Source organism: Cornus florida, unplaced genomic scaffold (assembly GCF_030987335.1).
Source record: "Cornus florida cultivar Cherokee Brave unplaced genomic scaffold, ASM3098733v1 CherokeeBrave_3.0.0_Hap2_Chr02, whole genome shotgun sequence".
Lineage (NCBI taxonomy): Eukaryota > Viridiplantae > Streptophyta > Magnoliopsida > Cornales > Cornaceae > Cornus > Cornus florida.
In genome coordinates, this window is record NW_026775572.1 from 2,707,997 (window position 1) to 2,814,781 (window position 106,785).

The window sequence follows — 106,785 nt, forward strand, 5'->3', positions numbered from 1 at the left end:
ATGTTAGGGTCATTTACTTAATAAATTTGATCTGTGCACACTCAGGAATATAGTTGCTGAATTAATAAACCCTATTCTGTAATTACATAGATTAAGGATAGGAAATTACTTACTTGTTCTAATACGACAATTTAATTAATTATAACATGTTTCTAATTCTTGTTTTAGATGCACAGTAGAGTCCTTTATTTAACGGATTGGACCTGTGCATGCTCTGGATTTTTATATTACTGAAACATTAATTTTTCCTACAATTACATGAGTAAAAGATTTGCTTTAAATTGCTGAATTATTAGATACACTATTCTGCAATCAACTGAATGATGGTTTTGGACTTAAATTGCTGAACTAAAACATAGGTTTTGTAATTTACATGGGAGTTAACCTAGACTTAATTGAAGAATTAATTGCATATTTTCTGTCAATTATATGAATGGATTCTGGATTTTAAGTTGACGAACGATTAAGTTTTGGTCTCGTCAATTTCATAGATATTGTTATGGATATTTAGTTGATGAACTGTTCCAATTTTGTTTTATCAGCTACATGGATTTATGTGGATTGTATTTGGTGTACTGATTGAGTTAATGCATCATTTACGGATCATATGCATGGTATGTACCGATATGGGACGGTGACATATGGAAGGACGGATTAGATCAAAACGTTAATTCCAACCTATTCATACATACGGAATGGATTAATTAACACAGTTAAATCCTACATGGTTCATGTCCTGTCAACTAAAATAGTTAAACGACATATTAGATGGTTGTTTATATTTTCTGTTAATAGAAAGGATGGGGATTTAATTAAAACATTTAAATCCTAATTTTATGTCGTGTCATGGCAACGAACAGTTGAGCAGTACTACATTGGTTTGGATGGGAATTTATATATATAAATTATGGTACCGCGATCTGAGCTTGAGTCTCATAGTTGACGGTTAGGGAGCGTATATGCAGTAGGATGCGTAGCTAGCTATGTTGGTTGAGGTATACCCTGTTAGGCTTAGGTAGTCATGCCCACTTAGGTGCGTTTTGCATGTTGCCTTCTATTCAGGTTGAAACACTCAGCATAGTCTAGTGAGAGTCATGTAGTGTGGATATATATTTATCTATTACGGACTATATAGATATGGTTGAGACATCTAGGATGTATCTGCGTATCGGGTCTCTGTTTAGATTGTAATTAGGATAGAACTTGTTCGTGGGCCTGACCCACTATTATTTTTCAGGTAACGGACGGTTCCAGGTCTTAGAGCTTGTTCTTGCTGAGCAGAGACGGCTTCTCATCCTTTCGACGACGTAGGAGTTTCTTCGGTATTTAGCATTGGAGTTCTTCAGTTGTTGATTTTAGTGTTGGAGTTTATTAGGGGTCCATCAGATGGATTCCCGAGTTGTATTAGAAATTAAAATTTTGGATGTATCAGAATAATTTTTTATTAATTAACTTTTATTCTGAGGTTTCGGTATTTGGATTATCATTCTAGTTTCTTTTCAGCAATTTATTTAAACCTGTTTTCTTAATTGTATTATGTATTCGTTTTGCTAATTGGTTTGATATCCTCTAGTAATTAGGCGTGGGCCTGGCCAACCCGCTTTTGAAAATCGAGGGTATAACACTTACTATTGCGGTTCTGCTGGAGAAGGAATATGGGTCTGTTTGCCGGAGAACGAAATCTCAAACAAGCCTCGACCAATCCCAGAGCTACAGTCCACCTTCCATGGCCGTTTCGACATACTCACTCTCTTTCTGCGATGGTACTCCCCAATACGCGAATCTTCAATCTACGGCGAAGATGGGTTGTCTCACCCACGACTGCGAAACTAACGAATAGGGTTTCGAGGCAAGGAACACCGTCGGTATTGATGAATTACTCTTAGGGTTTGATTGGAACCAATACGCGACGTTGATCTGCGGCGATGGTGGGTGATAATGGTAGTGGTGGCGATGAGATGACGGGTTCTGTTCGTTGATCCATCGGACACAGCTTCACCGGTGTCGAAATCTCTCGCCGCCATTGAAATCACCAGTCCCTCCCGATGATCTCTCCCGTTACAGTAGGGATTCACAGAGGCCGAGTTCTCCCGAACCGAGGCCGAGCTCCGGCGAGGTCGAAGAGGTGGCGGTGGCAGAGCTCCTCTTCGTTGACTCTGGTTGTTTATATATATATATATATAGAGAGAGAGAGATGAAAAGGGTAAGTTGGTCATTTAAGTATTTTTATATTTTATAATTAAAATTAATAAAATAGTGAAGGGTAAAATGGACTTTTCACATGTTTTAAGGCTCTGTTTGGATGATAAATTTCATAAGGGGGTGTCTTTATCCCAAAATAGGGTAAATTGCATCTGTGTGTCCTTTTGCCAAACCTCAGGGGATGTTAATGTACTTTACCCTAAATATTATTTGGCTAGAAGTATTCTGAATAGTAAATATTTTATTTTTTGATCGCATATGGCTAGAAATATTCTAAATAGTAAATATTTTATTTTCTAGTATGATACGACTGAGACACCACATAGATACGTTTTGGATACTTTCAGGATACGACGAACTAATTTTGTAATTATTTAAAAAAAAAAAAAATTCAATGCAATTTAAAATATATTATGGGTTAATTTAAAAATAATATTAAATTTTAGAAAAAAAAAATAAAAACTTCTACCTCTAAACTCTAAATAATTGATTTATTTATGATTATAGGAATAAAATATATTATTTATATCCCGCATCAGTATCTGTGCTTCCTAGGGTTGGAGGCCTCTTTGTTTATTTATCAACATAATTGTTAGGGGTACACAAAATTTCGGTCACATATTAGCAATTTTGAATGTATTAAATGAATGTATTAACCGTTCTAAATGTGTTGGTTAATTTCGTTTATTGTTGTGTATTTGGATTTTGAAATATGAATATTTCTATAATAGGAATAATAATAAAAAAAGATTAATTGTGGAGCCAAACCGAACTGAACCAATATTTCACGGATTGGTTTGGTTCGGTTCCTTTGGTAAAATAGTTTGATTTGGTTCTAGATTTTTTAAAACTGTTAAGAATAATTTAGTTCTAAAAATTTCTCAAATAGGTCCAAACCGAACTGCATACACCTCTAAGAATTCTTATACTTACCTAACAATTTATTTTGATTAACAAATTTATATTCAATAATATGGATAATATATTGAGGATTGACGTATCTCGGCCATTCCAATGGAGTTACGTTGGGGGAGAGAGAGAGAGAATTTTTTGTATTTCTATACATACAACATATTTTATAAAAAAAATTACAAAGAGTGCACAAGTAAGGTAGTAAGTGAATGCATTTTTTTGTTGGTATTTTTGTTTTATCAGGTATTGTAGTAGTGATCAGGGAAATTTTGATTTTTAGTGACCAAAAGTCGAAACACCAATTTGATGGTTTTACATATTTTCACACTGTAGCAACTGGTATTGTAACTATGAATAATACCCATTTTTTTAAAAAAATAAACTTTTAAAACTAGTAAATTTTTTTTAAAAAAAAAAAAAATTACAATATTTTTTTACTAAACATGTTTTTATATTTTTACATTTAAAATTTTTAAATGACATTACAAAATATGCTTCTAGTTACTGTTCAAAACACCATACAATAAAATAATTGTTTAATTTTGAATTAAAAATATAGAAAGCTGACGTTGGCGCCCCACCAATATACCCTACATTACACATTAATTGATTCTTATATTTTTTATATCATAATTACCATTAATATTTGATAAAGATAGGACTCTGTAGAATTCACCCATTATTCTCTCTAACTCACACGTCCTTGTTTTTTTTATTTTCTTTGGACTTCCGTTAAATTTATGAATTATTTTCTCCAAAAATATTTTCTCCAAAAATGCATCTCTCTATTTGATCGTACTTTGGATTTATGCATATTTCATGATTTAGAACACCCTTATCATCTTATGGCATAGTACGGACTACATATGAATTTAATCAAACCCACTTCAATTCCAACCAAAAAACAAATTAGCAAAAATGTAACAGAAAGTGATTTAACTCAAAACAACTACAAAAGCAATCGAAGACAAACTCAAACTTTGCAACTGCATTGGAAACTTTTGTTGCTAATCTCTTCACAAGATTTCGTTTATGTATACCATCATATTGAAAGATTCTTGTCATGACTCTCTGCCACATGATTAGATTTATAGTGCAATTGAACCTCAAATAAATTTTTCCAAAATAAACATATAGATGTTTTGCGTTTGAATAATTCATGCACAAAAACTATCATTCTCGTGTTTTTTCTCTAGAGCCATGTTCACTTCAATTTCACTTTAAAGATGTGTGATCAAATTTCAATTAAACAATGTGAAAAAATTAAGAAATTCGATTCAAATGTTGAGTAGTAACCTTAATAAAGAAAGACGATTGTGGTATTGAAAAGGTAAGAATCAATTATCTTTTGGCATGAATTTTGTTAGCACAATAAATGATTGCAAATATTAAATATGTTAGTTAAGTCATATACAAGTGACCAAAGGGACATAAAAGAAAACTTGAAAGCGCAGCTCCCGAGTCTTAGTTGTTTAGTGCTACAAATCTAACAAATTGAAATTGTCTTTTTCCTTGTTTTCATCTTCAAATATACGCACCCCCTATTAAGTTCACTGTTCATGTCGCTTGTCAACCGCTTGATCATTTGGTTAAAAATCAATCAACAGTTGTTGTGGTTGTGATTGGGTAAAAATCAATTACTAATTATTATTATTTTTTAAAATTATTTTACAGTTTGTTGTGATTCATTGAGAGGGATTGTTTTAAGATCAATTAGTTCCGTGAAGTTAGAAGCTTGTTTAGCTTTGGACAAGTAAAGAATGTGAGAGGCAAGTTATATGATCCTTTACGCATTTTCAATGACGATCTCAAATAACTGTTATGTGCCTCTCAACGTGACCCCAAAGCCTGCAAAAATCAACCTTAACTTGCATTTCACGTGCCCCTCCTCTACAATGTGTTCATCTACTATCATTGCTGCTTATATAATTAAAAATGCTACAAACACAACCAACACAATTCTCTTCAATTACTAACAAAATTTCTTCAATGGCTTCCATTCAAATTCAAGAATCACAACCTCCCACCACTACTTCAATATTGATAGAAAACATTGAAGTTTCAATACAAAATCTCATCAAAAGCTGGAAGAGAAGGCAGAAATTGCAGCTCTTCTTTAATTCCACTGAAGAACAAGAAAGAGCACCATGGAGAAACCACTTGACCAGCTTCCTAGAATCAGCCCCGGTTCGTGTGGTCGCTATCTTGCTGCTTCTCATTGATCTACTTCTCACTGTCCTTGAACTTTCTTCCTCTCTACTTTCGTGTACGCCCACGAAGCACGATATAGAAGAAGTTTGGTACCATTGGATTGGGATTGCAATCTTGAGCCTGCTATGTGTGAAGACATTGGCTCTGGCATTGGGGCTGGGCAGCTCATTTTTCAGGCGGCCGGGTTATGTCATCGATGGTGTGGTGTTGACGGTGGCGCTGCTTTTGGAATCCTTTTTGCAGAAGAAGGGAGGAGGGTTGCTTGTAGTGGTGAGCTTGTGGCGTGTGGTTAGGGTTGTGGAGACCGCGTTCGAGTTAAGTGATGAGGCCATTGAAGCACAGATTGAAGGGATTGTATGCCAGTTAGATGCACTCAAAGAGGAAAACAGAAGGCTGTTGCTGACTATAGATGAGAAAGACGACATAATACAGAGGCTACAAGAAGAGTTGGATCAATTTAGACATGCTTAATGTTAAAACGAATTTTAAGAATATGTGTGCCCATTAAGCCTATTATTTCTGTCTCAGGCATTTAACTTTGTTACCAATAATTATAGCCCAACAAATTCCATTAATTTTAGGTAACCATAAGTGATGTTATTTTGATGTCAAGAATATTAATTTGTCCAATAGTGAGGCCAATCCAACTATTTTTATCCGAGTAATTTGTCATCTTTAAATAATGCTTTTAAGATAATGCTTTTAAGAGGTCTTTCTCATTAATTATTAAATTAAAAAATCTTTTGAGATGCGTAAAAAGTAAAATATGTAAAAAAATCATATCAATTATTTGATGCATTTAAATTAAAAAATAAGAGAGTTGACTCTTCTTATGAGAGAATAAGCATTATTCTTTATGAATAAGCTCTACTATCAGGATAGTTTATACGTCATTACGAAGTCAATGAAATTAGGATGGTACTAACTAGGAGTGACAAAATAGGTCAGAAACCATTAATTCGTTCATACCCGTCCACTTTTTAATGATTATGAGTGAATTATATTTAATTTGAGAGTTAAGATGGGTTGAATATGATTAACTCATATTTCACCCATCACATAGTAAACACACAACACATATCCATTCTATATTGCACTCAACTCATTTATCTATTTAAAATTCTCTTTCACAATCCTCTCTCTAAATTTGTTTCTCATCAATCCCCCTCTCTCTAGAAATTTCTTTTAAAAAAAATAAATAACTAAAAAATAATAATTAAAAAATAAAAAATTTTAAAACCTTACAAAAAATAAAAAAATTATAAAATAAAAAAAATTATAAAAAAATTAAATAATAAAAAAATTAAAAAAAATTAAAAATAAATAAATAAATTGTAAAAATAATTAAAAAAATTTAAAAATTAAAAAAAAAATAAATAATAATTGAAAATAATAATTATTTTTATTGTATATAATATTAGACAACTAATTATTTTGCAAATGAATAGTAATTTTAGGAAATATTATTTTAATGTAATTTAGAAAACTACCAAAAAAAAAAATGGGCAAAAGTGCAAAAAACTCCCCTGAGCTATTACAAATCGGCATTTTACCCCCCTAGACTATAAAAATGAACAAGTTAGTAACACAACTATCAAAAATCGTGCAAATTAACCCCTGACACTCAATTCTGGCCACTTTCCGGCCCATAAGGTCAGCACGTGACTGTCCTTTTCTTTTAATTCTGAAATTACCCTTGAATATTACGGTTGTAGCCCTCTGATGATAAATGACACTCAATTATTTGTTTTTAAGGCAAGATATGCATATATAAGTATATATGTAAATATATATGTGTGTGTGTGTGTTTTTTCTGTATTATATATATATATATATATATATATATATACGTGTGTGTGTTTTTTTTTCTGTATTATATATATATTATCAAATATAATGTAGTACATTTTAGTGGACAATACACATCTCTATATATATGTTTACTATTAATTTTATTTTTTTAAATTATCAAATTTAATGTTATATTTACTGGAACATATATATATGTGTGTGTGTGTGTTTATTTACTCTTTTTAATTTATTATTTTGGTTGTTGTCGAGATATAAATCTACTAATTCAGATAGCTTGCCAATGGTGTTTGGTTATTTGGAGTAGGGGACAAGGTTTTCCTATTGTTGTTTCTTCCATTACAAAGGACACTGCAGCTTTATATTCTTTGCGTAACCCAGACGAGGTGAATAAATTCTTATTAAACCTAGTGAGGTGGAGCAAAAATTATTGTTTCGGCAATTAAATTGCCTAGATTTCGAGATAGACTAATAAAGAAAATGGTGCATCAGTCCACCAGCCCTTGGTGATCCTGTGCCCATCATAATTGCTATGTATACTTAAGTTGCCTCCATATTTGGATTCAACTTTCGTAACACAGAGCATGATATGAAATAGAGGAGTGCTAACTGGATGGAAGTTGATTACTCATGCACAATCTAGTATATAGAATCAAGACAGTATAGAGGTAGACCACTTTTCAGAGGCTGAGCATTTTTGAGCCGAAAAAGTAGACTTTCTTTCTCTTTTTTTTGGAAAGAAAAAACCCCCCGGCTTGAATTTTTCTCTCATTTAGTATGATTTGTGCTTCATTAAATAAAAGAAAATCCTGTTGGTATATTTATCTGTGTGTGTGTGTGTTATGTATATGTCATTTTCTGATAGATATCTGGTGCAAGGGTAACATGTTTGTTGTTCCAATGGCAATGTTTCAGTTGTATGGAGGTGTCGATGGGGTAGTCGTCGCCGGCCATGAGGTCGGGAAGAGAGATGTTGATGACCCTGCCAGAGGTGTCACAGGCAATGCCTTCTTAGGCTGTGCAGCAATCAGAAGAAGGTGTCCATGAATTAAGCATTCTAAAAGAGTCGTTGATGATTTAGTGTTTGAATTGGAGTAATGCTTCTTGGTCTACTGTATGGCATGCTTGGGATGGAAATGGTGAAAAGAAAGGTGAGAAGAAGAGGAGGAATATGAGTGAGAAAGCATGTTTGTGATTGAAAACCTCTATTGAAGCTTGGAGTTTGGACGTGAGAGTTAAAACAGAGGTCTTGACTATTTAAAGGTATAAATCAACCAGATATTTAGGAATTATTATTTTTTCCTAATGTGTTGCTGATGGTGGGGGTGGCGGTCGTGTACGTATATAGAGAGAGAAAGTGGGTGGAGAGAGAGAGAGGGTGAGGTGGATGGAGAGAGGGTGAGATGCATTTGGGTTCTCTTTCTCCAAGCATTATAGAGATAGGCTCATGAGATGCAGGGTCTCTAATGGTGGGTAGTGGGTGGCAGTGATGGTGGTGGGTGGTTGGAGTGGCAGAGTTGTGAACAAGAGGTGGTGGTGATATAGAGAAAGAAAAAGTGGGAATGGAGGCATGACGATGATGATGATGATGATGATACTGATGTGTATATATACATGTATATATATATATACATGCGGCCGGAGAAGATGAGTTGCAGGTGGAGGTCGACGACGGTAGTTTCAAATCGGCATTTTAGAGAGAGAAGATGAGTTGCTGATGGTGGTGGTGGCGGTCGTGTATGCATATAGAGAGAGAAAGTGAGTGGAGAGAGAGAGGGGGTGAGGTGGATGGAGAGATGATGAGATGCATGTTGGTAAAATAATAAAAAATTGTTGAGGGGCGTTAAGGGTATTTCACGCTGATTATTTATTTTGGTATTTTTTTTTTCTTAATTACAATGGGTAATTTTGTAAATTTACAATGAAGTCGGCTGGAAAGTTGTCGGAATCGACTTTTAGAGGTTAATTTGAACGATTTGGATAATTGTTGTACTGACTTGTTCATTTTTGTAGTTTAAGGGAGTAAAATGCCGATTCCTGATAGTTCAGGTGGGTTTTTTGCATTTTTACCAAAAAAATGAGTAAACTTAGGTGATATGAATACAAAACATAGATTTATTGATATATTAGCCAAAAAAAAAAAGCAAAGAAAACAAAGATTAATTTTTATTAAAGGTAATTGATACTAGATCTAATCAAAATCAATGTGGGATGAAGTAAATATATTTGTTAAAATTAAAGATAAAGGGAGACCTGTCATGTTATAAAATAGAATGAAAAAAAAAAAAATTCAAGATAAAAATAATAAATATATAAAAACTTAAGTGGCCGGTCCAAAAACTAAACTAAAAAAAGGTCACATCACATGAGCTGATTTTGCTGTTTAGGTGATGAGTTAACTTTTTCAGTTTTATTATTAAAAGCAAGAACTTAAAAAGCTTTACATCTAATTTACAGTTAAGCTAAAAATTAAAAAAGAGAATAGTATTGCTATTTCGTACGGACAATGAGAAGGAAGGTGCTTTACTTCGACCATGTGTTTTTCCTTCTACCAGTGATGCACCTACCAAAAATAAATTTTTATTATTTTTCTGAAAGTATAAAAAAAATTTAAAAATAATAATGAATGAGTCAACGGGTCGTAACGAGTTTGACCTTGCTCATTTTCAATTCGTCCTAAACGAATTGAATGTGAATATTAAATTATGTTGACCCATCCATTTTCAATATAACTCACCCGTTTACCACACTTCGTACCAACTTTCATAGCCGGATTTCTCCCACTTTTGCATTCCGAAACATTATCAATGTCCAAATCATTATGTAATTACATCAATTCTTAATTGTGTACGTCAGTCAAAATTGTTTAACTTTTCCACTTCAAATTATTATTATTTATTATTATTTTTTTAGCCCCACCAAAACCCCTACTTGTGTTGGCGATTCTAGCTATTCCCTCTATTTCAATAACTTGTTTGCTTCAACAACTGTAACTCACTAGAGTTGTTCGTTTTGAAAAATGTGACTCACAATTTCCAAATTGGGAGAAGAGGAGTAGTACTTGTGTTTCAACGTACTACAATCCAGTTACCTGGTCTTGCAAACTCTCCGTTTAATTTGTTGAGCAACGAAATGAAGAGGACTCAGCGATTCAAACGAGTCACAAATCCCAAGAAGACGATCCAAACTACCGATTCCAGTTCCATGATCATATCGACCATACCCAAATCCAAACCTAAATCTAAAGTCATATCCCAATTTAATCCAGTCTCAGTACCGCAATTCTCCATCAAGAATTCAAAGATCTTGCCTCCTGATTTCTACCAAATCGACGCCCTCGATCTGGCTCCTCGTCTACTCGGCAAGTACCTTAGGAGAGATGATGTTGTTCTTCAGATTACGGAGGTAACAAACGATGTTCGACGAAATTCCCCAATGAAAAAGTATCTAATTTATCAGAAACACAATATGTATGTGTGTGTGTGTATTTATAAATGTGTATATTTTGAATGTGTATTTTTTCTGAATAAGCAGGTGGAAGCTTATAGGCCAAACGACTCAGCTTGTCACGGTCGATTCGGTATAACCGCTAGAACAGCTCCAGTTGTAAGATGGTTTACATTCTTAGATTATATGTTTGTGATTTGGAAATGTGAACAAAGTTTTGGGTATTTGCAGTGATTTGATGTTTGCATATAATTTGTGAACTGAATGGTGATTGTGGAAACAGTTTGGACCTGGAGGACATTCATATGTTTATCTTTGTTATGGTCTCCATACAATGCTGAATGTTGTGGCAGACAAAGAAGGTGTTGGAGCGGCCGTGTTAATTCGTTCTTGTGCTCCTGTCAGTGGTAATATGTTGAAATTTAAACTTAAATTTTAATTTTTGAAACCTTTAGTGTATTCAACTACATGGCATATGAATGGTTCGTGAATGCATTTACTTAGAAATTCATCGTGTTGGTAAAGGCCATGTGCATGAGGCTCTCGTCATTCCGGTCTGGGGAGGGTTAGATGTATGTGGAGAGATTGTTTCCATGATTTGAACCCATGACCTCTAGGTGACAATGGAGCAACCTTACTCTTGCGTCAAAGCCCACCCTCAAATTCATGTGGTTGTTGGAAGGAAAAAATATTTTCAAATGAAAAACTTAACCGACTAATAAAAGCGAACTGAAGGGAACCAATAGGCACTGAAGTGATGGACTCCACATGTAGATACATGTTAATCTACTAATGGCATTGTTTAGTCAGTTTAAAGTTTCAACTTATATAGTATTGCTTTAGTGGAAGTTTGTTGATGTCCAACCATCACCTTAGTTGGAGTAGAGGTATTAAATGTTTAACTATATGATTTGGTTAGATAGATAATTGCTTTTTGAAGTCTTCATAAACTTGTGTACTATAAGCCATTTTTCTATAGTGGCACATAAGTTTCTTTTTTAAGTGTTTCTCCCTCTCAGCTTCTCTTCTAATATCAATTTGTTATTTTGGCTCTCTTATTTCCAACTCAATATTCCATAATTATTCTTGAAATTAGTGTTGTATCCTCGGTTGCATTTTACCTTATGTTTTAGCAGCTAGCTACCCTCTTGTGGATTGTTAATGAACATAGGCCCTTCCCAAAACAGTAAACATACCACTAAATACTTTGACATGGCAAGTTGCTTGAGACTTTGTTGTAGCACTCGTGTGATGACTATTAGATTTAGTACTCATGAGGATGCTATTAGCTACAAGTTGGAGCCCAGGAACCTTTCCCCTGGAAACAAAGAAAATTTGAAGAAACGGAAAGAATGGGACAAATAAAAGGAATGTTATGGATACCCCCAACTCATTATCAGAAAAAAATTAAATAAATAAAACTTGTACAAAGATAAATATTTTGAATTTTATACAATCTCTTTTGAAGCATACCCGCTAAATTTGAATGCTTGTTCTGAATTACTATGAACAAAATTACAGGGCTAGATACCATTCAGCAGCGCAGGGGTCTGAAAACCGAGAAGCCTGTTCTTCTTACTGGACCTGGGAAGGTTAGTTTCTATCTTCTTTCACTTTTTTGGTTAAATTAGTTTTTTTGTGCTGATGTGTTTATCAAGTATGTCAAATTGTCAATAATGCTAGCCCAGATTTTATTATTTGGAGAGATGAGTGAAATACTGTTAATTTTATGGATTTATCTAATTTTTGTAAAGAATGCTGCTGAATTCTTAGTTCTGCATGGATTTGTTTTCATTTGTGGGGTTGGGGCTCACAACTTTCTCTCTTGGCAGAATATTTTAGAACAGCAATAAATGAAATACCTCATTAACTAGAGAATATCAGATCAGTTTGATAATCACACTACCTTATTTCTTGTCTATTTGTATATTTTCTTAAGATGTATTTACTTGTTTTCGGTACTTACTGATGAACCAGCTTACATCATATTGTAATTAACTTCTTTCACAACCTTTTTGGGTGCAGAAATACTATCAATGTATTGTGAAATGATTATGTATAATTTAACAGTCTTGAGTTATTTTTTATGGACGAAATGAATTTATATACATAATAATTAACTCTTAGCAAACTAAATTTTTTCTTATATCTAACAATGAAGGATTTGAGAAGAAAATTGCAAGGAAACAATGGTGGTTAGGGCTGTAAATAAGGCATGCTGAGTTGAGTTTTAGGTTGCTTGAGCTTGGCCTGACTGAATTCCCTCTGCCAATTTGGTTCTCCATCATCCAAGGTTGGATAACATTAGTTCAAGCTCCGCTAGCCACCTACTCGGCTTACTCATGAGCTTAGCTCAGCTTGGTTCAAATGGCTTGATTTGAGTTTCTGTTAGGACACTTGTTATGTCTTCATGGGTTAACCCATATTAATCCGTCCTAAACGAGTTGAATACGAATATTAACCCATATTAATCCGTCCATTTTCAAAATAACTCGCCCATTCACCACACTTCGTACCAACTTTCATAGTCGGATTTCTCCCACTTCTGCATTCCAAAACATTATCAATGTCCAAATCATTATGTAATTACATCAATTCTTAATTGTGTTCATCAGTCAAAATTGTTTAACTTTTCCACTTCAAATTATTATTATTTATTATTATTTGTTTAGCCCCACCAAACCCCTAATTGTGTTGGCGATTCTAGCTATTCCCTCTATTTCAGTAAGTTATTTGCTTTAACAACTGTAACTCACTAGAGTTGTTCGTTTTGAAAAATGTGACTCATAAATTTTGTGAGTCACAATTTTCAAATTGGGAGAAGAGGAGTAGTACTCGTCTTTCAACGTACTACTATCCAGTTACCTGGTCTTGCAAACTCTCCATTTAATTTGTTGAGCAACGAAATGAAGAGGACTCAGCGATTCAAACGAGTCACAAATCCCAAGAAGACGATCCAAACTACCGATTCCAGTTCCATGATCAAATCGACCATACCCAAATCCAAACCTAACTCTAAAGTCATATCCCAATTTAATCCAGTCTCAGTACCGCAATTCTCCATCAAGAATTCAAAGATCTTGCCTCCTGATTTCTACCAAATCGACGCCCTCGATCTGGCTCCTCGTCTGCTCGGCAAGTACCTTAGGAGAGATGATGTTGTTCTTCAGATTACGGAGGTAACAAACGATGTTCGACGAAATTCCCCAATGAAAAAGTATCTAATTTATCAGAAACACAATATGTATGTGTGTGTGTGCGTGTGTATATATGTATTTATAAATGTGTATATTTTGAATGTTTTATTTTTTCTGAATAAGCAGGTGGAAGCTTATAGGCCAAACGACTCAGCTTGTCACGGTCGATTCGGTATAACCGCTAGAACAGCTCCAGTTGTAAGATGGTTTACATTCTTAGATTATATGTTTGTGATTTGGAAATGTGAACAAAGTTTTGGGTATTTGCAGTGATTTGATGTTTGCATATAATTTGTGAACTGAATGGTGATTGTGGAAACAGTTTGGACCTGGGGGACATTCATATGTTTATCTTTGTTATGGTCTCCATACAATGCTGAATGTTGTGGCAGACAAAGAAGGTGTTGGAGCGGCCGTGTTAATTCGTTCTTGTGCTCCTGTCAGTGGTAATATGTTGAAATTTGAACTTAAATTTTAATTTTTGAAACCTTTAGTGTATTCAACTACATGGCATATGAATGGTTCGTGAATGCATTTAGTTAGAAATTCATCGTGTTGGTAAAGGCCATGTGCACGAGGCTCTCGTCATTCCGGTCTAGGGAGGGTTAGATCTATGTGGAGAGATTGTTTCCATGATTCGAACCCATGACCTCCAGGTGACAATGGAGCAACCTTACTCTTGCGTCAAAGCCCACCCTCCAATTCATGTGGTTGTTGGAAGGAAAAACTATTTTCAAATGAAAAACTTAACCGACTAATAAAAGCGAACCGAAGGGAACCAATAGGCACTGAAGTGATGGACTCCACATGAAGATACATGTTAATCTACTAATGGCATTGTTTAGTCAGTTTAAAGTTTCAACTTATATAGTATTGCTTTAGTGGAAGTTTGTTGATGTCCAACCATCACCTTAGTGGGAGTAGAGGTATTAAATGTTTAACTATATGATTTGGTTAGATAGATAATTGCTTTTTGAAGTCTTCATGAACTTGTGTACCATAAGCCATTTTTCTATAGTGGCACATAAGTTTCTTTTTAAAGTGTTTCTCCCTCTCAGCTTCTCTTCCAATATCAATTTGTTATTTTGGCTCTCTTATTTCCAACTCAATATTCCATAATTATTCTTGAAATTAGTGTTGTATCCTCGGTTGCATTTTACCTTATGTTTTAGCAGCTAGCTACCCTCTTGTGGATTGTCAATGAACATAGGCCCTTCCCAAAACAGTAAACATACCACTAAATACTTTGACATGGCAAGTTGCTTGAGATTTTGTTGTAGCACTCGTGTTATGACTATTAGATTTAGTACTCATGAGGATGCTATTAGCTACAAGTTGGAGCCCAGGAACCTTTCCCCTGGAAACAAAGAAAATTTGAAGAAACTGAAAGAATGAGACGAATAAAAGGAATGTTATGGATACCCCCAACTCATTATCAGGAAAAATTAAATAAATAAAACTTGTACAAAGATAAATATTTTGAATTTTATACAATCTCTTTTGAAGCATACCCACTAAATTTGAATGTTTGTTCTGAATTACTATGAACAAAATTACAGGGCTAGATACCATTCAGCAGCGCAGGGGTCTGAAAACCGAGAAGCCTGTTCTTCTTACTGGACCTGGGAAGGTTAGTTTGTATCTTCTTTCACTTTTTTGGTTAAATTAGTTTTTTTGTGCTGATGTGTTTATCAAGTATGTCAAATTGTCAATAAGCTAGCCCAGATTTTATTATTTGGAGAGATGAGTGAAATACTGTTAATTTTATGGATTTATCTAATTTTTGTAAAGGAATGTTGCTGAATTCTTATGTTCTGCATGGATTTGTTTTCATTTGTGGGGTTGGGGCTCACAACTTTCTCTCTGGGCAGAATATTTTAGAACAGCAATAAATGAAATACCTCATTAACTAGAGAATATCAGATCAGTTTGATAATCACACTACCTTATTTCTTGTCTATTTGTATATTTTCTTAAGATGTATTTGCTTGTTTTTGGTACTTACTGATGAACCATCTTACATCATATTGTAATTAACTTCTTTCACAACCTTTTGGGTGCAGAAATACTATCAATGTATTGTGAAATGATTATGTATAATTTAACAGTCTTGAGTTATTTTTTATGGACGAAATGAATTTATATACATAATAATTAACTCTTAGCAAACTAAATTTTTTCTTATATCTAACAATGAAGGATTTGAGAAGAAAATTGCAAGGAAACAATGGTGGTTAGGGCTGTAAATAAGGCGTGCTGAGTTGAGTTTTAGGTTGCTTGAGCTTGGCCTGACTGAATTCCCTCTGCCAATTTGGTTCTCCATCATCCAAGGTTGGATAACATTAGTTCAAGCTCCGCTAGCCACCTACTCGGCTTACTCATGAGCTTAGCTCAGCTTGGTTCAAATGGCTTGATTTGAGTTTCTGTTAGGACACTTGTTATGTCTTCATGGGTTAGTGAAAAGTAGAAATGAAAAAATAAAGCCTGACATGATCACCATGAAAGGTTGTGTGAATTATATAATAAGCACAGTGTACTTGATATTCACAAGCCCATCTTGGGCCTATTCAACTTCCACTTGTAAACTACTGAACATGCACGTTATTACTAACTGAGAAGTATGCAAAATTTAAGTGCTAAAATGGATCTTATCCATGGTGATATTAGCTATAAATGCACGAGCCCTAAAAAAACTGCTTGTCAGAAGAAAGCATGGCCTTGACCTAAAAATAGCAAAACCACATTCGTTTCTTTGGCTTTCTTTTTTTTCCCTGATAAGAAATATTATAGCAATCTTACTACTCCGTAAAACAGTTGAGAAAATATGACAAAAGTAGTCCCAAACTCTAGAATCTCTCATGTGAAAGTTTATAAGTAACAGATTATGATTCTTTCTTGGACAACAAAAGTAGTCCCAAACTCTACAATCAAAATCCTCGCTCGTACACTTTTTTTTGTTGTATCCTACGGTGCAACTTCACGGAATTTATTTTTAAATTTTCAATACAAAATGACATCTGCAGGATTTAAGTCACAAACTGTAAATCATACTTTGTTTAACTAGTAATGACATCCCAAAGGAGAAAGCGAAGAATATTTATTTATTTATGTATGTGCTGGTTTCTTGGATTATGTTGGGTTAGTTTAACTTAATATCTCCTTTTCTAGGTTGGTCAAGCACTTGGAATTTCAACAGAATGGTCTAACCATCCGCTTTTCTCTCCTGGTAAAGCTTTCTGCCATGTTCTATCTAAAATTAAATGAACTTGATGTAATTCTGATGCAACTGTGTGGCACAGGTGGTTTAGAACTCTTAGATGGTCCAGAACCAGAAAAAATGCTAATTGGTCCACGGGTTGGTATTGAATACGCTTCACCTGAGCATGTCGGTGCATTGTGGAGATTTGCAGTTGCTGATACCCCATGGATAAGTGCACCTAAAAATACTCTGAGTCCACCCTAACCCTCGTCTTCAATTTTATGCAACAACGAACTCCTTATGGAATGAATATAGGTTGAGGAAGGAATGAAGAATGAATGAAGAAGACAACCAAAATGTGACAGTTTAGATAAAAGAATGATGCACTTTTAGGGGAAATAGAATTTGTAGTTTCTCTCCACTTACATTCTCAGTTTGTTTAATTTTTGGAATGTAGGATAAGTTCATATGCAAGAATAACTATATCATCGGAGTCAGTTGCAAAACAATAGGGTCATGTTCTTGAGAGTTGTTAGCCTTTCGTGCGTGATAAAATGTTGGCCCTATCAACGGGCTAGTGGCTCAGCGATATCAAGTTCTTAATTTTTAAAAGAAGTTTAGGGGTTCAAGCCTCAGAGAGGCATATATAGGTCTATGAGTACCAACTAAGAAAATAAATAAATAAATAAATAAAATAAAATGTTGGTCCTATCATACTGACTTGTTTGGGTGAAATATGATTTACCAGAAACACTCATTAAATTGTTGATGGATGGTATAAAGAACTTCATATATGCGGACACTTCTAAATTGCAGATCTAAATAAACAAATGCGGCGTGTTAGGTTCATCATTGTAGACCAGGTAAACATTTGTAGAATTTGGATCAGAAAATAATTTTACGTTTAATAATTTTGAAGCAATTAATTGGAGAATTCATTCAGTAAGTGATAAGACAGTATTAAGTAGCCAAGAGCTCCCCATGCTATTATTTACTCAAAATTAGCTAACCAAAAGCTGTTTAGTAATAAATCTTTCTGCGATTTTACTGCTAATATGGTGAAACAACATCGATGAATAGGGCAGAAAGCAAGGCCAGCGATTTCAAGCAAAGCATGTTATTATTTAATCTTAGCTTCACCAAATTAAACATGTTTTAAAGCTTGGCTTAAACTTTTCAGTCACGTCACGCCTATGATTAAGTGATTGAGCCAAGCTCGATTTTTCCTTAACAAGTTTTGAGTTTTATTTACCCAGAGTAAAGCTTGAATTGAGTTCTACAAACACACTTACTTTGGGTCTTTGATCATGTTAATTTACAAAAAGATCAAAAAGAAAGCTTAGTGGAAAGATATTAAGGGTTCGTAGTTTTCTCCTTAAATTAGTGAGAGATTAACTTCTTGTGATGACACGTTACAAAATTTGAAATTATTTCTGAATTTGAGTACTTATGTTATGTTTAATGGGTGATTTGAATTAAAGATTAGAGAAAATTTAGTTTAAGAAATTCATTAATCATTGCACAAAATAGAAGTATAATAGACAAATCATATAAAGAAGGCCATAATAGAAATATGATGTAATGCCCTTTTTCGCCGAGTATAGGAGCTAATAACCTAATTAAAACAAAATAAAAGAAATGATATGCATTCCGAAACTTTTAATTCGAATGGAAATGGAGGAGACGAAGGTGCTCATCCATTGGATGGATGCATTGTGGGGAACTTTTGGAATTAAAATAATATTCCTTGGAATTAAAATAATATTCCTACAAAAAAAATAAAAATAAAAATAAAAATAAAAAAAGGCTTTAGGCTGCAAAGTGAACATGATTTTTTAGTGTCCCTTTGATGTTGAAACACTTCAAATATACCAGTATTTTTTTACTTGCTTAAAATATTGATTTATTATGATTATTATTTATTTGTCAATAAAGAACAAGTTTGGTTGTTCCCAAAGTTCTAAATCTAAATTGAGTCATGCAGTAATAATAATAGTAAATAATAATATTTACTAATTTACTATTTGCTACAGTATTATTATTATTATTATTATTTATTATCCAATTATCCAACTTTTTTCCCAATGATCAAAATCCCATTCGTCTAACCATGTATACTTAAAACAGATATATAGGATTCCCTCCTAAGGTTAACTAAAATCCCTCATGAACTAGGATGTAAAGTCATAAAGTTAACCAAAACCCACAAGGACTAGGAATCTAGGATGTAAATAAATATACGACTATAATATATGTACCTATATAATAGGGTACCGGCATAAGGTTATAACCAAAAAAACAAAACCCGACTATCAATTTACAGCTTATCTCTACAGCATTAGAAGCCGTCTAGTGAGATCGATCATCATCTTTCTTCATCTCCATGGAGCAAACCAATGAATCCTCCTTTAAACAAGCTTATCGCTGCTTTCCGCTCTCTGATATCAATAAGTCCCATCTCGAAGCCGGAAATAGAATCATAATGCCTCCTTCCGCTCTTGACCGTCTGGCGTTCATGGAAGTCGAGTACCCTTTGCTTTTTGAAATCGAAAACCCTGCTTCTGGACAAGTTTCGCATTGTGGGGTTCTAGAGTTCAGCGCTGATGAAGGTTTCGTCTTCTTGCCCAACTGGATGATGAAGACCATTAAACTCATAGAGGGTGAGTTGGTGATTGTAAAGAAAACCAGCCTCCCCAAAGGTACCTACATGAAGATACAACCACATACCATGAAATTCACAAGTCTAACAAACCCTAAAGCTGTCCTTGAAAAAGCTTTTAAGCACTTTGCTTGTTTGACCATTGGAGATACAATCCTGATCACTCATAACCACGAGGACCATTACCTTGATATAGTGGAAACCAAGCCATCCAATGCAATATCTGTAGTTGAGACAGATTGCGAAGTGGAATTTGCACAACCTTTGGACTACAAGGAACCTGAAAAGAAACCAAAAACAGTGATTACTTGGAAGAATGACCCTGATTGTAAAGCTCAAGAAGAGCCAGCAAAGTTCACACCATTCACCGGTGCCGCTAGACGTTTGGATGGGAAAACACCACCTGCTGAACCAATTTCAACTTCAGATAATGGATCTGATGCTGCTGCTGAGAGAATGAGAATGACTACTGACTTGATAGTTAAGTCTCACAAGAGGCAAGGAAAGCTTGTGTTCGGTTCAGATGATACAATCCAGCCTGCAAAAATATCAAAGTCTGTCTCAAAACAGGATGTCAAGGAGGGAAGTTTAAAGATTGAAGAACAAAAGTTTCAACCATTCACAGGGAAGAAGTATATATTAGCAGGCTGATCACAATGTTTTTCTTCTCTTGAACTTCATATGTATATTCAATGCCCTGTAAACCAGTAAACTAGAGAGATAAATATGGTAAATTTGTATCTTACTTTACTGAAGAATTTTATTTCCATCTCCAACTTTTTATCTTGTCAAGATTATACCTTTCCCAATTTTATCATGTATGCACACACGTTCAAACAAATCTATAATATTATATAGTAGTATCAGATTGTCCTTGCTCATCTCATCTTTGGTAATTCAAATAAAAATTTATATAACCATGAAAAACCATCAATGATTTGACTACTAGTAATATGAACTTTCGATTTAAATATATTATATGAAAGTACATGAAAAAAGAATGAATTGAGAGAATTCAATGCGATGTAAAGTTAAATATTGGTCTTCTCGTAACAATCTCTCAATGCATAAAAATCAGCATTTCTAGAATGCATATATAATCTATTTGCCAAAGACACCGGACACAGGACAAGTAAAATAGCTTAAGAACATCCTATCTATTCTCAGGAAAGTTCCACAATTACGGGATGTAGGATCTATTTTCTTTTCTTTTTTAATCCAAAAGGAGCTCAGAACCCAAAGGGATTCCTAGGTACTAATGTAAATTTTCTTTAATGCTGTTGAATAAAAATCCTACTTAAGAAGCTAAGAAGGGAGGGGGATCACACCTCAGAAGCACTTCGTCCGTCTTCGCACCGAGTTACACTCGAAGATGAAAACCGTAGATGCTCCCTCCCTTCTCAAAAAGATCCATGCAATGCATAAGAAAGTACTGTATTCATGGAGCCAATAATTTATGGTTAAAGATAAAACCATAAGTTCACATAGAAGAAAAGGAAAGAACATAACACAAATTAGTTTTTTCAATGCCTAACATACGCAAACTGAATAAGCAAATTTCATTTAATGACAATGAAATGGGAAAGAAAATACCGATTGGCTCCTGCAGTCCACGTGCTTCAAGGGATAATGCCCGCCATTAAAGAGGAAAGGCAAATATTCAGTCTTGTTAATGAACTTGAACCTCCTTTCAAGAGAGCGAACCGATAAGAGTATATAACTAAAAAGCTGCAACAAATGAGAAACATACAACAGGATCATCTGGCACGCACTGATTCTCCAATACCTCAAATCCAGTCTAAAGAATGCAATAACAATTTTAAAAGATAAAAATAAACAAATATAAAATGGTTATAAGATAATGAAAAAAGCAGTTATAGGCTTATAGCAGTGATACAAAAAATATTTATATATAAAATCCTCAACTTTTTAGCTCAGTTGGAATTATAATAAATAACCATGTACCTAACTCAAGTGATATCTCTTCATCCTCTCACATGAGAGCTTGAGGGTTCAAGACATGAGTTGGTGTACGTGATGCAACTAACCCCCAACTATCTAAAAGTTGCAACTTACCTCCAACCTTTCAAACTAACATTAAATGCATCTAACTTTAAAATATTTTCCTATATTCCTCTTAATATTACTCAAAAAATAGTACTTCATTTGTCCCCAAAAAAATGTCCATCTTTCCTCTTTGGGCTGTCCCAAAATAAATGTCCACTTTCCCTTTTCAAACAATATATTTTACAACTTTTCATATATGTTCTTGAAGTTTAAAATTTCAAACTTAAATATTCAAAACTTAAAGGGCAAGTTAGTAACGTTTTTAAGGGGCAATACATGGCCCACATGTTCCCTTAAAAATTTCTACTCTCCAAAACGGACATATTTTTTTAGACAGAGGGAGTAATAATAATAATAATGGGAATATTTATACATATTTATATTACTTATCAACTATATGCAGAGGTATAAGGGGGAAAGAAAAAACGTATGAATAAGACATACATTAACATGGGTCAGAGGTAGTACAAGAGTAGAAGCACAATAACGAAAAACATATTTGGTGATTTAGGAGCTGAGAGCCAACATATAGGTCCGATAACTCGCAACCACTCTTAAACATAGTTAGATAAGATTTGCCACTCATAAGACGCAAAAAAACCACGTAGCAGACAATCCCAAGCCAATACTATAGGATGTGAAGGCCATGCCCCAATATAACAATTTGAACTCTTTAAAAGGACTAAAACACCAAGGAAGCATATTTCACAACCAACAAAAGCAGTGCAACGTTTCTTAAAAACCACCCTAATTTTCACCCGATTGTTTATACAGAGGCCAAGAAAAGCATTTTTGAGTTACCTACAAATATGGCATTGCAAAGCAAGCGCATTGCTTTATAATTTCAATAAATTTTTTTTGTTTTTTTGATAAGTAAAATTTATTAAAAACGCTCAAAAAAAGGGGAGCGGAACCCATGATAACAAAAAGGCCACAAAACGCCTTAAATCTTCAATGAGGCCAAAAATACAATAATCTCCTCAATGAATTTATAATCTCTCCCTAACACCCAACAAAAAAGAGTGAAAATAATAGATAACTTAAGGTAAAAATAGATTTCTTCTTTCCATCAAAATATCTCCTATTTCGCTCGAGCCAAATGCACCACCAAATACAAAGAGGCATAGCCCTCCAAGCCTCCCGAATAAGAGCCCCAACAGAGACACCTCTCCAAGCCTCAATCAGCCCTCTAGAAGACCTAGACATAACCCAATGGATTCCAAATAATCCAAGCATCAAATCCCAACAATCTCTGGCCATACTGCAATGCAGAAGAAGGTGGTCAACTATCTCCTCATCACACAAGTACATATAACAATGATTGACCACCACCTGATTCCTCCTCCTCAAATTATCCTGGGTTAAAATCTTACCTAAGACGGAAGTCCATGCAAAAAAGGTAACCTTAAGGGGGGCTTTAAACCGCCAAATAGACTTCCAAGGGAAAGAGCCTCCATAATCAACCGAAAGGCACTTAAAGAATGACCTAACCTCGAACCAACCGTGAGAGTTAGGAACCCAAAACCAGCAATCCGAATTCCCAACAATGATCACCTGACGGTACAAAACTTCCAAAAGACGAGTAACATCTTCAATCTCCCAGTCCTGAAAGTGCCTATTAAACTGAACATTCCAAGTCAGTCTCCCGTTTTCAAGGTGATAACAGTTAACCACCATGGTCTATCTATGAGAAGCAATCCTATAGAGCCGTGGAAAAGCGAGAGCAAGAGGAAGTTCCCCACACCAAAGATCCTCCCAAAATCTGATCCTTCTGCCTTCTTTGATCCGAAAGCGAACATGCTTGCAAAAATCATCCCACCCTTTCCGAATAATAGTCCAAACCCCCACCCCTCTAGTACCGCTAATCTCAGCAGAACACCACCCACCACTAATCTCCCCAAACTTGCTTGCGATAACTCTCCTCCAAAGCCAATGCCTCTCAATCCCAAACCTCCATAACCATTTCCCAAGAAGAGCCTTATTGAAAGGCACCAATCTCCTTAATCCTAAACCTCCACATCGAATCGGACGGCACACCTGCTCCCATCGAACCAAATGAAATTTGAACTCCCCCCCCCCCCCCCCCAAAAGAAAGTTGCCCTGCAATCTCTCTATTCTCTCAGCTACAGAAGATAGGATCTGAAAGAGTGAGAAGAAATAAGTAGGGAGGCTAGAAAGGGTGCTCTTCATCAGAGTAACCCGACCCCCCTTTGAGAGATACTGCTTTTTCCAACCCACCAGCCTCCTCTCAAATCTATCTACAACTGGATCCCAACTCCCTACGCATCTCGAAGGAGTTCCCAAAGGCAACCCTAAATAAGAAATGGGAAAGGATGCAGTGCAACATCCAAGAATCTGAGCAAACCTCTCGATCTCAGGGACATCCCCAACAGGTACTAGGATGCTCTTACCAACATTCACCTTAAAGCCAGAGACAACTTAGAACCAAATCAAAACGCATTTCAAATATCTCAATTGAGACTTATCAGCATCACAAAGTATTAAAGTATCATCCGCGAACATCAAGTGAGAGATCTCTAGTTGGTTAGAAACATCCCTGCCCACCCGAAAGCCTCTCAAAAAATCTAACTCCACTGTCTTCTTTAGTAATCTGCTAAGAGCTTCCATCACAAAAAGGAACAGGAATGAAGAAAGCGGATCCCCTTGTCTCAACCCTTTCGAAGAAGAGAAAAAACCCGTCGGAGCTCCATTCACAATGACAGAGAATTGAACACTGGAACAGAAAATAATCCATCTCCTCCAACGCTCACAAAAGCCCATTCTCTCCAATAAGTAGAGAAGGAAACTCCAACTAACATGATCATATGCCTTCTCAATATCCAGTTTACATAAAACACTCAGAATCCCACTACTCAATCGGGAATCCACACATTCACTGGCAATAAGAACTGAATCCAGAATCTGACGACCTCCCACAAAAGCATTCTGAGAATCAGAAATGACGCCATCTATAACTTTCCTCAACCTGGAAGCCAAAACTTTCGCAATCAATTTGTAAAAACATCCTATTAAACTGATAGGACGAAAATCCTTAACATCCATCGCTTCTCCCTTCTTCGGAATAAGAGCAAGAAAGGTGGCATTCAAACTCTTTTCAAAACCAAAACATCACGGAACCATCAAATACAATTCGTGTACATATATGTCATTTTCTGATAGATATCTAGTGCAAGGGTAACATGTTTGTTGTTCCAATGGCAATGTTTCAGTTGTATGGAGGTGTCGATGGGGTAGTCGTCGCCGGCCACGAGGCCGGGAAGAGAGATGTTGATAACCCTGCTGGAGGTGTCACAGGCAATGCCTTCCCAGGCTGTGCAGCAATCAGAAGAAGGTGTCCATGAATTAAGCATTCTAAAAGAGTCGTCGGTGATTTAGTGTTTGAATTGGGGTAATACTTCTTGGTCTACTGTATGGCATGCTTAGGATGGAAATGGTGAAAGGAAAGGTGAGAAGAAGAGGAGGAATATGAGTGAGAAAGCATGTTTGTGATTGAAAACCTCCATTGAAGCTTGGAGTTTGGACGTGAGAGTTAAAACAGAGGTCTTGACTATTTAAAGGTATAAATCAACCAGATATTTAGGAATTATTATTCTTTCCTAATGTGTTGCTGATGGTGGTGGTGGCGGTCGTGTACGTATATAGAGAGAGAAAGTGAGTGGAGAGAGAGAGGGGGTGAGGTGGATGGAGAGAGGATGAGATGCTTTTGGGTTCTCTTTCTACAAGCATTATAGAGATAAGCTCATGAGATGCAGGGTTTCTAATGGTGGGTAGTGGGTGGCAGTGATGGTGGTGGGTGGTTGGAGTGGCAGAGTTGTGAAAAAGAGGTGGTGGTGATTTAGAGAGAGAAAAAGTGGGAATGGAGGCATGATGATGATGATGATGATACTGATGTGTATATATACATGTATATATATATACATGCGGTCGGAGAAGATGAGTTGCAGGTGGAGGTCGACGACGGTAGTTACAAATCGGCATTTTAGAGAGAGAAGATGAGTTGTTGATGCTGGTGGTGGCGGTCGTGTATGCATACAGAGAGAGAAAGTGAGTGGAGAGAGAGAGGGGATGAGGTGGATGGAGAGAGGATGAGATGCATTTTGGTAAAATAATAAAAAATTGTTGAGGGACATTAAGGGTATTTCACGCTGATTATTTATTTTGGTATTTTTTTTTTCTTAATTATAATGGGTAGTTTTGTAAATCTACAATGAAGTCGGCTGGAAAGTTGCCGGAATCGACTTTTAGGGGTTAATTTAAACGATTTGGATAGTTGTTGTACTGACTTGTTCATTTTTGTAGTTTAAGAGAGTAAAATGCCGATTCCTGATAGTTCAGGGGTTTTTTTTTGCATTTTTGCCAAAAAAATGAGTAAACTTAGGTGCTATGAATACAAAACGTAGATTTATTGATATATTAGCCAAAAAAAGCAAAGAAAACAAGATTAATTTTTCTTAAAGGTAATTGATACTAAATCTAATCAAAATCAATGTGGGATGAAGTAAATATAGTTGTTAAAATTAAAGATAAAGGGAGACATGTCATGTTATAAAATAGAATGAAAAAAAAAAAAAAAAATTCAAGATAAAAATAATAAATATATAAAAACTTAAGTGGCCGGTCCAAAAACAAAACTAAAAAAAGGTCACATCACCCAATTTATAAAACTATTGGAATGCTTATTAATTGCCATTTTGGTGTACCCACAAATGAGCTGATTTTGCTGTTTAGGTGATGAGTTAACTTTTCCAGTTTTATTATTAAAAGCAAGAACTTAAAAAGCTTTACATCTAATTTACAGTTAAGCTAAAAATTTAAAAAGAAAATAGTATTGCTATTTCGTACGGACAATAAGAAGGAAGGTGCTTTACTTGGACCATGTGTTTTTCCTTCTACCAGTGATGCACCTACCAAAAATAAATTTTCATTATTTTTCTGAAAGTATAAAAAAAATTTTAAAATTTTAAAAAAATTTAAAAATAAAAAATAATAATAAATGGGTCAACGGGTCATAACGAGTTTGACCCTGCCCATTTTCAATCCGTCCTAAACGAGTTGAATACGAATATTAACCCATATTAATCCGTCCATTTTCAAAATAACTCGCCCATTTACCACACTTCGTACCAACTTTCATAGTCGGATTTCTCCCACTTCTGCATTCCAAAACATTATCAATGTCCAAATCATTATGTAATTACATCAATTCTTAATTGTGTTCATCAGTCAAAATTGTTTAACTTTTCCACTTCAAATTATTATTATTTATTATTATTTGTTTAGCCCCACCAAACCCCTAATTGTGTTGGCGATTCTAGCTATTCCCTCTATTTCAGTAAGTTATTTGCTTTAACAACTGTAACTCACTAGAGTTGTTCGTTTTGAAAAATGTGACTCATAAATTTTGTGAGTCACAATTTTCAAATTGGGAGAAGAGGAGTAGTACTCGTCTTTCAACGTACTACTATCCAGTTACCTGGTCTTGCAAACTCTCCATTTAATTTGTTGAGCAACGAAATGAAGAGGACTCAGCGATTCAAACGAGTCACAAATCCCAAGAAGACGATCCAAACTACCGATTCCAGTTCCATGATCAAATCGACCATACCCAAATCCAAACCTAACTCTAAAGTCATATCCCAATTTAATCCAGTCTCAGTACCGCAATTCTCCATCAAGAATTCAAAGATCTTGCCTCCTGATTTCTACCAAATCGACGCCCTCGATCTGGCTCCTCGTCTGCTCGGCAAGTACCTTAGGAGAGATGATGTTGTTCTTCAGATTACGGAGGTAACAAACGATGTTCGACGAAATTCCCCAATGAAAAAGTATCTAATTTATCAGAAACACAATATGTATGTGTGTGTGTGCGTGTGTATATATGTATTTATAAATGTGTATATTTTGAATGTTTTATTTTTTCTGAATAAGCAGGTGGAAGCTTATAGGCCAAACGACTCAGCTTGTCACGGTCGATTCGGTATAACCGCTAGAACAGCTCCAGTTGTAAGATGGTTTACATTCTTAGATTATATGTTTGTGATTTGGAAATGTGAACAAAGTTTTGGGTATTTGCAGTGATTTGATGTTTGCATATAATTTGTGAACTGAATGGTGATTGTGGAAACAGTTTGGACCTGGGGGACATTCATATGTTTATCTTTGTTATGGTCTCCATACAATGCTGAATGTTGTGGCAGACAAAGAAGGTGTTGGAGCGGCCGTGTTAATTCGTTCTTGTGCTCCTGTCAGTGGTAATATGTTGAAATTTGAACTTAAATTTTAATTTTTGAAACCTTTAGTGTATTCAACTACATGGCATATGAATGGTTCGTGAATGCATTTAGTTAGAAATTCATCGTGTTGGTAAAGGCCATGTGCACGAGGCTCTCGTCATTCCGGTCTAGGGAGGGTTAGATCTATGTGGAGAGATTGTTTCCATGATTCGAACCCATGACCTCCAGGTGACAATGGAGCAACCTTACTCTTGCGTCAAAGCCCACCCTCCAATTCATGTGGTTGTTGGAAGGAAAAACTATTTTCAAATGAAAAACTTAACCGACTAATAAAAGCGAACCGAAGGGAACCAATAGGCACTGAAGTGATGGACTCCACATGAAGATACATGTTAATCTACTAATGGCATTGTTTAGTCAGTTTAAAGTTTCAACTTATATAGTATTGCTTTAGTGGAAGTTTGTTGATGTCCAACCATCACCTTAGTGGGAGTAGAGGTATTAAATGTTTAACTATATGATTTGGTTAGATAGATAATTGCTTTTTGAAGTCTTCATGAACTTGTGTACCATAAGCCATTTTTCTATAGTGGCACATAAGTTTCTTTTTAAAGTGTTTCTCCCTCTCAGCTTCTCTTCCAATATCAATTTGTTATTTTGGCTCTCTTATTTCCAACTCAATATTCCATAATTATTCTTGAAATTAGTGTTGTATCCTCGGTTGCATTTTACCTTATGTTTTAGCAGCTAGCTACCCTCTTGTGGATTGTCAATGAACATAGGCCCTTCCCAAAACAGTAAACATACCACTAAATACTTTGACATGGCAAGTTGCTTGAGATTTTGTTGTAGCACTCGTGTTATGACTATTAGATTTAGTACTCATGAGGATGCTATTAGCTACAAGTTGGAGCCCAGGAACCTTTCCCCTGGAAACAAAGAAAATTTGAAGAAACTGAAAGAATGAGACGAATAAAAGGAATGTTATGGATACCCCCAACTCATTATCAGGAAAAATTAAATAAATAAAACTTGTACAAAGATAAATATTTTGAATTTTATACAATCTCTTTTGAAGCATACCCACTAAATTTGAATGTTTGTTCTGAATTACTATGAACAAAATTACAGGGCTAGATACCATTCAGCAGCGCAGGGGTCTGAAAACCGAGAAGCCTGTTCTTCTTACTGGACCTGGGAAGGTTAGTTTGTATCTTCTTTCACTTTTTTGGTTAAATTAGTTTTTTTGTGCTGATGTGTTTATCAAGTATGTCAAATTGTCAATAAGCTAGCCCAGATTTTATTATTTGGAGAGATGAGTGAAATACTGTTAATTTTATGGATTTATCTAATTTTTGTAAAGGAATGTTGCTGAATTCTTATGTTCTGCATGGATTTGTTTTCATTTGTGGGGTTGGGGCTCACAACTTTCTCTCTGGGCAGAATATTTTAGAACAGCAATAAATGAAATACCTCATTAACTAGAGAATATCAGATCAGTTTGATAATCACACTACCTTATTTCTTGTCTATTTGTATATTTTCTTAAGATGTATTTGCTTGTTTTTGGTACTTACTGATGAACCATCTTACATCATATTGTAATTAACTTCTTTCACAACCTTTTGGGTGCAGAAATACTATCAATGTATTGTGAAATGATTATGTATAATTTAACAGTCTTGAGTTATTTTTTATGGACGAAATGAATTTATATACATAATAATTAACTCTTAGCAAACTAAATTTTTTCTTATATCTAACAATGAAGGATTTGAGAAGAAAATTGCAAGGAAACAATGGTGGTTAGGGCTGTAAATAAGGCGTGCTGAGTTGAGTTTTAGGTTGCTTGAGCTTGGCCTGACTGAATTCCCTCTGCCAATTTGGTTCTCCATCATCCAAGGTTGGATAACATTAGTTCAAGCTCCGCTAGCCACCTACTCGGCTTACTCATGAGCTTAGCTCAGCTTGGTTCAAATGGCTTGATTTGAGTTTCTGTTAGGACACTTGTTATGTCTTCATGGGTTAGTGAAAAGTAGAAATGAAAAAATAAAGCCTGACATGATCACCATGAAAGGTTGTGTGAATTATATAATAAGCACAGTGTACTTGATATTCACAAGCCCATCTTGGGCCTATTCAACTTCCACTTGTAAACTACTGAACATGCACGTTATTACTAACTGAGAAGTATGCAAAATTTAAGTGCTAAAATGGATCTTATCCATGGTGATATTAGCTATAAATGCACGAGCCCTAAAAAAACTGCTTGTCAGAAGAAAGCATGGCCTTGACCTAAAAATAGCAAAACCACATTCGTTTCTTTGGCTTTCTTTTTTTTCCCTGATAAGAAATATTATAGCAATCTTACTACTCCGTAAAACAGTTGAGAAAATATGACAAAAGTAGTCCCAAACTCTAGAATCTCTCATGTGAAAGTTTATAAGTAACAGATTATGATTCTTTCTTGGACAACAAAAGTAGTCCCAAACTCTACAATCAAAATCCTCGCTCGTACACTTTTTTTTGTTGTATCCTACGGTGCAACTTCACGGAATTTATTTTTAAATTTTCAATACAAAATGACATCTGCAGGATTTAAGTCACAAACTGTAAATCATACTTTGTTTAACTAGTAATGACATCCCAAAGGAGAATGCGAAGAATATTTATTTATTTATGTATGTGCTGGTTTCTTGGATTATGTTGGGTTAGTTTAACTTAATATCTCCTTTTCTAGGTTGGTCAAGCACTTGGAATTTCAACAGAATGGTCTAACCATCCGCTTTTCTCTCCTGGTAAAGCTTTCTGCCATGTTCTATCTAAAATTAAATGAACTTGATGTAATTCTGATGCAACTGTGTGGCACAGGTGGTTTAGAACTCTTAGATGGTCCAGAACCAGAAAAAATGCTAATTGGTCCACGGGTTGGTATTGAATACGCTTCACCTGAGCATGTCGGTGCATTGTGGAGATTTGCAGTTGCTGATACCCCATGGATAAGTGCACCTAAAAATACTCTGAGTCCACCCTAACCCTCGTCTTCAATTTTATGCAACAACGAACTCCTTATGGAATGAATATAGGTTGAGGAAGGAATGAAGAATGAATGAAGAAGACAACCAAAATGTGACAGTTTAGATAAAAGAATGATGCACTTTTAGGGGAAATAGAATTTGTAGTTTCTCTCCACTTACATTCTCAGTTTGTTTAATTTTTGGAATGTAGGATAAGTTCATATGCAAGAATAACTATATCATCGGAGTCAGTTGCAAAACAATAGGGTCATGTTCTTGAGAGTTGTTAGCCTTTCGTGCGTGATAAAATGTTGGCCCTATCAACGGGCTAGTGGCTCAGCGATATCAAGTTCTTAATTTTTAAAAGAAGTTTAGGGGTTCAAGCCTCAGAGAGGCATATATAGGTCTATGAGTACCAACTAAGAAAATAAATAAATAAATAAATAAAATAAAATGTTGGTCCTATCATACTGACTTGTTTGGGTGAAATATGATTTACCAGAAACACTCATTAAATTGTTGATGGATGGTATAAAGAACTTCATATATGCGGACACTTCTAAATTGCAGATCTAAATAAACAAATGCGGCGTGTTAGGTTCATCATTGTAGACCAGGTAAACATTTGTAGAATTTGGATCAGAAAATAATTTTACGTTTAATAATTTTGAAGCAATTAATTGGAGAATTCATTCAGTAAGTGATAAGACAGTATTAAGTAGCCAAGAGCTCCCCATGCTATTATTTACTCAAAATTAGCTAACCAAAAGCTGTTTAGTAATAAATCTTTCTGCGATTTTACTGCTAATATGATGAAACAACATCGATGAATAGGGCAGAAAGCAAGGCCAGCGATTTCAAGCAAAGCATGTTATTATTTAATCTTAGCTTCACCAAATTAAACATGTTTTAAAGCTTGGCTTAAACTTTTCAGTCACGTCACGCCTATGATTAAGTGATTGAGCCAAGCTCGATTTTTCCTTAACAAGTTTTGAGTTTTATTTACCCAGAGTAAAGCTTGAATTGAGTTCTACAAACACACTTACTTTGGGTCTTTGATCATGTTAATTTACAAAAAGATCAAAAAGAAAGCTTAGTGGAAAGATATTAAGGGTTCGTAGTTTTCTCCTTAAATTAGTGAGAGATTAACTTCTTGTGATGACACGTTACAAAATTTGAAATTATTTCTGAATTTGAGTACTTATGTTATGTTTAATGGGTGATTTGAATTAAAGATTAGAGAAAATTTAGTTTAAGAAATTCATTAATCATTGCACAAAATAGAAGTATAATAGACAAATCATATAAAGAAGGCCATAATAGAAATATGATGTAATGCCCTTTTTCGCCGAGTATAGGAGCTAATAACCTAATTAAAACAAAATAAAAGAAATGATATGCATTCCGAAACTTTTAATTCGAATGGAAATGGAGGAGACGAAGGTGCTCATCCATTGGATGGATGCATTGTGGGGAACTTTTGGAATTAAAATAATATTCCTTGGAATTAAAATAATATTCCTACAAAAAAAATAAAAATAAAAATAAAAATAAAAAAAGGCTTTAGGCTGCAAAGTGAACATGATTTTTTAGTGTCCCTTTGATGTTGAAACACTTCAAATATACCAGTATTTTTTTACTTGCTTAAAATATTGATTTATTATGATTATTATTTATTTGTCAATAAAGAACAAGTTTGGTTGTTCCCAAAGTTCTAAATCTAAATTGAGTCATGCAGTAATAATAATAGTAAATAATAATATTTACTAATTTACTATTTGCTACAGTATTATTATTATTATTATTATTTATTATCCAATTATCCAACTTTTTTCCCAATGATCAAAATCCCATTCGTCTAACCATGTATACTTAAAACAGATATATAGGATTCCCTCCTAAGGTTAACTAAAATCCCTCATGAACTAGGATGTAAAGTCATAAAGTTAACCAAAACCCACAAGGACTAGGAATCTAGGATGTAAATAAATATACGACTATAATATATGTACCTATATAATAGGGTACCGGCATAAGGTTATAACCAAAAAAACAAAACCCGACTATCAATTTACAGCTTATCTCTACAGCATTAGAAGCCGTCTAGTGAGATCGATCATCATCTTTCTTCATCTCCATGGAGCAAACCAATGAATCCTCCTTTAAACAAGCTTATCGCTGCTTTCCGCTCTCTGATATCAATAAGTCCCATCTCGAAGCCGGAAATAGAATCATAATGCCTCCTTCCGCTCTTGACCGTCTGGCGTTCATGGAAGTCGAGTACCCTTTGCTTTTTGAAATCGAAAACCCTGCTTCTGGACAAGTTTCGCATTGTGGGGTTCTAGAGTTCAGCGCTGATGAAGGTTTCGTCTTCTTGCCCAACTGGATGATGAAGACCATTAAACTCATAGAGGGTGAGTTGGTGATTGTAAAGAAAACCAGCCTCCCCAAAGGTACCTACATGAAGATACAACCACATACCATGAAATTCACAAGTCTAACAAACCCTAAAGCTGTCCTTGAAAAAGCTTTTAAGCACTTTGCTTGTTTGACCATTGGAGATACAATCCTGATCACTCATAACCACGAGGACCATTACCTTGATATAGTGGAAACCAAGCCATCCAATGCAATATCTGTAGTTGAGACAGATTGCGAAGTGGAATTTGCACAACCTTTGGACTACAAGGAACCTGAAAAGAAACCAAAAACAGTGATTACTTGGAAGAATGACCCTGATTGTAAAGCTCAAGAAGAGCCAGCAAAGTTCACACCATTCACCGGTGCCGCTAGACGTTTGGATGGGAAAACACCACCTGCTGAACCAATTTCAACTTCAGATAATGGATCTGATGCTGCTGCTGAGAGAATGAGAATGACTACTGACTTGATAGTTAAGTCTCACAAGAGGCAAGGAAAGCTTGTGTTCGGTTCAGATGATACAATCCAGCCTGCAAAAATATCAAAGTCTGTCTCAAAACAGGATGTCAAGGAGGGAAGTTTAAAGATTGAAGAACAAAAGTTTCAACCATTCACAGGGAAGAAGTATATATTAGCAGGCTGATCACAATGTTTTTCTTCTCTTGAACTTCATATGTATATTCAATGCCCTGTAAACCAGTAAACTAGAGAGATAAATATGGTAAATTTGTATCTTACTTTACTGAAGAATTTTATTTCCATCTCCAACTTTTTATCTTGTCAAGATTATACCTTTCCCAATTTTATCATGTATGCACACACGTTCAAACAAATCTATAATATTATATAGTAGTATCAGATTGTCCTTGCTCATCTCATCTTTGGTAATTCAAATAAAAATTTATATAACCATGAAAAACCATCAATGATTTGACTACTAGTAATATGAACTTTCGATTTAAATATATTATATGAAAGTACATGAAAAAAGAATGAATTGAGAGAATTCAATGCGATGTAAAGTTAAATATTGGTCTTCTCGTAACAATCTCTCAATGCATAAAAATCAGCATTTCTAGAATGCATATATAATCTATTTGCCAAAGACACCGGACACAGGACAAGTAAAATAGCTTAAGAACATCCTATCTATTCTCAGGAAAGTTCCACAATTACGGGATGTAGGATCTATTTTCTTTTCTTTTTTAATCCAAAAGGAGCTCAGAACCCAAAGGGATTCCTAGGTACTAATGTAAATTTTCTTTAATGCTGTTGAATAAAAATCCTACTTAAGAAGCTAAGAAGGGAGGGGGATCACACCTCAGAAGCACTTCGTCCGTCTTCGCACCGAGTTACACTCGAAGATGAAAACCGTAGATGCTCCCTCCCTTCTCAAAAAGATCCATGCAATGCATAAGAAAGTACTGTATTCATGGAGCCAATAATTTATGGTTAAAGATAAAACCATAAGTTCACATAGAAGAAAAGGAAAGAACATAACACAAATTAGTTTTTTCAATGCCTAACATACGCAAACTGAATAAGCAAATTTCATTTAATGACAATGAAATGGGAAAGAAAATACCGATTGGCTCCTGCAGTCCACGTGCTTCAAGGGATAATGCCCGCCATTAAAGAGGAAAGGCAAATATTCAGTCTTGTTAATGAACTTGAACCTCCTTTCAAGAGAGCGAACCGATAAGAGTATATAACTAAAAAGCTGCAACAAATGAGAAACATACAACAGGATCATCTGGCACGCACTGATTCTCCAATACCTCAAATCCAGTCTAAAGAATGCAATAACAATTTTAAAAGATAAAAATAAACAAATATAAAATGGTTATAAGATAATGAAAAAAGCAGTTATAGGCTTATAGCAGTGATACAAAAAATATTTATATATAAAATCCTCAACTTTTTAGCTCAGTTGGAATTATAATAAATAACCATGTACCTAACTCAAGTGATATCTCTTCATCCTCTCACATGAGAGCTTGAGGGTTCAAGACATGAGTTGGTGTACGTGATGCAACTAACCCCCAACTATCTAAAAGTTGCAACTTACCTCCAACCTTTCAAACTAACATTAAATGCATCTAACTTTAAAATATTTTCCTATATTCCTCTTAATATTACTCAAAAAATAGTACTTCATTTGTCCCCAAAAAAATGTCCATCTTTCCTCTTTGGGCTGTCCCAAAATAAATGTCCACTTTCCCTTTTCAAACAATATATTTTACAACTTTTCATATATGTTCTTGAAGTTTAAAATTTCAAACTTAAATATTCAAAACTTAAAGGGCAAGTTAATAACTTTTTAAGGGGCAATACATGGCCCACATGTTCCCTTAAAAATTTCTACTCTCCAAAACGGACATATTTTTTTAGACAGAGGGAGTAATAATAATAATAATGGGAATATTTATACATATTTATATTACTTATCAACTATATGCAGAGGTATAAGGGGGAAAGAAAAAACGAATGAATAAGACATACATTAACATGGGTCAGAGGTAGTACAAGAGTAGAAGCACAATAACGAAAAACATATTTGGTGATTTAGGAGCTGAGAGCCAACATATAGGTCCGATAACTCGCAACCACTCTTAAACATAGTTAGATAAGATTTGCCACTCATAAGACGCAAAAAAACCACGTAGCAGACAATCCCAAGCCAATACTATAGGATGTGAAGGCCATGCCCCAATATAACAATTTGAACTCTTTAAAAGGACTAAAACACCAAGGAAGCATATTTCACAACCAACAAAAGCAGTGCAACGTTTCTTAAAAACCACCCTAATTTTCACCCGATTGTTTATACAGAGGCCAAGAAAAGCATTTTTGAGTTACCTACAAATATGGCATTGCAAAGCAAGCGCATTGCTTTATAATTTCAATAAATTTTTTTTGTTTTTTTGATAAGTAAAATTTATTAAAAACGCTCAAAAAAAGGGGAGCGGAACCCATGATAACAAAAAGGCCACAAAACGCCTTAAATCTTCAATGAGGCCAAAAATACAATAATCTCCTCAATGAATTTATAATCTCTCCCTAACACCCAACAAAAAAGAGTGAAAATAATAGATAACTTAAGGTAAAAATAGATTTCTTCTTTCCATCAAAATATCTCCTATTTCGCTCGAGCCAAATGCACCACCAAATACAAAGAGGCATAGCCCTCCAAGCCTCCCGAATAAGAGCCCCAACAGAGACACCTCTCCAAGCCTCAATCAGCCCTCTAGAAGACCTAGACATAACCCAATGGATTCCAAATAATCCAAGCATCAAATCCCAACAATCTCTGGCCATACTGCAATGCAGAAGAAGGTGGTCAACTATCTCCTCATCACACAAGTACATATAACAATGATTGACCACCACCTGATTCCTCCTCCTCAAATTATCCTGGGTTAAAATCTTACCTAAGACGGAAGTCCATGCAAAAAAGGTAACCTTAAGGGGGGCTTTAAACCGCCAAATAGACTTCCAAGGGAAAGAGCCTCCATAATCAACCGAAAGGCACTTAAAGAATGACCTAACCTCGAACCAACCGTGAGAGTTAGGAACCCAAAACCAGCAATCCGAATTCCCAACAATGATCACCTGACGGTACAAAACTTCCAAAAGACGAGTAACATCTTCAATCTCCCAGTCCTGAAAGTGCCTATTAAACTGAACATTCCAAGTCAGTCTCCCGTTTTCAAGGTGATAACAGTTAACCACCATGGTCTATCTATGAGAAGCAATCCTATAGAGCCGTGGAAAAGCGAGAGCAAGAGGAAGTTCCCCACACCAAAGATCCTCCCAAAATCTGATCCTTCTGCCTTCTTTGATCCGAAAGCGAACATGCTTGCAAAAATCATCCCACCCTTTCCGAATAATAGTCCAAACCCCCACCCCTCTAGTACCGCTAATCTCAGCAGAACACCACCCACCACTAATCTCCCCAAACTTGCTTGCGATAACTCTCCTCCAAAGCCAATGCCTCTCAATCCCAAACCTCCATAACCATTTCCCAAGAAGAGCCTTATTGAAAGGCACCAATCTCCTTAATCCTAAACCTCCACATCGAATCGGACGGCACACCTGCTCCCATCGAACCAAATGAAATTTGAACTCCCCCCCCCCCCCCCCCCAAAAGAAAGTTGCCCTGCAATCTCTCTATTCTCTCAGCTACAGAAGATAGGATCTGAAAGAGTGAGAAGAAATAAGTAGGGAGGCTAGAAAGGGTGCTCTTCATCAGAGTAACCCGACCCCCCTTTGAGAGATACTGCTTTTTCCAACCCACCAGCCTCCTCTCAAATCTATCTACAACTGGATCCCAACTCCCTACGCATCTCGAAGGAGTTCCCAAAGGCAACCCTAAATAAGAAATGGGAAAGGATGCAGTGCAACATCCAAGAATCTGAGCAAACCTCTCGATCTCAGGGACATCCCCAACAGGTACTAGGATGCTCTTACCAACATTCACCTTAAAGCCAGAGACAACTTAGAACCAAATCAAAACGCATTTCAAATATCTCAATTGAGACTTATCAGCATCACAAAGTATTAAAGTATCATCCGCGAACATCAAGTGAGAGATCTCTAGTTGGTTAGAAACATCCCTGCCCACCCGAAAGCCTCTCAAAAAATCTAACTCCACTGTCTTCTTTAGTAATCTGCTAAGAGCTTCCATCACAAAAAGGAACAGGAATGAAGAAAGCGGATCCCCTTGTCTCAACCCTTTCGAAGAAGAGAAAAAACCCGTCGGAGCTCCATTCACAATGACAGAGAATTGAACACTGGAACAGAAAATAATCCATCTCCTCCAACGCTCACAAAAGCCCATTCTCTCCAATAAGTAGAGAAGGAAACTCCAACTAACATGATCATATGCCTTCTCAATATCCAGTTTACATAAAACACTCAGAATCCCACTACTCAATCGGGAATCCACACATTCACTGGCAATAAGAACTGAATCCAGAATCTGACGACCTCCCACAAAAGCATTCTGAGAATCAGAAATGACGCCATCTATAACTTTCCTCAACCTGGAAGCCAAAACTTTCGCAATCAATTTGTAAAAACATCCTATTAAACTGATAGGACGAAAATCCTTAACATCCATCGCTTCTCCCTTCTTCGGAATAAGAGCAAGAAAGGTGGCATTCAAACTCTTTTCAAAACCAAAACATCACGGAACCATCAAATACAATTCGTGTACATATATGTCATTTTCTGATAGATATCTAGTGCAAGGGTAACATGTTTGTTGTTCCAATGGCAATGTTTCAGTTGTATGGAGGTGTCGATGGGGTAGTCGTCGCCGGCCACGAGGCCGGGAAGAGAGATGTTGATAACCCTGCTGGAGGTGTCACAGGCAATGCCTTCCCAGGCTGTGCAGCAATCAGAAGAAGGTGTCCATGAATTAAGCATTCTAAAAGAGTCGTCGGTGATTTAGTGTTTGAATTGGGGTAATACTTCTTGGTCTACTGTATGGCATGCTTAGGATGGAAATGGTGAAAGGAAAGGTGAGAAGAAGAGGAGGAATATGAGTGAGAAAGCATGTTTGTGATTGAAAACCTCCATTGAAGCTTGGAGTTTGGACGTGAGAGTTAAAACAGAGGTCTTGACTATTTAAAGGTATAAATCAACCAGATATTTAGGAATTATTATTCTTTCCTAATGTGTTGCTGATGGTGGTGGTGGCGGTCGTGTACGTATATAGAGAGAGAAAGTGAGTGGAGAGAGAGAGGGGGTGAGGTGGATGGAGAGAGGATGAGATGCTTTTGGGTTCTCTTTCTACAAGCATTATAGAGATAAGCTCATGAGATGCAGGGTTTCTAATGGTGGGTAGTGGGTGGCAGTGATGGTGGTGGGTGGTTGGAGTGGCAGAGTTGTGAAAAAGAGGTGGTGGTGATTTAGAGAGAGAAAAAGTGGGAATGGAGGCATGATGATGATGATGATGATACTGATGTGTATATATACATGTATATATATATACATGCGGTCGGAGAAGATGAGTTGCAGGTGGAGGTCGACGACGGTAGTTACAAATCGGCATTTTAGAGAGAGAAGATGAGTTGTTGATGCTGGTGGTGGCGGTCGTGTATGCATACAGAGAGAGAAAGTGAGTGGAGAGAGAGAGGGGATGAGGTGGATGGAGAGAGGATGAGATGCATTTTGGTAAAATAATAAAAAATTGTTGAGGGACATTAAGGGTATTTCACGCTGATTATTTATTTTGGTATTTTTTTTTTCTTAATTATAATGGGTAGTTTTGTAAATCTACAATGAAGTCGGCTGGAAAGTTGCCGGAATCGACTTTTAGGGGTTAATTTAAACGATTTGGATAGTTGTTGTACTGACTTGTTCATTTTTGTAGTTTAAGAGAGTAAAATGCCGATTCCTGATAGTTCAGGGGTTTTTTTTTGCATTTTTGCCAAAAAAATGAGTAAACTTAGGTGCTATGAATACAAAACGTAGATTTATTGATATATTAGCCAAAAAAAGCAAAGAAAACAAGATTAATTTTTCTTAAAGGTAATTGATACTAAATCTAATCAAAATCAATGTGGGATGAAGTAAATATAGTTGTTAAAATTAAAGATAAAGGGAGACATGTCATGTTATAAAATAGAATGAAAAAAAAAAAAAAAAATTCAAGATAAAAATAATAAATATATAAAAACTTAAGTGGCCGGTCCAAAAACAAAACTAAAAAAAGGTCACATCACCCAATTTATAAAACTATTGGAATGCTTATTAATTGCCATTTTGGTGTACCCACAAATGAGCTGATTTTGCTGTTTAGGTGATGAGTTAACTTTTCCAGTTTTATTATTAAAAGCAAGAACTTAAAAAGCTTTACATCTAATTTACAGTTAAGCTAAAAATTTAAAAAGAAAATAGTATTGCTATTTCGTACGGACAATAAGAAGGAAGGTGCTTTACTTGGACCATGTGTTTTTCCTTCTACCAGTGATGCACCTACCAAAAATAAATTTTCATTATTTTTCTGAAAGTATAAAAAAAATTTTAAAATTTTAAAAAAATTTAAAAATAAAAAATAATAATAAATGGGTCAACGGGTCATAACGAGTTTGACCCTGCCCATTTTCAATCCGTCCTAAACGAGTTGAATACGAATATTAACCCATATTAATCCGTCCATTTTCAAAATAACTCGCCCATTTACCACACTTCGTACCAACTTTCATAGTCGGATTTCTCCCACTTCTGCATTCCAAAACATTATCAATGTCCAAATCATTATGTAATTACATCAATTCTTAATTGTGTTCATCAGTCAAAATTGTTTAACTTTTCCACTTCAAATTATTATTATTTATTATTATTTGTTTAGCCCCACCAAACCCCTAATTGTGTTGGCGATTCTAGCTATTCCCTCTATTTCAGTAAGTTATTTGCTTTAACAACTGTAACTCACTAGAGTTGTTCGTTTTGAAAAATGTGACTCATAAATTTTGTGAGTCACAATTTTCAAATTGGGAGAAGAGGAGTAGTACTCGTCTTTCAACGTACTACTATCCAGTTACCTGGTCTTGCAAACTCTCCATTTAATTTGTTGAGCAACGAAATGAAGAGGACTCAGCGATTCAAACGAGTCACAAATCCCAAGAAGACGATCCAAACTACCGATTCCAGTTCCATGATCAAATCGACCATACCCAAATCCAAACCTAACTCTAAAGTCATATCCCAATTTAATCCAGTCTCAGTACCGCAATTCTCCATCAAGAATTCAAAGATCTTGCCTCCTGATTTCTACCAAATCGACGCCCTCGATCTGGCTCCTCGTCTGCTCGGCAAGTACCTTAGGAGAGATGATGTTGTTCTTCAGATTACGGAGGTAACAAACGATGTTCGACGAAATTCCCCAATGAAAAAGTATCTAATTTATCAGAAACACAATATGTATGTGTGTGTGTGCGTGTGTATATATGTATTTATAAATGTGTATATTTTGAATGTTTTATTTTTTCTGAATAAGCAGGTGGAAGCTTATAGGCCAAACGACTCAGCTTGTCACGGTCGATTCGGTATAACCGCTAGAACAGCTCCAGTTGTAAGATGGTTTACATTCTTAGATTATATGTTTGTGATTTGGAAATGTGAACAAAGTTTTGGGTATTTGCAGTGATTTGATGTTTGCATATAATTTGTGAACTGAATGGTGATTGTGGAAACAGTTTGGACCTGGGGGACATTCATATGTTTATCTTTGTTATGGTCTCCATACAATGCTGAATGTTGTGGCAGACAAAGAAGGTGTTGGAGCGGCCGTGTTAATTCGTTCTTGTGCTCCTGTCAGTGGTAATATGTTGAAATTTGAACTTAAATTTTAATTTTTGAAACCTTTAGTGTATTCAACTACATGGCATATGAATGGTTCGTGAATGCATTTAGTTAGAAATTCATCGTGTTGGTAAAGGCCATGTGCACGAGGCTCTCGTCATTCCGGTCTAGGGAGGGTTAGATCTATGTGGAGAGATTGTTTCCATGATTCGAACCCATGACCTCCAGGTGACAATGGAGCAACCTTACTCTTGCGTCAAAGCCCACCCTCCAATTCATGTGGTTGTTGGAAGGAAAAACTATTTTCAAATGAAAAACTTAACCGACTAATAAAAGCGAACCGAAGGGAACCAATAGGCACTGAAGTGATGGACTCCACATGAAGATACATGTTAATCTACTAATGGCATTGTTTAGTCAGTTTAAAGTTTCAACTTATATAGTATTGCTTTAGTGGAAGTTTGTTGATGTCCAACCATCACCTTAGTGGGAGTAGAGGTATTAAATGTTTAACTATATGATTTGGTTAGATAGATAATTGCTTTTTGAAGTCTTCATGAACTTGTGTACCATAAGCCATTTTTCTATAGTGGCACATAAGTTTCTTTTTAAAGTGTTTCTCCCTCTCAGCTTCTCTTCCAATATCAATTTGTTATTTTGGCTCTCTTATTTCCAACTCAATATTCCATAATTATTCTTGAAATTAGTGTTGTATCCTCGGTTGCATTTTACCTTATGTTTTAGCAGCTAGCTACCCTCTTGTGGATTGTCAATGAACATAGGCCCTTCCCAAAACAGTAAACATACCACTAAATACTTTGACATGGCAAGTTGCTTGAGATTTTGTTGTAGCACTCGTGTTATGACTATTAGATTTAGTACTCATGAGGATGCTATTAGCTACAAGTTGGAGCCCAGGAACCTTTCCCCTGGAAACAAAGAAAATTTGAAGAAACTGAAAGAATGAGACGAATAAAAGGAATGTTATGGATACCCCCAACTCATTATCAGGAAAAATTAAATAAATAAAACTTGTACAAAGATAAATATTTTGAATTTTATACAATCTCTTTTGAAGCATACCCACTAAATTTGAATGTTTGTTCTGAATTACTATGAACAAAATTACAGGGCTAGATACCATTCAGCAGCGCAGGGGTCTGAAAACCGAGAAGCCTGTTCTTCTTACTGGACCTGGGAAGGTTAGTTTGTATCTTCTTTCACTTTTTTGGTTAAATTAGTTTTTTTGTGCTGATGTGTTTATCAAGTATGTCAAATTGTCAATAAGCTAGCCCAGATTTTATTATTTGGAGAGATGAGTGAAATACTGTTAATTTTATGGATTTATCTAATTTTTGTAAAGGAATGTTGCTGAATTCTTATGTTCTGCATGGATTTGTTTTCATTTGTGGGGTTGGGGCTCACAACTTTCTCTCTGGGCAGAATATTTTAGAACAGCAATAAATGAAATACCTCATTAACTAGAGAATATCAGATCAGTTTGATAATCACACTACCTTATTTCTTGTCTATTTGTATATTTTCTTAAGATGTATTTGCTTGTTTTTGGTACTTACTGATGAACCATCTTACATCATATTGTAATTAACTTCTTTCACAACCTTTTGGGTGCAGAAATACTATCAATGTATTGTGAAATGATTATGTATAATTTAACAGTCTTGAGTTATTTTTTATGGACGAAATGAATTTATATACATAATAATTAACTCTTAGCAAACTAAATTTTTTCTTATATCTAACAATGAAGGATTTGAGAAGAAAATTGCAAGGAAACAATGGTGGTTAGGGCTGTAAATAAGGCGTGCTGAGTTGAGTTTTAGGTTGCTTGAGCTTGGCCTGACTGAATTCCCTCTGCCAATTTGGTTCTCCATCATCCAAGGTTGGATAACATTAGTTCAAGCTCCGCTAGCCACCTACTCGGCTTACTCATGAGCTTAGCTCAGCTTGGTTCAAATGGCTTGATTTGAGTTTCTGTTAGGACACTTGTTATGTCTTCATGGGTTAGTGAAAAGTAGAAATGAAAAAATAAAGCCTGACATGATCACCATGAAAGGTTGTGTGAATTATATAATAAGCACAGTGTACTTGATATTCACAAGCCCATCTTGGGCCTATTCAACTTCCACTTGTAAACTACTGAACATGCACGTTATTACTAACTGAGAAGTATGCAAAATTTAAGTGCTAAAATGGATCTTATCCATGGTGATATTAGCTATAAATGCACGAGCCCTAAAAAAACTGCTTGTCAGAAGAAAGCATGGCCTTGACCTAAAAATAGCAAAACCACATTCGTTTCTTTGGCTTTCTTTTTTTTCCCTGATAAGAAATATTATAGCAATCTTACTACTCCGTAAAACAGTTGAGAAAATATGACAAAAGTAGTCCCAAACTCTAGAATCTCTCATGTGAAAGTTTATAAGTAACAGATTATGATTCTTTCTTGGACAACAAAAGTAGTCCCAAACTCTACAATCAAAATCCTCGCTCGTACACTTTTTTTTGTTGTATCCTACGGTGCAACTTCACGGAATTTATTTTTAAATTTTCAATACAAAATGACATCTGCAGGATTTAAGTCACAAACTGTAAATCATACTTTGTTTAACTAGTAATGACATCCCAAAGGAGAAAGCGAAGAATATTTATTTATTTATGTATGTGCTGGTTTCTTGGATTATGTTGGGTTAGTTTAACTTAATATCTCCTTTTCTAGGTTGGTCAAGCACTTGGAATTTCAACAGAATGGTCTAACCATCCGCTTTTCTCTCCTGGTAAAGCTTTCTGCCATGTTCTATCTAAAATTAAATGAACTTGATGTAATTCTGATGCAACTGTGTGGCACAGGTGGTTTAGAACTCTTAGATGGTCCAGAACCAGAAAAAATGCTAATTGGTCCACGGGTTGGTATTGAATACGCTTCACCTGAGCATGTCGGTGCATTGTGGAGATTTGCAGTTGCTGATACCCCATGGATAAGTGCACCTAAAAATACTCTGAGTCCACCCTAACCCTCGTCTTCAATTTTATGCAACAACGAACTCCTTATGGAATGAATATAGGTTGAGGAAGGAATGAAGAATGAATGAAGAAGACAACCAAAATGTGACAGTTTAGATAAAAGAATGATGCACTTTTAGGGGAAATAGAATTTGTAGTTTCTCTCCACTTACATTCTCAGTTTGTTTAATTTTTGGAATGTAGGATAAGTTCATATGCAAGAATAACTATATCATCGGAGTCAGTTGCAAAACAATAGGGTCATGTTCTTGAGAGTTGTTTGCCTTTCGTGCGTGATAAAATGTTGGCCCTATCAACGGGCTAGTGGCTCAGCGATATCAAGTTCTTAATTTTTAAAAGAAGTTTAGGGGTTCAAGCCTCAGAGAGGCATATATAGGTCTATGAGTACCAACTAAGAAAATAAATAAATAAATAAATAAAATAAAATGTTGGTCCTATCATACTGACTTGTTTGGGTGAAATATGATTTACCAGAAACACTCATTAAATTGTTGATGGATGGTATAAAGAACTTCATATATGCGGACACTTCTAAATTGCAGATCTAAATAAACAAATGCGGCGTGTTAGGTTCATCATTGTAGACCAGGTAAACATTTGTAGAATTTGGATCAGAAAATAATTTTACGTTTAATAATTTTGAAGCAATTAATTGGAGAATTCATTCAGTAAGTGATAAGACAGTATTAAGTAGCCAAGAGCTCCCCATGCTATTATTTACTCAAAATTAGCTAACCAAAAGCTGTTTAGTAATAAATCTTTCTGCGATTTTACTGCTAATATGGTGAAACAACATCGATGAATAGGGCAGAAAGCAAGGCCAGCGATTTCAAGCAAAGCATGTTATTATTTAATCTTAGCTTCACCAAATTAAACATGTTTTAAAGCTTGGCTTAAACTTTTCAGTCACGTCACGCCTATGATTAAGTGATTGAGCCAAGCTCGATTTTTCCTTAACAAGTTTTGAGTTTTATTTACCCAGAGTAAAGCTTGAATTGAGTTCTACAAACACACTTACTTTGGGTCTTTGATCATGTTAATTTACAAAAAGATCAAAAAGAAAGCTTAGTGGAAAGATATTAAGGGTTCGTAGTTTTCTCCTTAAATTAGTGAGAGATTAACTTCTTGTGATGACACGTTACAAAATTTGAAATTATTTCTGAATTTGAGTACTTATGTTATGTTTAATGGGTGATTTGAATTAAAGATTAGAGAAAATTTAGTTTAAGAAATTCATTAATCATTGCACAAAATAGAAGTATAATAGACAAATCATATAAAGAAGGCCATAATAGAAATATGATGTAATGCCCTTTTTCGCCGAGTATAGGAGCTAATAACCTAATTAAAACAAAATAAAAGAAATGATATGCATTCCGAAACTTTTAATTCGAATGGAAATGGAGGAGACGAAGGTGCTCATCCATTGGATGGATGCATTGTGGGGAACTTTTGGAATTAAAATAATATTCCTTGGAATTAAAATAATATTCCTACAAAAAAAATAAAAATAAAAATAAAAATAAAAAAAGGCTTTAGGCTGCAAAGTGAACATGATTTTTTAGTGTCCCTTTGATGTTGAAACACTTCAAATATACCAGTATTTTTTTACTTGCTTAAAATATTGATTTATTATGATTATTATTTATTTGTCAATAAAGAACAAGTTTGGTTGTTCCCAAAGTTCTAAATCTAAATTGAGTCATGCAGTAATAATAATAGTAAATAATAATATTTACTAATTTACTATTTGCTACAGTATTATTATTATTATTATTATTTATTATCCAATTATCCAACTTTTTTCCCAATGATCAAAATCCCATTCGTCTAACCATGTATACTTAAAACAGATATATAGGATTCCCTCCTAAGGTTAACTAAAATCCCTCATGAACTAGGATGTAAAGTCATAAAGTTAACCAAAACCCACAAGGACTAGGAATCTAGGATGTAAATAAATATACGACTATAATATATGTACCTATATAATAGGGTACCGGCATAAGGTTATAACCAAAAAAACAAAACCCGACTATCAATTTACAGCTTATCTCTACAGCATTAGAAGCCGTCTAGTGAGATCGATCATCATCTTTCTTCATCTCCATGGAGCAAACCAATGAATCCTCCTTTAAACAAGCTTATCGCTGCTTTCCGCTCTCTGATATCAATAAGTCCCATCTCGAAGCCGGAAATAGAATCATAATGCCTCCTTCCGCTCTTGACCGTCTGGCGTTCATGGAAGTCGAGTACCCTTTGCTTTTTGAAATCGAAAACCCTGCTTCTGGACAAGTTTCGCATTGTGGGGTTCTAGAGTTCAGCGCTGATGAAGGTTTCGTCTTCTTGCCCAACTGGATGATGAAGACCATTAAACTCATAGAGGGTGAGTTGGTGATTGTAAAGAAAACCAGCCTCCCCAAAGGTACCTACATGAAGATACAACCACATACCATGAAATTCACAAGTCTAACAAACCCTAAAGCTGTCCTTGAAAAAGCTTTTAAGCACTTTGCTTGTTTGACCATTGGAGATACAATCCTGATCACTCATAACCACGAGGACCATTACCTTGATATAGTGGAAACCAAGCCATCCAATGCAATATCTGTAGTTGAGACAGATTGCGAAGTGGAATTTGCACAACCTTTGGACTACAAGGAACCTGAAAAGAAACCAAAAACAGTGATTACTTGGAAGAATGACCCTGATTGTAAAGCTCAAGAAGAGCCAGCAAAGTTCACACCATTCACCGGTGCCGCTAGACGTTTGGATGGGAAAACACCACCTGCTGAACCAATTTCAACTTCAGATAATGGATCTGATGCTGCTGCTGAGAGAATGAGAATGACTACTGACTTGATAGTTAAGTCTCACAAGAGGCAAGGAAAGCTTGTGTTCGGTTCAGATGATACAATCCAGCCTGCAAAAATATCAAAGTCTGTCTCAAAACAGGATGTCAAGGAGGGAAGTTTAAAGATTGAAGAACAAAAGTTTCAACCATTCACAGGGAAGAAGTATATATTAGCAGGCTGATCACAATGTTTTTCTTCTCTTGAACTTCATATGTATATTCAATGCCCTGTAAACCAGTAAACTAGAGAGATAAATATGGTAAATTTGTATCTTACTTTACTGAAGAATTTTATTTCCATCTCCAACTTTTTATCTTGTCAAGATTATACCTTTCCCAATTTTATCATGTATGCACACACGTTCAAACAAATCTATAATATTATATAGTAGTATCAGATTGTCCTTGCTCATCTCATCTTTGGTAATTCAAATAAAAATTTATATAACCATGAAAAACCATCAATGATTTGACTACTAGTAATATGAACTTTCGATTTAAATATATTATATGAAAGTACATGAAAAAAGAATGAATTGAGAGAATTCAATGCGATGTAAAGTTAAATATTGGTCTTCTCGTAACAATCTCTCAATGCATAAAAATCAGCATTTCTAGAATGCATATATAATCTATTTGCCAAAGACACCGGACACAGGACAAGTAAAATAGCTTAAGAACATCCTATCTATTCTCAGGAAAGTTCCACAATTACGGGATGTAGGATCTATTTTCTTTTCTTTTTTAATCCAAAAGGAGCTCAGAACCCAAAGGGATTCCTAGGTACTAATGTAAATTTTCTTTAATGCTGTTGAATAAAAATCCTACTTAAGAAGCTAAGAAGGGAGGGGGATCACACCTCAGAAGCACTTCGTCCGTCTTCGCACCGAGTTACACTCGAAGATGAAAACCGTAGATGCTCCCTCCCTTCTCAAAAAGATCCATGCAATGCATAAGAAAGTACTGTATTCATGGAGCCAATAATTTATGGTTAAAGATAAAACCATAAGTTCACATAGAAGAAAAGGAAAGAACATAACACAAATTAGTTTTTTCAATGCCTAACATACGCAAACTGAATAAGCAAATTTCATTTAATGACAATGAAATGGGAAAGAAAATACCGATTGGCTCCTGCAGTCCACGTGCTTCAAGGGATAATGCCCGCCATTAAAGAGGAAAGGCAAATATTCAGTCTTGTTAATGAACTTGAACCTCCTTTCAAGAGAGCGAACCGATAAGAGTATATAACTAAAAAGCTGCAACAAATGAGAAACATACAACAGGATCATCTGGCACGCACTGATTCTCCAATACCTCAAATCCAGTCTAAAGAATGCAATAACAATTTTAAAAGATAAAAATAAACAAATATAAAATGGTTATAAGATAATGAAAAAAGCAGTTATAGGCTTATAGCAGTGATACAAAAAATATTTATATATAAAATCCTCAACTTTTTAGCTCAGTTGGAATTATAATAAATAACCATGTACCTAACTCAAGTGATATCTCTTCATCCTCTCACATGAGAGCTTGAGGGTTCAAGACATGAGTTGGTGTACGTGATGCAACTAACCCCCAACTATCTAAAAGTTGCAACTTACCTCCAACCTTTCAAACTAACATTAAATGCATCTAACTTTAAAATATTTTCCTATATTCCTCTTAATATTACTCAAAAAATAGTACTTCATTTGTCCCCAAAAAAATGTCCATCTTTCCTCTTTGGGCTGTCCCAAAATAAATGTCCACTTTCCCTTTTCAAACAATATATTTTACAACTTTTCATATATGTTCTTGAAGTTTAAAATTTCAAACTTAAATATTCAAAACTTAAAGGGCAAGTTAGTAACGTTTTTAAGGGGCAATACATGGCCCACATGTTCCCTTAAAAATTTCTACTCTCCAAAACGGACATATTTTTTTAGACAGAGGGAGTAATAATAATAATAATGGGAATATTTATACATATTTATATTACTTATCAACTATATGCAGAGGTATAAGGGGGAAAGAAAAAACGTATGAATAAGACATACATTAACATGGGTCAGAGGTAGTACAAGAGTAGAAGCACAATAACGAAAAACATATTTGGTGATTTAGGAGCTGAGAGCCAACATATAGGTCCGATAACTCGCAACCACTCTTAAACATAGTTAGATAAGATTTGCCACTCATAAGACGCAAAAAAACCACGTAGCAGACAATCCCAAGCCAATACTATAGGATGTGAAGGCCATGCCCCAATATAACAATTTGAACTCTTTAAAAGGACTAAAACACCAAGGAAGCATATTTCACAACCAACAAAAGCAGTGCAACGTTTCTTAAAAACCACCCTAATTTTCACCCGATTGTTTATACAGAGGCCAAGAAAAGCATTTTTGAGTTACCTACAAATATGGCATTGCAAAGCAAGCGCATTGCTTTATAATTTCAATAAATTTTTTTTGTTTTTTTGATAAGTAAAATTTATTAAAAACGCTCAAAAAAAGGGGAGCGGAACCCATGATAACAAAAAGGCCACAAAACGCCTTAAATCTTCAATGAGGCCAAAAATACAATAATCTCCTCAATGAATTTATAATCTCTCCCTAACACCCAACAAAAAAGAGTGAAAATAATAGATAACTTAAGGTAAAAATAGATTTCTTCTTTCCATCAAAATATCTCCTATTTCGCTCGAGCCAAATGCACCACCAAATATAAAGAGGCATAGCCCTCCAAGCCTCCCGAATAAGAGCCCCAACAGAGACACCTCTCCAAGCCTCAATCAGCCCTCTAGAAGACCTAGACATAACCCAATGGATTCCAAATAATCCAAGCATCAAATCCCAACAATCTCTGGCCATACTGCAATGCAGAAGAAGGTGGTCAACTATCTCCTCATCACACAAGTACATATAACAATGATTGACCACCACCTGATTCCTCCTCCTCAAATTATCCTGGGTTAAAATCTTACCTAAGACGGAAGTCCATGCAAAAAAGGCAACCTTAAGGGGGGCTTTAAACCGCCAAATAGACTTCCAAGGGAAAGAGCCTCCATAATCAACCGAAAGGCACTTAAAGAATGACCTAACCTCGAACCAACCGTGAGAGTTAGGAACCCAAAACCAGCAATCCGAATTCCCAACAATGATCACCTGACGGTACAAAACTTCCAAAAGACGAGTAACATCTTCAATCTCCCAGTCCTGAAAGTGCCTATTAAACTGAACATTCCAAGTCAGTCTCCCGTTTTCAAGGTGATAACAGTTAACCACCATGGTCTATCTATGAGAAGCAATCCTATAGAGCCGTGGAAAAGCGAGAGCAAGAGGAAGTTCCCCACACCAAAGATCCTCCCAAAATCTGATCCTTCTGCCTTCTTTGATCCGAAAGCGAACATGCTTGCAAAAATCATCCCACCCTTTCCGAATAATAGTCCAGACCCCCACCCCTCTAGTACCGCTAATCTCAGCAGAACACCACCCACCACTAATCTCCCCAAACTTGCTTGCGATAACTCTCCTCCAAAGCCAATGCCTCTCAATCCCAAACCTCCATAACCATTTCCCAAGGAGAGCCTTATTGAAAGGCACCAATCTCCTTAATCCTAAACCTCCACATCGAATCGGACGGCACACCTGCTCCCATCGAACCAAATGAAATTTGAACTCCCCCCCCCCCCCCCCCCCCAAAAAGAAAGTTGCCCTGCAATCTCTCTATTCTCTCAGCTACAGAAGATAGGATCTGAAAGAGTGAGAAGAAATAAGTAGGGAGGCTAGAAAGGGTGCTCTTCATCAGAGTAACCCGACCCCCCTTTGAGAGATACTGCTTTTTCCAACCCACCAGCCTCCTTTCAAATCTATCTACAACTGGATCCCAACTCCCTATGCATCTCGAAGGAGTTCCCAAAGGCAACCCTAAATAAGAAATGGGAAAGGATCCAGTGCAACATCCAAGAATCTGAGCAAACCTCTCGATCTCAGGGACATCCCCAACAGGTACTAGGATGCTCTTACCAACATTCACCTTAAAGCCAGAGACAACTTGGAACCAAATCAAAACGCATTTCAAATATCTCAATTGAGACTTATCAGCATCACAAAGCATTAAAGTATCATCCGCGAACATCAAGTGAGAGATCTCTAGTTGGTTAGAAACATCCCTGCCCACCCGAAAGCCTCTCAAAAAATCTAACTCCACTGCCTTCTTTAGTAATCTACTAAGAGCTTCCATCACAAAAAGGAACAGGAATGAAGAAAGCGGATCCCCTTGTCTCAACCCTTTCGAAGAAGAGAAAAAACCCGTCGGAGCTCCATTCACAATGACAGAGAATCGAACACTGGAAATACAGAAAAGAATCCATCTCCTCCAACGCTCACCAAAGCCCATTCTCTCCAATAAGTAGAGAAGGAAACTCCAACTAACATGATCATATGCCTTCTCAATATCCAGTTTACATAAAACACTCAGAATCCCACTACTCAATCGGGAATCCACACATTCACTGGCAATAAGAACTGAATCCAGAATCTGACGACCTCCCACAAAAGCATTCTGAGAATCAGAAATGACGCCATCCATAACTTTCCTCAACCTGGAAGCCAAAACTTTCGCAATCAATTTGTAAAAACATCCTATTAAACTGATAGGACGAAAATCCTTAACATCCATCGCTTCTCCCTTCTTCGGAATAAGAGCAAGAAAGGTGGCATTCAAACTCTTTTCAAAACCAAAACATCACGGAACCATCAAATACAATTCGTGTACATATATTGGCACATTGATTTAGTGACGGCAATGTACCTTCAGTTCAACCATAAAAAACTTCCAAATACGCCATTCGGAGAGGAGAAAATGGCATCTGAAGATTAAAAAAGCTATAGGTATCAGACCAAGGAGGGAAATAAACAAAGGGATAAAAGAAAATCCAGCCTACAAAGTCGGTCTCGAAACAGGATGTCAAGGGGGGAAGTTTAAAGATTGAAAGAACAAAAAATTTCAACCATTCACAGGGAAGAAGTATAAATTAGCAGGCTGATCACAATGTTTTTCTCCTCTTTAACTGTTTATGCATATTCAATGCATGGTAAACCAGTAAACTAGAGAGATAATAATCATGGTAAATTTGTATCTTACTTCACTGAAGAAAAATAATGCCTTTCCCAACTTGATCAGGTATGCACACAAGTTCAAAAATATCTATAATATTATATAAGGTATGTTGATATGCGTGGCACAAAACTTGCTCGCGTGGCACCTTTTCTGAAAAATAGACACACCTGTTCAGTACCCATCTGGCGTGTCCCCGAAAGGACTAAGTAATCTTGAGCTACTTGTCCTACAACTGAGCTTACTGAACGAGGAAGGGGTCGCTACCCTTCGCTTTCCTGTGGACGCGCCCCTCTCCAGTCGGATGGGCCCCTCCTCTTCCTTTCATTTTCGAGGTTCCTTCCTGCAGACGGAACCACGAGCATTCCTTTTGGCCCTCATCTCGAGCCCCTTTAACTACGGAAACCTCGAGTCACAGGGGCTAGGATAGAGCCTCACAGGGCCAAGAAGGCAGAACCCTAAGGAAGGCTCTTTCCTCTATTTTCAGTTTTGGGAGTCTGAGGACGCGTGGACAGGTGGCTAGGATCCAAGGAATCACCTCAACTCGAGGCCAATACATGGGAGAAAGGACATTCGATGCCCGAACTCGAGTTCTGAGTATAGCGGAAGGTGCATTAATTATGAAAGGCATTCGATAAGACCTGCATTAATGAAGGAGCGCCATTACCTCTTCAGACCAAGGAGGGGAGGGGGGCGGCAAAGCACCTCGGTCCACTTGTCAATATCCCATCTGTCACAAGGAATAGCCCTCAAACCTACAGGGAAGAGGGAGCTCTCCCCAACGACCGACAGACATTAACCAGGGGAATGAACACTATAATAGGAACATTAATCAGCCTTTAAGGTAGATTTGAAAACCTCTTGACAACCCCCTACTACCGAGCTCAAGTCACTTGGGTATCAAGAATTGCTTTCCCTTTCTTGATCTCTGAGTCTTTTGTATTGCTTGGATCCCCACTTGGATACTGATCTTAACTCTCACGGCTTACGTGGAATAATTTCCTCCTCTTCTTATATAGAACTACCATCAACCGGGTAAAATAAAAAAAATCCAAGGAATAAGCAACTAACCCCTAAATTACTAAAGTTACAACTAACCCCCCTAAACTATGCAATTTACTCCATCGGGGGGATTCCGGGAGGACTTTACCGGTAAAGTGGACCATGTGATAGTCACATGACACACGACCATGATACTTTTATGAGCATAAAAAGACACTAATACCCCTTATTAGTGTTAATTATCACCCAAACACGCCCTTATCACACTGTTCAGCGTCAACACACCTACAGAAATATATAGAGAGAGAGAGAGAGAGAGTTATAGTTATGTATCACTGTTCATCATAACCCACAGTGATTTCTGATTTTTTTCAAAAAAAAAAAAAAAAAAAAAAAAAAAAGCCTCTTAAGCACCCAAACATACCTCGGTTCATGCTCTTTATTGGTTGTGGAATGGTTATGTTCCTCGGAATCAATATAGTCATGACACCACCAGCAGTTTCGAGCTCGAGACTGAGAGGCGTGACATCGAGCAGCAACAAGTCCTGCACCTTCACTTTCCTTTCGTCGGTCAGAATCGCCGCCTGAACCGCAACGCCGTACACAACGGCCTTGTCCGGGTTAATACTCATGCAGAGCTCCTTCCCATTGAAAAATCCTGCAAAAGTTGCTGAAATTTGGGAATTCTCGTCGACCCACCAACGAGAACGACCTCATGGTTTGGACTCTTGTCAATCTTCGAAGATATAAACAAAATTGAAAATTTCGAATCATTGTGTTCCAGAATTCCTCAAAACACATCAAATTTGGGCAAAATTTACACTAAAATTTCAGAACTACATCTTACACACAACAGCCGCCACCTACTCGAATTTGCCCTTATTGCTTTGAGCACTAGCTATATATATTGGGATTTTTTTTTTTTTGGCTTTGAAAGTGTTGATGACATAATTTTTCAGAGTTACTACGAATTATTTTAACAGGGAGATAGAAATGCTTAAGAGTTGAGGTTGGAAAGAGAAAATCATGTTGTCATTGGTCCTTTTATATCTTTCAACATTATATAATTAGGTGTACAAGTGCCATTGGTTGTTAATATTCAAGTAGCCACATTAGCAGTTAGGAGGTTAAGGATTAAAACTACATAGTTTCATAAAAAGGGTCAAATTGTCTTTTGATTTTTCCGGTAAACTAATGGGAAAAGCCACAACAAAACAATATTTATGAGACTTCAATCCCTAGGAACGCTTCCGGAATTAGTATCATATTGTTCTTGCTCTTCTCATCTTTGGTAATTCAAATAAAAATTTATAAAACCATAAAAAAAAACATCAATGATGTTTCTAATGATAAAATGAACTTTCTATTTAAATATATTATATGAAAGTACATTAAAATTAATAATAATAATAATAATAATAATAATAATAAATAAATAAATAAATGAATTGAGAGAATTCAATGCGATGTAAAGTTAAATATTGTTGGTCTTCTCATAGCAATCTGTCAATGCATAAAAATCAACATTTCTAGAATGCATATTCATTCTATTTGACAAAGACACAGGACTAAAACAAATAACAAGACAAGTAAAATAGCATAAGAAAATCCTATCTATTCTCAGGAAAGTTCCACAATTACAGGGATGGAGGAATTAATTTTTTTTGTTTTTTATTTTTTGTTAAATTATATTGACACCCCTAAAGTTTTGATTAACACTACTCAATGGACAATCGATGACTTATTTCAAAAATGTGCATTGATACCCCTCCAAACCTCTGAGTTCATATAAAATTACCTTTTAACCCTTTGACTTGTCAACAACTCTATTTAAATCATAAAATTACAAATTTAACCTCCTAATTAATTTTAATGGACCAAAGTAACCTCTTCATCTCTTCTATACACATAGATATAGTTTTATACACAACAATACTTATACTACCACCATAGTGAGAAACTACCACCACTACAACATAAAAATAAATAAGAAAAAAAAATTAATTTTTTTCTAAATAGCTAAATAACTGTACAGTACCATAACCACCACACCCAAACACACCATCACCACAGTAGAAAAAAATATTGAAAACCATCACACTAAGACAACACCACCACTACACCAAAACAACACCACTAACAGACCCAAACGCTACCAAAACAAACACCACCACCACCACAATAGAAAAAATAAAAATAAAAATTTGAAACATCACGATAACCTAAATATCACCATAACCACCACAGCCACACCTAAATAACTCAACCACCACCACCAGAGTAGAACAAAAATTAAAAACAACCATGTCCAGCAAAAATTAAAAATAGCCATGGCTAGCCAAGACGCACCAACAAGGGAAAAAAAAAAAGAAGCTGCCATTTCCAACCCAGACACCACTACCACCACTAGGCACCACCACAATAGAACCAAAAAAGAATTAAAAGTAGCGACGACTATTTTTATCTAACCATTCCCACCTATGAAGCACGGACACCCCTCCCAGGGGTCCCGTACCAATGTCGGACACGTGACATTTCTGTGAAGTGTCCAGAAATTATTTTTAATTGGACACGGGGGTACACACGACTAAGACCCACGGAGGACACGTATATTTTGTAATTTTTTAAAGAAAAATGGGGTACCTAATGTAATTTTAGAAGTTTCACTCTTTTGACTCTTTTGTCTGAGATTCTGAGCTTCTACTTTTATTAAATTTTATGATTCCATTACGTTTATTTTTTTATTTGATTCATTCATAACTTTTAGACCGTAGCAAGAAAAACAGAGAGAAATCATAACAATTATATTTGTGGATGTGTGTAAAATGTAAACTGTAAAGTCGTTGATAACTTTGCTTTGTTCTTAATTAATTGAAATATTTCTTTTATTGTAGTATTTTTTGGGGTGGTTAGATTTATGGTATTGTGGATTTTGTATTATTTTATAGGCGTATCCCTACTGTGTCCGTGTTCTATTTTTGAAATTTGTTGTGTCGCCATATCCGTGTCGTACCCGTGTCCGTATTTGTGCTTCATAGATTCCCACCAATTCTCGTCTCTCCTCTCACACCCACTTTCCTTCCCTAACTCATTTGAATCACAAATCCAACACCATCACAACCACCATTCTACATCATTTTCCCCCCAAATTCTGTGAATTAACTGGACCTAGCCACCATCTCCTTTATCGCCAGTTAAGTTTCTCTCCATCGGCCATCAGTAGCTCCTTCACCAGCAAGAAGAATGACGAGGGGTGCAATTTACCAAAATAATAATAATAATAATAACATAGTAAGAAAGAGGGGAATGAGAGAGATAGGGAAGGGAGAGAGGCAGTATCGGCGGCTAAGAGGCTAGGTACCAAAATGAAACAAAAAAATAAATAATAAAAAATAGAGCTTAGGGTAGAGAAAGATACTTAATGATGATAGTTTCGTCAATTAATATGACTGAAATTTTGTAAATTAATTAAATTAAACAATCAGAGTTGGTAACTTAGTGAGGGAGATATTAAAGATTGGTAGTTTCTCCTTAAATTAGTGAGAGATAAACTTCTTGTGATGACACACATTACAAAATTTGAAATTATTTCTGAATTTTAGTACTTATGTTATATTTGATTGGTGGTATGAATTTAAAGATTAGAGAAAATTTAGTTTAAGTTTAAGAAATTCATTAATCATTGCACAAAGTAGAAGTATAAAAGACAAGTCATATAAAGAAGGCCATAATTTGAACAATGCTTGCCTTAGGCCGCATAAGAAGGAACTTCCTTCTTATGATGAAATGGGCCAGTAATATATCAACAGGTGTTTAAGTTTTAAAAGGAAAAAAATTATAATTACAAGCAAAAGAAACTAACTCTTTCCTCTTTCTCTCTTAAACAGAGATATATATTGTTTATATGTTTTGAATCTAAAATCAAATATTGTTCTAGAAAAAAAAAATATATATATATATATATATACACACACACACACACACCACATATTATAAAGAGTGGGGCCATGTGGGGGAATGACCCTAGGCCTATATTGACTTTATCACGAATGATGATATTCCTTCTCTCAAATACACAATTACATGTTATATATAATACATGAACAACACATTATACCAAATTAAATATACATAAATTTAAAACTAGATAACTAATATATGTAACATTCCCCTGATAGATATAGCGGCGTTGGCAGGAATTCACGAGGTAAGTTCTTGAGGTGTTGTTTTCAAATCGTACTCCTGACTTGGTACTTATGTTGTGGGGCCGATAAAAAAAAAAAAAAAAAAAAACTAATATATATAACATTCAATTATAGTATATTGTAATATATATATATATATATATATATATATATATATATATATATATAAATTTAATCAAATCGGATTACCTATAATTCATATCCAATTTGTTAAGATGATAGCAGATTATTAGATCCAGATCATTATCGAATTATCCAATTTTTTCCCCAATTCAAATCCGAATAATCGGATCAAAATCCCATCTAACTATACATACTTAAAACATATATATCCAACCCAGTCACCATTACCACCACCAGGTACCACCACAATAGAACGGAAAAAAATTAAAAACTGCAATGGCTGTTTTTATCTTACCATTCCCACCAATTCTCTTCTCTCCTTTCACACCCACTTTCCTTCCCTTACTCATCTGAATCACAAATCTAACACCATCACAATCACCTCTTTGCAACATTTCCTCCCTACATTCTACGAATTTACTTTGGCCTAGCCGCCATCTCCTTCACCACCAGTTACGTTTCCTCCACCGGCCACCCGTAGCTCCTCAACCGGCGAGAAGAATGATGAGGGGTGCGATTTATCCAAAAATAAAATAAAATAATAACATAGTAAGAGAGAGGGGAATGAGGGAGATCGGGAAGCCAGAAAGGGAGGGTCGGCGGCTAGGAGCCTAGGTACTAAAATGAAATCAGAAAATAAGAGTTAGAGATTAGGGTAGAGAAAGAAGCTTAATGATGAGGGTAGTTTCTTCAATTAATATAATAATATTTTGTAAATTAATTAAATTAAATAATAGGGTCGTTACGTTAGTGAAAAGATATTAAAAGTTGGTAGTTTCTCCTTAAATTAGTGAGAGATAAACTTTTGTAACGGCACACATTATAAATTTGCGCTTTAGTTACTTATGTTTGGTTAGTGGCTTGAATTAAGGATTAGAGAGAATTTAGTTTAAGTTTAAGAAATTCATTAATCATTGCACAAAATAGAAGTATAATATACAAATCATATAAAGTAGAAATATAATGTAATGCCCATGTCACTGGATATAGGAGCTAATAACCTAATTAATACAAAATAAAAGAAATGATATGCATTCCGAAACTTTTGATTCGAATGGAAATGGAGGAGCCGAAGGTGCTCGTCCGTTGGATGGATGCATTGTGGGCAACTTTTGGAATTAAAATAATATTCATAGCAAAATAAATTAAAAAAAAAAAAAACCTTTAGGCTGTAGAGTAAACATGATTTTTTAGTGTCCCGGTGATGTTGAAACACTTCAAATAAATTTTTTACTTGCTTAAAATATTGATTTATTATTATTATTATTATTATTATTAGTAGTAGTAGTAGTTTATAAAAAACAAGTTTGGTTGTTACCAAAGTTCTATATCTAAATTGAGTCATGCAATAATTATTATTATTATTTACCTCCTTAGGTTAATAACCAAAATCCCTAATGGAGTAAGATGTGAAGTCATAAGACTAACCAAAACCCACACGGACTAAGAGTCTAGGATGTAAATAAAATACGACTATAATATATGTACCTATATGATAAGGTTCCGTCATAAGTTATAACCAAAAAAAACCCTACTCTCAATTTACAGATTATATCTATAGCATTTAGAAGCCGTCGATCATCATCATCATCATCATCATCTTTCATCATCACCATGGAGCAAACCCATGAATCCTCCTTTAAACAAGCTTATCGCTGCTTTCCACTCTCTGATATCAATAAGTCCCATCTCGAAGCCGGAAATAGAATCATAATGCCTCCTTCCGCTCTTGACCGTCTGGCGTTCATGGAAGTCGAGTACCCTTTGCTTTTTGAAATTGAAAACCCTGCTTCTGGACAAGTGTCGCATTGTGGGGTTCTAGAGTTCAACGCTGAGGAAGGTTTCATCTTCTTGCCAAACTGGATGATGAAGAACATTAAACTAGTAGAGGGTGAGTTGGTGATTGTAAGGAAAACCAGCCCCCCCAAAGGTACCTACATGAAGATACAACCACATACCATGAAATTCACAAGCCTAACCAACCCTAAAGCTGTGCTTGAAAAAGCTTTTAGGGACTTTGCTTGTATGACCATTGGAGATACTACCCTGATCACTCATAACCAAGAGGAGCATTACCTTGATATGGTGGAAACCACGCCATCCAATGCAATATCTGTAGTTGAGACAGATTGTGAAGTGGAATTTGCACAACCTTTGGACTATAAGGAACCTGAAAAGAAATAAAAAACAGAGATTACTTGGAAGAATGACCCTGATTGTAAAGCTCAAGAAGAGCCAGCCAAGTTCACACCATTCACCGGTGCCGCTAGACATTTGGATGGGAAAACAACACCTCTTGAACCAATTTCAACTTCAATAGCGAAAGATAATGGATCTTCTGCTGCTGCTGAGAGAATGAGAATGGCTACTGACTTGACATTTAAGTCTCACAAGACGCAAGGAAAGCTTGTGTTCGGTTCAGATGATACAATCCAGCCTGAAAATATATCAAAGTCGGTCTCAAAACAGGATGTCAAGAGGGGAAGTTTAAAGATTGAAGAACAAAAGTTTCAACCATTCACAGGGAAGAAGTATAAATTAGCAGGCTGATCACAATGTTTTCTTCTCTTTAACTTTATATATATATTCAATGCACGGTAAACCGGTAAACCAGAGAGATAATAACTATGGTAAATTTGTATCTTTCTTTACTGAAGAATTTTATTTCCATCTCCAACTTTTATCTTGTCAAGATTTTAGCTTTTTATTATGTATGCGCACACGTTCAAACAAAACTATAATATTATATGGTAGTATCAGATTGTCCTTGCTCATCTCATCTTTGGTAATTCAAACAAAAATTTATAAAACCATGAAAAACCATCAATGACGTTTCTACTAGTAATATGAGCTTTCTATTTGAATATAATATATGAAAGTACATGAAAAAAGAATGAATTGAGTGAATTCAATGCGATGCAAGTTAAATATTGGTCTTCTCATAACAATCTCTCAATGCATAAAAATCAACATTTCTAGAATGCATATATAATCTATTTGCCAAAGACACCGGACAAGTAAAATAGCTTAAGAACATCCTATCTATTATCAGAAAAGCTCCACAATTACAGGGATGGAGGAATTATGCTTCTTTTCTTTTCTATTTTAATTCAAGGAGCTCAGAACCCAAAGGGATTCCTAGATACTGATATAAGTTTTCTTTAATGCTGTTGAACAAAAATCCTACTAGAGGGGGACCACACATCAGAAGCACTTGGTCCATCTTCGCACCGAGTTACACTCCAAGATGAAAACCGTAGATGCTCCCTCCCATCTCAAAAAGATCCATGCAATGCTTAAGAAAGTGATGTATTCATGGAGCCAATAATTTATGCTACTATGGTTAAAGATAAAACCATAAGTTCACATAGAAGAAAGGAAAGCCCATAACACAAATTAGTTTTTTCAATGCCTAACATACGCAAACTGAATAAGCAAATTTCCATTAATGACAATGAAATGGGAAAGAAAATACCAATTGGCTCCTGCCGTCCATGTGCTTCAAGGGATAATGCCCGCCATTAAAGAGGAAAGGCAAAAATTCAGTCTTGTTAATGAACTTGAACCTTCTTTCAAGAGAGAGAACCGATAAGAGTATATATTTAAAAGCTGCAACAAATGGAGAAACATACAGCAGGATCATCTGGCACACACTGATTCTCCAATACCTCAAATCCAGTTTAAAAAAAAGTTAAAGAGGGTAATCTACGAAATCGTAAAAGTTGATGGAATTTTTTTTGCTGTTTACCCTAAATAGAAAAGGATAACAGTTATAGGGTCGATTCTTCCCATGAAAATCAAACATAAAATGGTTGATCCAGAGAAAAGAGAAAGGACAAAACAACATTCACAGAGAGCCTGACACTGATAGACAGCATCATAACCCAAGTTTCAGCAAATTCAGATATTGCAACGATGTGTCCAGATTAAGCAGTTTAATAGCTCAACATAGTCTAGCAAACTTTTCTTTTGAGTTACAAGACCGCCGAGAAAAGAATGCCTATTTTCTTAAAATGTCTAAAACATTATCTAGAGATCTATGGAAGAAGATTAAAGAAAATCCAGTATTACAGACATATATAAATAAGTAACGAGACTTCATGTAAAAAAAGATCAAGATAGCAATTTATTAAGTATAAAAGGAGAGCTGGTAAGACCTCCACCCTCAAAATGTTTACCAGAGCTTTAAGATAATAATGGTGGATGTTACAAAATTTGCAGGTCTACCTCTATTGTGGTGTACCGTAAATAGATAACATAAATAATTATCACATCAAAGAACGAGGGAACAACGCCTGGGCCATTTGAGCTTCTCGGGAGTCTGGAAGCCAACAGTTGTGCCACTGTAGAGTTCAGACAAACTGCTCAGTGTAAGCAGTTGTGCACACTGCACACAAGGTGGATCTATAGGATTAAATGAAACCATGAAAAAGGTCATTGACAGATGATTAGGATGCCCCATGTGGACATCGTAGAAGTTAACTTGCAACCTTGAAAAGAAAATGTTAAAATTTTAAAAAGGAAACTTTGCTTGTGAATACAGGTTGAGATAAGATGACTAAAAACCAGTTTATTCTTCCACAGGACTAAGTTCAAATACTCAAATTGTAAACAGGATTTATTGCTGAAGAACAGTATCAGCCCTCAGATATCATCTTTCTTTATGCCAAGTCTTAAAGATGAATTAAGTTTAAGAAAAGGTGGAAAAAAAAAAAAAAACAAAACAAAACAGAAGAGCTTTGAAATTCCTCTCTCTCTCCGCCTACTTATATCACCATATGTATCTCCCATCCCAAACATTTAAAGGACATGGAGTCGATTTTGTGCCCTCGTCCTCCTACCTCATCACTGCCCTCTTTTTTCTTCTCTATATCCTCTATAATCCATACCCTCTTTATTTACTCTTCAGATATTTAACATTAAAAAACAGCATTTTAGATTAAACACCACATGCTCAAAAAAATTATCGTGAAAGTTGCCTAACTTCTCTTACCTACCTTTCTTCAGTGCTGATCAGGTTACATCACTATAATCTACTAAACTTTTCTCAAACCCCTTGAATCACTTTTCTGCAAGTATATAGAAAGTCCCAACGAAGTGGCAAACCATGTGCACATCGCATATATAGGAGCACAGCAAAAATTATGCTCCTTCCGAGAAAACTTAAGTACCCTTTACAATCTATATGAGAATGTAAAGAGCTGGGAAATTTCTGTGATAGCCAACATTCTATAGCAGTGAGCATTAACTTCTTCAACCTATGCAACGATAACTTCATTTCGTAAAAGGTGCAACTGTTCTGCTCTTTCCGCAAATACCAAAAAGAGCTCAAGGGATGACCTCCCCCCCCCCCCCCCCCCCCCCCCACCCACACACACACACAAAAAACCACCTATCAACAAGAGGTGACAATACTTGCACAATATGCTAACACAAGACGGTTTAATTCATGTTCGGGTCTTGGCTTAACCGTGTTCGGCCGTCAACATGTAATGTTCGTGTTTGATATGACCCTAATAATACAATATAATACCCATGTCATGACATGACACAAATATAACACGAAAAAACGAATAGCCAACCCTACTACAAACTCACTGGCAGAACTAGGGATAATAGAATGAACACCGGAAAATGGAACTTAAAGATATTTTGCTATATTCCTCTTAATATTACTCAAAAAATAGTAATAATAATAAGGGGAATACTTATACATATTTATATTACTTATCAACTATATGCAGGTATAAGGGGAAAGAAAAAACGTATGAATAAGATATACATTTTGTTCCACAAGTATTTGTCTGTGCTGATATTGAATAGGTGTTCGTAGTATCTGTATTTAGGCCCATACATTAATCACAATTGATGCAAAGTAAGGGATGAATTCAAATACAATTACTCCCTCCGTCCCATATTATATGTCCATGTTTAGTATTAGAAGTTTTTAAGGTGACATGCAATTAATGCATTGTCCCTTTTAAAAATTAACAACTTGTTCTTTTTAGTTTAAATATGTATATTACTAAGTTGAATTTTATTTTTTTATTTTTATTCGAAAACTTAGGCAATGATGGAAAGATAACATTTATTTGCTTCGACTTTTTTTAAGAGGACAACTAATTTGGGACATCCTAAAAGGGAAAGATGGACCACTAACATGGGTCAGAGGTAGTACAATAGTAGAAGCTACATAACGAAAAGCATGTTGGTGCTTGTTTGGTGATTTAGGAGCTGAGAGCCAACATCTAGGTCCGATAACCCACAACCATTCTTAAACATAGTTAGATAAGATTTGCTGCTTATAAGATGCAAAAAAAACACGTAGCAGACAAACCCAAGCCAATACTGTAGGATGTGAAGGCCATGCCCCAATATAACAATTTGAACTCTTTAAAAGGACTAAAACACCAAGGAAGCATTTTTCACAACCAACAAAAGCAGTGCAAAGTTTCTTGAAAACCACTCTAATTTTCACCTGATTGTTTATACAGAGGCCAAGAAAGGCATTTTTGAGTCACCTACAATATGGCATTGCAAAGCAAGTACACTGCTTTATAATTTCAATAAATAAAATTTCCAAGGAACACAATGAAAAGTTACTGAACACAAGAAATGGAGAAGGCTGGTGCAAATAGAACAATTAGCACACTTTACCTATCATTAAGCGAATACACAAGCATGGTACAGATATACACCCAAAACGGACATCTTGCAACAAGTAAGAAAAACCAACACATCACGGAACCATCAAATACAATTCGTGTACATATATTGGCACACTGATTCGGTGACAGCAAAGTACCTTCAGTTCAACCATAAAAAAACTTCCAAACACGCCATTCGGAGAGGAGAAAATGCCATCTGAAGATTAAAAAAGTTACAGGTATCAGACCAAGGAGGGAAATAAACAAAGGGATAAAAGAATTTTTTCAAAGAAAATCATGTAAAAATAATGAAACATCAAGGAGAAAAACTCCATACCTAAAAGCAAGCAATGTAATAAAATAAAAAAATGCTTAGTTCCGAAGTCAGTTAGCCACCACTTGATCTTTGGCGATGTGCCGGATACCTATTGGTGAATTATGACACCTTTTTCACAGTTCAGAATGTTACTTCTTTGAACTCAAATGTCATACTGACTACTTTCCTTGAATATTAGGACACAGGCGGCTATAGAATTCTGTGAAGTCAAGGCGGAAAAAGAGGAACTTCAAATCAATGTGTTGCTGCACAGGCAACTGAGAAATGAACCCCTCAAGTAATGATGAAAATTCTTTGCCAGTTGCATCTATATCTTGTTCCATATTTCGAAGAAATTCACCACCACGTTGTGTTATGGCCTTCCTGCCTTCACTAACCCATGACCCAGGCTCTGAAGTTCTATCATTTGAACGCCTCAATGATTTGGCCTTGTCTCGGATAGACAAAGTGTTATCCAAAGTTCTGTAGATCATGACAATCGGGTAAGATAATGAAACAAAACAAATGTGTACACTATACAGGATCCCAATTCTTTCAGCGCAATTTCAACAAATATTAACAATGAGGGGAAATAACGATCCATACCTTGCTTGCAATTCATGAATACCTTCATATAACCGATCTGCATGACTTCGGAACCGCAATATAAGGTCAAACAAAACAAAGAGAGTCTTATAAAGGGTTTGGGACCGTTCTCCAAGGAGAGACTTCTCAACAATTGAATGTAGATACTTCTCATGTGCAGCAAGTAGATCATCAAGATCCTTAGCAACTTCCATTTCATTAGAAAAATTAGACCATGACACTTCCAATACTTCAAACATGATATAATACTGTAAGTTTGTAATAAAATGATTCATCTCATCCCAAAGAACTTGGCATCGTCTTGAAGTCAAAAGTAACTGTAACTTAACTGCATGCGGCAGCTTACTGGAAAAATGAGAAGTAACACAATTCGGTTTCATTGTCTTCCAGGCACCAATAAGTGCATGCTCCACCCGTCTAAGCTTCCACAAGAAGTTGAAGATTCTTAAATACCTTGACATAACAGATTCTGTGAACACGGTATTTAGGGGAATTCTTGCATCATATTCCAAAGAGAAAACATCCCAGCCCCTATCTCCACTGTTATGTGGCATCATCTTGACCCTCAATCTATCGAGTATATCAGGATCATCATACTGTGCATTGGACGAACGAACTGCACTTTCTAACAGCCCAGCAAGCTTGAATGAACTGATAGTGTTAGCAGGCTCGGAGAGCTCTGGCCCGACAATATCCATTAGATACTGAACAAAATCACCTTGCCCAAGCAGTAAATATCGCTTGATTGCAAGACAATGTTCCTTGAATTTATATTGCTTGTAAATAACATCCATCAGATGCTTATCTATTCTCTTTGCTGCTTCAGTGACAAGAGATTCAAGTGCATCTGTTTCACCATATCCAAGACCCCCTCTTGTAGTCGTGGTACCAGCAGCAGCAGCAGCTTCTGTAGCAGCATCAGCCCAACCACGATCCTCACAACAAACTCGAAGGAAATTAATTGACTTTCCAGTCCTCAAAATGCGCTGAGCAAGAGATTGTGATATGAAAGAAGGAAGCATTCCAGCATGGAGACGGTAACCTTCCCTCCAAAGTGACTCTGCTTTCACGGGCTGACCCAACACAAAAAATTCAGCAAAAATATCTCCAAGCTCCCCTTCCAAAACCCAACTCCTCACCATTTCAAAAAGAGGAGAACAAACTCTACGAAGTAACCGCCTCATGAAATCATGCACAAGTGGATCACCATGTTGGGCATGCATGTGAATTGCCCCAGCCATTGCCCCACCCCTTAACACCTTGCAACTATCAACCAGAACAGCCATTAGCCTCATCTTTACCAGTGGCTCAGCAAACCAAACTGCAAGTCTCCTCAAAGAAAGATAGTTCCCAGAACTTGCTGGTTCTGAAATCACTGGAATGGGATTCATTGATTGTGCTTCAAGCACAGCCAACAACTTATAATACTCCGAAAGCTCATCTTGCAGTGCAGCACAAAAAGCTTGCCCAACTGTCCCAACTTCGTCTGCGGGAAAACGATCCATACTCTCAGTAATGTACACCTTAACCTTCCTAAACAACCACCCAAGCTCGCAGAGCTTCCGAACAGTAATCCTAGTTGCTCTTGGTACTTTAATTGTATCCGCCAGCACATACCCATCATTATTCCTATCAAATTTCACAAAGTTCCCATCAATTCCTTGACAGGCATACAGCACATCCCGAACCAAAACCTCTTCAGATACCTCATTCTCTTCTTTCAATAAATTTGCAAACTCCCTATATGCCATATCACGGATATTCTCTGGGTCTTTCAAAACCATCAAAACCCCACCATTCCAACCCTTCTCTACAGTCTCTTGACCACGTAAAACCCTAGAATTATCACTCAAATCCCCATCAACCCAACTCTTTTCTAATTCTTCGCGACCATGAAGAACCCTAGAATTGTCACTTAATACCCTATGATTTCCATTAGTTTCAGAATCAAACAATGCTGGCAGTCCACCAGACACTGTTGACGCGAAGAAACCCGTAGAAACCCTAGAATCAGATCGAATTCTTTGGTTCTTTCGATCTTCGGAGATGACTTTGAGTAAATAAAGAACACCCCACTTGTTTTTTATGCTCCCAGTGCCATTTTTCGACGCGAATTTGGAATAAAGATCGGCAAAAGTTAGGGCATCGGATGATTTACCTTGGGTAGCGAGATGGCGCTTGATGGACTCGGCCATGGCTGCTTCATCTGCAGCGATCGACGGCGCAATTCGGCTGGATAGTATGCGAATGGCGTACTTGAGAGCCTGTTGCTTGTGAGAGTGGATCGAAGTAGCACCAGTACCAGTATTAGGGTTTGAGGTTGAGGACGGTTTTTGTAAATCTGGGTCAGATTGTGTGGTGAGTAAGCGGTGAACTAGTTCCTTGACTAGATCTAAGACCTTGTGCTCGTCTTCCATATCGAAGAAGAGGATAGAGAGACGAAGTGTCTGCAGGGTACAAACAGGGAACGGGAGAGAGAGAGAGAAAATTGTTGAGGGTTTTTTGTTTTGATATTATGTGGGCGCGGAAGTGAAACTAAATTTTCAAAAATAAAATTGTAAAAAATAAAATTCATTTGTAAAATTTAACATTTATTAAATTTTAGCTCAAAAATATGACAGTTTCACATATTTAGGAGTATTACAGTGCTTCAGTAGTTTCACATATTTAGGAGTATTACTTTAGTGATTTTTTATTTTTATAAAAAAAATATGAGTAAACAACATGACAAATTAAATTAACAAAAAATGACTAAAAAATTGTAAGTATAGCTTAATGGCCTCTCTCATCATCACAAGAGGTTAAAGTCAGAACAAGAGAAACGAATTCGTCTCTCAATCAAGTGAGCTTTAAAAACAACTCTTGATATTTTTTTATTTACAAAATGCAATAATAATGAGACTCTAAATTTAGTACATAAGACTAATCAATAAAATCATTAGGTATTTTATTATTTTATTATTATCATTAGGTATTTTATTATTATCAATAAAATCATTAGGTATTTTATTATTATCAATAAAATCATTTTATTATTTATTTTTTAAAAGGTGAAGTACAAAAAAATTTCAACTGCAATATAAAAAATTGGGCAAAAAAAATTCTTATATTCTTAAAATCTTAAAATATACTGTATTAAGTTTGTCATAAAAACCCTTAAAAAAAAAAAAATTGACAACTAATTGGGCAAAGTGGGTGAACATCTTTTATGTGAGTTACCAGAAAGAAAACCCGAAGTGCAAGCAATGGAGATGGCCATTGGTCTCCACAACTCGCCCACTCCCTCCATCTATGTGATAAACCCTAACCCCATGACGAGCTTAAGTTTCTCTTGTCCTTTGCTGACTAACCGATTCTTTGGTTCCACCTTTATCTTCATCTTTAATCACCAAAAAACCATTCAAATCCCGTTCCTGGAACTCAATCGTCACTTCAATCAAATGAGATTCCGCAATGGTAATTCGAATTTTCAGTGCATTTTCTCTCTTACAATCTGAATTTTCATGCTTAGGTTGATCTGATGGAAAGTTTTGAAGTATGTGTAAAAAGAAAAATTAGTCGTTCTTGTTCTAGATAATGTACTCGGAACATCTGTGACCAATCTTTATATTCTTATTTTTATTTCTTGATAATTTCAGTTTTGGTTCCTATTGGATCACAAAGTACATATTCTATGAATACAGAGTTGGTTTGGTCCATCCATGAACATCTATTATGAATCCATATTCTAACGCTTGCTTTAAGGAAGACAGACATTTGCAATAATTTATATATGCAACTAAATAGATCCCTTATATGTGATTAGAAAGGGACTGCCACATAAGACATTTTCTAGAGAAAACCAACGAGAGTGTGAGTTTACCCTTATTCTAAAGAAAGAAGGCAATAATATTAGTGGTGAACTAGAAAAGATTAGAGCTTAATTAGATATTTATTTTTTTATACATGCTGATGCAGAATTTGGATAGAAATTTGTTGTGATTCTTGTGAACCTTAATTCAGCTAAATTTATGGCCTTTAAATGCAATGAGGAATAAACTTCATTTCATGATAAATAAATTGATTAGAAAAAACATATAATATTACCTTGTGGTAAACATATAATCTTAACTTATGGTATACTGTACAAAGTTTCAGTATGAATGCAAGTTACATATTCCAAATGTCAATTTTTGCACGATTTAGATTGCAGAATAATTCCAGCTACTTCTAACCACATTTAATGGATTATTGTTATATTAAGATTAATCATTAAGCTATTATTTTTGAAAATGATAAAAGGAGAATATTGGCCCTACTATGAAATGATCAGAATTGGTAGGAAGTCTTCATATTGAAGATATTTTTATTATATTATATTTTATTTTTACTTTTACTGCATGCAAGAATAGTTATGGCGGAACACCTTTGACTAAGATACATATTCAAAAATCATGTTTCTAAAAAAGGTTTCGATAAAACTAGATTGGTGGCCAAACCAACAAAGATTGTAGCCTATTGGCTTCCTTTCTACCTTCCAAAGTGGTAAATGAGGGTTCAAGTCCCATAAGGGCAAATGAGAGTGTGAGTTTACCCCCATTCATATAGGTTAAGTAGCCAGCATAATAACGATGACCTGTCAAACATAGATTCTGTTTGATGGACTTCCTAATATTTCATGGGCTATGAGGGCTTGATAAATTCTCATGTAACGAATTTGCTGCTGACAAGTAGCAAGTTGATGTTATCTCGAGATGCTGACTTTCATTTAGAGGTGCTTTTATACACAGTTTGTAGACAGATACATGAATTCTGTCCTGGAAGGCGTTTAGCTTTAGACAATTAGATGACACGTAGTTTCACTTAAGGCTAATTAGAATGGCATTTTTCCAAAAATTATTCTACCCACTTGTAATTTTAAGATTAATATTACTACTGACTAGTCGTCATTTGTGTTTTCCTTATTCAAACAGATCATTGTACTGTGACGAAGCTAATGTTTTTTGTGCAGGTATTTCATGAGAATCAATAAGTACATGAAAGGATACTGGACTCATATGATCTAGAGTGTGAACATAAGCGTGAAGTGGGATCAAATCTTACGGTCTCGTATAAGGATACAACAATAAACATGATCTATAAACCAGGGCATTTTGCCACTGAATGGCAAGTAGAAAAATTATCCTCAATCTGGTGGATGGAGTTCTTCTAGTGGTACCCCTTTACAACATTTGTTACTTGGAACTTATTAATTCATTGTAACCTCATGATTTCTGATTGATGATTATGATGGCTTCTGTTGATTTTTGGTTATTCCCTTTGTGCTTGTGGTGATTTCTGATCGGTGAGTGTTAATGACTTTTGTTGATTGCCTTTTAAATTCCAGAAGATTTTAGGCAAATGTGTTGAACTATCTAAAGGACTTTATTTGTTTGAATAAAAATGACAGGAAATTCCAATGTTCCAGATGGATGTAAAGACTAGCAAGAAAAAGGATGAGAGCGATCCCTTAACTTACTGGGTTCAACTTCCCACCTTCTCTGTAAGATGGTCTGCAAGTATCAAGAACACTGTCAATATTTATCTTGTCTTTGAAGACAGATCTTAAATTAGAACAATAAAAGAACTGAAAGGGAACTACAGCTGGGTCATGTTTTTCCAATATGCTTATGGGTTTGCCGTCTCTCTTCCTGTTCCAGTTACTAATTACAGTATGGGCCTTCAAGTTCCATATCCAGCCCCGTTGAACTGAACATGCTCTATTATTGTTCTAACTTCAGAGTGGGAGGTGATTAAAATCCTAGTTGGTGACATGATAATGAATTTCCGGGTAGACAAACACTCTTTTTTCATCCACAACCTAGGGCGGAATTCTGTATGTAATTACATCAGACAAAATGTTTGAAGGGTAAGCTGGAAATTCGATATTTTGTATTGTCGAATTGACATTAATTTGATAGGGTAAGTTTATTGTTTGTCTTGTTATAAATATTCTAAGCACCATACATGGAAATGCTGTCATTCATAGCTTATCATAGAAATTTATTAGCCTTTGAAGGAATTATTATTATTTATATATATATATTTACCCTGCAAGACTTATAAAAAAATAAAAAAAAATTTGCCTTGGCAATAAAACTCACACATCACTTTTGTGCCTGTGGGGACTTGAACTTCGATCTTCCACAGGACCACATTAGAAGGTGAAGAAGTATTACTAGACTAGAGCCTTTGGTGAAGGAACTATTAATTTCAATGATGACTATATAATCCATATAATATCTCTCCAGAATATATGGTTGGCGTCTAATGTACTGATAATGCTGCGAAGATAGTTTATCAGATAGAAGAAGGTTTTTCTTGACTGTATATAATATAATTATTTAGAATTTATTAAAATTGCATGCTTTTTTTTTGTTTCTTTTTTTTTTTTTCCTTACTGGAGGTTGATGACTTATTTTGAGGAGAACAGATTTTGTTTCATTAGATTTTAGAAGAATACTTGTTTCTTATGTGTTCTTGATCTACTACAGGCCACTCCAAATTGAACCTCGACCCTTTCCTTTGCCAATTTTATTCTGTGCCGTGTCTTATGTCATTACATCTCCTATGCAACAACTTTACATCGCTTATGCAACAATTTTACATCGCTTAATGCTTATGCGACAACAACATTACATCACTTATGCAACAACTTTTTTATGTATTTGTTGCTACGATGCAGCGCGTTGCACTAGCAATCTACACATGGCATAGGACCAAGGCTGGATCCCCTTCACATTCCTTCAAATTAGCATTCCTTCTCAGATTAATTTCTTCATGCTGTCTCTCTTTTCCTTCTTTTATTTTTTTGGGCTTTCTGTCTTTTGGTGTCTTTCACTTATTTTCCTTTGTTTCATATGTGATTCAGTAGGTTCTTTCTTTTTTAAGTTGATTCAGGAAAAAAAAAAAAAAATCATGCTACTAAAAAATACATATGGCACTTTTTTGTAGGTAGATTCCATTGAGGGTCCAACACCAGAAACAAGATTTGTTATGAAGAAGTCTCTAGAATTGGGCCATGCCATTTTTGTTGTTGTTAATAAGATTGATAAACCTTCTGCTCGTCCAGATTTTGTCATAAATTCCATTTTAGAACTCTTTATTGAACTAAATGCATCAGATGAACAGGTACTTTCAAACTTAGTCGTATTTATCTGTCAAACTTGGACATGGATTTGATAATTATTTCGTGTTTGAATTTATTAATGTGGAAAATCAAACGATTCTTACATTATATAGAGGGAAAAATGCGGGTTACCTGGATGTAGCTTGATTTCAAGTAATATCTCATGTCTAAAGCCATGAAGCCCTTTCACAACCTGGACAAATCTGGTTTGTAGAAGCAAAGTTGAAAGATTGCAACCCCTTTATTTCTCTCCTCTCTGAAGCTACAGAGGCAGTTTTGTCATAATTAATTAAGATCGATAGTTTAATCTCCAAGTGCTTTTCATCTATTTGCAGTGTGATTTTCAAGTAACATATATATATGCAAGTGATATTAAGGGAAAGGGTGGACGTTCTCCAGAGAATTTGGCAGAGGATCTTGGACCACCTTTTGACTCCATTATTAGAGGCATACCGGGACCGCAAATCGACAAAGATGGTTCGCTAAAAATGCTTGTTAGTGTTTATTTATTAAATAATATAACCATTCCTATTTTTTAACTCTTAGATTGTTTATCCCTGATGGCTGTTTTGTTCGAAGTTGGCAAAGCATTATTTTGTACTTCAAGAAGATGCCTTGGGCAAATGCCTTAAATCAGTAATCTGTGATTCATCATTGGGATGTAGAAAGAAGAGTAGAAGAGAATGAAAATCCCATATATTGACTTTTTTATGAGAAAAGGTTAACTACTAAATGGGTTGCCAATTCTGAACTATTGGTGCTAAACCAATCAAACCAGATAATTAGCATTGCCATAGTTCAATGAAAAGGACACAATTTGTAATTTTCTTCAGAGTGTTCAAGTATAGCTTCATTTCTCATTAATGTGCATTCATTGTAGATCAAGTCCAAGGATCTGTAACTGTATTTTTGGTATTGCTCTATGGCCATTACATTTATTGTTGTTCTAGATTTCCCCTGCAAATGATATGAATTTAAAAGGAAATAGAATAACTGTCTTAATCAAACTCCAACTTTCTATTAGTTGAAATACACTGTCCCAAACAAAATTGATAAAGCTATTCAATAATATCAGATCATAAAAGAGTTTGGAAATTTAACTGCTCAATAGAATATCATAAATGAATTCAAGTTATTATATAGCATAGCATCCTCTAGCTTCAAGTTGTTTGGTCATATAATTTGAAATGTAAAACTTATCAGTATTTATTTCTATTTGATGCTTCTATCTATAGTATCCAGTGTATCACTCATGATTTCATTATTTGCTGTCAAAAATAATTTTAGGTCACAAACATCGAATATGATGAACACAAAATAGCTATTGGGTGCTTGCATGCTGGAATTTGCAGAGAGGAATGGATGTGCAAGTAAGTTTGTTTGGAACTAAATTTTGGTTCTTTTAGTATCATATCTTGTAATTATAATGATTTTACTTAGGAGCTAGTCATGTAGCGCGTTCTGATTACATTAGTTTGACAGTCATTGGGATCATATTTAGTTTTTTCTAGTGCTTCACATGATTTGATTATCTTAATGAAATTGTAGTGCTACTGTCTCCCTTGAAATACTAACCTAGATGCTTGGCTGTGTAAGAAGTACTAAGGATCTATTAGTGTGACCTTGTCAGAGAGAAATGAACTCACCTAATCCCAAAAATCTTGTGTAGAATCTGCCTTTTTTTTTCTTCGGATCAAGACAACAGACTTAAGGACAACCTCCTCCACTTTTCAAACTACACTATATATTTATACATTATAATTGGATATATTGTATGGCCTGGTGGTGTGATGGGTGGATATTCCTAATGTCTAGTTCAATGGTTAACTGATCCGACAATGACTAGTTAATTTTTCATTGCAGCACAAGGACCACTTCTTGGCTTGTTCACCGCTCTTCTTTTTCATATTAAGTTTCCATAGGATGTTAAATCAGAAATATCGGGTGTTTGAATTTGGCTCTGATCTAATCTATGAACTTGTTTGTGGTATCCTTACAGATGGTGTATTTACATATAAATTCATGTCATGTACTTGCAGATGTACAAAAGTACTGCATTGTGCATGTGAATGTATTTTAAGCCTCCTATCTCAAATGTGGGTCTTAAAGTGCCATACTTGTAATGAAGCTCATGTGAAAGTGATGAAGGTTCCATTAGAATATAAGACACAATTTGGAGTTTGAGTGAAATATCATGACCACATATGTTTATTTTCTCTAATTTGATCTTCTTCTGGACTTTAAAGTCCTTGCATGGTATCACAGTAGTCTTTATTTTATTTATTTATTTTCCCTTAGCTTCAGAGATTTTAGTTTGTAATAAAATCCATGCGAGTGTAAGCAAACAGTTCTCTATGGTTAATTTGATACCAAATTATTCTATTAATAAGAACGAATTAATTAAATTGCCATTTACTTCCATTGTTTCGAGCATTGTAGGCATGCACCTCGAAACAGACATGCAGATATGGAAGAATTAGTGAACTTTTCGTGTACGGGAAATATGGCAAGGTTCCAACAGAAAACTGTAGAAGCTGGTGATATATGTGCTGTCTCTGGTATTGATGCTATTGAGGTGGGAAGTTTCTTGTCCAAGCAACGAAGTCAATATTCTCCGGTCACTTTGAATGAAGCATCAAGAAACAGCGGTGTATACCTAGTAGAACCAGGAAGGACAATGGCCGCATCATCATCATCATCATCGGATCTTCATATGTACATTGTTTGTGAGACCAGTGCCGGCTATGATATGTCATGGATGGTTCCGGTGACATGGGATTTTACATTTGGTACTCGTGGAGTCACATCTCCTATAGTTAGGCATTTTTAATTTTAACTTGATGGTTCCTTTCTTTTTCGAACCAACCTTGTAAAGCATGGAAGGAAACGGAAGTTTGCAGGTGGTGTTTGTACCTTTTAAGCCTTTAACCATAGGTAGTAATTTAATTTGTTTTCTAACTAATTCCTCAATTCAGATTCGGCTGTACCAGACTTGTAGAGAATTGAAGACCGATGGTGTGGAGGGAAAAAAGCCCCACCAATCATAACACATCACATGGCAACAAAAGAGCAGCCCACTGCTAAACTAAAAACACCTAGAGGCCCACCATCAATTGGAGGCCCAACAACAGAAACCATACACGCATGTCAACTTAGCCCGATTAAATATGGGAAGCTCCGCTTGACATAAAAACCGATGGATAGCCCAATCTCGACAGACTCATAAATCCATAACGTTTGCCATAAAAATATGCACACGATCAGTAAGCATAGATATCCACGTCTGGGAATAAAGCCATAAAACGGCTCCATGTAATTCTCTGAACAAAGCTTATAAATAGAGCATGAATGAGAATGAAAGATCATCGAATTCCCATCATTGTTCTTCTCTTCAAAAATTGTTTGTTGTCTCATCTATATTTTGTGTATTTCTTCTTGATTTATTTCTTTAAGTATTCAGGTGTTAGAAATTGCACCTACATATGGCAATTTGGAAAAATCTTCAACCTCATCAACTATAGTTTTTGAATGAATAATATTTGCTAGTAAAAAAAAATGTAGTTGTTTGAGATGCACTTTCTATTTCATTTTAATTTTGATACAAAACATGCAGAATCCTTCTGTTACCCCAGGTAAGTCTCGTGGGATGTGAAGTTGTTAGAATGAATATAACGCAGAGTGCTACCACATTAGCTCGGTAGTACTAACAAAATTTTATGGATGAACTCTTTATTATTATTATTATTGCTATTATTATTTGTCTAAATTACCATTTAACAAAACACCTAATGTATTTTTTAAAAGGAAAATTCAAAAACTTTGTTATACCTGACTGTTCGGTATCTCACGTAAACACACGGTTAGGAGAATTTTTAATTCACTAATTATGTGCTAAATTTGTCAAGATTCATTTTGTGGACCATGAACGCCAAGTAATCACATCCACCTCTAAATTTGACTTTGGAGTTGGTGGCTCATGACTTATTTGCTTAGATGAGAAAATAATGTGGAAAATTAAGCATGCCACTGAATACTACCCCAATTCGTGATGATTTTTCATTCAAAGTTTCATGTCATTTTCCGGTAGCCAAGTCGTTAATCTGCCATACTAATTTGATGCTTAGTATACAACGCCACCTCTTACCACCACCAACATGAATGCATTTCCAAGCAATTGTGAGTAAGCTTAGAACTTTTCCCTCCTTCAACATTCCTATCCTTTCAATTCTACAAAATATATATATTTTTTTAAATTTACAATACCATAATTGTCCTTGTTGGCATAATTGTTGTGTTTGTTTTACTTTACATGTTTTTCTCTTAGGTTTGATATATTACATAATCTAGAAAACTAGCTCAAGGACTTTCATTTAAGGTCCTGTTAAGGTGGATTTTGTTTTAAGACCTCAACTGAATATTTATTATTATTATTATTATTTATGTGTGCTTGAAAATAGGATTGCAGCTTAATTGAATTCATGAACAGTTTAGTTGCAGTTAAGCAAATTCAGGAATAGTTTAGTTACAAATTAAGCGAATTCATGACTTGTTTAGATATTGTTTAGTTATTTAACAATATCTAAACAAGTCATGGTAAAATAATTTTTATGTCTTTGTTTTAGGCGAACTAAGCTTGTAGAAATAAAAATAACATATATCCATTTATTCATGAAGAAGTATTAAAATATTTTAAAATTATAAAAATTAAGAAGTAGCTAGCTATAGGCATTTTGTAAATGACTCCTTGATTTTACACACAAATCCCTAAACTAAGCCAAATGTGCAAAACTGCAAATTAGTCCACAAAAATAGGAGAGGGAATTAGGGGTAAAGCGAAGAGTGTCGTAAAAATTGGTTCAAGGTTGGTCCTAAATGTTCGAACATAAAGAATCCAAATATATAATAATTTGTAACAACAAAAATATAAGACTTATGCTAGATAATGTTAATTTTGAAAGACAACATGATATTAGAGGACTATTTGCAACTTTTTTTTGAGAAATTTAAAGGTTTTTTTTTTAGTTGAATAAATAGTTTAAGGAGTTTTTACAAAATAATTAATAGTTAAAAGGAGTTTCATGCAATTTAAAAAAGAGATGGATGGAAATAATAGTCATGTGCAGGAACTAAATGCTGTTAAGTTTTAAATGGCAGTTTGACAATAAAAGACTATTTATTTATTTAATTTAATTTAATTTTTTTTTTTAAAGCAAGACAACATGATATTAGAGGACTATTTGCAACTTTTTTTTGAGAAATTTAAAGGTTTTTTTTTTAGTTGAATAAATAGTTTAAGGAGTTTTTACAAAATAATTAATAGTTAAAAGGAGTTTCATGCAATTTAAAAAAGAGATGGATGGAAATAATAGTCATGTGCAGGAACTAAATGCTGTTAAGTTTTAAATGGCAGTTTGACAATAAAAGACTATTTATTTATTTAATTTAATTTAATTTTTTTTTTTAAAGCAAGACAAGAAATGCTAGATATTAGATTGCTTGGGGAGATTTTATGTCAAAAGAGTTATATATCAATTTTTTTTTTTTTTTTTTTTACACTTTACCCAATTTAATAAAATAAATAAAATAACATGTTTTACATATTCATTAATTGAGATGAGATGGCTTATTAATAAAATATTATAAACGAGTCATTTCGACTGAGACTCTTCAATTACAATCATGTAATTGTATCACAAAAAAAAAAAAAAAAAAAAATAAAAATAAAATAAAATTGCAACCCTGTAATAGATAAGGAGCATTAAAAAAAGAAAGAGATGCAATCAATATATGAATATAATATGGCCCATACCAAAAGGGTTGTTCAGTGGTCCTGAAGCTATATTGAAAGCTTGTGAAATTTTCAAATGTCTAGACTTATTTGAATTTGGAAATGCTTTAATTTATATTTATTTATTTATTTATATTTTTTTTTAACAGCAAGACAAGAAATGCTAGTGCACTGTTGCTTGGGGAGATTTTATGTCAAAAGAGTTATAAATCAATTTTTTTTTTAATTTTTTTTTACACTTTACCCAATTTAATAAAATAAATAAAATAACATGTTTTACATATTCACTAATTGAGATGAGATGGCTTATAAATAAAATATTATAACCGAGTCATCTCGACTCAGACTCTTCAATTATAACCCTGTAATTGTATCAGAAAAAAATAATAATAAAAAATAAAAATAAAAATAAAATAAAATAAAATTGCAACCCTGTAATAGATAAGGAGCATTAAAAAGAGAAACAGATGCAATCAATATATGAATATAATATGGCCCATACCAAAAAGGTTGTTCAGTGGTCCTGAAGCTATATTGAAAGCTTGTGAAAATTTCAAATGTCTAGACTTATTTGAATTTGGAAATGCTTTTGAACTCCACCATAATATGCTAAATTGGGAACTATCAAATTTCAAAATAAACTTTGTCTAAAATCCGTACTCCCGTCACTTTCAAATTACTCATAAATTTAATTCATGTTTTAACCAAGCTCTATAATTCAGTTTTCTAGTTTAGAAGAAGTGAAACAGTGAGTGTGTTAATTTTTTTGCTTAAAAATAAATAAATAAATAAAAATTCACGATACTCCTTTTTCGTTTCATCAGTGATAAAACCTTATAGAGGTGCAGCAATTTAGTACAGTAATATTTTTTTACTAAGATATAACAAAATTTACATGAGGAGATAATATACATATATATTTTACTACAGAAATGTAGTAATAGTGCCACAAGTGGTGCATATTGACTCTTGATCGTTTGAGATGGTGAGTCATGAAAACACAATGATGAATCTATTGTGAAATTTGACCAAAAAAAAAAAAAATGGTCTATTGTGAAATCTACTCCATCTGAATTAAATTAATTTAATCGCTAGACAAAGGTAACAACACCGACTAAGACTGAAATTTAAATACCACAGTAATATATTATTCAACGGACTGAAAGTAAACGTCAACGGACTGAAATTTAAATACTACTGTACAGTAATAATATATTATTCAAACGTCGCGTGCGGGCAACTTGTTCCCATGACCAAGTTGAGACCTCAAAAAGTTGTACGTGAAACTCGATAATATATAAATATAAATAAATAAATAAAAACACATAAAGCAAAGAAATTAAAAATAGTATATATTTTTCCTCCATTGGGAAGGATCATAATATAATATTGTTTTGAAAGAGAAAAATACAGAAAACAAAATTGCAGATTTTGAAGTATAGAGAGAGACAGAGATTGTGCATGGTTATCATCACCGATGGAGCCAACAGGGTCTCTTCTTCAATTTCTATATCCGGGTAACACGCGTTATTTTCGGAGCCCGTGTCACGATGTGTTTTTTTTTATATATCTTTATAGGTCTCATGTCTATATGTTGTTTTCTTGAGTTCGAGCGAAACCCAGATTTTATTGTTCAAATTGATCGGAGATGAAGACAATGGGCTTGAAAATCTCAATTTTGTTGTATGGTCTGTTTTTGGCTTCTTCTTTGTTTTTTTTTCTCTTTTCCTTTCTTTCTTTCCCTCTTTTTGATGGGAAAGAGTTGGTACTCTGTTGGAATCTGGAATGAATTTGTTTTGTTCCACTGTTTTTTGCCTTGGATTTTGGTTTCGCTGATGGTTGATATAAATGATAAAAGGTAGTAGTAGTTCGTGGAACAACCCAGTTCTAGTTTTACATCAACATACTGATTTTGGTTGGTTGCGTTGTATTTTATTGGGCATACTTTCTTTTAAACCGTGGTGAGTTTGATGATCGTGTTTGACAAAATCATCTTCTTTCTTTGGAATGGAAATGATTACTGTGTTCAAATTATAAAGTAGATTTTTTTTTTTAATTGCACTTTTTTAATGTCTTATCTTTTGTTGCTTGCTGGTAGGGCTGATTTAATTGGAAAGGTAATTTTTGGCTTAAATGAGTTTTTGAATTCAATTGGATTTTGTTACCTTGTTGGGATTGTTTAATGCAGTGTTCTCGACTTTGGTTTTGATATTAATAAAGGGGGAGAGGCAGTTTTAGAAAATTCCAAATTCTTAATTTTATTCTAAATGGTAACTTGGCTGAAAAGTTGGGATGTTTTTTGTTTGGTCATTGGTGCACTGTTTTTTACTCAGAATTAGAATTTTTAAGTACATAATTAGCAAAGGCAATTTCTGGCAAAATTTTCATTGAAATTTGCGTTTTTGTGGCAAATATGAAATGGGGTTTGTTTCACTGTCATTGTCTTTGATTTTGAAAGCTTTGATTGTTTATTTGACTTTGGAAGATAGTTTATGACAAAAATCAGTTTATATTTAATCTGGTTTCTAAATGCAGAAAGAATATTAGGTTGAGGGATGGTAGAGGGATAAGACCTGGAAACTATTATTGTAGGGCTATCATTTTGTTGCTGTTGCTTTTGTTTTGTCTTATTATTATATTCTGAAGTGAATCATTCTTCATATATTCGTATCAATCAGTGCAGTGATGCAAGATATTGTGCTTTTTAATGCCTATTCTTTTCTTTTGGTTGCTAAACTTCTCGAGGGGACAAGTCTTGCACCCGATTTGGAATTTTATTTCTGAAATTTTCTGTGCATTTCCTCATTTTTGGGTTCTTTTTCTATTTTATTTATTTATTATTTTTTTTTTCCTGGTTTTTTGTAATGATGTTACTGCAGGTTGTGGGTTATATCATCACCAATCATTGTTCCTCAAAGTGTTATCTGCATTATCATATTATATAGTTGTAGAGAAACTTATCATGTGGAATTTATAAAGGGAATATATGAAAAGCTATATAGATGGTTGATAAGAGAATCTAGTTTGGTCTTGGTAGTTTAGGGCTCCACCTAAACCCTAATTGAAGATAAAAAGAGAAATAAAAAAACCTATCAAATCGATCAAGATGTTTAGAACTGACAGAGACAGCATATTTTTTTTTATTCTTAATTAACATACTGGTCTTATGTCTTTTTCACAGAAATCTATAGTTTATAATTCCTGCATCTGTTGTACTACTTTTGCATACACTACTGATATTCTTACACTCCCAATGTGTACTTTATTTGCCAGAAAATAGATGCATGTAGAAAAGGGGACGAAACCAATCAGGTTCAGATTATGGTGTTGACTCTTAGCCATTGAGTTTGCAGTATTATTAGGATTGTTGGATTAGCAATGGCTCCTGGAAGCAGTGTTTGCAAAGAAGTTGTTGAATACAACCCAAAAACTTCAAATTATGACAAGACGATGCATAGAGTGGAGAAAACTAGTAAAAGTACCACTGGATTGGGTGAAAAGCATGGTATGCCTGCAACCAATGGTGTGCACGAGCTACTTGAGTGTCCTGTCTGCACAAGTTTAATGTACCCTCCTATTAACCAGGTTTGATATCAGTTCCAACTTGCCTTTTTAATTGAATTGAACCCAGTGAGCTGAAAATCCCATCATTTTTATGTGGCACATGGACCTCATATTGAATAATATCATTTTATTAGTTTCACATAGGATTTTAATGTAGTTAACTGTCTTTTTCTCTTTTATAGCATTTGGAACTTTTATTGAGATATAATGAATGAGATTACATTTTGAATGAAGAGAAAAGGGATCATTAGCATATCTGTTTTTATTTTCATTTTCTCTTTGATGATGATTCTTTACTGTTAATATTTTATCTTATGACAATAATTACTTTTTGGTACTCCATTTGAATGATGTAATTGTGACTGCAAATTCTATGGGAAACAAAAGGGGATTATTGCACTTTAGTGCAACTTATAAATACAACCAAATAGATTATAGAATGTAGATTTATAGTTTTTTGACTATCAAAGCTCTCTGCCCATCCACCCCCACCCCCACCCCAAAAAAAAAAAAAAAAATCCTCCCTATTTGTCTATACGATAAATGTATGTATATAGTATTTCAATTAAGTTACATGTGGATGGTCAATGACAAACTACTGCAAAAAAAAACAAAGGAAGAAGAAATTTAATTAATGACCAAATTATTTCAGTGAACGTTCATGTTGGACCAAAGGGTTATTCCATAAGCTGATATTTACATGCTCTTATTTATAAAGCAATTCCTTAATCAAGTCTATGAAATGCAAAATCTTTTAGAATTGGCATATATGCTTGGAAGCCTGGAAGTTTATTATTGCTGCAAAAATTGGAGATGAAAACTGCGAAGTAACATATACTGAGAGGTGGAAACTATAAAAAGTTAATGAAGCAGCTGTCAAGTCTGAAATAGGAGTTTATTCTTCCAGCTGTATTTTACTTGGGAACGTGTCGTCGACGTATATTGAAAACCGAGGAAAGGAAGCTTACTTCTTTCTCATATTAGGACCTCTTTATTAGGGTGTGTGTAAATTTGTAATGACTCTTTTGATAAACTCGTGTTTGCGTAGCATTTTAACTATCCTACTAAAAGAAAGAGAGAAAAAAAAACTGTAATTCTAGAATACGACTTCTAAACATTTCCTGTCTTTTGTTCTTTCCATTTGTCATGGTATGCTTATTCCTTTATTTCTAAAAATTTTCTTTACGTTGTTCTACTTTGTGTCTGAATCTTCTCTTTGTCTATTTGCAGTGCCCAAATGGCCACACTCTATGCTCCAACTGCAAGATTAGAGTCCATAACTGTTGCCCGACTTGCCAACTTGAACTGGGAAATATAAGGTGTTTGGCTTTGGAGAAAGTAGCAGAATCATTGGAACTCCCTTGTAGATATCGGAGTCTTGGTTGTCATGATATTTTTCCGTACTATAGCAAGCTCAAGCATGAGCAACACTGCCGATTCTGTCCATACAACTGTCCTTATGCTGGATCCGAGTGCTCTGTCATGGGTGACATCCCTACCCTCGTTGCACATCTCAGGAATGAACATAAGGTTGACATGCATGATGGGTGTACATTCAACCATCGTTATGTGAAATCAAATCCACGTGAAGTTGAAAATGCCACATGGATGCTAACTGTAAGTTGACTTGTGTTATGATACAATTTAGAACTACAAGTAAAACATGTTGCAATATAATTTCAAGTAACCAGGTAGGTCATGTTTGTGGAAATGATATCGTTCTGATTCAATTTGTACATATCTAATGAAATTGGTTTATCTGTTTTTGTGGTATAATTACAAGAAGACCATTTTATGTTGATTTTCCGTGGGAAAATGAACCTTTTAGTCAATCAAAGCCATCTGAAAATGATTATGCTTTATGAATGGTTTCTGTAATTTGAGTCGTGCAATTTTGTTAAGGGAGCAATTGGAGTTGCAGTTTTCTTGTTAAGGGAGTAATTGGAGTTGCAGTTTTCAGTGTGCATTTGCAAACTACATGGAACAAAGGCATTCTAATTCATTACAGTGATGCCATTCTTTTAAAGGGGGAGTTCAGAATTTGCTTTATTACAAATGAAGCTCGGTTTTTAGTGGTGCATTTGCAGACCACATGGAATGAAGGCATTCTAATTCATTTACCTAATATCGAGGAGTTATTTTGTTTCTATGTTATCAATTATGCTAAACTGCTCTAATTGTAGAATATTCATGTGCGACTGAAAATGAATCTTTTATTTTTTTTGCATATGGTTCATATAAACATCTGAAAGGGGGTATTTGCTTTCTGTTGAGACTATAATCAAGATTTTCTTCCAAGCGGGATAATCTACCCTGTTAAGGAGCTGTTTGAACCATGGCCTCTAGTCAAATTACATTGTAAATTGTGTTTATAGGAAGATTCTATTCGTTCTTGTATTTGCTTCTGAATACTTGCTTTATTTATGTAGAGCATCTGAAACAGTCTTCAACTTAATGTACTCTTGACATAAAATTTCTTAACTATATTTTTAACTTGTAATACCCTGCAGGTGTTTAATTGTTTTGGAAGACAGTTCTGTTTTCACTTTGAGGCCTTCCAGCTCGGTTTGGCACCAGTCTACATGGCCTTCCTACGTTTTATGGGTGAGGATACCGAGGCAAAAAAGTTCAGCTATACTTTAGAAGTTGGTGCATATGGCCGGAAGCTAATATGGCAAGGAGTTCCAAGGAGCATCCGCGACAGTCACAGGAAAGTTCGTGACAGTCAAGATGGGCTTATCATTCCAAGGAACTTGGCTCTCTTCTTCTCCGGTGGGGATAGGCAAGAACTGAAGTTGAGAGTGATTGGAAGGGTATGGAAAGAACAATGAGATACTGAAAGATTGAGGATTTTTTGGGTGATTGTACAGTTTTAAGTATGTTATACCAATATGCTGATTGGTTTTTTCATTAGTGCATAGAATGGAAATTTCTGTGTTTGGCCTGTTGAGGGTCTGTAGAACACTTCAATTGAGTTTATGTTGAAAATTTGAAATTTCTTATTTAGTCAATTTGGTTGGTAAAATATAGCAGTTCTCTGCGGCTTTCGCATTTCTCCTTATTGTTATTATTATTAATTTTGGAAAGAATGTTGGGGGTTAGTGGTTAGTGAGGAGGGTGTGCGAAGGTTTGAAACCGAGCTCCTAAAGATAACAATAGCAACCCTATCTCTTGGGCTACGAAGACTTTCGCCTCGCCTCACATTTCTCCTTATGGTAAACAACTAGATAACTGTCAAAAGCATCTAGCCAACCTAAGATGAGTGTAGTTCTATTCAGAGTACCCACTCCCAACTTCTTTGCTGGAATAGCCGGACAGTGGTGGTTTCACTTTCATCTTCTTGCAGTGTGGAATAAATAAAAGTTTTCTGAATTCAAGGAATTCAAGAATAGGTCACAAGCAAAGATAAAACTGTTTGTGATTGCGATCGATTGAAGCGAATTATTTACAATCGATTGATTCCAAGTAATTTTATACGAGCTTCTATCTTTGTTAGATTTGTTTAGACGTCAACATAAGGAGAAAGTATGACGATTTGATAAAAGGTATAAAATAAATCAGGCAAACTTTGATTTATTTATTTATTATTTTATTATATTCGGCCAGGTTAAATCTTCATATGTGTATATATATATATATATATGATCCGCACAATCTCATTTTAAGTTACTTTTGTATGATTTGTATTTATTTATTTACTTTTGTATGATTTATATAATACTGAGGGAACCTCTCTGTGTAGAGGCTTCTCTACAAGTGTAGAGTTTTCTTGTATTTTGTCGAGATGGCATGGATAGCGAGTGGATTTACTCTTGGATCTGTTCCTGTCTATGGTTTCTTCCATTTTGGGTTGGTGTTCTCATGTCATACAAGGGAGTGCCGGATGTTTTAGGTGTCCTCTGGGCTAAGCTTCAGGCTGTCGGCGTTATTCAGCCTTGGGATCCTGGGGTGGTCTTTGGTTTCATGGTCCTTTTCATCAATGGGATCTATGGGTTTCTTTCATGGGGCTTGCTATAAACATCTCTGGGTGTGGCCTCACATCTTACTTTATGGTTGTTTTTCCATCCTTTTTTGGTCTCAAATTCTCTTATTTGGGTTCCATGTTTTCTCCTATTCTCATCGTTGTTCCTATAGAAGATCAAGTCGGTTTATTGGCTTGGATACACCGGTACCGACTTTCTATTGGGGGACGTGTCATTACTCGGTTTTTAGCTTCGGCATTCCTTTTGATCCAAGTATTGTTCCGATTCTTTTAGTCTCCTTTTTGGTGCTAAATTGCAATTTGTGTTGTTTTCGGTCCTGCCCTCTGTACTGGACTTCCATTGTTTCTTTCCTCCAAATGTTACCTCTCTAGGGGTTTCCATGATGGATCTGCGGCTCAGTAGTGATGTTCCTCCTTACCAAATCGTGGAGTTTGAACTACGAATGGGTGTTCTAAGAAACCTTTCAACGATGGGCAAGCTTTTGGTTCATGAAATTTTTGATGCTTGTTGGGATTGGTGGCGGTTTGTTATGGCCATAGGTGTTTCCGCTGCTCAGGTATCGCCGGCGAACATGTCATTGTCATCTTGGGTTTCGGCAATCAGTTCATATTTTCTATCAATGAGAAATATTGTGCACTTGTCAAAGGCAATTAGGAATTGGTCACTTATGCGTGAATGACAAATTATACTTTTAGGGCTATTATTAATTCACGTGACCCTAGTTATCTAACTTTACTGGCTTTGGCAGACTACTTGGTCAGTGCACCAACTTACAGGGGTATACTTGGTGATACTTTTGATAAGTTCGTACGTGGTCTGGTCCACCCCTTGCCTTAGCAAGGGATTCGTGTATTGTTTTATGTTTTTATAAAATGTTATATGTTTGTCAGGTTAAAAAATAATAATAATAAATAAAAACTTTATAATGGACTATTTTATTATGTTACATAATCATAAGGTCATGTATTAAATTTATAATTTCAAATGGGAAAATGATATATCCTCCGCATCAAATTTATAATTTCAAATGGGAGGATGATACATCTTTCAAATTCAGAAGATGCAAAATAAGAGATATCCCTAATTCACATATCTCCTATTTTGCATCTCTGAATTTTAAAAATGTATCATGATCGTTCAAATATAATAAATGGTAAAATAGTTCATAACAAGAATTATAGGATCAATAACTTTTGGCAAAAAAAAAAAAATTTATAGGATCAATAAAAAGAATTGTAGGACCAATAAGAGATTGTTAATTGTTCGTGGTTTAATTGAAACTTTTTAATGAATTATGAAAATGAACCGAAATTGGTTCCGATGTGTTAACAAGCTCGCCAGCTAGATTAATTAGCTCCTAGCATATATATTATAGATTCTTGCACTTTAATATATATATATATATATATATATATATATATATATATATTACGGAGTATATAAATATATAATTTCTATTAGAAATTGTGTTCTGTTAGAACATCAAATATTAAAAAATAAAATAAAATTCAAAGCTTTGTGACACCCGCATTGGGACCAACACATCTGTGTGAGACACCAAATAGGGATGCCTATTATCAGCCTTCGAAAAAAACCCAACACCACTGTTGTAGAAAATAGAAATAACAATCATTTTCTAATGAACAGATTCAGTAACAAAGAAAGCTTAATTACTGTTAATTGTTCATTAACAGCTTGCTTATACAATACACTGTATTTTCTCCCCACGTTGGCATTACTAGTTAGTTAGCGGTTAAATTACTCGTAGCGACTTTCCCGCGCAACAAAAAATAGTTGCCTTTGCCCCCAAAACACAGAGAGAGAGAGAGGGGAGAGAAACGAAAGAAAAAACAAACAGAAGCCCATTTTTTTTCCTTTTCTTCCTCACCTCTCTCATACCTAAAATTATTTATTTCATATTTCCTTACAGATTCCATCCTGATTTATTTTCCTCGTCGCTTTGATAGGACTATTTGGTATCTAACATTCCTTTAATCTCAATCTATTAACAATTCGTTACATCTTGTTTTTCTTTTTCCTGAGTGTTATTATTTCTATAAATGATTTGTTAATTTGTGGGTTTTTTCGTGATTGATTTGATTCCTTTATGCATTATAATTTTCCAAAAATTTCCACTATTGCCTTTTTATTTTATTTTTCGTTTCTCTAAAGCGAATGTGATTATTTACTCTCTTTTTTTTTTTCTTTTTCTTTTTTTCCTTACATTTCCCCCCGGTAAATTTCTTAATTTTTTTTTGTCTTTGAATGAGATGACTTTTAATAATAAACTGGTACTGAAGAATTTGATCAATTAATATTTTGACATTATCAATACACAATTAATTAGCGGTGCAATGCCAAGTTTTCATTTTTTTTCCCGTCTTTCCTGGAAACCAAACAGATTTTTATTTCTATCATTATTATTTTTTTAATTTTAAATGGAGAAGTGGGGAAGGGAGTACAAAGATCCAACTTTTCTGCTGGTATTTATTTTTTATTTTTACTAATCCGATGGTTTATGTTGTTGGTGAATGCAGGATTATTGATTGGGTAAAAAGTACACATTTGCAAACATTTGGTTTATATGAGTTGAGCAATGTTGTGCTGCGGAGGCGGGGAAGAAGAACCACATGGCCCGCCTGCGAACCAGTATACTGCCCCACCTAAAGGGGGGACTCCCTATCGTGGCGGTAAGACACACACATTCTCCACTTCTTGTTACTCTTTATGCATGATCTGTTTCTTTATATGATGTCTTTGTTACCTTTGTTGTTTTGGCTGCACAAACCTTGTTCCATTTTGGAATGTCAAAGTTGAAGCCCATGTCTCAGGCTAAAGCATGGGATTTCATCTTCCATGTATTTAACTTTATGATAATTTTCCATTCTACCTCCCTTAGCTTAAATTAATTTCTCGATTCACGAACTGCATTGAATATTTGAATGTAAAATGTGAACAGGCCATTTTGATACATTTTCTTATTATATCGCCTACACGTGCTAATATCAAGACCTTTCCAAGGTTCTTATTTCTAACCATAATTTTTTAGTATTATCTTACATCCTTAAGTGAGTCGATACTTATTGATCCACTTCCATTGCTAGGATTAAAATTTGTTAGTTGGACCTGTGATTATGTGACCAGAAACCATGTATATGTTTCGGAACTTATATACGCCTTGCTCCGGTATTTAGATCCTTGAAGCATTCACTCCAACCAGAGTTATGAATTCTGCATCTGTGCATTTCGTTCATCTCATTGGAACATATCAGTACCTGTGCAGTTTGGTGTACTGTTCTGAATTTAACAGATCAGATGATAAAAAACACACACACACACAAAAAAAAAAACATATGAAAAACTAATTCACTATATAATTGCGTATGCTTAGAAGAAGTAATATTGCATAACCAGAGGGACTGAATTAATAGCTTGTTCATTCTTACAATGGAATTAATTTTTTCTTCTTTGTATTCTAGGCAATGATAGAGGAGAGCCAAGGAGTTCTAATGCTGTAAGAAGTGGAGGTCCTCGGAAGGTTTTACCTATTGACGCACCATCTTTGTCATTGGATGAGTTAAAAAGGTTGACCAGTAATTTTGGTGCAAAGGCATTGATTGGAGAGGGTTCTTATGGCCGGGTTTTTTATGCGACATTGAACAATGGCCAGCAGCCGGCTGCAATAAAGAAACTGGATAACAGTTCTTCACCAGAGCCAGACTCTGATTTTGAAGAGCAGGTGAATATTTTGGGTGTTATTTTACATAAAAAGAGGTTAATCTTCTTATTTAGTTTTGTATCTATTATTCTTGGTAATGCAGTTGTCATCAGTGTCAAGACTTAAGCATGAGCATTTTGTGGAGTTGATTGGGTATTGCTTGGAGGGAGACAACCGAATCTTGGCATATCAGTATGCATCGATGGGTTCTTTACATGACGTATTACATGGTATGTCTAGTTACAGAGTGGAGAACTATTTTGACTTTCTTGACAAGCATTTCATTCTGCTTATCCTCTGGTACAGGGAGGAAAGGTGTAGAAGGGGCTGAACCTGGTCCAGTTCTTAGTTGGAATCAGAGAGTTAAAATTGCTTTTGGCGCCGCGAAAGGGCTTGAGTACCTACATGAAAAGGTTCAGCCTTCTATTGTTCATCGCGACATCAGATCCAGCAATGTCCTGCTGTTTGATGATTTTTTGGCCAAAATAGCTGATTTCAGCTTGACAAATCAGTCTTCTGACACGGCAGCTCGACTGCATTCCACAAGAGTCTTGGGAACATTCGGCTATCATGCTCCTGAGTAAACACTATTATTCTTCTTGAATCAATGAATCATGAAAGTTCCCAAGTTTTGCTACTTTAAATTTTTGATCCAGTTGAAAGACCTCAATTCTAAATTCCTTGTGTGTTACAACCTGAGTTTATAAAAGCAGTTGAAATTAACTTACTTTATATCTCACTGAAGTAGGTGAAAACTATTTCACATGATATCAGAAGTCTAGACTATCTTCAGTTCAATTTAAAATAGTGCCCTTGTGGTTGACCCAAGATGTGAATTCCAGTTGTTGCTATGTCCTTAAGAACTCAGTGAATAGGCAATCAAACAGGGTGGAGGGAAATAGTCGGGCACGACAAATAGTTGAGAGTTTTAGTTACTAAGAGCGAAAGGACGAGCGTTGGGGAGGTTGTGATATCCTTTACACCAGTCACCCTTCATCTAGACATTAAAGTTTTTGGAGAATGAGACATGTATCCAGATTCCAGACTAATACTGTGAACCATTTTTTCGTCAAGACATTTTTTTTTTTTTTTCTTTTACTGAAACTATTGTCCATGATTGGCTTCAAATATTAGTAACTATAATGCATCTGTGTCTCTTCAATTTGGAGACAAAACAGTGAATGATTCCATTTTATTTTTTGGATGGGCATTTGGATGTCCATTGTATTTGATTCAGTCCATTGAGATCACATAAGATCATTAAGCCATTGTGTGTGTTTTTATTATTGTTATTTTTTTGTGGCATATAAGTATTCTATTTATTACGGTCACGTCTCCTAATTAAACCATCAACTTGTGTGCTCGAATGCTATACAAAATAGAGCAGGTTGATAAATTTTTCGAGGGACATGTAGACAAAAACAAAGATTTTTTTCTTTTCTTGTTAAGGTTATGTGGATTTTCAAGCTCCAACATTTGAACACACCAGTGTCAAGAGCTTCATAAATTATTCTTCATTTTCCTGCACTAACATATCTTGGTTCCCATTCAGGTATGCCATGACTGGGCAGATAACTCAGAAAAGTGATGTTTACAGTTTTGGAGTTGTTCTTTTAGAGCTTTTGACAGGAAGGAAGCCAGTAGACCATACAATGCCCAAAGGACAACAGAGTCTTGTTACCTGGGTGTGCTTTTCATAACTTTGGTCTCAGTTCCTCTTGTCAGCTCTTTCATATTTATTCAGAAATATGTATCTAATTTGTATTCTCCAATTGTACGCGCAGGCAACTCCAAGATTGAGTGAGGATAAAGTAAAACAATGCGTGGATCCCAAGCTAAACAATGAGTATCCACCAAAGGCAATTGCTAAGGTTTTCTCCTTCATCCTTCTCTTTACATTTTTCCTTTTAACACCTTTTTTTTTTTTTTTTTTTTTTGGGATCTTGCATTATGTTTGAAGCAACTTAAAGAATTATTTATGACAGACCAAAATTTAGCACCAACATCGATCATAGGTAGGTGTCAACTCATCATGTGTATATTTAGTTGTTAGAATAGCTCTTTATAGAATGTGAGATTATCACTTTTACTTACTGGAAAAGAAAAAGAAAAAAAAAAGGTTGTATATCAGTTTCTAGTTTTTTAAGATATAACAATTAGAATGCCTTTGTACAACATGCAAATGACAGATTTTCCTTTTTTCTTCCCCTTTTCCCTCTTCAGATGATGGGGTTTGAACCCTAACGTCCACTCCAATGTAGTCTCAAGTTTTATTTATTTATTTATCAACGCACACCCTTGGGCACAAATAGAGAAATCAAAACCACTTACAATAAGAGTGAGAGCCAAAACGAACAAAAGAGAGCATCCCAGAAAGAATCCTTTCTCATACGAGAGAGAAAGGGAAACAAGCAAAAGAAAGAAACACCACCTTCCAGAAAGAATCCTTTCTCATACGAGAGAGAAAGGGGAACAAGCAAAAGAAAGAAACACCACCTTAGGATAGTTATTACAAATTCCGACACAAATAACAAAGACCAAGGTCAACCAATCTCCCAACATGCATGCAGTCTCAAATTCATTAAATTTCCTTCTCTTTAATGATTAACCTGTAGTAGTTTGAGGATAATACCAGTAAACTACCCATTCTTTGCCTGCCATGCTACACAGGTAGGAGGAGATTGGGCTGACAGACGTTGGAGCAAATTTTTCCTAGTGAATGCTCCATCTAGTGTTTCAACTGGCCTGTCTCAGAATTTCTTTGTTAAATCTAGCCTTATTAGCTTGAAGTTTAACTTTTTGTATCATGTCTTTCTATGTATTACTCATTTGTGGATAATTTCATTTCTATCAAAGTGATTTCGTTGTATCTGCATCTGCATCAGTGCATATTAGGCGATTTCAAGTTCCCTTAATAGGTCTAATTGTGTCTGCCATATGCAATTTCTCAGATGGCAGCAGTTGCAGCACTTTGTGTTCAGTATGAAGCAGACTTCCGCCCAAATATGACCATTGTTGTGAAGGCTCTCCAGCCTCTTCTTAACACAAAACCAGCAGGGCCTGACTCTCATGCATAGGATATATCAACTAAAAAAACTAGCAGGACAAGACTTGTATGATATTTAATCTTTTTTACTCTTTGAAATTCTTGTTCGGGGTATATCAAATCAGTATTACAATTATTAGTTCAGGACTGGTGTTATATATCCGAGACTAACAAGATGGCTTCTTTTGGTATAAGGTATTTTGAAGTTTATCTTGAAACAATGTACCCAGAATTCTGTGATTGCCTGATGTTGTTATACTGGAAAAGGAAATACGTTCGAGGTTTTGACATATATATATATATATATCCAAAATTATTTCTCATTCTTCCAGTAAAATCAGAATGTCTCTTCAGCAATGCTCATCAATTGTTGAGGCCGTACTGATTTATGTTTGTATCATTTCATAAACACTGTTGTGCATTCAGCTGATGCAATTCTATAAAAGAGAGTGATCAAAAACAATAACCACTAGAGAAAAAACAATGCACCATAAGCATAAAAATTTATCAGCAATGGTTCTGTACAAGGGCGGCAAGTACAGACATTTACTCTGCCGATGATGAACCAATTCTGTTATCCTCGGATACAAAAATGTTTTTTTTTTTTTTTTTTTTTAAATTGATCGCATAATTCAACAGTGCATTATCAATGTTTTCATTACGTGATTAAAATTTTTAAACATAAGACTCTTCGAGTGCAAGAAAGTATTGGATTTTGTCCCCTTCCATTCGAAGATGGCATCAATGCACAACGAACCACGTGAATTTCTTCCGGAATTTAAAAACTTTGGTGCTTCTTACTACTTGTGCAAATTAATGGTGTGACGTTGGACTCTGAACTTGCAATTCAGATTAAAATTTTAAAAATAGGTTTCAATTGAAACACTCCATATTTAAGTAACAAGCTAGGTCCATTCAATTTAATTCATTTGTTAATTTCTAATTGATGTAAGGTAATCAAAAACATTTAGTAGAGAAATCGTCAAAAATTTCAGTGTTAAGCACCTAATTGGGTAACAAAAAAACACCACCTTAGTTTCTAACATTGGCGTGCAAGCAACAATTTAAACCAATTACTAATAGCGAAAAAAGCCACTTAATTCAACTCAAACACGCGTTCAGATCAATGTTAGCAAGGTTGGCCATGTTTTTTATAATTTTAAGGAAAGCCCCAGATTTATATATGCGGCTGGATGAAAATATAATACATATAATATATACTATTATATTATGATACATATTATATATAATATTATAATGATATATATAATAAATAGGGAAAATTACATATAAATGGAGTTAAAGTTTCATATTTACTTAGAGACTGAGTCAAAGTTCCATATTTCTCTAAAATGGATTGCTGAGGTGGCACATGGTTTTTTACTGTTTAAAAAATTGTGGTGCCTAAAATGCCCTTCCCTAACAAAAAAGTAGTACCTTCAGTTCAAAAAAGTAGTACCTCTGGAGAAAAAGTAGTACCTTCGCGGGTGTTTAAAAAACATGGTACCTGGACACCAAAAAGTAGTACATTCAGTTCAAAAAAGTGGTACCTTTGAAGAAAAAGTAGTACCTTCACGGAAGGGTATTTTAGGCACCACAATTTCTAAACAGTAAAAAACCATGTGCCACCTCAGCAATCCATTTTAGAGAAATATGAAACTTTGACTCAGCCTCTAAATAAATATGAAACTTTGACTCCATTTATACGTAATTTTTCCTAATAAATATATATAGGTAAAGTGTAAATAACTTTCTTGTACTTTACTCTCTCTCCCTACCTGAACTTTGTTTTTGGCATAAAATCCCTGAACTACCCCCATTTTTGCAAAAAAAAAAAAAAAATCAATCAATCACTTTTCCGATTGATTTTGTCCGTGAAACGTATGATGTAAATTCAAAATGGCAATTTTGCCTTTATTAGTGTTATAGAGAGAAACCCCCCAAAATCGTCGTTGCTTTCTTCTTGTATAACCAGGTCGCCGGAGCGCGACCTGGAAACCACCATGGACAGCTCCCTCTATAAATCAGCGACCCAACCCTCTCCAAATCCTGACTAGCGATCCAACCCTCTCCAAATCGCGACCCAAGGTCGCTACTAACGACGACTTTGGTCGCTGCTCTTCACGGCGGCTTACCAGGTCACCGTCCAGTGACTTGGAGACCTGTACCACGGCAACACAAGGTCGCCGAGCAGTAGTTTGGACATGGGTCGCTATGAAGGCGACCCTTCCAAGCCGTGAAGCCCCTAAGTAGCACAATCGGAAAACCGTGACCTTGTGGTCGCTTTTTTGATGGCAACGCCGATGACCCCGCCGGAGCAGTGCCTTCATCACGGGCCATAAGAGGAAAGAAAGGGGAAGAGAGAGGTACAAAGGGAGGGGGGAATGTTTGTACAATAGCTATGTTGCAATGGAACAAGTTAGGGTTTCAAAGCTTGAGTTTCAGATTGATTCAGTACACAGTTGCAATGGACTGGTTGGTTGTTGGCTTTGCTATTAGAATGGCTCTGTTTGGCGCTGAAGTGTTTGGATAGTAAGGTGGTGTTTGGCAAAGTGATAATGTGTTGTCATAATACTATTGGATTTTCATATTTCATTGGACACATCAGCAATAGAAGCAAATAAATCACTCAAATGGCCTCCTTTTACACATGGGTAATTTTGTAATTAAACATCTCCGGTAACCTTTGATGTCGAAGACTATTCATATTGTCCTTGCACATTTTAAATAGCTTAGAGCATCTCTAATTCTAAATACCATTTCGGACTGTCAAATCTATATTTTGAGATGAACTACAATATCAAAATACTATATTTTAGCAATTTTACTCTGATGGTGCATTTCATCCAAAATGCTATATTTTAGCAATTCTCACCCTCTATTAAACCAAGTTCAACCCACTTCTAGCTTTCCAATCCTACTTTAACTCTGACCGTTGATTTCGAAATTGCCTTCCCATCTTAACCATTCATTGCATTATGTCCCACATAATATTTTTAGGGCAAATCATTTCAGCCTCCATCTTTATTCTCGTTCTTGACTCTGAACTTCCATATTGGTCCAAGATCTCCCACCAGATGAGCCTAGCCACCCCTACTATTGACCTTGATAGACTTTCATGCCTCGTTGTTCTGTTGAGGGTATAGAAAGAGAAAAGAGGCGATGTTTGTGGACTGGTGTTGGGGTAGATGCGAAGATGAGAAAGAGGGTAGGTGGGTGTGGGTCTTGAGGTGTCGCGCAAAGGAACTGATAGGCTTATTGCATACACAACACCTTCTTCTTGTTCATGTTCTTCTCTCCTTCTGCTGCTCTTTTTCTCATGGCCTTTTGTAGGTGATCTGAAAGCCTTCTTCACTTGACTGAACCTTCTCTCTCTCTGCAACTGCAAACTACAAAATCTACAAGAATCAGAAGTTCAAAACCCACATATTTCAGTTTACCTATCTGTTTGCAAGAATCAAAAGTTCAAAACCCATATTGGCATATCATTTCAGATTGTTCAAAAAATCAAAACCCATATCGGCATATCATTTCAGATTGTTTAAAAAATGAAAACCCGTATCTTTCAATTTCAATCGCCCGCTGTTCCAATTCGGGTTTGCCGTTCGCAAGCTTCAGCCGCTGTCTCTCAACTCTCAAGCTTTCCCCCCTCTCTCTGTGCAACTGCTAACTCTCAAGCCGGATCTGTAAATGCCATATTCGACTATGGAGAAATTGGAATCATTGAATTGAGATAGAGAGATTGAAGTCAGATTTTGTATTAAGAGTTAGATATACAAACATACATATATATAGAGGAGAGAGATTGAAGTCAGATTTTCACGCAACCAGTCGAAAGAGGGGACAGGAACGTAATGGACAGAGATAAAGCTATTCCAAACGGCATCGTACAGAGAGAGAGAATGCCTGCCAAAAATATTGACAGGTCCTATATTTGAGAAAAATTTTGGCATTCTCAAAATTTGAGAGCCCAAATGAAAGCCCATTGGAGAACCCACTTTTTACACCTCTCTCAAATTTTGAGTTTAGTAGCCTAAATAAAAGGTGCATTGGAGATGCTCTTAGGGGGTAATTCTTAGTTCAGGGGTGTTTTGTGCTTTTGGCTGAAAATGCAGGGAGGTTATATGCATTTTACCCTCTTTTTCTATATATATATATACATACACACACACGATGGATAAGTAAAAGAAGTTGAACAAAAAGAAGAGTACGTGTTGATACAATGGTGGATGATATGCGGCGAATAGTGATAATGGAGTACATATATATGTGAGGTATATTAAAATAGGGGCATTTTTGTCTAAAAAATATATGGAAAACTCAATGTCCAACCAACTCCCTTTTAGCTAACTTTCGTCAATTAAATCACCCCCCCGGATAGTTGAGGGGGGGTTTTTTGGCAAAAAAAATAGAATAGAGGTTTAGTGCAAAACATAGATAAAAAGAGGGTTTAATGCAGGTTGTTCCTTCTTTTCTATTAGTGCAAAGGAAGTTCGGTCCTTCCTTCTTATTTTCTCTCCACACCTCTTTCTTCCTTCTTATTGAACTCGACATTAGTGTTTATTTGAGTAGTGTGTTTACTTTCTTTTTTTCTTCATATTTCTTTATTTGTTATTGAGTTTGTTGTATTTGTTGTAACAATTGCTAAGGGGACTTCTTTTTTTTTTTTTTTTGATAAGTATTGCTAAGGGGATTATATTTTGCAAGTTCTCTAAGTTTTAGGTTGATAGAAAAATGTTTCTTCTCACTGTTAGAGGAATTTTGGCAACGTCACTATCAATGATATTTATCATCCTAAGTTACCTAATAATCAAAAGTGAAAATGTTTAAGGGTGTATTCAATATTTGATGCATAATTAATTGTCCAAACTTATATAACCCATTTGGATTGTCAAAGATCTAAATGGGCATTTTGATATATTATGTGGTACAGTTTGGAAGAACCCATTTTGACCTACGAAAATTGATATTCAATTAAATATGGTTTAAGGAAAAAAAAAAAAAAAAAAAAAAATCACTGCTACAATCCGCAAGATGTTATAAAAGTGGGATCCACTTTATTTCATAAGATAAGCCAAATGCCATAATTTTCCTTCGTTGCCATATTAGTGAGGAGCTAAAAATTGAATACCTCACTAAAAGAGACCCACTGAATTTGTGAAATTTTTTGAAAGAAATATATAATTGTTAGAAAACAGTTATCCTCCTAAAAGCTCGAGCTGATTGGGAGCAACTGCGGTTGCAATATTTCAAAATTGTGGCTGAATACAACTCTGCTCTATTTAAAATCAACTCTACACTGAAATTATGTAGTGATATTATCACTGATGAGCTCCTATTGGAAAAAAATATATACACCACATTTCACGCCTCGAATGTGCTTTTACAGCAACGATATCAAGGACGTAGATTTGAAAAATATTCAGAACTAGTATCATGTTTACTTGTGGTTGAGTAAAATAACGAGCTTTTGTTAATAAATCACCAGTCCCGTCCAACTAGATTGACACCGATCCCTTAAACATATGTTGTCTCATTTCATGGACGTGGGCGTAGTAGTGAATATGGTCGTGGTGGTCGAAATGGCAATGAATACGGTCGTAGTAATCGAAATGGTCATAATGGCAAATACAATCGTGGAAGAAATCATTCCTATTACCGTGAGGGCTAGTTTGGTGTGACGAGATGGAATCAATTAAGAGGGAATGGGAATGGTTTTTATTCAATTCTCATGTTTGGTAGATTAAATTAAAATTGGAAAGAGAATCAAGAGGCATTCTCTGGGAATGACCATTCCCACTATTTCATTCCCTTTCTTTAACAAATGGAATGAGCATTCCATTCCCATATGGAATAGAATTAAAAAAATTATGACAAAAAAAACCGTTCATCATCTCTTCCATCACGTCTTTATTCTCTTCCAATCCACCCCTTCATATCAGATCTGTTATACTCCTTTCCATAATCTAATAACTATATATATATATATATATATATATATATATTCCTCAATGCATATGTTGCTTCATCACAGATCTGTTATATATATTCCTCAATGCATATGTTGCTTCATCGCAGATCTGTTATACTCCTTTCCAAAAAATTCCATCACGTCTTTGTTCTCTTCCAATCCACTCCTTCATATTAGATCTGTTATACTCCTTTCCATAATCCAGTAACTATATATATATATATATATATATATATATATATATATATATAGTTACTGGATTATGGAAATGAATATAACAGATCCGTGATGAAGCAACATATGCATCGAGGAATATATATATATATTCTTCGATGCATCACGTATTGTACAAAAAAATACTTTGCAATATAAATAGATCAAGAACATTTTTTTTCCCTGTATGGTAATCATTGTGTGTTTTGAGGTAGTATTCAATTAATGGAAGGGGTGAATCAATTCCAATAAATAAATAAAGGAAGGATTTTTTTAAGAAGGAGATCTGTTATACTCCTTTCCATAATCCAACCTTCTTTCCCGCCGCCATCATCATCTTCTCTAACACACAACCCAACCCAACCTCCAACACCTTCGTTCACTTGCCCAGTTTCTTTCTTCTCTAACACACAACCCAACCCAACCTCCAACACCTTCGTTCACTGGCCCAGTTTCTTTCTTCTCTCTACTTTCTCTCTGTATCTCTTACCTCAAATTCATTCTTACAGACCTCTTTCTTACCCTAGATTGGAAAATTTTCTTTAGATATTAATTTTTTAGTTAAATTTTGTATTAATGATAAAGGTTATTTGGAAAAAATAATATAAATTTACTCCATTTTAATTTTTACATTAGTCAAACCAAACGTGAATGGAAATCATCATTTCATTTTTGCGCATTCCATGTTTGTAACTAAATAAGAGAATGGGAATCATCATTCCCATTCCATTTCATTCCCATTCCATTCCTACTTTCATTCCCATTCCATTCCATTTCATTCACGCACACCAAACTAGCCCTGAAGGTTATCAATCCTCAAATTCTAACAATTAGAGATTCACACCATATCCCCAGAAAATGGATTATAATGAAAAGGGGAAAGATATGACCCAAACTTCGAAGACATCTGCAAATATTTGTTATTGGTGTGAAATGAGACAAAGTATATGTCGTACGCCTAAACACTTGGTTGATCTATAACAAGCTTGATTGAAGGAAAAGGGAAAAAAAGATATAAATGAATTTCACTGATTTCAATGAGCCAGTGGATATCACAAATCTGGATGTGTCTAATTTCTTTGAGGATCGTAATGAAAAAATTAACCACTTGATTGGTGATAGAAATGTTCACACCAATTAAACACTATTTTCTTTTATCATGTTATCATTAGTCTGTGTTTTATTATTATTATTATTATTGTGCTTGTAATAAAATTTCTTTAGTTACATCTGAATTAAAAGTTTTTTTATTATCCTTGTATTAAAGTTTCTGTTATCATAATAAAATCTAAAAATGAACTTTACATGATATATATAAGCATGGGTCAAACAAATGAATTGGTTAATGACATTGATATATGCCTTGCAGACAGTGGAATGACACACACAATTCTTCGAGATAAAAAATATTTTTCCCACTTTTGACTGAGACTAGTGTTAGTACAATTTTAGGTCCTACAAATTTAATTGAAGGCTCCAGAAAAGTTGATATTGTTTTACTATGTGGGATAATAATACATATTGATAATGCCTTATATTATACCAGATCTCAAATAAATTTATTGAGCTTTAAAAACTTGCGTCAAAATGGGTATCATATTGAGATCACGAATGAAGGAAATGTGGAATATCTTTGCATTACTTCTAAAAAGCATGTACTTGAAAAACTTCTTGTTTTCTCTTCTGGGTTATACAATACAACTATTATGACGGTTGAGTCAAATCTTGTGATACACAAACTTTTTATGCTTTGACACGATCGACTTGGTCACCCGGGAACTACAATGATGCGTCGAATTATTGAAAATTCAGATGGACACCCACTAAAGGATAAAAAAATCCTTTTAAGATATAATCATCTATATACCGCCTGCACACAAGGCAAATTGATTATTAGACCATCCCCTTCAAAAGTCATTGTTGAATCCCCCACTTTTTTACAACTAATTCACGTGGATATATGTGGGCCAATTCATCCACCCTGCGGACCATTTCGTTATTTTATGGTCTAAATTGATGCTTCAACACGGTAGTCATATGTTTGTTTGTTTTCTACTCGTAATGTTGCATTTGCTAGACTACTTACTCAAATTATCAAATTGCAGGCTCACTTTCCCGATTATCCAATGAAGACAATTCGTCTTGATAATGCGTCTCAAGCTTTTGATGACTATTGCATGTCAGTTGGAATTAATGTTGAACATCCTCTTGCACACACTCTTACTCAAAATGGTTTGGCAGAATCTTTAATTAAAAGACTTCAGTTAATTGGTCGAAATTTACTTATGTAAACAAATTACATGTTTCTGCTTGGGGACATGCCATATTACATATTGCATCATTAGTTCGCATATGACCAACTGCGTACCATAAATTTTCACCATTACAACTTGTGTTTGGACAACAACCAAATATCTCCCACATACGAGTTTTTGGATATGTCATATATGTTCCTATTGCACTAGCACAATGCACTAAAACGAGTCTTCAAATGTCATGTGGGACAGTTTGTTAATGTTGCAGCAAATACATCTAGATTACACCTGGAGTGTGGAAGACTAGTTGGTGCAAAAGATGTTACTTCTCGCAAGAGGAAAACACAAAGAAAAGTTGGTGCTCCGGAAGAGGCTACAAAAAGAGCAATAAAAATTATTGATAAATCTAGAATTACAGCCCTTGATGAGGCCCAGGTACCTAAAACTGATGAAATGATAAGCCTTAATGAGGCAAATGCAGCAGATGATAGAATGTGGCATTTGATGAAGCACATGTCCATGATGAGGCAATGGTACCTGAAAATTATGAGATCTCACTAAATTATGAAATAAGATATAATAGAAATGATATTGTTGTCGACAACATATTCTCGTATTCTGTTACTCTTGATATTGAAAATGAGGATCCGGAACCCCGAAACGTCGAAGAATATCGACGAATAAATGATTAGCCAAAATGGTAAGAAGCAATACAGGCAAAGTTAAGTTCATTAGCTAGACGAGAAGTATTTGGACCAGTCGTCCGAACACATGAGGGTGTTGAGCCTGTTGGATACAAATGGGTATTTGTACGCAAATGTAATGAGAAAAATAAAATTGTGAGATACAAAGCCCAACTGGTAGCTCAAGGTTTCTCATAGAGACCTGGTATTGATTATGATAAAACATATTCTCCGGTAATGGATGCAAACACTTTTAGATTCATAATACATTTTGCAGTCATAGAAAGATGGCATATGCATTTAATGGACGTGATAACGACATACTTATGTGGATCACTAGATAATGATATTTACATGAAGATTCCTGATGGTTTCAAAATGCTACAAACAAAACCACGTAGTATGTACTCAATAAAATTACAACAATCCTTGTATGGATTGAAGCAATCTGGGCGCATGTGGTACAATCGCCTCAGTGAGTACTTAATAAAAGAAGGGTATGTGAATAGTCATCTTTGTCCATGCATTTTTATTAGCAAAACATAATTTGATTTTGCTATTAGTGTAGTATATGTTGATAATTTGAATCTGGTGAGAACCTCTAAAGAACTCCTAAAGACTACCATTTATTTAAAGAAATAATTCGAGATAAAAGATTTTGGAAAGAAATTTTTTTGTCTGGATTGCAAATTGGACATTTATCAAGAGGAATCCATATCCACCGGTCGACATATACAGAGAAGGTTCTAAAGTGTTTTTTATATGGATAAAGCCGAGCTCACCAATGGTTGTCTAATCACTTAATGTTAAGAAAGATCATTTTCGACCTCCAGAAGATGATGATAAACTTCTTGGTCCCGGAGTACCATATCTTAGTGTAATTAGTGCTCTTATGTATCTTACAAATTGCACACGACTTGACATTGCTTTTTCAATCAACTTATTAGTAAGATACAGTTCTACACCAACCTGTAGACATTGGAATGGAGTCAAACACATATTGCGATATCTTTGTGGAACAATTGATATGGGATTATTTTATTCAAAGGAATCAAAATCCCAATTAATTAGATATGTAGATGTTGGTTATCTCTTTGATCCACATCAAGCTCGATCACAAATATGGTATGTGTTTACTTATGGTGTCACGGCTATCTCATGGCGCTCTATGAAATAGATAATGATTTTCACTTCTTCAAATCATTCTGAGATACTTGCAATTCATGAGGCAAGCAGGGAATGCATTTGGTTGCGATCCATAATCCAACGCATTAGAACAACATGAGGCTTCTCATCAATAATAAATAACCCCACAATATTATATGAAGATAATGTTGCATGCATTGCACAGATGAAAGAATGTTATATCAAAAGTGACAGGATCAAACACATCTCACCAAAATTCCATTACACACATGAACGCCAAAATAATGGTAAAATTGATATTCAGCAAATACGTTCATGTGAAAATTTAGCGGACCTGTTCACTAAGGCACTGCCAACCATGACATTCAAGAAATTGGTATACAACATTATAATGCAACAACTTAAAGATCTTTGGCATTGACAAGGGGGAGTACTTAATTGAAAAAATATTGACATATACTGTACTCTTTTTCCTTCATTGAGGTTTTGTCCCAATGGGTTTTCTTAATGAGGCAGTTCTAACCTATGCAATACTCTTTTCTGACACACAAGAATATTATACTCTCTTTTTTTTGTTAAATTTTTATCCCGCTAAGTTTTTCTTAGTAAGGTTTTAACGAGACATATTCTTACTGTTGCATAGTGGATCCCAAGGAAGAGTGTTATAAAAATGGGTTCCATTTCATTTCAAAAGAGTAAATGCAAGTTGGAGACGTAAAGATAAGTGAGGCAGTGATAGCCGACATGGAAGAATTGTGTTGGCCATTGATGTGTGTACATGCTATTAGTTCATTGATGTGTGTACATGCCATTGGTTTAATAATGCATATGCAATACATTTGATTGGTGCATTAGGCGGTTATAGGCGGTGACTTGTAACTAAATATATGTATCCTTGATGCATTAGGCGGTTATAGGCGGTGACTTGTAACTAAATATATGTATCCTTGATGGATCTTTCAGCTTGTGAATAAATACAGCTCTCTCCCTTATCTCTTTTCATATCCTTTTTTATATTCACAACACAAGCCATGATTTAGGCCCTTTTAAGGGCATATTTCTTCCTCTACCGTTCTGAAATATTTTTGGGAAGTATAAACGAATTTAGCTTCTTATACTTTTTGGTATTTATGTTAGTTTAATTATTAAGTTTTATCTATTTTTAATTAATTTTTTTAAATGCTCCGTTTGATAAGAATGAAGAAAATTAGACCTAAAGGAAAAAAATAAGAGATGGATAAGACATCCCTATAAAAAAGATAATATCATTCCTTATTTCTATTTGGATGGATGGAAGAAGGGAAAAAGGTAATAACTTATTTTCTTTGTTAAGAAAGGAGGGAGTAGATAATTTATCGGGAAAAAAAAAGAAAGAAGGGAGGATATAGATTGTTAATATTAAGTTTATCTAATAATTGTGAACGGTACTATTGTAATTATCTGCAGAATGTGCCTAGAATATACAAAGCTCCGCAGGAAAAGGTTGGTTCCCAGTTATTACAATTCATCAAGTGCCCGGAGGTGCCGATAAACTATTAGGGGTTCATGTAGCCCATGTCGGATTAATCGTATTATGAGCATGGCTTTTCCAACTAAGCAAATTTCCACGTGAGGGATGAATATTTTCTTTTAATATAATATTTAGGACTTTTCTTTTCTTCTTCTTCTTTTTTTTTTAAAAATTTTTTATTATTATTTTTTTTCATCATATCTTACGACATAAGACATTGGACTAAATGCCACCACAACTAGGGATCCAATAGAACAAGTGAGGATACCACGCCCCATAATACATTGTCGAAAGCCTGATACTACCTGTGATAGCCCTGGTTTTACAAACCCGATGCGTCCTGTGATGACCCGAAAGTTGACCTGAAAACGGATTCGAAATGTCGAAGTGAAAGAGAAGGAGGGAGTAGATAATTTATCGGGAAAAAACAAAGAAAGAAGGGAGGATATAGATTGTTAATATTAAGTTTATCTAATAATTGTGAACGGTACTATTGTAATTATCTGCAGAATGTGCCTAGAATATACAAAGCTCCGCAGGAAAAGGTTGGTTCCCAGTTATTACAATTCATCAAGTGCCCGGAGGTGCCGATAAACTATTAGGGGTTCATGTAGCCCATGTCGGATTAATCGTATTATGAGCATGGCTTTTCCAACTAAGCAAATTTCCACGTGAGGGATGAATATTTTCTTTTAATATAATATTTAGGACTTTTCTTTTCTTCTTCTTCTTTTTTTTTTAAAAATTTTTTATTATTATTTTTTTTCATCATATCTTACGACATAAGACATTGGACTAAATGCCACCACAACTAGGGATCCAATAGAACAAGTGAGGATACCACGCCCCATAATACATTGTCGAAAGCCTGATACTACCTGTGATAGCCCTGGTTTTACAAACCCGATGCGTCCTGTGATGACCCGAAAGTTGACCTGAAAACGGATTCGAAATGTCGAAGTGAAAGAGAAAGAACAAGGCCTCTAAAGATATACATCATCCCTAAGACACAAAAGTGGTTTCCCGATGAGTCCCGATACTCAACGGAAGTAAGAAGGAAACAAGGGTTTCGAAACCCTACAAGAAATGGACCAAGGGTAAAGTGGTTATTTTAAACAGAAATAGATGCTATCAAGCATACGATTGGAAAATACAACGAAAAATGAACGAATTTAAACTCAAAAATCGCCTAATTCGGAATTCGAACGGAAAAGATATGAAGATGGGACAAAACGGCGTCCTCTGATTAAGAGATATCACGACCCTATCTCACTAAAACTGTTATAAATCTCACTATGGTTGGAGTTTTTATGTGTGTGTTTTGTACCATTGGAAAGCTAACTTCAAGCTCATGAGAATGGACTAAAAAATCACTCAATTTGGATAAAAAATGAGTAAGTTATGATAACAAGGCTGACCAATTTCGACCTGGACGTTTTCGGGTCCAGTTTAGCTTGGTAAACGAATGCAAGCTTGCTGATTCTTTCACCCAATATAACAGTTTTGCTTCTCTTCCTCCATATTTGGAGAGGTGTAAGTTTGTAACCATGAATGATAAACCATTTTTTTTAAAAAAAATTTATTTTATTTATTTATTTTTTGTCATTGACAAGAAACTCTCACACATCAATCACACACCCGCTTTGCTCATTTATAGATTTAAACTCTCACTAACAACTTTGGGAGGTAGATGAGATACCACATGACCAAAAGGCTCTTGGTGTATGAATGATGACTCATTCATCATATTTTCTTTTTTATGGGTTATCTTTTATCTACCAAACCAATGAAATTTATTTATTCATTATTATTTTCCCTTTGACCCCTCTTATTTCCTTTATGCCAAACAAATCATAAATGTTTGGATAATGTAGTTAGGAACTTAGGATATCTAAATAGAATGTGAGAGTATATTGAAGAGCGCCAATATAATTTTTAATTTTTACTGCACAAGTGGAAAAGGACAAATAACAAAATCCACACTCTATACCGTTGGAATTTTTACCTTCTTTTTTATTATTTTTTTATTTATCTGTCGGTCTCCAAACCTTGGCCAATGTTGAGAGTTCAGACCCAAAATCACGACTAAAATACCCCAATTTATGTAATCCCGATTATCAATAGCTATTTTTGGTTCATCTATTTCATG

General features: G+C 35.2%; 10 protein-coding genes across 21 annotated transcripts; 9 read left to right on the forward strand and 1 right to left on the reverse strand.

The window, feature by feature from the left end:
* Positions 1-5,086: 5,086 nt before the first annotated feature.
* On the forward strand, positions 5,087-5,910 carry LOC132284962 (uncharacterized). Its single transcript, XM_059787110.1, has one exon. It carries the CDS (start codon positions 5,104-5,106, stop codon positions 5,794-5,796), a length of 693 nt encoding a protein of 230 aa, XP_059643093.1. The 5' UTR covers positions 5,087-5,103; the 3' UTR covers positions 5,797-5,910.
* Positions 5,911-10,090: 4,180 nt separating this feature from the next.
* On the forward strand, positions 10,091-44,988 carry LOC132293078 (uncharacterized). Of its 4 annotated transcripts, XM_059790432.1 has the most exons (15): positions 10,095-10,539; positions 10,669-10,740; positions 10,865-10,988; positions 12,103-12,173; positions 13,905-13,976; positions 14,101-14,224; positions 15,338-15,408; positions 27,656-27,727; positions 27,852-27,975; positions 29,089-29,159; positions 41,407-41,478; positions 41,603-41,726; positions 42,840-42,910; positions 44,449-44,506; positions 44,580-44,988. In XM_059790432.1, exons 1-15 carry the CDS (start codon positions 10,267-10,269, stop codon positions 44,741-44,743), a joined length of 1,563 nt encoding a protein of 520 aa, XP_059646415.1. In that variant the 5' UTR covers positions 10,095-10,266; the 3' UTR covers positions 44,744-44,988. The 4 variants fall into 4 exon arrangements, with proteins under 4 accessions (XP_059646416.1, XP_059646415.1, XP_059646418.1 ...); XM_059790433.1 differs by lacking the exons at positions 44,449-44,506; positions 44,580-44,988 and adding an exon at positions 43,480-44,419 and having other exon boundaries at positions 10,091-10,539; XM_059790435.1 differs by lacking the exons at positions 41,407-41,478; positions 41,603-41,726; positions 42,840-42,910; positions 44,449-44,506; positions 44,580-44,988 and adding exons at positions 30,698-30,755; positions 30,829-31,237.
* On the forward strand, positions 17,241-20,473 carry LOC132293104 (uncharacterized). Its single transcript, XM_059790437.1, has one exon. The coding sequence runs from the start codon at positions 19,361-19,363 to the stop codon at positions 20,285-20,287; it is 927 nt and encodes a 308-aa protein (XP_059646420.1). The 5' UTR covers positions 17,241-19,360; the 3' UTR covers positions 20,288-20,473.
* LOC132293105 (uncharacterized) lies at positions 31,803-34,138 on the forward strand. The gene has a single exon (XM_059790438.1). The coding sequence runs from the start codon at positions 33,112-33,114 to the stop codon at positions 34,036-34,038; it is 927 nt and encodes a 308-aa protein (XP_059646421.1). The 5' UTR covers positions 31,803-33,111; the 3' UTR covers positions 34,039-34,138.
* A 126-nt stretch (positions 44,989-45,114) lies between the features above and the next one.
* LOC132293106 (uncharacterized) lies at positions 45,115-47,975 on the forward strand. Its single transcript, XM_059790439.1, has one exon. The coding sequence runs from the start codon at positions 46,863-46,865 to the stop codon at positions 47,787-47,789; it is 927 nt and encodes a 308-aa protein (XP_059646422.1). The 5' UTR covers positions 45,115-46,862; the 3' UTR covers positions 47,790-47,975.
* Positions 47,976-59,580: 11,605 nt separating this feature from the next.
* On the forward strand, positions 59,581-60,248 carry LOC132293109 (uncharacterized). The gene has a single exon (XM_059790445.1). The coding sequence runs from the start codon at positions 59,658-59,660 to the stop codon at positions 60,225-60,227; it is 570 nt and encodes a 189-aa protein (XP_059646428.1). The 5' UTR covers positions 59,581-59,657; the 3' UTR covers positions 60,228-60,248.
* LOC132293107 (gamma-tubulin complex component 3) lies at positions 59,845-68,124 on the reverse strand. 5 transcript variants are annotated; one of them, XM_059790443.1, is made up of 7 exons: positions 65,613-68,124; positions 65,028-65,489; positions 64,849-64,907; positions 61,519-61,609; positions 60,337-60,480; positions 60,120-60,213; positions 59,845-59,977 (listed from the first exon to the last, which is right to left on the reverse strand). In XM_059790443.1, exons 1-2 carry the CDS (start codon positions 68,027-68,029, stop codon positions 65,186-65,188), a joined length of 2,721 nt encoding a protein of 906 aa, XP_059646426.1. In that variant the 5' UTR covers positions 68,030-68,124; the 3' UTR covers positions 59,845-59,977; positions 60,120-60,213; positions 60,337-60,480; positions 61,519-61,609; positions 64,849-64,907; positions 65,028-65,185. The 5 variants fall into 5 exon arrangements, with proteins under 5 accessions (XP_059646426.1, XP_059646425.1, XP_059646427.1 ...); XM_059790442.1 differs by having other exon boundaries at positions 60,295-60,480; XM_059790444.1 differs by having other exon boundaries at positions 60,120-60,480; positions 61,519-61,542.
* A 495-nt stretch (positions 68,125-68,619) lies between these two features.
* Positions 68,620-75,721, forward strand: LOC132293110 (putative elongation factor TypA-like SVR3, chloroplastic). 3 transcript variants are annotated; one of them, XM_059790446.1, is made up of 8 exons: positions 68,620-69,068; positions 70,603-70,935; positions 71,041-71,264; positions 71,372-71,499; positions 72,585-72,761; positions 73,095-73,253; positions 74,047-74,129; positions 75,199-75,721. In XM_059790446.1, exons 5-8 carry the CDS (start codon positions 72,627-72,629, stop codon positions 75,587-75,589), a joined length of 768 nt encoding a protein of 255 aa, XP_059646429.1. In that variant the 5' UTR covers positions 68,620-69,068; positions 70,603-70,935; positions 71,041-71,264; positions 71,372-71,499; positions 72,585-72,626; the 3' UTR covers positions 75,590-75,721. The 3 variants fall into 3 exon arrangements, with proteins under 3 accessions (XP_059646429.1, XP_059646430.1, XP_059646431.1); XM_059790447.1 differs by having other exon boundaries at positions 70,603-70,805; positions 71,041-71,499; XM_059790448.1 differs by having other exon boundaries at positions 70,603-70,805; positions 71,059-71,499.
* Positions 75,722-79,900: 4,179 nt separating this feature from the next.
* On the forward strand, positions 79,901-85,122 carry LOC132293112 (E3 ubiquitin-protein ligase SINAT2-like). 2 transcript variants are annotated; one of them, XM_059790452.1, is made up of 4 exons: positions 79,901-80,064; positions 81,821-82,132; positions 83,342-83,728; positions 84,622-85,122. In XM_059790452.1, the coding sequence occupies exons 2-4, from the start codon at positions 81,926-81,928 to the stop codon at positions 84,940-84,942; spliced, it is 915 nt and encodes a 304-aa protein (XP_059646435.1). In that variant the 5' UTR covers positions 79,901-80,064; positions 81,821-81,925; the 3' UTR covers positions 84,943-85,122. The 2 variants fall into 2 exon arrangements, with proteins under 2 accessions (XP_059646435.1, XP_059646436.1); XM_059790453.1 differs by lacking the exon at positions 79,901-80,064 and adding an exon at positions 80,078-80,235.
* Positions 85,123-87,999: 2,877 nt separating this feature from the next.
* On the forward strand, positions 88,000-93,018 carry LOC132293111 (probable protein kinase At2g41970). 2 transcript variants are annotated; one of them, XM_059790450.1, is made up of 7 exons: positions 88,000-88,784; positions 89,574-89,833; positions 89,916-90,042; positions 90,119-90,392; positions 91,365-91,497; positions 91,597-91,683; positions 92,764-93,018. In XM_059790450.1, the coding sequence occupies exons 1-7, from the start codon at positions 88,691-88,693 to the stop codon at positions 92,887-92,889; spliced, it is 1,101 nt and encodes a 366-aa protein (XP_059646433.1). In that variant the 5' UTR covers positions 88,000-88,690; the 3' UTR covers positions 92,890-93,018. The 2 variants fall into 2 exon arrangements, with proteins under 2 accessions (XP_059646433.1, XP_059646434.1); XM_059790451.1 differs by having other exon boundaries at positions 88,000-88,778.
* Positions 93,019-106,785: the final 13,767 nt, after the last annotated feature.

Bases quoted from the DNA above. Each gene is read 5' to 3' on its own strand.
- LOC132293110 (XM_059790446.1), top strand. From the start codon at position 72,627: ATGAAGAAGTCTCTAGAATTGGGCCATGCCATTTTTGTTGTTGTTAAT. The intron at 73,254-74,046 runs GTTAGTGTTTAT...AAATAATTTTAG, and splicing joins ATGGTTCGCTAAAAATGCTT to GTCACAAACATCGAATATGA. The intron at 74,130-75,198 runs GTAAGTTTGTTT...CGAGCATTGTAG, and splicing joins AGAGAGGAATGGATGTGCAA to GCATGCACCTCGAAACAGAC.
- LOC132293107 (XM_059790444.1), bottom strand. From the start codon at position 68,029: ATGGAAGACGAGCACAAGGTCTTAGATCTAGTCAAGGAACTAGTTCAC. The intron at 65,490-65,612 runs GTATGGATCGTT...CATGATCTACAG, and splicing joins ATTCATGAATTGCAAGCAAG to AACTTTGGATAACACTTTGT.
- LOC132293112 (XM_059790452.1), top strand. From the start codon at position 81,926: ATGGCTCCTGGAAGCAGTGTTTGCAAAGAAGTTGTTGAATACAACCCA. The intron at 82,133-83,341 runs GTTTGATATCAG...GTCTATTTGCAG, and splicing joins TGTACCCTCCTATTAACCAG to TGCCCAAATGGCCACACTCT. The intron at 83,729-84,621 runs GTAAGTTGACTT...AATACCCTGCAG, and splicing joins ATGCCACATGGATGCTAACT to GTGTTTAATTGTTTTGGAAG.
- LOC132284962 (XM_059787110.1), top strand. From the start codon at position 5,104: ATGGCTTCCATTCAAATTCAAGAATCACAACCTCCCACCACTACTTCA.
- LOC132293105 (XM_059790438.1), top strand. From the start codon at position 33,112: ATGGAGCAAACCAATGAATCCTCCTTTAAACAAGCTTATCGCTGCTTT.
- LOC132293106 (XM_059790439.1), top strand. From the start codon at position 46,863: ATGGAGCAAACCAATGAATCCTCCTTTAAACAAGCTTATCGCTGCTTT.
- LOC132293109 (XM_059790445.1), top strand. From the start codon at position 59,658: ATGGAGCAAACCCATGAATCCTCCTTTAAACAAGCTTATCGCTGCTTT.
- LOC132293104 (XM_059790437.1), top strand. From the start codon at position 19,361: ATGGAGCAAACCAATGAATCCTCCTTTAAACAAGCTTATCGCTGCTTT.
- LOC132293078 (XM_059790432.1), top strand. From the start codon at position 10,267: ATGAAGAGGACTCAGCGATTCAAACGAGTCACAAATCCCAAGAAGACG. The intron at 10,540-10,668 runs GTAACAAACGAT...CTGAATAAGCAG, and splicing joins TTGTTCTTCAGATTACGGAG to GTGGAAGCTTATAGGCCAAA. The intron at 12,174-13,904 runs GTTAGTTTCTAT...CTGAATAAGCAG, and splicing joins TTCTTACTGGACCTGGGAAG to GTGGAAGCTTATAGGCCAAA.
- LOC132293111 (XM_059790450.1), top strand. From the start codon at position 88,691: ATGTTGTGCTGCGGAGGCGGGGAAGAAGAACCACATGGCCCGCCTGCG. The intron at 90,043-90,118 runs GTATGTCTAGTT...CCTCTGGTACAG, and splicing joins TTTACATGACGTATTACATG to GGAGGAAAGGTGTAGAAGGG. The intron at 90,393-91,364 runs GTAAACACTATT...GTTCCCATTCAG, and splicing joins TTCGGCTATCATGCTCCTGA to GTATGCCATGACTGGGCAGA.